The sequence below is a fragment of the Podarcis melisellensis genome (genome assembly GCF_964234715.1).
Source record: "Podarcis melisellensis genome assembly, chromosome: 8".
NCBI classification, from domain to species: domain Eukaryota; kingdom Metazoa; phylum Chordata; class Lepidosauria; order Squamata; family Lacertidae; genus Podarcis; species Podarcis melisellensis.
In genome coordinates, this window is record NC_138540.1 from 47,804,588 (window position 1) to 47,948,766 (window position 144,179).

Below are 144,179 nucleotides of genomic sequence, written 5' to 3' on the forward strand. Positions count from 1 at the left end.
TTAGAGCTCATATCCTCTTGGGTTGCCCATTGTCCAAACTACACTAAGATAGCATTCCTACATCTAGAATAGTGTTCTTCAAGCTTGGGTCCTCTGATGTTGTTGGAGTACAACTCCCATCACCCCTGACGATTGGCTAAATTTTCCTACACATAGCACTCTGGAGGCAGGAGGTCAATTGTAGCAAGCAGTAGTTCAAAAATAAGCTTGTCCAACGTTGCTCATCTCATCCAGGCCCTCCTGCTAAAAACGTGAAAAAATCCAAAATGTTTACATCAGTTATTGAAACAATTCCCCCCCCCCACACATTTAAAAATTATTTAGTAAATTATGACATAATTAAGACAGTGTTAAATATTTTATTCTTTTTTATTATTGAGATGGAAGTAGCAAATTTGGGGTGTGGGGGGCAGAAATACTTCCTGAAACTGTTTTGATGTTGGGAACACCCACAATCTTTCAGTCCTGTCTCCCTCATCCACTTCCTATATCTTGCTTCTTCTTTGTCACATAGGAAATCCCAACCAATCAGGAACCTCACCAGACTCTTCAGACAGCATAATCTCTATAATCTCTGGACATGTGTAAGGGCAGGAGAATGTTATCTGCTGGCAACCTTTCTCATCTCTCCCCTGCCCACCACAGTTGCATTTAACACAATTCCTGGACAGAATACATGTGCACATGCACACTTTATATGTGGTGGGCATTTGCTATGGCTGTGCATGCCCCTCTGCGCTAATCCAGGGCCCAGTCTGGCACTTGATTCTTTGAAGTGCTGCTGTTCCATTGTCAGTCTGAGTTGTGTTGCTTTGTATTGTTTGATTGTAAGCCATGTTGTGTATTGCTGGTAGGGATGCAAGACACAACTTCTTTGAATGTACAAATAAATAAGCATTAATAGGAGGGGCCAGCCATTTGGGGGAGTATTCTTGAAATCCAAATATCTCTACATAACTGTGGTTAACTTAAAACCATAACCCCATGATTACATGTGGAGGTATTACTGCAGACCTCATTAACTATAGCAGATATATCACAAAAGCCACTCCATATTTCATACAAGTGAGCTTTTATGTTAAGGTTGCAAAAAGTAAAATAAAATGGAGCTAGAAGTATAGATGCCTCAAAGGTGTACCAATTTGAGAAGAAAGACTCCAGGGTTGTAAAAGGCAATATGGAATTGGATTTATAAGTCTGCATATGACTATGTTTCATAAATGACACCGAAGAGATTTTGGGACTTCTTTTCATAATAAAATGTGAAATTACATGACATTAATAATATCTTTAAAAGCAGGCACAGAAGATGCTTGAAAAAAAGAAGATTCTTTATCTGCATAAAGGGTACTCTACTAAGGCCCCTCAACAACAATGAAAAGATAACTTACAGTGGTAGAAAAGGATGGCATTCATGAAGAAATTAAGAGACTTTACCATTCTTTTATTTCTCATTGTATTTCGGTCAGAATAAAAGATGGTTATTTTTGGATTGAACTGAAACCAGAAGTATTTCTCATGAAAGTTGTGAAAAGTATCCTTTCCCTTTTGTGTAATGCTCTGGGGATAGGCTGTGATCACTGCTAGTATTTGCACATTCCCTTCCTTAAATCCAAGCTTTAACCCAGAAAGCAATCTGGCCCTCAGGTTCAAGAAGGTTCTCTACACCTGGTATTAACAATACTAGTCTAGATGGACCACTGGTCTGACTCTGTATATGGCAGCTTCCTATATTCTTAATGTTGTCCAGCTCTTGTGTAGTTTGACCCCTGAAAGCATGAAAAAATAAAGGATTGTCCACTTAACAGGTATAATATAAGTTGATTATAAAATAGTTGTTTGACATTCAAAACAATTGGTGAGTGCACTGTGTAGCGCAGGCACAGCATTTTACTAGGTGTAGGTAAGTGGGTCTATTCTTTCTTCTTGTTTAGGTTTCTTAATCATTCTTTCATTTAGAATTCTCTGAAGAGAATTGGGTTTTAAATTATAATGCCTCTGAAAATGAATTGTAATGGATTGCCCAATTCAGTGGAGATTCCTTGGCTAAAGAGATGCACTGGATGAAGAGGGAATGACTTTTTTGTGATTAACGAAAGAAGAGAATCAGGGTTTTGTGATCTTTAAATTGCACAAGAGTTGCTTAATGATTAAACACCCACACACTCACCAGATACTCAGATTCTTTAGATCCATTTTGTGCAGTGCATCTGAGCTTGTTCCAACTTGTTTTCAATATTAGTATGACTTTGGAATAAAGAGAGAGGTGAACACTAAAAATAAACCTAATTCCTTTACACAAGAAGCTTCATCTGCCAAGTTTGTGTCTCCTTTTACAAATTGGTGCCATATGCATGTGTGTCTTTATCAACTCAATGAAAGACAAGTGCATTTTAAATTATAAAGTCTCTGAAAACAAATTAAAATAGAGCATTCAAGTCAATTAATGTCTGCAGCCTGTCTCATCAATAAAGACATATGTGGAATGTTTTGGGGGTTTTTTTTACCCGCACAGTGTCTTGAAGTTAAACAAAGTCTCTCTTACATATTAAAGAAAGAAGCAACCATAGAAAATAAGACTTATACTCACAAATGATGGTTTATTGATGTATTATGTTCAGGAACTTTTTTTATAGAACTGGAGGATAGAAGATGCAAGATAAAGTGGAATGATCATCAGATTTTGTTGGGTAGAGCAGAGGTGAGCAACCTATGGCCCTAGGCCTGATTTGATGGGGTGATTGGCCTAATTTCAAAAGCCCTCTGTAAATAATCAGTTCAGACCTCTAGCAAGAGCAATCAGTTCCTCCCCTGGCAGCCTAATGGAGAGAGAGAGCGCAAAAGAGAGGTAGAAGACAGTGTTAGAGAGAGACAGTGTGTTGTCCCCCCCACTATCAGCTTGTAGCTTTCAAAAGATAACACCTGAGAGATGTGGCCCTGCGGAATCAGGCCAACAACCCTTTAAGTCTAGTACTTCCTTCTCATAGTGGCCAAACAGATCCACCTGGGAAGCCCACAAACAGGAATGTAATGCAGCAGCACTCTCTATTCTTGTGATTTCTAGTAGATGATATTTAGGAGCATACTGCCTCTGATAGTGGTGGAGGTAAAACATCATGGCTGGCAGGGGTGACACATCTCATTTTGCTGCTTGAAGTGAAATGGGAAGTACCACCTTGCCTTGCCACTGTGGCATTTTTGCTGTGCTATTCACCCTGCCACTGCTGCTGGAGAAGTGGTCCTCATGTCAGTGCCAATTATCAGCAAAATCTCACGAGGCCTTGCACACTCCACAATATCTTGCCAGACATCAGCACTGATGATGGCACTGCTTCATCAGCACAGGTGGTGGGATGGGCAGGGAGTCCATGGGGGCACCTCCCCAGAGGTTTCTGCCACCTGAGGCAGCATCTTGAACCTGCTTCATGGGTGGGTCAGGTTGGATGGCTGGTAGCTGCTGATAGCCTTCTTCTTAGGTAGAAATACTGGCTGCATGCCAGGTGAAGGAGAATCATAGGAAAACATAGAAAAAGAGTGGTGAAACAGTTTTTAAAAGCAAGTAAGGAGGGAAAGGACTTGGAAAGGAGATGCCTCTGACTGCTAAACATACAGAAGACTGAAATTGATCTGAATAATTTATCAAGACCACCCATGATTGTGAAGACAATGACTTCCAACCTTGGCAACCAGAGAACGTAAAAGGCCCTTAGAATTAGTCATTGAAGTCAGTGAATTTCAAAAGCTTTGGGATCAGATTTCTTGAAGCTTCATCCTCTGTGAAATTGAGAATAATGCCCCCCCCCCCCGTGATCACCACCAGACTCCTTTCATGCCAGTATCCTGAGCCCAAAAGATTGTTCTTGCTTCCCTTTGCCTGGAGCTCAACCTTCTTGATTCTGTTCAAGGATGCACATGGTAAGAATATCTGTGTCATGTCTCTTTTTAAAATCTATATTTCTGACAACTTCACATCATATATATGTGTGGGTGTGTGTGTGTAAAAAGCTAAAGGACCCCTGGATTGTTAAGTCCAGTCAAAGGCAACTATGGGGTGTGGCACTCATCTTGCTTCAGGTCAAGGGAGCCACCGTTTGTCCTTAGACAGCTTTCAGGGTCATGTGACCAACATGACGTAACTGCTTCTGGCACAATAGAACACCATGACCAGAGCCAGAGCACACAGAAATGCCATTTACCTTCTTGCCAGAGCGATATCTATTTATCTACTTGCACTGATGTGCTTTCAAACTGCTAGGTTGGCAGAAGCTGGGACAGAGCAACGGGAGCTTGCCCTGCCGTGTGGATTCAAGCCACCAACCTTCCAATTGGCAAATCCAAGAAGGCTCAGTGGTTTAGACCACAGAGCCACCTGCGTCTCCATATAATTTATTTACTGTATTTACTGAATTTATATATGGCCCTATACCCAGAGGTCTCAGGGTGGTTCACAAAAAAGATCACAATATATAAAATAAAAACAAAAACAATAATCCAATAATACCTAGAATGTGGCCAATAACCATAGTGTTCTTTAACCTAGTGACCCTATTTGTGACTTTTTGTCAACAGTCATTCTCCCTTCCCAATTCTCCAAATATATGCATTGTTCATTTACCTAAACACCCCATCTGCCTCCTTCTATGCATTTTAAGAGATAACAAAGGCTATCAATCAACTGAAACCATGCTGATGTTTCCATGGCAGTTTCGTAATTAAGTTTGCTCACCAGAGGTTGAGATGGGCCCAATAAACGCTTTTTGCACAATGCTTTCAGACAGAACACTACTCCATGTTGCCAGGCTACAACTAAAGCACAACTTGTCAAATCCAAGAAGCTCATTCTCTTTTGAATAAGCAATAGTTAGTGTCTTTCATAACTCTAATCTGCTAAGGTTTATGCATAGGAATCTTCTCTCCAATACTGTACTCCCAACAGGGGAAGGAAACTGCATATCCCTATTATTCACAGCATAATAAATCAGTCTGCCTGAGAGCTGAGATCTGCTTCCTCAAGTGCCTCCACTTAAGTTGAGCTGATCCCTCTGTAGGTCACCTGGATCAGTGCTCACAGCCTTAATTCTGTTTCCTTGGCCCCATGGCTTTGATAAACAAGAAGAGCACTGCTGGATCAAACCAAAAGACCATCTAGTGCAACATTATGTTTTCACATTGTCCAACCAGACACAAGCAAGACATAAGAGAAATAATATTCTCCCACTCATGATGTTAGGATCGTCCTACTCTCTTGTAGGACCCTGGCAGAGACACATGCCCAACTGGATTGTTCTCTCCCTCCTGGTCTGTCGTTCAGGAGCTTCAAAAGCTTTCTTCAGCCCGAACATCACAGCGACTGATACCAGGAAGCATCAGCACACTTAGGGATTCGCAGAGTATTCACAGTTTGCGTAACAGAACTCAGTAGCCCAGCATGTTGGCTAATCTACTTTATTTACATATAATACACTCAGAGCATTCTGCTTTAGCTCCTTCCTCTTTCTCATCAGACAGCAAAGAGAAAGAACAAAGGACAATACTCCCACTTCACGGAACACAGTAACACAAACATCCTGTCTCCGTCACTTCCCACACTGTGGAATGAAAACATGCACCATCATGTGAAAGACAACAATCTCACGACTGCAAACACGGAGCAGGAATCCTAACAACCAGCAACTGGTATTCACAGACATTGCCTGTGTTCCTTGATTAGTAACTATTGATAGACTTGCCTTTTTTAAAAACAGTATAATTTACTTTTAAACCCATCCAAATTGGTGGTTATCACTCAAATTGACTACCCCTAGAGTAGCTGGGTAGACCCAGCCAGATGGGCAGGGTAGAAATTATTATTATTATTATTATTATTATTATTATTATTATTATTATTATTTTATCATCATCATCAAGAACAATTGCAGTTTTTATATAAGATCAATGAGATGCCCCTTCCCATTCCCACAGTCATACCTTCAGGCTTTTTACCCTATATGCTTTTGGGAATATGGAAAGAAGACATTTCCTTCAACTGCTTCATATAATCATACATATGAGGAGTAGGCCAGAGCAATCTGACTTTCAGATTACCCCCCCCCCCACCGGCAAAATTAGCCCTCCTGAAAACAGATGTGGAACCCATATAGTAAAGGGAACACAGCTCAAAAGCAGACCCATCCCATTCACTAATGTTGTTCCATTTGCAGATATAATGTACAAAGTGCTACCTGAAAGCAATATCTCTAGCAGGATATATGATAAAAATCAATAACCTTCAATTAGCTTTAAAGTTAGTTTATACCAGCTTTACCCAATATGATGCTCTCCACTTGTTTCCATGAACTTCACTCAGCATGGGCAATGGTCAAGGATGAGGGAAACTGCAACCAAAAACATCTAGGGGAAACCATGTTGGGGGTTACTGGTTTAATTATATGTGTAAGGAGTGGAGACCTCTATTTTTTATTGGGATGGCTAATGAATTGGGATTAGAAGAGGTTAAAGGTTTTGCTGCTGCTATTATTGTTGTTGTTGTTTATTATATGGCTTACATTGTTTTATATGATACAAAACCACTGTGGGGGAAAGTGTTAATTTTCAATAGCGGCATGTAGATTCATAAAATGAAATAATCAGCAAGAATAATATGGCATAAGCGATCTTCAGGATGATAAATTAAATGGAGAACTAATTATATAGCAACCTCAGTGTGCATCACACTTTACACACAAGGAGACAGATCCCTGCCTCAAGAAACATAAAATCTCAAATTGGAAATGGGTGAGATGGAAAAGGGATGGAGGAATGGCAACAGGGCTAAATGGAAGGGGGATGTGCAATTATTTCAGTTGTAATTCCCCCTTCCATTCACATGAGGTATTTCCATGTTACATTTGGCATGTTTGTGGTCTAGGCACATAATAGTTGAGTTGCACAAAGGAAGAGGAGTGCACTCTTTTGCATAAGAACTTATACATGTGTAGAGACACCTTGTACCTGCTGGGTGTAAAGCCTGTACTTAGGCTTGGGTGAAGTAGGGGGATAAAGATTATGGAGTAGTCCTAGCAGCTTCATTGATAATGTAGGCTTTGGGGGAGGATTTGGAGTGAACAAGAGAACTGTCATCAAACAGATACTTCATGAGACAAGAAAGGTGGAAAGCACCAAGCTGTTTGATAGAGCAAGAAACCACTTGCAAGACCACCTGCTTGAAATGCAGCAATATGACCAACAGGTGGTCTATTTAAAAAGCAGGGGCAGCTTATGGGGTACAGAGGTGAATTCCAATCCAGTCCTATGAAAAAGAAAGAGTGAGATTCATGGTACTTAGTATTGGGAAGCACAACTTGTTTAACAGCATGGAACCGCTGGCCAACCTAAGCTACGCACGTCATCGGGATGCTAAGGAGGAAATTGCAAAGATGACCTGGAAATAGCTTTTAACATAATTGCTTTGCCATCAATTGAGGCATCTCTGTAGAGATTTTCAGAGATGCCAAGAGAGGAAAAGGCACTAGTGGAAATTGGCAACCTTGCAGAGAGGGGTCAGGCCAGAAAGAAATGGAGGAAGTAGGTGAAATTACCCTTCTGACACTGCTAAAGGGATGATAGATGGGTCGTCTCCATTTGAATGCAGACACCTGACAAATTTTCAAAGCATTTCTTCCTGGAATTGTCATCGTAATCACTGCCATTATTTCCGCCCTCCCCTTTGGAATATGATGAGAATACTTTTGGGTACCTCCTCAAAAGCTTTCTTTCTTTCTTGAATATTCACACATGTGTGAATATGTGTGCAAACCTGCATGTATGCCCATGTATAGATTAATCTTAATGATATTTCTGCTTGATAAGTAGGAATGAAGAAAGGAACTGGTTCAGTTGTGAATATACCTAATGTGCACTTCCTGAAACAACACATGAACCAAAATCTCCCTTTGGAATTTTCAGTTCTATGAATTTTGTGATACAGTTCGGTAAAGCAAATGCATATATGATGAAAAATGCACAAAAATGTTTGGAGAAATGGCATGCAAAAATGTGCATATTAGGATAAATGTACATTAGTCCTTAGCCTTTTCTTCTCCCAAAGATATGCCCAGAGTGGCTGGGACAATGCAGTCAGATGAGTGGCATATAAATAATAATAATAATAATAATAATAATAATAATAATAATAATAATAATTATTGCTGCTGCTGCTGCAAGCTAGTGTTTTTCCTTTTCTTAGATAGGCTACCTTCTCAAATTGACAAGCCCTGGGAAATGTTCTTTATTTCCCTCTACAGTGGTACCTCGGGTTAAGTACTTAATTCGTTCCGGAGGTCCGTACTTAACCTGAAACTGTTCTTAACCTGAAGCACCACTTAACCTGAAGCACCTGCTGCTGCTGTGCTGCCGGAGCATGATTTCTGTTCTCATCCTGAAGCAAAGTTCTTAACCTGAAGCACTATTTCTGGGTTAGCGGAGTCTGTAACCTGAAGCGTATGTAACCTGAAGCATATGTAACCCGAGGTACCACTGTATAGCACATGCAGAAAGATCCTTCCTGACCATTGAACCCACTATTGATCTCATCTGCTCAATCCACCAGAGCCTGTCTTCACATGCAGGGGAACTCCCTAACGCACAGAGGGTTTGAGACCCATCGGCTACCCTCACCTGGTTTAGCCGGCCAGTAGAAACTGTTCCTGGGGAGTGACTGCTGTCACATGCTGATAACCTCCTGAGCCACAGGTGAGTGCAGAGTGGGGCAAAAGGAGGACAAACTACCCCAGAAGAAGCATGATGTGTCCCCCACCAGAGACACTACCCCTCCCCTAACAACCCATATACCCCAACAGTTAACTGGCCTTAAGTACATGAGAACTGCTACACATATGGCTAGCAAAATTCTCTTTCTTCCCTCTCTATGGCTCTGCTGAGGACAAAGAAACCAATATGTTGCAAGTATTTCTCCTTGCCAGAGAGGTCCCCTGGAAAAAGCAGGTTTCTTCACCTTGTGTTTTGCAGATCGGCAGAGAGAAGGACATTTCTCACACATAGTGCATGTAAAATAAAAGGGGGCACTGGTTGAAAAGCCATTCTTTCTCCCTGCACAAATGCACAGCAGCCAACATGAAGGGTGGGTGGAGAAAAAAGAGCAAAGGGCTAAGAAGAATGAGTGGAAAGTGAGGCCATGCATTCTTTCAAGGGGCATGCTTATAAAAGTGGTTTTCTCCTTCAGTCATGCTTTTTGCAGACTGTCTGTGAGAAAGTAGAGGGTAGGGGTAGAGCATATTACAGAGCATGGGGAGAAGACAGAAATGGTAAATGGTTAAGATGAGAGGGTGGGGAGTAAGGCTGCCTTTATTTTAAAAGGGGAAGATAATCTGCTTTTTTGCAGATCAGCTGTGGGCGTTCCCTCTTGTGCTTCTTAGTCCTTTGCTCTTTCTCTGCTGTTTCTCCAGTGAATGCAGAAAGGAGCAGGGAAGAAGGATGAAGCAACAGCTATATAGCTCCAAGGGCATGCTTAGAAACCAGCTCAGTGGATGGAAGCTCTGGCATGAAACTCAAAAGCACATGCAGGAAAATTCTCTTCAAAAGCCATGATTGAGCTCAACTTTTAGCCACAAGAAGTTCATCGATGACCCGATGGTGCCATGGAAAGTTGCAGTAAGGCATCAATGTAAGGGGGGTTGCCAGGTGGCATCAGGTGGCATCACCTGATTGTCAGGTAGGCATGATTTGGGGCAAACAGACTTGTGGGTCAAATTGGACCCCCTGGTGGGTCAAGACTGGCTTGGGCTGGAGGTTCCCCACCCCTGCTATGCATCTGGGTCTCAGGAAACCTAAAAGCTTCCTTCACCATTCATACTGAACCCAACTGAACACTGCACTCTGCTGATATTATCTTATCAGGTGGGTCTTTAATATGGTGCAACTACTAGTGTGGTGGTTTGGAATAGTCTATTACAAATATTAGAAAGGTGCTGTCTTTTGAATTTTAAATGCCTATTTAACACCTTTCTTTTTCAGAAACTTTTTAGGAGGATATCTTTATCCCAATCTATATCTATACTGGACCTATGTGAAGCTGTTTTTACATCTGAAATTGTTTTTAAACATTTGTATTGCTTTTGTATATTGGATTATTTTATATATGTGGCTGTTCTTAACTGTGTTGTAATTGTATGTTTTATTGTTGTAATCCTCCTTGGACATTAAGATAAGGAAATTTATTAACTAAACAGAGAGGACAAGACTCCCTCGGAAACCAAATTATTTGAGCTGTGATAAGTAGGTTTTCAGGATGCGGGTGGCGCTGTGGGTTAAATCACAGAGCCTAGGGCTTGCCAATCAGAAGTTCGGTGGTTCGAATCCCTGTGACGGGGGGAGGTCCCATTTCTTGGTCCCTGCTGCTGCCAACCTAGCAGTTTGAAAGCACGAAGTACAAGTAGATAATTAGGTACTGCTCCAGCGGGAAGGTAAACAGTGTTTCTGTGCGCTTCTCTGGTTCGCCAGAAGTGGCTTAGTCATGCTGGCCACATGACCCAAAAGCTGTACACCGGCTCCCTCAGCCAGTAAAGCAAGATGAGTGCTGCAACCACAGAATCATCCACAACTGGACGTAATGATCAGGGGTCCCCTTTACCTTTACCTTTACCTTACGTAGGTTTATATGGCTATGGATGAAAGAGAGCAGAATATTTTCTTACTGATCCCCCCCTCCCCACAGCTTCCAACAACCTGACAGAATCCGGTTTCAAGAAGCCACAGGAAAATATTGGCTTGTCAACTATTCTGCAACAAATCAACTGGTGAAAAACATCCCTGAAAACTTTGAGTCATGGAAAATGGACACTTTGCATTGCCATGGAGATTTTGAAAACCTCACTCTTTTTTCCCTGCTTAAAGACCTAAATGGAATGGCTATTTTTGCCATTCAGAAGAATATCACTCTGATTAGGATACTGAACAGTTATTAACATGGGGCATCTTTCATCCACCCATAGTCTATAATTGCTCAGGGGATGTGGCGGTTAAATCCACTGTTTCTTCCTGGTATATGCTATGTTTAGTATGGACTGATTGCCACCAAGTTACTGCAACTTAAGCTTTACATGAAGCACCATGGAATCAGAAGACCACTTCTGAATATGTATTGTTTAATGCCCCCTTTTAGAAAGTCATTTTTTAATTGTTTACATAGGCAAGTTTGAGATTTGTAGTGTCTCCTTCGTATTTTATAGTTTAGTAGAACGCTAAGATTCACCAAGAAGAGGTGAGTGCAAATGATGCTCATTTAGAATTAAGGAACACATTTCTGAGCATATATTCAGCACAGAAATTTGGATTCAGTAGCAGAACTGAAGAGTAGGTTGGAAGTGGAGATGAAAGAAATCTGTTAAGACAAGCAGAGAGAAGCATACTCTTGCATGCTTATTATGCTTTGGAAGAAGCATAGTAGGCATTATCTAGATGGGAGAGGGGGAAATGGAGAAAGACAAATGATTCTCCTTTCATAACACTGTAACTCAGAGTCATCCAATGAAAGCTAAGCTAGGCTAGATAGGAAGAGTCCTATTGGATTAAACTAAATGCCTATGTTCTTTACAGTCTTCTGAAAAATTTCCAGGCCAATTTCCAGGTGTTAACCAAGCTGCAGTGTGTGACGTAACACAGCCCTTTCCGGGACTGAACTACACTTTTATTTTCAATATGCCTCTAAGTACCAGTTTCTGGGGAACATCAGCAGGAATTGACTGTTGTGCTCATGCCCTGCTTGTTGGCTTCCAGAGGTATCTCACTGGTGGCTCACTGTAGGCACCGATATGGGAGCATCAGGTTGAACCACTGTGAGGTGACTTGGGGATCACCTCGCCCTGGATCCATTTCTGAATAAGTTCAGCCCCTTTCCTTCCTCCTTTTTTGCTGCTCTGCTCTGCAAGTGGCTTTCCTTTGAATCACCCACCTCCTCTCAACCCTGCCTGCTTCTCTTTCCTACTTGATGCCCCACTCTGTGAGAGCAACAGATCACTATGGACCATACAGCTTGACACATACTTATCTATCTGAACCCAACTCATCTGACATACGAGTCCCGCTGAACACCCAGTTTCCCTCAGGCCTCATTGAGATCCAGTCCACAGCTCTAGTGGAAAACTGGGTAGTAAACTTAAGTGGGCCTGCAGGGATCTTCTTGTGTTCTTAAGGAGAAAATAGGAGCAACCAACAGACAATCTCCTTCAGTACAATAGGAATAATAACTATACACATCTTGACCCTCTCATCTCCACCAATTCCTCTTTGTTTTAAATGTCAATTTTCTGAAAGGCAGCAGGGAATGATATCCTCGAGGAAGCAATGGGAGATTCTGCCTGCCTGACCTTTAAGGTCAATTGTTTCATTAGCTTCCCTAAGTGAATGATATTCATAGGAGAGGGTCTTGGAAGCTGTTAAGTTAAACAGCAAATTACATTGTCCATGAGACCATTGTCACCCAACAGAAATTCCCCTTGGGTGACAAACTGACACCCATCACAGAGAAGTTCCCATGGAGTTAATGCAGCCTCTTGTTTTTCCAGCAATACCCTTATAGGAAATAATCCCTGTTCTTATTATGACAGAAGCCTCTTTGCCATCGGGCTACACAGCTGCAGTCACAGAATGAGAATCCAGCAGTCACAATCTGCAAGCTTCACTTCTAATGAATGCTCACAAGCATTCTCTTTTATCTCCGCTAATTGTTTCAATTGGATTTTAAAATACCACAAATGGAGAAGTGGCCCTGTAGTGCACTTGCTTTCTCCATTAACAAGCCACTTTTATTAAATAAAAAGCAATTCAGAGCATCTCAGAAAGGTTTATTATTTTGTATACATTTCTGCTCCACACTGAATCATGAGGAATCATTCTGGCTATAATTACGGCCAAATTGTTATTCCATGGAAACCAATAAGATGATTGGCACAGGAGGCAACCTGAAAGAGCTACAATAGACAAATGACATGGAAAGTTCATCAAAGAGTAGAAGTCGGCTGAAATTTATTGGGCAAGGTATTTCTGACACTATTTTGAGAATTTTCAGTTTCTCACCTGCCCTAGAAAATGAAAGCCATTTTACAGAACATTCTTCAAATATCCCCACCTTTTCTTTTCTCACAGTTTATGAGACTAGGTCTAGGGCAAAGTAAGGGATGCTAAATGGTGGCTTAGCTGCCTTCACAGCTGCCACTGAAACCTTAAAGGCAAATGAAAGAACCTGTGCTTCTGCTGCTGCCTAATGGTGAGCCCTAACCTCAAGAACACGGGTAGGCAAACTGTGCTCCAAGGGCTAGATCTGGCCCAATCACCTTCTAAATCCAGCCTGTGGATGGTCCAGGAATCAGCATGTTTTTACATGAGTAGAATGTGTGCTTTTATTTAAAATGCATTTCTGGGTTATTTGTGGGGCATAGGAATTCATTCATTTTTTCCCCTTCAAAATATAGCCCAGCCCCCCCCCCCCCGCAAGGCCTGGAGAACGGTGGACCGGCACCCTGCTGAAAAAGTTTGCTGACCCCTGCTCAAGAACATATTGGAGAAATTATCCTCCCCCTGGGGAATATTTGAAAAAGTATCACCCTCAGTTTTCCACTCTAGAAATAGAATGGTGAATGTTTGGAAGACCATTTTTTGCCCAACTCTGGTGTAGATGTCCCATTTAAACATGTTGTTTCACCTCTTATATACCCAATCTATCACTGCATTCTGCAAGACCACACCTCCTGAAGATACCATCTTATCAATAAGTTGGCTACATGCAATATAGAAATCAGGCCTTTCACATTGTGACACCTAATCTTTCAAACAACCTCACAACACAAACATTAGAGAGGGCCATGTTGATGAACTCCCCTTTCAATAAATCTTTTAAGAAGCATTTTTTATTCCAGGATGCATGTGTATTGGATCTGTTTTCTTGTGGGGTTTTGTTTTTTACATATCAAAGTGTGTGTGTTTTTTTAATTGTTTTTATAAATGGAATTGGGCAATTATTTTAACTGTGAAATCACTATGTATTTTATGGGAAGGGATTTATAAATTTCAATTAATAAATGGTGTAAAGTTTTTAATCATCTGTAGAGGAGAGGATGAGAAAGACAGACACAATATGCTTTATGAGCACCCCACACAAAAATGAATTTGGCAAAAAGTGGTACTACCACTTTTGCTGCAACTTTTCATTTATATCTGATGTCATTTTTCCTTCTCCACACCTTGCTCACTTGAAAGTAATTTCAGCACTATCATTCCATCCAGTCTTCTTTCCCTTTAACAATTTTTGATAAGTTTTGTCATCCATTCATTTACACACATGCAAGTGTGTGCACACACCAAATTATGAACAGATACACTGTATTCATCATTCACTATTCTCAGTGCTTTTAATCAACATAAACATGACTTTATCTGACCAATCTAAGTCACACCTGCAATGTTGACATGGCAGTTTCCTCTCACTCTTCTATATCAAAGAAAGTAATTTGCTAGAACCCTAAACTGGCCCTGCCTACTCTTGAACAACAGCAGATTTTGCAATGGTAATTTGCGGTAAACACACACATCCGAAATGGCCCCATGTGGTTCTGTGAGGCTAGAATTCCCGCATACTTAACCAAGGAGCAAACAACATAGTGGTGTGCTGCCACTTAACTGATTTCTGATTGGTCATGTTGCTGCTGCTCACCCGGAAGTAAAAGGGGAATGGCAAGGAGGTGACCTCTCTTGGATCTCATTCCTCTTCCTTCTGGTAAAGAGCAGCAACACCATCAATGCTATCTGCTACTACACAGGAATAATCTCAACTGAAAACAGTAGGACTTCCCCTCCAATAAATATGCATACGGTTTCACTCTGCACTTTGATGCAACTCTATATTCAGAGAAACATAGAGCTTTCCCCAAACAAACAAAAAAACCAATACTTCACAATTCATCACAGTCCCTTTTGTGTAATCTCAGTCTCTCTAACCCTATCTCTCTCTCTCTCTCTTTCTGTCTTTCTCTCTCTCCCTAAAGTGCACTCTCTTCTATTATACCCAGTCAATACTTGGAAGATTTACTTATGAAGCACAAGAAAACCTTTATGTGCAGCGTGTTGCAACCTTTCATGTTGCAGCATACTGTCCATGTTTAGCTTAGTTTATTTTAAGCACAATCAATAACACCTGCTGCCTTCAGTGCTGTTTTCCAGATGCTTGCTGGAATTACAGCTTATGAAAGAAGTACCCAATCACAGCAGAGTCCTCCATGTCTCCATTAGCAGCAATTCAAGAGCAAAATCAGCTTATATACACTTTTTCCCCAGTAGGTGAGTGCCTAATTATTTTACGAGTCTCTCAGAGAAAGATTACTTGAATAATAAGACTTTAAGGGCTGTTTTATATTTGTGCTCCGTATTTTTAACCTCGCGTCCTCTCTTTTGAGAGTTCATTTCTGTACATATCTCCTTTGAATTTCATTGACAGGCTGGCTTCTCTCGTCTTTGAAATCCCTCCGGAGGACACTTGCTGCTTTCACTTTGAAAAGATATTCTGAAAACAACTCTGTTATGAGGTCCCGTGTTTATCAATGATTGTACATCAAATGAGTTCATCTGAAGAGCACGGACGAAAGAAGAGAAATGGGTCTCTTAACTGCTAATGTGACAGACTCACTCAGTACTTGGATAGCTGGACCAGTTCCTTACCATCCTTGGTATTACCCAGGTAATAAAAATTCTGCAGCCCAAATTGATCCGCCGTGACACTTGAAACACCTATTTGTTTTCAGCACAATAGCACAGATGTAACAGCCAGGAGCTTTAGTAAACTATGTTGCTGATTATCTGCAAGAAGTAACAAATCCACACTTTCTCTGCTGTTTCCCACCCCCTTGTGGATATGAGGTCTGTGTAAAGGCTAGGAAAAAATAGTCATTGGTTTTCTGTCATGGTTCAGCCCCGCATGGGGATGCAACTTTAATGACCTTGGAGAAGGAACAAGGGGAATATATCTCCACATTTCCAGGAATTTTTTTAAAAAGCCAATGGATTCAGGTATTCCTGGCTCAGGACTGGAAATCTCGACACCAGTTGTTCGGGTTCATTTGTGAAGCAACATATCCAAGCTCCAGTGGAAAGCATTGGGAAATGGACATTCTCAAAGGATGAAGCAGGCTTCCTTAAGATAATGCAGCTGCGGTCAGGAGAGATGCCTCGCCTCTCCACTGCACTGTTGTTGTTGTTAATTGAATTTATATACCACCCTATACCCGGAGGTCTCAGGGCAGTTCACAGAATAAAATCATAATATAAAACCACAAAAAAACATAATCAAACTAAAAACAACAACCCAATAACCCCCCTCCCCCAAAAAACCCACACACATTTTAAAAGGGCATAGGATGTAAATCAGATCAACCAAAGGCCTGGTCAAAAAGGAACATTTTTGCCTGGCACCTAAAGGTGTATAATGAAGGCGCCAGGTGAACTTCCCTGGAGAGAGCATTCCACAGATGGGGAGCCACTGCCAAGAAGTCCCACTCTCATGTTGCCACCCTCTGGACCTCCTGACCACTCACTCCAGAACCTTGCTCAGGAAAGGGAGATTAGCAACTGGCTGGTAGTTAGTTGGGTTTTCCAAATCCAGGGAGTGTGGTGTAGTGGTTAAGAGCAGTAGTCTCCTAATCTGGGGAACCGGGTTCGCTTCTCCGTTCCTCCACATGCAGCTGCTGGGTGACCTTGGGCCAGTCACACTTCTTTGAAGTCTCTCAGCCCCACTCACCTCACAGAGTGTTTGTTGTGGGAGAGGAAGGGAAAGGAAAATGTTAGCCGCTTTGAGACTCCTTAAAGGGAGTGAAAGGCGGGATATCAAATCCAAACTCTTCTTCTTTTTCTTAAGGAGTGGTTTTACCACTTCCTCCTTCAAACAGACAAGGACCACCCCTTCTTGTAAAGAGGCATTGATCACCTCCCTGGCCCAAGATGCACAAGGGTCTAGAGTGCTAGTGGTCATCCTGACTGATATGAACACCTTGTCCACATCCTCGAGCCATCCAACACAACAGGACTAGACTGTGCTCTGGACAACCCATGATATTCATTGGCTTTAACAGCAGAGTCAAAGTCTTGGTGGATGCAAGCAATTTTATCCTCAAATTGCTTTGCAAACAAGTCACAGCAAGCTACCGTTGGTTCTCCCACCTCCTTTGGGCCAGCCTTTAAAAGGCCTCATACAACCCAGAAAATCTCTGCTGGATGACATAATGAGGATGCAATGGAGGCAGCAAAGCATGCCTTCTTTTCTGCCTTCACTGTCACTAGGAAGGCTCAATAATGAGTCCTTACCAGTGTTCAGTTACATTCATTCAGATCTTTCCTCCACTTGCATTCAAGCCGTCTCGCAACTTGTTTCCTTGCCCTAAACTCTAGAGTATACCAGGGGGTACAAATGGGCTCCATGAAGTAGGAGAGGGCACTCGGGGCGATTGTGTCAATAGTCTGATCCATTCAGCTGTTCAAGAGGTCGGCCAGGTCTTCACTGGGATGCCAGTCGTATCAGCCAGAAATACCCCCCAGATTCGTTTGGAATCCCACTGGATCCATCAGCCTATCAGGGCAGACATTCCTTATAAGTTCCCGCCTCCGTGGAGGGGGAAATGTGCTGGCAGCCAAAATCTCAACAGGAGGTGATCTGACCATGACAAGGGACTGATGTCGATGACCCCCCCCCCTTCAAAGCACCCTCTTCCTGCCCAGTCGAGAAAACAATGTCCAGAGTGTGGCCTGCCATGTGCATTGGGGCCGTGACATGTTGGAACAGCCCCATGGCTGTCATGGTGGCCATCAAGTTCTGGGCTGCTCCAGTACCAGCTGCCTTGGCATGGATGTTGAAGTCTCCCAGAACCAGCACTCTGGGAGTCCTGAACACTGCCTATGTGACCAGTTCTGTCAGCTCAGGCATGGAGACTGCTGGGCAGTGAGGCAGGCAGAATCTTTAATCTGTCCCTAATCTGCCTTTGTAATGTCACAAGGTTGCCACCAGGAATGTTAGCCTGGAGAAAAGGGCAATCTGTATGGCAAGGCAACTCAAATAAATTTCATAGGGGCAGCTATTGCTAGCTACTGTGGCAAAAAATGTTCTTAATCTGAACAATGGAGAGCTATTTTTCTTCCCCAAACACAAGATGGTCCACACACAGCCTCATGGGGAGCATGGAAGGAAACTCTGCTTGGGTAGATATGGATTGGCCACAGCTTGAAAAAAGTGATACCAACCTTGTGGAAATCAATGAAACTCTGTGCAAACTGAGACTGATAGATCAACTTGCTCTCAAAGCAACTGTGAGAACTGCTGTTTTGTGTGAACTAGTCCTTACTTACTTGGGAGGAGTCTCAAATCGTGGGTTTTTTGTGAGAAACAGAGAGCTTCATTAAGTGAGTTTTAGAATTCTTGGAGGAAGGGACTATTAGAAGCTAAAGTGCTGGGATTCAGTGTCAGGTTTCAATATCACTCTTTAATATATAGAAACGCTAATGGTCACATGAAGGCACAGTACCCATGAGCAGAGGAATCCAAAATCTCAAGAAACCTCTTTCTTTTGGCTTCTTCCCTCCCCGCTCTCTCAGACAAACCACTCACTAACTAGACAAGACTAGCTAAACGTGACCTGGAGTCACACTTGAAATGCAAATTGCAGTTTAAGAAAGGTTTTTTTGGTCATGTTCTTTTTCTACATATTTTTGGGGGTAGGGAAAGAAAGACCGATTTCCTCTATACACCCAACATGGTCATGTGATTGCTCTGACTCGCTTGTATCTCTTTACATATTAATATTGTGCATGCTAATGCAATTAATGGAGAAAATGGTGTCTGTGCAGAATTTTTGAAATGTGGCTAAAATATCTAGGGAAACCAGGGCATATTGCAGCTCATATCGGAAGCTACATAGCAGGGGGGTGTGTGTGTAGCTCAACAAAAACAATTTTGTGCCCATATTTTCACTCTTTGAAATATGGCAGCCCTGTTTAAAGAAATATCAGGCTTGCTTAATTCCAGCTGCCTTTTTCAGCAGCAACTATGTTTAGGAAGATGAGCTCATTGTGTTGCTGTTATCTGGAAAGAAACCACCACCCCCTTCTTCATGCCAATGGGCCTTCTCCTTGCTACAACTATGTGGGTCAAGAGAAGTAATACACGAAGCAGTAGATTTTTTTAAAGACAGCTCCCACCTTTCTGTGGTTTCTTTATCATGGTGGACTTCCTTGTTGGAACTGCAGGTAAGAGCCACCTGATCTTCTGCAGCAGCAAACTGTTTTTGACCTTAAACTGTGTGGTGACTGGAACTGGGGACCACTATGTGGATATCTTAACTCAGATCCTCAATATGTTGGTGGCAATCACTGCCTCCTGTCAAGAACAGGCAGGACACCAAGGAAGGAGAAGAGGATCCAGCCAAGGGGTGTAGCCACAACTGATATATGCCAGGACAAGCTGAAGATGGAGAATGGGAGGACTTAGGAGGTGCTTACAGGACATCAGAAGACATTGAAGGGGCATTAAAGGGGATACAGCAGGCTCTGAGGTGTTGTGAATAGTGAGAAGCATACCTCTAGGAAACTGAGACAGACAAGGGAACACAGCCCAGCTCATTAGTTGACCAGGCGGAGATCATGGGGCTTGTAGGTTTGAGGTTCGTGATCACTCAGCTATATTAAGCTCAGGGCAAGTGAGGTTCACATACCTCATCAAGTGGAGAGACACAGCATTTCAGCTGGAGCAACCCTGGTGCATCAATCAAGATTGGAAGGCATAAAAGGGAAGCGAGACTGAAGCTCTGTCTGTTTAATTAACTTTGTTGGTGGCCCATGTCTTGGCTGCTTTGAGAACTCCACTGGACTATGACTTTGGGACTGAACCCAAGTTTTCTAACCTGGATCTTCTGCAGAGGTAGGAACCTGGGCTTGTGGCTTGACTTCAGACCTTGCTGATTGTATTGGAATTGGGTCTGTATTTGATCATTTGGACTGTATGTATACTCTCTAGCGTTGTCCTTGGGACTGTGTGCACTATTGGGACTTGCCTCTGGGTACGCCAGGTTTTGGGACACCTCTTGTGGGAGTGACTTCCATAGTTTAATTATGTGCTGTGTAAAGTTTCCCAAAAGGTCTTCTGTTGTTGCTTACTGGAAGGGAGGGGTAAGGCAGCAGGGAGATTGGAGTGGTGAAAACTGGTGCTTCTGCTGGTGCATTTGCACTGTGCTGACCTCACCACCTCTCCCTTTGAGTATGCAACAACAATCTACCTGCCACTGTAGTGTATCCACTCCTGCCCTGCAAACCAGTTCTACTATCAAAATATGCTTTGCATGCAGAAGGTCTCAAGCTCAGACCTGTTCTCAAGCTCAGTTCTGTTGCTTGACGCATCCCTGATATATTACTAAATATTTTTTAATACAGACCAAAGTGTATTACTATTGGAATGAGTTCTTTCATTTTTTCTTTAATAACTATATTAGATGAATATGTTGGACCCATTTTACATATGTAATTCCATTGTTCTTTGAAAGATAGCGGTTTGTAAATCCCTTTTCCAATTTCCTTTTATATGTATCATCATAGGATGAAGTTTCCATTACAGTATTATAAATTTTTGAAAGGAACCCTTACATAATGAAAGCATGGTTAATATTAATTGTTTAAATTCAATCAAATTCTTCATTATTTCAGAACCTCTTTGTACTGCAATCTGTAGATACTGAAAAAAGAAGGGTTTTCTTGTATTCAATCTTTCCCTTCATTATAAGTTACAAACTCCAGTGAAACAATCAGCCAATCTTATTAGGATAGCTTGTTCCTGCTCATTAAAAGTCACTCACTATTTTAGCCGTAGAACCCTCCTTATTATAAATTACTTTTTATTTTCACCTGGTAAAAATCAACCCCAAATTGATAGATCTCATGAATAAAGTCCCCTGCAGCGCTCCTGAACTCAACTGATTTTTATACTCTGAATGGAAGTTTTAATTCATTTACCCTAGTTGTTGTTCAACTAAGTCTTCTCACATTAAAATTAGCCTCCTGATTAAATGGAGACTCACAAAGTAGGAGGAACCGATATTCAAACTAGAAGAGACATGCAATTGCTTGTATATTAGATGTGACATGCAATTGGATACAGACTGCTGGATCAGATGGGTCTTGGCCTGATCCATCTAATGCAGCAGTCCGTATGCAATTGCATGGGGAAGAGAGAGACCACTTTCATTGCAAAATTGTTGGTTTGATCATGGCTCTCACAGAATCGCATCTAGTTTGGCCCTAGATATTGTCAATAAGCAACACATACTCTAAATGCAAAGAAAAGCATTACTCACATGCCTTTCATGTGCACATTGTTACCAGGATGTCTTGGAGACATGGTTGGTCCATGGTCATTCTCACATGTATTTATTTTAAGCCTGTTCCATCCTGTTTTGGAGTTAATATAATTTTCTTCTTCTTCTAAAAAGGCAGTATGTAAGAGCAACTAGCCCATGTAGTTCAAGCATCCTGTTCTCCCAGTGGCCAACCAGATGCTGATGGGAAGAACTGAGTGCATAATGCCTCAGTCAGTGATGCTACAGCTTATCCTTCAGGGCTGGTATGAAAATGTGCATTTAAATAGCACTTAAATGTATTTTTATCATAATATATTATGAATACACATATTAATATTTTAAATGAATTTTTGTTCAATGTACCCATTTCTGAACTATTTTATCTTAAAATACACATTTAAAATGCATACAGGTACAGTCTTTTGAGATAAGAACGCTATCACAAAATTCAGAAAAGTGTGAAATTTGAAGAATAATTATATTCTGATCCGTGAATTAATTTGAGAGTTCAGATTGCTTAAAAATGTAGAGCAAATAAATTTATTCTCCATCCCTGCTTGGTGAAGAGCTGCTCTCTCAATCTTGCTCTTCTTTCCTCAAGCAGTTGTGTGGTTGCCTGCAGTTGTTTGAAGAGAAACTTCAGTACATACCCTCCTCTTCACAAGTATGTTCCCAGGTTCAAGGTTCAATCCTGGGCATCTCTAGGTGCAAGAAAGAAAGAAAGAAAGAAAGAAAGAAAGAAAGAAAGAAAGAAAGAAAGAAAGAAAGAAAGAAAGAAAGAAAGAAAGAGAAAGAACCCTACTTTAGCAGCTGCCAATCCATGTAGCTGGACGTGTATTGGGCTGGAGGGACCAATGATATGCCTTAGTACAAAACAACTTTCAATGTCAATCTTCAACAGAATTTGTACGAATGCTATCAAAAACAAGGGGGAATGGAGCCCATAGTTTCTCCAGGCTTCCTAGTCTCTGAGAATGTATTTTTGTTACTGTCTTTTACCAAACCTGGCACAAACCAAGTAGTCCTTAATTAAGATGGGGAAGAGTTGGTGAGATGCGCCAGTCACTCTGCTTGCATAATAAAATGTGTGTTTCCCCTTTTCTTCCTTGCCAGAATGAAGTAGTAAATATTCCCCTCTGTCCCCATGTTAATTAGCTGATCCCAATGTATCTACAGAATTATCTGTTTGTTATTACTGCTTAGGCCCCATTACTTCACTAAAAAGAAAAGAGATTCTACCTGTAATGAAACAAAACTCTGGGAACAGCTCACAAATCAATAAGCCACAGAAGTAAAACATTAGTGGCAGGCTTTTCTCCCTTTATCACCTGGACTTTTAGACTTGAGGAACATCCATGCCAATTTATGGCATAAGAGACCATGCCCTGTTCCAAGGATATTGCAATCAAATGTTTTTACAGTGGTGCCGGGATAGAGAGAGGTGAGGAGCTGGGCAGGAGTGGATAATCTTTTTTCAACCTGAGGGCTACATTGCATTTCAAGGCGACCTTCTGAGGGCTGATAGTGGGCAAGGCCAAATACAAAAGCAGGTGAGAGAATGAATGTATTGTTTTCTCCTACACAGTGTCTCACACCCCTCTCTATCATGTGAGTCCAGGCCTATTTTACACATACCACAGCTGAGGTCTAACTCAAAACAGCCTCTGTAACCAGGAGTTGGGGACTTGTGGCCCTCCAGTTATTGTTAAATTTCAACTCACATCAGCCCCTGTCAGCATGGCCAATGGTAGGCTGTAGCCCAGCAATGTCCGGAGGACCACAGGTTCCCCATCCCTGTTCCACACTGTCCCTTCCTCCATTTTTATTTATTCAAATCAGTTAAACAAATCTTGTCAAAGCCCAAAAGCTCTGTGACATTCTCTCCAACAAGAAGCTCTAGCTTTAAATCCTTGCCCACAACAGTATTTTCACAATTGGCTAAACTCAGCAAGTGGCCTCTGGTCTTCATTTCAAATTTATGAGGGCAAAAGTCATACCACTTTCAATCACTTTTTTTTCTTACTGTGGTGCCAGATTAATTTAAAGCAGGTCCAACTGATAAAATCATAGATCAAGGGGTCATGGCAAAAAGAGAAAAGTAAATCAATAACTTGCAAATTCAAGAATAGCTTTTCAAATATGTCTTTACATCCTCAGCTTCCTTTCACTCTCCTGGCTGGTAATCAAAATTATTTCTTCCTTTAATAAAAAATAACTCAAATGCAACAGAATCTCTGTAACACAGCATGGGGATATATTTTTTACTTAGCTTGAAGAGTGTTGTTGCTGATGGTTGCAATTAAATAGTTACAGTATAAACTGCATAGCATCCAAACAAAAGGCATATAGTGACAACAACCAAAATAAAGCTGCATAAATGCCTGTGTGGAAGTGACTGGAATATATAAGAACATAAGAAGAGAAAACACTGCAAGATGAGGCCAATCTAGTCCAGGATCTTGTTTTCACAGTGTCCAAGTAGATGTCTTCAGGAAGCTCAAAAGCAGGGCCTGAATGCAACAGCACTTTCTCCACTTGCAATTCCCCATAACTGGTATTAAGAGGTGTTGGAAGACCCAAATGGTGCCTATTTCTCCCACGCTTTTCTTCTCCTGGCTTGGTTAAGCAAGAAGTTACTCAACAGGACAACAGCAACAGATGTGGAGTGTTAATAGAGACAAGCACAGCAGCCACATGAAAGGCAGGATACTGGAGTGTCAGAAAGAGGTCCCAAAGAACTTACAGGATGTGGAAGGAGACTAAAGGAAAAAAGGTTTGCAATTTATGGGAGCGCAAGTGGTTCGGTCACACTGGGCACCACAGGGGGTGCTACAAACATGATTTAGAGTGGAGCATGAAAGGTGTGGGACGCTGAATTTTGACATCGCGTAGGGTTCCAGTGAAATTTGAAAACCCATGGTACACCACTGGTGAGGAATAGAGAATGAGAGGCTGCAAGGGAAGCTAGAAAGCAAGGAGAGTGTAAGAATTCTGCATTGCTAAGCCCAATAGCAAGGCAGCAAGAAAAGAAAGAGTTTGTGCTGTGGATTGGATCCACTACAGAAAATAACAATGGGTATAGGTAGAGAAACCTATGCTACAGAAAAAAGCTAATTCTGCTGCTACTGCGCCCACACCAAATTGACTTCCCTACCAATTCTCCCTTTCTCCACCCCATCTTGGTAACCAGCATCCACCTTGACATTGCAAAGTCAGAAAAGCAGTGTAGGGCCCATTCTACACTGCCCAACTGCTACTGAAAAAGAGGAATCAAATCCTTGTTTCCCTCACTGTTATTTTTAGCTGTTAATTCCTTCAAGATGAGCAGGAATTTGAAATACCTGGATACTATAATCTATGTTTCTCTTTAGTGTTTTCATAAGTCAAGGAAAGCTCTCCACAATTTGGCCTGCACATTATCTTCTGGTTGCCCTCCCACATCTGATTTCTATCACAGTCCTAAAAACAGCATCTCTCTGTGACAACCGGGGCACATAAATGCAACATTTCAGTGTTTGCAGATCCAGAAGCTGTAGAAACAAATGGCTGCATTCAAGGGAGAAGGAGGAAGCCTCCCTGACAGTAGAGTGCAGCATTCTTCTGGGACGATCTTGTGAGGAAAGCTGCAGGCCAAAGCAATGACATATGTGATAGAATATGGGATGTGGGGGACTAAAGGGAAAAAATGAACTTTTCTTCTAAAATAATATTTGTTGGTGACAGAAGGAAATATGTGTCAGTTTCATTTGTGAGTGGAGGAGGCAAATAAAGAGACCAGACAACAGTTGCTGGAAGTAAAATAGGGCCATTTTTTAAATATCAGGAAAAACTTTATGACAGTAAGAGCTGTTCAACAGTGGAACAGACTCCCTCAGAAGCTAGTGGACTCTCCTTTATTGGGGGTTTTTAAGCAGAGATTTGATGGCCATCTGTTATGGATGCTTTAGTTGAGATTCCTGCACTGCAGGGGCTTGGACTAGATGATGCCTGTGGTCCCTTTCAACTTTACAATTCTATGATCCTGTGTGGAAATATAATTTTATAACAAGCTACTAAGCTTGACATTCTGGGCACGCCACCCAGCTTGCTGAAGATGAGGTGTATACTCTATTTGTCTAACTTTCCCAACTTCCTGACTCTTCAAGTGAGAATGTGGGTCTTCCAGACTTATGTCCCCTCAGTGCCCCAGAACTCCAAATCTGTTTTAGGTTATCCCAAACAGTGGTCTTTATCCTTCCAATATGTTCCAAAATGCACTCTTCCAAAGAGGCCAGGGAAATGAGTTTTCTTAAATATCCATCATGGAGAAAAGACAATGTTGATCATTTGGACCTTCTGTGGGACCTTTTGGCCAAGAAAACAACACAGAAATAATCCATTTGTTTCTTTGAGGGTGAAAAAAAGAAGTTTTACTATGAAAAATCTTGCTGCCTGAGAGTGTGTTAATTGACACACTGGAAGAAGCCCCTTCTCAGAGAGGATGCCCAATGGAACATGGCTGGTGATTGGCAGCCATTTCTGATATTTTGAATCACTATATTTATATTGAATTGTATTGATTTTTTGAGGAATATGTTTATTTTTTGTTTTATTTATAGGGTGGTTTTTATGATTGTAATGTTTGCTAAATTTAAATGTCATGGTTATCATTGTGAGAACTCAGCATTGTGGGAAAAGCAGAATACAAATAAATAAAACTGCAGCATGCGTGTAAAATGTGATCACCCAAGGTGCTCACCTGCTGATTTTCACTGTTCCCACAAACAGGTCTTTGAACCTTGCTCCCAGTCTCCTTTTCCCCCTAACTAAAATGCCTTGTCCCTTTTCTCTAAATACTTACAGTGCTGCTCACAGTTGTCATATCCCCTTTCTTGCCATTCCCTGTAAGAATGTTCCTTTTCTAAATTAAATTCTCTCTTGCTGTACAACTTCCATCATCAGTTTATTTTCTAGTCACCCCTCAGCCCTCTGATATATGTTGCCTTCGCCACAATCTCCATTCTCCTCGTCTGAAATCATGATTAAACTTGGCAAATTTACTCCTCCGAGTTTGTCTGTAGCTTTCCTGAGGCTGGGGGTGGGTGGGCATCACTTTGTGTTCTGGCTGTGAGCAGTTGATGGACAACCAAGAGGTCTTGTTCTTTTCCTCTTGCTAGCCCCTGAGGGAATCACTCTGTTCCTTGGTTCACAGTCAGGAGAATGAACAGAGAAAGGAAGAGGCAAAGATTTTTGCTTTGATTTTCACTGAATATCTAGAATGTTTTCATTAGCGGCTGATCAAAATAACAAAAGAAGAACAGATTATCTTGATAGATTAAACCTATTTCTTTCTTGCTTTTCTTTTTTTTTTAAAAAAAAACACCTTTGCTCATATTATAGCAACATCAGTTAATTAGAATAAAATATATTTTAAACCTAGGGATAAGCATGAAAAAACTGAGAAATTTTAGTGGTTAAACACTTTTTGCTTCTCACAAATTTTCAGAGCCGATCATACAGAGTTGTAGTCTTTTATTTAGTATTTTGGAAGCAACTAACTATTTTGAAAAATGCCACCAGTGCTGATTCATATTTTTGTTATACTTGTTTATTTGACCTCCATTATTTGGACTAATTGTAACAGCATTTCTTTCTCTCCCTGACTCTCTCTCTTTATCTTCCTGTATCCATAAAAATGTAAGGCTGTGATTGTGCAGCCCCCATTCAAATGTTTTTGTGCCTCATCGCTACCCTGGATCTGCATGAAGCCAGGGTGGGGGTAAGAAAGCAAAAGAGAAGGTAGATTACACAGCAGCAGTGGCAATGATACGGATGTGAGATGGGAGGGAAACTGACAGGGGGGGAGTGGTCTTTTAAAACAACAGCAGAGGTTTGAATAAAGCAGGGATGGAGAGACACAGATATAAATGGCACTATTAAACAACAGTAGAGGAGAGGTTTGAGTACAGTGAAGGAGTTTGGAAAGGTTCCATTGTGTTAACTTATGAGGGTTAGCTTCTGTTTTGTACACATCTCTACTCTTCTAGTTAAAACAGGTTTGAATGGTTTTTCTTTTCTTTTCTTTTCTTTTCTTTTCTTTTCTTTTCTTTTCTAAACCAACCCCCTCAGCATCCCTCTATCAAACTTCTCATAGCTGAGTAAGATAGTCTTCCATAAACACAGTTTTAACAATGAGTCCATAAGTGACTGTGGAGGCCAATTTTGGATCAACACATCCTTCCACAGTTGGGACATCGGTTTCCGGGCAGGAGTTGATCACACTGTGGATTTGTCAAGTGTGCCTTCCTCTTAGCACATTTCTCCCTTGTGTCCTGAGTTTGAGTGTCTTCAAAGCCCATGACACCTTTGGTAAAAACTGTTCTACAATTGGAGCAATCTCAGGCCAGTGTTCCCCAGTTGTCAGTGTTTATACTACATTTTTAAAGATTTGCCTTGAGACAGTCTTTAAGCCTCTTTTGTTGACCACCAGCATTATGCTTTCCATTTTAAAGTTTGGAATAGAGTAGTTGCTTTGGAAGACTATCATCAGGCATCTGCACAACATGACCAGTCTAATGAAGTTGATATTGAAGAAACATTGCTTCAACACTGGTGATCTTTGCTTCTTCCAGTACACTGGTATTAGTTCGCCTGTCTTCCCGAGTGATGTGTAAAGATTTTCAAAGACACCGTTGATGGAAACTTTCAAGGAGTTAAGGATGGCATTTGTAAGTGGTCCATGTTTCACAAGCATACAGTAAGGTTGGTAGTACAATAGCTTTGTAAACAAGCATTTTGGTTTCCCTGCAAATGTCCTGGTCCTCAAACACTCTGCACTTCAATCAGGAGAAAGCCACACTCACAGAGCTTAGGCGATGCTGGATTTCGGCATCAGTGTTGGCCCTTGTGGAGAGATAACTGCCCAGGTAGGAGAAGTGATCAACATTTTCCAATGTTACACCATTGAGTTGGATTTGTGGCGCTGCAGAGGGGTTATTTTGTACTTGTTGGTGCAGCACTTTGGTTTTTTCAATGTTGAGGGATAGGTCAAGCTTTTTGTAAGCTTCTGCGAAGATATTTAGGATGGTTTGGAGGTCATCCTCTGAGCGTGCACACACTATGTTGTCATCAGCATACTGAAGCTCTATGATGGAAGTTCAAGCCCTGTACCGTAAGGTGTGTGAAATGCAATGGGTTGTATTCCCACATAAGCATGCATTGGCTTGGGCTAGTGCTGTTCAGTGTCAGGTTTACAGAATTTTTGAGTAATCCAGGTGTTTGGGATCATGCCTAATATCAGATTTCTGTATGTTGTGGAAATACTTTTTGAGAGTCAGTGGGACCAAGCGGGACCAAGCATCTCCTCCTCTTTCTTGAGCCATCACTCCCTCCATTTCTGATGCTCAGGCTGTGAGTGTCATTGCTTATATAGGTCAAACAGCACACCTCATGCTCCAGAGTGTTAGAATGCTCAAGGATGCAGAAGTTGAAATAAAAAAATTAGGAGAAAATGTTAAAATGAGACACCTGCTCCTCAAAAAAAGAAACTGGAGTATTTGTGAGGAGCAGAAAACCAGATGGAGAAATCTAATGTACAGTGGTACCTCGGGTTAAGTACTTAATTTGTTCCAGAGATCCGTACTTAACCTGAAAATGTTCTTAACCTGAAGCACCACTTTAGCTAATGGGGCCTCCTCCTGCTGCTGCTGCACCGCCAGAGTACGATTTCTGTTCTTATCCTGAAGCAAAGTTCTTATCCTGAAGCACTATTTCTGGGTTAGCGGAGTCTGTAACCTGAAGCATATGTAACCTGAAGCATATGTAACCCAAGGTACCACTGTATAGATTTCCCTTGTTTTATTCATTTTCTACAGATCTCACTTTTTATGTAGCTACCTACCTCTCTTAATTGCAGTTCAGCAAGCTGCCCAGGATCGCACAAACAGTTTCCACTAACACAATAGAATGTTTGGTTTTCTTTGAACAAGGAGGTGGAGAACCTGAGGTCTCCCAGAAGTTGTTGAAATACAACTCCCATTATCCTTAACCATTGGCCATGCTGGTTGGGGCAATTGGGAGCTGGAGTCCAACAGCATCTGGAGGGCAATATGTCTGCCAGATGGATGCTACACATGCCATATTACAATATTATTTTTAATCTCCCTTCAGCTTCAAAAGCATGTAGCACAATAGGCAGTGAGGGGAGCCTGTTTCATGGAACTTGCTCTTTGGGCCCTTTTTTTTAACTTCAGCAAAGAAGAGACCCTGTTCTTTCGGAAATGCAAGGCATGCTTATAATCCAAGGCTGGAGGTTATGCCTAACAAACTTGTCACTTTGGTGATATGAATTATGCATCTTTGACTCTCTCTTTCTTTTAAATAACTGATGAGAGCTGTGCAAAACTCCCTATGGCAGTTCCTGAAGCTAATGAGGGAGAAAAAACCCACAACTAAAGCCTTCTAATGACAGAACCTTTCAACTCACCCTTAGTCTTTGCCAGGAGACATTTTCCTTGGTGGCATTTGAATTACTGGATTATAGTTCCTTGACCTGATTGGAAGTGCCTTAGGAGTCCATGTACATATCGGAGCCCTTGCTTGAACACCACAGATGGTGGTTGTGGTTTCTATGTATGACTATGTGTGTGATCACACAAGGAAGACAAAGAGGCCAGGCTTAATTTACTTCATTTGGGATTACTCTTTATCCAGCATTTGATTACTGAAGCCGACAAACTTGATTTTGGAAGCTAAAAGATGCATTCATTTTGTAAAGTTCATTGTTTCCCTTCCGATTTGACAGAATGCTGGTGTTGCTTGGGACTCCAACTGCTTGCCACTCCGAGTTAATTATGTCCATTGACTTCAGTGTGTCTACCACCCTGTTTCATGGAGTTGGAAATCACATGTGTATGCAGAGGGATTTGTACAGTATCTCCATCTACAACCTCAACTGAGGTGGATTCCACCACCACCACCCTGTATTTTATTTTTGTGCAATTTCAGTTTCAAAGGGGCTTATGCCTTTACTTTGATGTTGTTGTTTCCATCTATAACAATTTTATGTTTGACCTCTGATCTGATGTGAATGCTTATTCTAGTTCCCTACGGATCTTTTTCTTTTTTAAAAGGTTATTGTGCACTGGGAAAAGAATGCCCATGTGAATCTAACCAAACTCATGGAAGCTTCACAATTTCCTTCAATAATATATTTGCTGGAATAACACTGCAAAGCCTTATTGGGTCACTACAGCAAAGCAACATTTTAATGTATCACAAAATATTAAAGGTGAAAGGTGAAATCTTAAGAGCACAGACTCAAAATGCTTCCAAACTTTGTACACACGTCTATGCATATGCACACCCTTTGATGTGTCTGTATTACACAGTGCATCTGTATTTTGCATCAGTTGATTATTGGCACTAAGTAGTCCCATTTCTCAGATGGCACTGTGAGAACATATTTTGCCTAGTGAGAACAGGAAATAGGGGAGGGGAACCTGGATGATTACTCTGGCAGAACTAATTATCCCCATTGGGACATGAATGCTGCTCAGACATTGTAAGCTGGATCTCACTTTTAACTTTCTTCTTGACAAGTTGATTCTTATGGATGATTAGCTGGCAGCTTACTGACTAGCAATGTGATATATATATTTTCTTCCAATGGAAGAGAGCACCAACCGTCAAATTGCTAAATGCGAACTAGTGTTTAGAATAAGAAGGTTGATACAAAAAAGGCTTATGATTAGGAGAACTACATTTTTGTTTGCAAATATGCCACAGGTGTCTGAAATTTTAAACTGCATTCTGTTAAATTATATCATACCGAAAGCTGTCTTGCAGGTAATGGAAAACATATATCCCATTATTAAACCCATTAAATCAGTAGTAACTTAAGACAGCAAATTTCTATGTAAAGTAACTCTTGACAGATTATTTTTATTAAAAGCAACAACATGTTAATGGTTTAATACAGAAATATTACATATAGAATAGATATAAAGGGTCTAATAGTGTATACAGTATAGGTGCTGTAGGAGTCCCAACTAGATGTAGACTAGAGAACACCTTAAAACTGAATAAAATTTATTTAGTTCACATTCAAAGGCAATTTTGCATTTTAAAGGCAAAGAGCACCTAATTTGTGCTTTGTGGAACAATATATAGCTGTCCTTCAAATTGTGCATTTCTCAGAATTTTGCAAAACAGTTCCCCAATCAATTAATATGTACAAAAGTACATAAAGCTAGGGTAAAGTGTGCATTAAAATGCATATGAGTGAAAATAACATGCAAACATGCATTTTGTTGGGAAAAATAAGCTTTTCAAAAATGAGTATAGCAAGATTGCATACAAATATTAGGAGAAATTCACTCTAAAATGCTGGTGATTTTTCATGAGGATTTATAAATAAAATTATCTCAAACTGATCTGGAAATGTGGCAGGGACTGAATTTAAGATTAGTGGTGGACATGAAAAGCTGAGAGAAGAGAAAGGTGCTTATTTGTATACTTAGTGAATTCCGAATTGTCACCCGGCATGAATTAAAGCGACAGATAAATGGTAGAAAGAAACCCCACCAAATTCATTTTTAACATGTGCTTCCAAATAATTAGGCTTTGTAACAAAACAAGTGGAAAAAATGTCAGTCATGGTTTGAGCTGTGTCTGGATTACATGAAATAATAATAAGTAAGCAAAATCCATGCTATCTTCCAAACTCTTTAACCCATGCCAAGCTGGCCATTTGTATCCATGTCCCACCCAGAAGTAGCTAAAGGTATTGTGGGGTTAGATAATTTTAAGTTAGTCACAGCCTGAAGAGGCTGGTATAAGTCAAGCAAAATACATTATATATATATATAGAGAGAGAGAGAGAGAGAGAGGGGGGGGGTAAAGGGAACCCTGAACATTAGGTCCAGTCATAACCAACTCTGGGGTTGCAGCACTCATCTCGCTTTATTGGCCGAGGGAGCCAGCGTACAGCTTCCGGGTCATGTGGCTAGCATGACTAAGCCGCTTCTGGCGAACCAGAGCAGCGTACGAAACGTCGTTTACCTTCCCGCCGGAGCAGTACCTATTTATCTACTTGCACTTTGACATGCTTTCGAACTGCTAGGTTGGCAGGAGCTGGGAATGAGCAACAGGAGCTCACTCCGTCGCGGGGATTCGAACCGCTGACCTTCTCATCGGAAATCCTAGGCTCCGTGGTTTAACCCACAGCGCCACCCGCATCTCATATGTATATATATAAAACAACAACAAACAAAGCTGCATTGGGCTACAGACCAATTTATAACATGGAAGGAAGTACCGGTATATATTTCCTGCAACATAGTTGTTGTTTTCTGTGCACAGGAGGTGGAAAGACTAATCTTTGATCCTGCAGCCTTTTTGTGCTTGAGCTTGACTTCCAGTCATAAGAGTCCCAGCAGCTGTCTCAGTCGCTTGGAAAATCATTCCATCACTATTTACCACTTCTTATATAATATTGGTGACTCTAGATTCCATGCAGAAAACATGGACTGTTCTAATCTGACAATTTTGGTTTGTCTCCAGTTTCTCGTTCAGATCTTCAGCCCAGTTTTTCACATTTCCACAACAGTTGGTCATCTATTTATTTTTTGAATCCTCATGAAAATGCACCAGCATTTTGGTGTGAATTTCCCCTAAATCGTATTTCTCTGTATGTTGTTTTGCATACAACAAACATTTCTACAAAGCAATTGCTCCTAATATAGTGCCTTTTTGTGTGCTATCTGAGATTCCTGCATTGCAGGGACCTTGGGGTCCCTTTCAACTCTAGAATTGTATGGTTCTATTTTAGTGCATATTTTTCCTAATGCACACACTTTGATACATTGTTTTGACCAACAAATACTTTTTGCATATAATTTCGCCCCCCCCCAATCTATATAATTTATTAATGTATGCATTTCTTTACACATTGCTTGGCTGGAGAACTGCATTGCAAAAATTGTGCAAATTTTGAAGGATGGCTTTATTCCAGTTTGAGTATTATTTTGGAAAGTTGGAATTAGGTAAATTTGCCTTCACATGCAAACTGAATCAAATATCTCCCAACGCTACATAAAATACATAACCAAATTACTGTATTTTTCTGTCTATAAGACCCCCCCATGTATAGGATTCCCCTATTTTCGGGGACTCATATTTAAGAAAATGGGGGGAGATGGCCCCGTGTATAAGACACCTCCTACTTTTTGGCATTATTTTTTAGGAAAAAACCCTAGTCTTATACACAGAAAATATGGTATATGCAGGTTTCTAAAAAGTGCAGTATGCCTTCACAGGTTCGGGGAGCTCCCCACTTCAAAGCTTCACCCTAGAATTCATGGAGGGCTAAAAGTGATGTGGGGGGGGCAACAAGGCTCAGCAGAACATCCCTACCCCTCTTATGTTTTTTGCTTCTTCTTAAAAGGTAAAGGTACCCCTGCCCATACGGGCCAGTCTTGCCAGACTCTGGGGTTGTGCGCCCATCTCACTCAAGAGGCCAGGGGCCAGCGCTGTCCAAAGACACTTCCGGGTCACGTGGCCAGTGTGACATCGCTGCTCTGGTGAGCCAGAGCTGCACACAGAAACGCCGTTTACCTTCCCGCTAGAAAGCGGTCCCTATTTATCTACTTGCACCCGAGGGTGCTTTCAAACTGCTAGGTTGGCAGGCGCTGGGACCGAGCAACGGGAGCGCACCCCGCCACGGGGATTCGAACCGCCGACCTTTCGATCGGCAAGCCCTAGGTGCTGAGGCTTTTACCCACAGCGCCACCCGCGTCTTACACTTGCATAAATAGACTGCCTGCAGGCAGCTCCTATAAACTACTGCAGGCTTCCTCAACATTGGCGCTCCAGATGTTTTTGGCCTACAACTTCCATGATCCCTAGCTAGCAGGACCAGTGGTCGGGGATGATGGGAACTGTAGTCTCAAAACATCTGGAGGGCCAAGGTTGAGGAAACCTGAACTATTGCATTGGTTCTCCATAAAATAAGGTGCCTATTTTGCTTTAAATCCTCTCTTCCGTTTTCCATTGAAGAAAAAAAGCTCAGCATGAATAATAGGTTTAAAAATAAACAAAATGTTTCTTCTTGATTATTTCCATAAAACAATTAAAAGCAGCTAGTCATTTATCAAGCATTAAGACTGAATGCATTTACACATCGGAAAGTGACAAAAGACAAACAACCACAAACATCAATCACCATATTTAATCATTCAACTGCCACTCTATTAAGCTGACTCTAAGCGCAGAGCTGAGCAATCAGCAAACTTAATGACTCAGTCTTTAATGTTCCAAACATGTTCCTTTAAGCACTATAATGACAACTTATGTGAGAAATGTACTATTGTTTATTGACCTGTGGGCCAATAAAGGATTTGCTGTTATTGTTTTTGCTTGACATTTTATGCACACAGCACAAAAACTTAAATCAATGGTGAGCTGGTTACACCATTGTGAACCACACAAAATGTGGTTTAGTCATGGAATGCATTTTCCAAAGTAAACAGAAGCTTACTGGAGCTCATGGCAGGACCCCAGTTCAGCAGCCAGCTTGGCATGAGCTGAAGAGGCAGGAAGGGACTTCTGAATTCCAGTTGATGGAAGCCATTGGAGGGGAGTGTTGTTGCACTCAGCACCTGCTTCCCAGCTTCCTGTAGGCATCTTGCGAGCCACTTGCGTCATCCAGTAGGCTCTTATATCCAGTGGTCTTATATTCTAAAGCAGAGTTTCAAAGGCTGGGGCTGGGAAATATGCAGCCCTCCAGATGTTGTTGGACTCCAGCTCCCCTTAGTCAAGTCATCATGGCAATAATCAGGGATTATGATAGCTCTAGTTCAGCAGCATCTGGAGAGGCAAAGGTTACCCAGCCCCAGTTCGTATAATATGGCCTTCATTCCCCACAAAACAGCTTTAGAGTGATGTGGATGATAGAGCACTAGAGGCTTCTGACATCCTGTAATATTTGGCTTAGATGCACAGCTCATAACTACTAGGAGCTCTGAATTCAGCATCGTGGTCCCAAATCTGTGAAAAACTTTTGTATTTCATTAGACATTTTTATTTTTAATTAAATTTTATGGTTAATCTAAACGTTTTTTTCCAGTTAACTTTGATAACTATACTGTACACAGCTTAGGGACTGCAGTGCTATGTGGCATATGAATGGCTGAAATCATCTAAGGCTGCAATCCAAACTCTTCTTATGCCAGGCTGTGTGTGTGTGTGTGAGAGAGAGAGAGAGAGAGAGAGAGAGAGAGAGAGCGCAAGAGTGAAGTAGTGGATTAAGCAGAGGTATCCTGCTGGTTGCTTCTGCTGTCTTAACCAGCCTGCCAGCCACCAAATTTATTTATATATTTACCTACCTACCTACCTACTTACCAACCAACCACTGTATCATGTATCACAGCAATTTGCAACAATATAAAACCATAAAACCGTACACTTAAAAAAAGAAAAGTCAAGAACATGTTAAAAGCAAAACAACAACAACAAATACACAAAGAAATGGGGTGTTCCAAGTGAGGGGAGGAGCAGGCCAATATGTACCTGATTTCTCTGCCAATCTTGAGCTGGCACAAGGATCAGGCCTGATCTTCCTGCCCTCTCCCTTTCCACCACAGCTGTTGTGAGTGGCTGGGCTGTGGGTGTATTAGTGCCACTGATGCTCCTTATAGCCCCAGTGGCAAGCAGTGGTGAGGTAAGAGTGCTCTGCGAACTATCAGCCATTACCAGAAGCTGAAATGTAGGCCATTGCAGCAAAGAAGACAAAAGTCCCCTCCATTTGTCTGGAAGAAATTGAGACTTTCCTTTCAAATTCATATTTTACCCCTCAATATGAAAGCCAAATTTAGGCAACAACCACCAAAGAAAAAGGGGAAGAAAAATGAATGTTGAAATGTCATTGATGACTGCGGGTGATTGACGTTCTCCATAGAAACAAAAATAGCTGGTGTCAGGCTTTTTCATGCTGAAGACAGAGCTGTGAAAACCCCTCAGAGAGATCAGTGAAAATATATTAGTCAATCTGCTTTTCAGTCAAATATGATGACAAACGATCTGTGCTGTCCCTTCTCATGCTGTATATACTTCCCTGTAATTGCATTATGGGACCATAAATGAATACCAACCAACCTTATTCTGACTTCAGGTAGGTTTGTTGTATGTTTGCACAGTCGACAACTCAGTATATTCAAGGAAATGAAAACTTGTGCCACCTCTCCATTTATTAACATGAAAGTACATGACAGATCATTCTCTTGTGGAAACATCCAAGAAATATTGCATGGACTATGGGAACTGACCTACAGTAATTCCACTATCAAGAAAAGGTAAATATTTGGGGATTTTTAGTTTAGGGGAGAAACCTCTGAATACCGGAGCATATGATAAAGATACTAGGGGCTATACGCCAGCCCATCCCTGCCCATCAGCTACCACAAAATCTCTTGTGCAAAGTGGGGAGTAAGGTCTCCTAATAGCACTGTCAGCTACCATTATCAGGGCTCAGAATGAACCAGTTACGTTTAATGAAGTTCACCAAATTAGTTCAAAAAATCTCTAAATGCAAATTAAATTTCTTTTGGGGTAGAATTTTGAACAATTTCTAGTACGTCTTTTAAGTTCTTTCTCTTTCATGTGTTTTTATGCTTTAGACTATTTGTGACTTTGGGGAAAACTGGCTGGGCATTCAGTCAAGGGTGGGAAATGTTGCCAGGCCGTCCAGCTTTATGTACTGCTCCAGTCCAGCTGCTTGTGGCATCTTTCAGCAGACACTCCTATTTAGCTGGAAAACACGCTGGCTTCTAAAAAATCCCCACTGTCTCCTGCAACCTCAGCCACTTCCACACAACTATTGAAAACTGTAAAAGTAAATTGGGCTGCCCTCGGGTGAGATGAAGTAGCATCCCGATATAAATTCTTTGCCTGGGGAAAAAAGAGAGAATGTTTATGCATGCCAAAACAATCAGCAGATGACATATTAATAAAGTGTGATAGAATTATCTCTGTGGTTAGCCTATAACCTATCACTGAAACATGTAAGGTACATTTCCATTCATCATAGGATAGGTAGTCAAGGCTTTTTCTTTTCAGCCAGAACTTACCGAAACTCAGTTCCGGCACACCCCAGGTGTGCACCATTGCCATTATAAGAGAACAAGGGAGGCATTCATGGTGAGTTCTGGCACCTCTTTTTTCTAGAAAAATAGCACTGTATGTAGTGTTGTGAGTTTGCGGGGGGTGGGGCAGTTAGGCTTCATGGCTTCTAATTCCTGGATGCAACAAGCATTCAATTGCTGGAACAGCCACTCCAGCTTCTTGGTAATGGCCCCTTAAATAGGGATCATAAAGGTAGCAAAGGGAAAGGCTCTGTGTCAGAGAACAAATGAGTAGCTAGAACTGTCTGGTGACTAGAAAGCCAAAATCCAAAATTGAGGTGTGTCCAGTGGCGTAGCATGGGTTGTCAGCACCCGGGGCAAGGCAAGTAATTTTCGCCCCCTAACCCGTGGATTTGCGCCCCCTAACCCGTGGATTTGTGCCCCCTAACCCTAACCCCCAGATGTTGCGCCCGGTGCGCCCGCCCCCCCTGCATCCCCCACGCTACGCCACTGGGTGTGTCAGCTAGAAGCTAAAAGCAGGAAGTAGGCTGAGCAGCTGAGAGAGAGCCATGCCTGATTCCTGTTTAACTCCAAGATTATGGCTTTGGGAGAAGAAAAACCTTCTTGGGCACAGTATTCCAGGTGTAGTCTGTCCAAGGCAGAATAGAGTGGTACCTGTTCTTTTGTATGCCTTTGTAGGATAAACATGAGGCTAACATATGGTGGAGAAGATGTCTGGGATTTGTTTTTGCCTTTGTATCTGGTTATCCTAGGTAAGGTGGGGGACCTCAGGCCTAAGATATGCAGACTTCCAGTCCTATCTATATGGGACTTTCTGAACTTCCTCCAGAGCACACCCCCTTGCTGGTTCTGCTTTGCACCCAAAACTTTCCCCCCCTGGCTGGAATGTCTTCTAAACCTCTGATAGGGACTTTTGTTTTCTGGATGAAGGATAGAGAGAAGTATATGAGTATGTGGAGAAGCTGGCCTACTGTACAGAGGTAAATGCTACATTGATTGCTCCACCCAGTTTTGCTGCCAACCCTGCCAAACACAGGCATGTGGCTCTCAATGTGTTGTCCAGAAAGAGCGGCCATCCTTGGGCTGAAAATGATGCCTTTCTCCTGCTTTTCATTTATGGGCTCCATTCTTAGCTGCCATAGTCAAAGGCAACTGATAGACCTGTCTCCCCCTGATTGTTCTGATCCTTTCCCCCAAAATGTCTATGCTAGTGGTCATCTCAGAAACCTGCAGTATCTTTCCAGCTTGTTTTCACTCATACTGGTCCATTTGCTTAATCTATCAATTTAGTGCTCATTAAGATAAGAAATGACAGGGATGGCAATAAATGACTTTCTTTCCATTGCAATTACTTACACAATCGAGCAGACAGCTGTTTAGTCACAGGGTATTTCCTTGAAAATGTCAGCCTAGTGGAAAACTGACAGAAGAAATACAAGTTCCCATGAAAACACGAAATAGATAGTAAGTTGGTTTGCCAGTGACATAATAAACAGCTTCTCAACACATCGAACACTGGCTGTGTTTAGCTGGCATTCAGTGTGACAGTCTGAATAGGCTTATTTGAAAAGAGTTCAAATGCTGCATAATTTTATTTTATTTTTAAAGTGAGGATATGTGGAGCACCCTTTATCTTGTGGATTTATTAAAAGTATTGTTGCTGCTCTTGAAATGTCTCAGATGTGTCTCCTGATCAGGAACCTCCATATTCACCTAAACATGTTGCTTTAGGCAAAAAAAATATAATAATAATAGTAGAAACAGCAGACTCTCTGATCTTACCACTTTTGCACGCTAGAGATTTTCTTCATCAGTCCCAGACCCCCATAAGGACATTCAGTTGAAAGGCTTATGATACCCCCACAGAGCAACTTGACTTACTGCCTGCATTCAGGTTTTCTACCAGCAGCAGGTAGAGATTTTCTGAACCGCACAGAATTTTTACTCATCTCAAAACTCTTTATGCTGAATCCTGCCATTCTCAATCACTCTGCTAACTCCTTGAGAACATCTGAGGAGGCCTTATCCCTTGCAACGGGAGACAGGAAATGATGAAGCAAGACACAAGTAGTTGAGATGAACTAAGGGTCACATTTATTCACTTACATTACATCTATAGAGGACAATGACTGCATGGGAAGCTAAACTTGTGAAAGCATTTCCCAGACTATGGAGAGGGACAGTTGCTATTTTATGTGAATTGGATGGTGTTCCTGAGTCTGCCCACCTGGGGTCCAACAATTCTGGTTGGGGAGAAAGGGTAGCCTCATAGTTGCTTTGTATCTTGGACATGGTTCCCATAGCTCTTAGCAACAAGTCTTAGGAAGTGCCTGTCCTCCCCAGATGGGTCCAAGGGTCATCCCTACCTGTGCAGTCATCCCTACCTGTCAGTTTCATAAACCGTCCTGCCCAAAGTGTGCTTAACTTAATTTAAATAACAGCACACTCCTATCAATTGCTCCAATCTCAGTGGCCCCACTGCAGTCCGTACAGAGTTTGAAAGAACACAAGAAAAACCTGTCCATAGGGCAGGCCCACAAATAATAAAGTGACCAGTATTTGTATGCTGTAGTACCAGGGGAAGATGGGTAGTTGCCACAAATGGAAGGAGGCCAAAGTGAGAGAGGAAATGGCTTAAATGGTAAATAATTGTCCAGGAGAAAATTTCAGCACCGGACTATTGGTAGGGTGATTGTGGGATGGTGAGAATTACTTTGCAAACCCAAAAATTGCCCGTGGACTGCATTATTGATAGATCACTTAGTTTTTAAATGTGTAAAAGGGAAAAAAAATTCAAAAGGGAATAGAGTAATTGACTGTGCTATAGTAAAGGTTTTTGTGTCTGTCTGAACAAACTATCCCAGTGACTTCATTCTATTACATGCTTATAATTAATAATTTACCAATAGGATTAATTTTTCCTTGCACTGGAATTGGATGGGTAAGAATGAACGTACATCACTGCTGACCACAGAAAGCTGAACATCAGAAGCACTATTTGAAACATAAAAGGCCAGTCTCAGTGCTCCAGATGTACTTGAACATGCTCATTAGGCAACAGCTAAGTGTCAGCAAGATTCCTAAATATGGATTTTGTAAGTACATGTATTTCAAGGCATGCATTAAACCCCACACAAGGGGGGGGGAGGGAAATGTCCATTGCACAGTGTTGGATGACATGTCCATCACGTAAGAACTTATGAGTACTAATATGCAGGGAATATGATTGGTATACCCATAGAAAAGAAATATTGTAGACTCATTTAGAATAGGGCTGGGGTGGAAGACCTTTTAATGCTTTGGTCTTTGCTGTTATATTTTTTAAAAGCACTATATTTTAAAGCATGAATTGATTGGTATTTTCATTCCACTTTTGAAAGCAATAAAAATGATGCAGTCCATCTCAGTATTAAAACACATCTACCAACTTTATTTATTCCCATAAACCTAAATTAGATGTGCATAGCAGTGGTTTGTGGAGCTGGTGATCTGGCAAACGAAACAATTATTTTGGATCTCTTAGCATTACAAAACCCTCATTTTTAAAAGTGATTTTATTATGTATGTGGATTTGTTGCAGACTGCTCTGAAATTGCACCCACAGTGAGCCGCTGGTAAGAAATGTTTAAATATAATGAATTAAGTACTTGAATGTATGGGCAGCCCATGATTCTGAATTTCTAGCAATAAACCTATTTTTACTTGTCCACATTCATGTGTCCATTGATTAAAACCTCTGTCCCTGCCTATGCTCAAATTGTCAGTTCATCAGATATATATATTGGCCTCTTATAAGGAAACTTGAGGAATCTCCAAATGGATGGAAAAGATGGGGGATATACAGCCAATAAACTCCAATTTTGCATGGTTTTTTAAATGTAAGGGAGCTGGCTTATTATTATTATTATTACCCTCCGATCTGGGCACAAGGCTAAGGGTGCAAGGTGAAGAGGGTTGCAAAACACTCTATTGTGTTTTGACCTCCACATGGTTTCCCACATGGCGCGAGTTTGGCCTTCTTGATAAAAGCACCCAGTTACAGAATTCAGGTTTGTGCTAATGAATTTTCCACGAGTTTAACAATCTGAAACCACATATGATGGCTCATAGACATGAGCAGGAATGCTTGCTGATTTAATTAGCACTCCAGATGTTGAAAACTGTTCATACAAATATGTGTACAGAACACTTGCAGCAAATGTTCTGTACATATTCTCTGCAATTATCAAAATTGCTGCCAACGCTATGACACAGTGTTAGGCCCTGACTCATGGAACTGAGCAGGATGTGCTTCTGAGGTTGTGGGCTTCTCTGCCCCTAAATATAGAGATTAGCACAGCAGACTTTCCAACATGTCGCTGGTGGAAATAAGGACCAGCCTGAAACATGTCCACTTTTGTATTTCCTGCATCACTTCCTGATTGCCTTTTATCACACATTTCTGAAAGCTCTACACCATCTTCTGGGTGCTGCATTCATTAACTCTGCAACAGGTTGCACAGCACTGTTTTAAAAGCCCTAAAGACCAGAAAAGTCAAGTTGCACAGATGGATGTGCGCTCCTTTCTCTATTCCTGAAGGAGTGTGTGGGGTGTAGCAAAGGATGGAACTTTCAATATCAGTTTCTTATTTTCCTAGTAATAAGTTCAGTTTTCCACATTTCTCCATATATCAATTTGAAATTTTCTGGGGGGAACGTTCTCACAAAAACATGCCAGCACAATTATCCTAATATACTCATTTTGGGTATACTGTTTTGCACATATTTTTGCAATCCGTTTTCCCCAAGCTAGCATTTAGTATGTTATTTTACACATTTGTTGTTGTTGTTTAGTCGTTTAGTCGTGTCCTACTCTTCGTGACCCCATGGACCAGAGCACGCCAGGCACTCCTGTCTTCCACTGCCTCCCGCAGTTTGGTCAAACTCATGCTGGTAGCTTCGAGAACATTATCCAACCATCTCGTCCTCTGTCATCCCCTTCTCCTTGTGCCCTCCATCTTTCCCAACTTCAGGGTCTTTTTCAGGGAGTCTTCTCTTCTCATGAGGTGGCCAAAGTACTGGAGCCTCAGCTTCACAATCTGTCCTTCCAGTGAGCACTCAGGGCTGATTTCCTTAAGAATGGATAGGTTTGATCTTCTTGCAGTCCATGGGACTCTCAAGAGTCTCCTCCAGCACCATAATTCAAAAGCATCAATTCTTCAGCGATCAGCCTTCTTTATGGTCCAGCTCTCACTTCCATACATCACTACTGGAAAAACCATAGCTTTTACTATACGGATCTTTGTTGGCAAGGTGATGTCTCTACTTTTTAAGATGCTGTCTAGGTTTGTCATTGCTATTCTCCCAAGAAGCAGGCATATTTTCACTCATAGACAGCACTTTTTTTTCTAGAAGAAAAGCTGCCAGAAGTGCCCCCTCACCATTGTCGCTCCCCCCTCAAGAACTCAGGAAAATAAACAGAGAGAGAGAGAGTACATAGAGGACCATGGAAAACAGCAGGCTTTGAGCATGGGGTATGGTCTGTGAAGGGGTCTAGCCTATTAAGTGTCTGGTAGGGGCACATTTGGCTCCTGGGGCCTGAGATTCCCCACCCCTACAGTAATTCCATGTGGATGCTTTACATATTTATATAGTAGCCCAACACACCCCTGGCGGTGTCTATATGTGCCTGCCAGTTGGTATTCTCTTGTTTATTTTAAATCATTCCTAGATATCTTCCCCACCCCCACCCCACTCCCAAAAAAATATTAACGTGGTTTACAACAACAAAATAACATTGCAGTAGTAGCTTTTCAATAAAATGTCAGGGTAAAAGAAAACAAAAAACCTCATTAAAACAACCAGCAGCATAATGCAAAAGCAATAAAATCTTGCAGCAATAGTCAGAAAACATTTAAAAATAGATAAATGTTGAGAGCACAGCACTGTTGGTGAGTGTGCTATCCCTTACTTTTATTCTTCATTTCTTTGTTCCTTCTTATTTATGTGCCTGCCTTCCACACTGCTGTAAGCACTCCAGATCTACCACATTGTGGAAAATGTTCAGCAAGAAGCGAGCTCTTTTCTCCCTCTGGAGGTTCAAAAATATTGAATTTCCCCACATGTTATCACCAATTATGTTAATAGTGAGGTGGAAACAACATAATGGCTTCATGTAGTATTAATGCATTAATGGGTACTATATGCCATATTCTAACTGTCATTCAAGACGATAGCAGCACATTGTTTTATTTTTAATGGGTTAGAGTGTACATTATAGGGAAGACTATGGTTTTTAGATCTGGAGACGTGGGGTGTGCTGTGTTTTGTCAGTTGGGCAGTTTGGTCATATTAATCCAAAGGTTGTTGGTGTGTGTGTTTTGTCACATTAATCCAAAGATTGTGTGTGTGTGTGTGTGTGTGTTTTGCATCATTCAATTTTCATTTCAAAGAGCTAGTCAACGTGATGCTATCCAATGTTGCTTGAGTACAACTTTCATCAGCCCCAACCGGTATGGCCAATGGTCAGAGATGATACAACTTGCAGTTCAGAGGCAGTATGCTTCCAAGTACCAATTTTGGGAAACCACAAGAGGAAGAGAACCATTGTGCTCTAGTTCTGCTTGCAGGCATCTCATATGCATCCTGTGAGAACAGGATGCTGAACCAGATGGGCCATTGGCTGGCCTGCTCTGCTGATTGTAATGCAAAGGGAAGGATTTTGGACTCCTGTTTTCTAGGGATCTGCAGAAAGCTGATGAATGGTTTGTCTTGCTATTGGTATGGAAGTAACACTGTGTTGTTGTTGTTTTTTTAAAAAAATGGCAATTGTGTGTGTGCGGATACCACTTTTTATATCAGCAGTGGTAAACCTCTGGCTCAATGATCCAATTAGCCATGCGTACCTTTCGTCATATCTGATATCAGGCACAGGGCAAGTAGAGACACAGCTGGGTCAGTAGGTGATTTGTAGGCACCAACGGTCAGTTTGAAAGCAGTGTGTGATGGGCTATGCAAGCTCTAATTATCATTCTAGCTAGAACTAGCTATCAAGATGGCAATTGGTGTCTACCTGGGGGATTTGACCAGGAGTAAGTAAAGCTAGGATGAAGAAAAGCTGAAGCCACCTTCTTGTGATGTGGGACATAGAGAGGGCCAACCTCCAACATTAGATACAGCTAAGGGGAGATAGCTAAGGGGTAGTGAGGGCTTCAGATAGATCAGGCTTCAAAACATCAGATTCCAGAACCCAGGGAGCTGATTCTTGATCCAAAAGGCCCAGAAGCATAAGTGCTCTCCAGAATAGGCATGAATCAATTTCCAAAGGAACAAATAAGGATCAGAAAATCCAGCATTAGGTGAGTAGTCAAAACAGACACAAAATAATTTCCAAGACAATGGTTGGGAAAGGGGAGCATGAACAAATTGCTTGAACAGGGAAGCTAGATCTGATGTCACACTGAGATGTGCCCTTGGGGACAGATGACTGAATGCTCAAGGAGACTGATACGGCAATCTATATGTGGTCCATGATGCTCAACAGAGTTTTCAGCACAGTGAACTTTTCAGAGCAGGAGTGAAGAGATCAGCTGCCAAAATGCCAGAGACATCAGTGGATGGCATAGTGAGACTGCACTGCTTACCTGAGCTCCATCCACAGGGAACTTTGAATAAGATTACAGTCGTGTCAATTAATTGGATCAATGGTCCATCTAGTGTAGCATGCTGTGCTCAAAGTGGCCAATCAGATGCCTAAGAGGGGCCTGCAAGCAGAACCTGAACACAAGAACACGCTCCCCTCCTGTGGTTCACAGCAACTGGTATTCAGCTGTCTCTGACAGTGAAGGTAGGATATAGTCATCATGGTGAGTAGCCATCTCCTGTTAGTCTGCCTGTATTTAGAAATATTCCACTCTACACTTGGAGATGTGACTTAGCTCCATTTGCCTTGCATACAGAACGTCCCAGTTTGAAACAGCACAGAGCTGCTTTTGGATAGTGTAAGATGATATTGCACTAGCTGGACTAATGGCTTGACCCAGTATAAGGCAGCTTCCTATGTTACAGGGAAGCTCATCATTAATTGTTCTATAGAGACCTACCCTCATTAATTTCTACAATCCGGATATATTAGAAAAGGGCAGATGTGGCTCTTCATGCCTCTCTATCTGGCCCTCAGGAGTCTCCTCCGGCCACATACCCTCTCTGGCCTTGTTTCATACCTTCAAGTGCTTTTTTCCTGGCTAGAATGTGTCCCTGAATTTCTTGGAGGGACAAAGATGTGTGTAGAAACTCTCCTGCTATACAAATGTAAAAATCAGATTCATTGCTCCCCACACCTTTACCTCTGGTCCTGCCAACCACTGGCATATGGCCCTGGGAGAGAAATGTGGATCCCAAGGTGAGGAAAGTTCCCCATTGCACCATATTAGAACATTTCCTCATTCAAGTTGCATAGAAACCAGGTGGTCTCTGAGCAAGGCATGATAGGATCTGCTTACTCCAAGTTTTGTGAATCAGTGTCCATTCACTTGTTAGTTTCCAGCAGTGGACAATCGTGTAAGAGAGGAGGGGGAAAGAGATACCCCTACAGGTTTTTACAAAACCACCTAGTAAATAATTTACTTTCAACTTCCCAATCTTATCTGAAATTTGCCAGGCCTCATTTCCCTGGTTCACCATCAGCGAGGTATTTTACTGATTGCCTATGTTGTAAATCCAGCATCTGTTACCCAGTTGTATATTTTTTTAAAAGGTTGTTTTTATTTGAAGTGCAAAAAACACATTTCTTTTTCCAGGCAGTAAAACATCATCAGTGACAGTTCATTCCTGATGATCTCCTATTTTGTATATAATATCTGAATTGGTTAACAGACATTTTGTGTTCACGTAACTGTAAGGAAATGAATTTACTCATTGATTGACATTATCAAGCAGTCAGGCAGACACTAGAGCAGGTAGAATTGGCTTTTTGTGTGTTGATGTCTGCCAAACTAACAGAGAATATAATGTGTGTCCCCACCCCCACTGCCAATGGGAACTACTACACAGGAAGGTATTCTTTTTTTAAAGAAAGTATTGCAAACCTTAATGGTGTTAGATCAATAATATTACTCCAACAGGTAAAATGCTCTTACATATATTATTAAGACCATCTTAGTGGCTTGAAGGACTTCTTGAATGGAAGACTGAAGGGTTCACTATCTAAGCAATAAAATACTAATGGATGCACACTTGAAATGGCACAGGGGTCAAGGGGTCATCTTCCCCCCTCCTTCCTAAACTTGGTGTGCTTGCCCAGCTTTGCAAAGGATATGGAATGGCTCTAGGATCCTGCCAAGGTCTACCCCTACTCCAGGAGATCTTCTGAATACGATTCCTCCAGTAGGGAAATAACACTAAGGTCCCCCCACCCCCAAAATAAAATTAAAACAATTTATTTTATTTTTATTTTTTTACAGAACTTGGCTGCTGTGACTCAACATACCCACATTGTAAAAATGCTCATGTTTCTCATGATAATCAGTCCCCCAAGACGCAGTCTCAGGGAGTGTGTGTGTTTCTGACTGACATTTAAGTCCATGCAAAAAAGAAGAAAATGTTTTTCCCCATCCCACAAAAGCTAAAACTCATTTTTATATAAAGCAGCTAGCCATTTGTAAAATGCTTTATGTGCTCAATGAAGGAATCAATAAGATGGAACAGGACACAATTATTTTACATCCTGAATCATGAGATTTGTGTTAAACCTACAGCTTGCAGAGGCACAAATATTGTTAATGAGCTGGAAATTATCCAGCTGTTTCTAAAATCTGTCTATGCTCCTTGATTCAGTAGCTTTGCTGTAGAAGTGAATTCCAGGACATGATTCTGAGCAGTCTGGAAATTATTCTTCTTATTTATTCTGTTTGCTGGCAACTTACTCTACCGGTGTGTGCCTTTGGTATAAGGTGATTCAGAAAAAAAGAGCCAGGGCAACATTGTAAACAATCTCTTTTATCTGGTTCATCTCTGGTATAGCTCAACATATTGAGGGTGGTACAAGTATCACCACTGCAGGGGGCCAACCAGAGGCCAGGTGAGCATTTCTACCCCACCCCACCAGACCATCTGCTACAAGATCAGACTGTTTGGCTATTCACCTCATGGGCTCAATTTTGCTTGCCAAGCCTCCCTATTTGCACTATGCCCACCTGCCCCACAATTGACACCATGGGCTGGACAGGCAAAGATGTGGGTGGATCAGATTCTTGCGCAGCTGATCCCCACAGAAAGCAGGATTGAAACTGCTGCCCATCAGCTGATGTGCAGAGAGTTCAAACATGCTTAGTCACTGTCTCACCCCCCCCCCTTTGGTCTACGTTTGAAAGGTAGGTGGGACCACCCACCTGTAAATCACCTGCCATCATTATGGCATCAGAGGATACATAGGTGGGTGGTGCTACCTCCTATAAAAGTTGGCCCATGGGATGGAGAGAGATAAATTTCTGGCCTACTGGACCAAAAATGTTCTACACCCTGCTTTATGGTTTTGTCAGTCTCTCTGCTGTCTTGGCTGAAAAAGACTAACAGGGCTACCCCTCTAGAAATTCATTAACTTTGCAGGGACGATAATGAACTTATAAATACCTGTTGGTGGTTGAGAGATGCATGCCTCTTATGTGCTACATAAAAAACCCCATATAATTCTGAATCGGCAGATGACAAGATGAAACACACTTGCGCAAAATAAAACAATTGCAGAATGGAAAACACCAGATATCAGAATGGATTGCAGCATGCTCATATGATTCCCCCATTCAAAGTGAGAGAGAGAGAGACAGAGAGAGGGGGAACGAACTGGGATCTTGTGGTGTAGGGCAGGCAAGAAATCTTATAACTAAGACCAGGAAATTCAGAAGTTCAAAATACGGGAAGGAATCTGATAGCATCCAAAATTCTCCTCACTCTTAATTTCAGCACTTCATCTATCAGCTTTTTAAAACACTGGAACAGTTCTTAAAAAAAAAAAATCAGTTTTACTACAGCTGTCCGGTGGGCTTTTAACGATGATTCAAAAAACCCTTCACCCACACACGAGAAAGGCCTATAAGAACAATGATCTCTGAAGTTTTCAAAAGGGCAACCGTAAAAGGTAAACACTCCAGTTGGCCTTTTAAAAAATTGGAAGGAACGCAAAGAAACCCAAAAAGGCAATAACCTTTGGGCTGCAACTCTGCTTTCCACAGAGAACATTGACTAATAGCATCCTTGTAAAAGGCTATCATACAAAACAGCAGAATGTCCCAAAGAAACCAACATTTTCTTTTTTTTTTTAAATGCACATGATTTTCAGCTTCATTTCTGTAGTAAATATAAATATTCTCTTTGTTAGGAAAACTGCAGAGATTCTGCTGATGATTAAATGACCAATAAAACAGCAGCATAAATATTAAAAAATATGTATCTATGGGTTGTAGCCAATGTTCTGCTCTGAATAGACCTATTGCAATTAATGGACATTCTGTGATACAACTAACTTTGGTTCATTATTTTTAGTAGGTCTACTGTAAGTAGGACAAATATTGGTTGCAATTCTCTATCTTTACCCCACATTTAAAATGAAGGTAAAAAGAAGAAATTGTGGCAATCAAACCAGCCAAATGCAAGCATGTTTCCTCCCTGCCTTTGAGAACCAAACCACCCCAGATAAACTTCAGCCATGATTGTAATCAGATACTATCTCTCTCTAAAGAGAAGTCATAGGTGTGTGACCTGAGCCAGTCCCTGCCGCCACATTGTTCAGCATTCAGGAGATGGCTCATGCTAGGTCCCAGCAGCACAAAACCAAGATGCCACCACCCCAGCCTGTCCACAATAGGAGGAGACTGGTGATGTACCCTTCACTCTAACAGGAACTAGTAAGAGGATATATTAATTATATTTAATCCTCTACAGACCCATGTATGTAGGTGAACACAAAGAGGGGGGGATGGCTGGTACCTGTTTTTTAAATGTGAGGCTAGCACATGGAGAGCACCAGAAGCAAAGTACTAAATCCCATTGTTAGCCTATTCACATGCTTCATTAATGTGACTAATAAACCTTATTTCATTCCTCTAAGCTATGAGAAGCAGTGGAACACCATTTCACCCTTTTTACAATCAAACAGACCACAGACTGCGAAGTAAGTTAAAACGCTTTACTCACAGTTTATATGTCTTAGTCATGCATCTTTCCTTACGCAATAGGAATAAAATTATGCAGGTAACAATATTCTTAGTTGAAATACAGCAAACTTAGCTTCAGACATATGTTTGAATCTGAGAGGTATTGAGAGACGTGTGAGAGAGTAAGAGCATAGGGAACATGAATGCACTTTACTTCCTCCCTCACAGGAGAAAAGAAGATGTGATCTCACTGAGCCTCATCTAGCAATTAGAACTCTGTAGTCCTTAACCCCTTCATGTACTAACTAGCATATATGCATTGTTAGGTTTGACTGCTAAAATCTCTTCTCCTTCCTGCCTGCACCATACCTCAGGGTGTTTTCTATGTTAAAATTCACTTACTTGCCCACCGCACATGCCAAAAGCCAGATTAAACTCAAACCACTGCAGGCCAGTTGAATCAAAGCAGTGTTAACTCAGTGCAAAAAAGGATGTCCCCAAAGGCCAATCAGATAGCACCCCTAAAAATTCCTACTCAAGGGGTAGTGATAAATTCATCCCCAACTAAAGGCTGGAAATGACTATCTATTTATCTGTCTAGCCTTAGGAAGATGGGCAAAAAGCTTTACTCCATATAGACTTAGCTTAATGACTAGATCATTATCCATATCAAATATCTATACTCTGTTGCAACAATTAAATGCAATGCAAAGTCATCAGTCTGGCTATATCCCTTTCAAACATACACTTGAGAGCAAGAGTCTGTGTGCAAACACCCATAAGGAGGGATTTTATATAACCAAATTAAAAGGGATGGGTGAATAAAAAAAAATGTGTATAAATATTGCCATAAGAGATGAACAAATGATGGTAGTGGTGATTCCATTCTCTACAGAGTACAAATTGCCATAGCAGTGTTCCCATCAACTCTTCTGTGCCAATGGAAAAGCAGTGGTTGGATGCTTTTTAATTATTATTTAAGAGCATTCATTCGTTCATTTGTATTCTCCTTTGAATGACAGCATTAAATGAAGAAGGAAGTCACACTGCACAAGCAGGAATCCTTGTCCTGACAGGAAGCTCACTAGCACTGCATTGGATACAAGGCTATATGTTCTATAAAGTAGGGCTGCCCTTTGGTTTGTCCCAGAAGCTTGTGCTGGTGCAGAACACAGCAGCTAGACTGCTAATGGCAGCAAATGGCTAGCAGCAACCTCTGCTAAAGTATTAGGCAAAATTGTGTACAACAATGTGTATGGTAGATGAAATTACAACCCTCCTGTTTTTTAAAGCAAACTGACGCAGAAATGGGAAGAAGTGAACTGGGCTTAACAAGGTAAAAAGTGAGGAACTGAGAGAAACCAGAATTTAAAGAGTCATCATGCTGGAAGTGAAACAGCAGGGACTATTCTGTTTGTTACCTACAGGTTAATTCTGTTATCAATAAGTCAGCCAGCCACTGACTGGTGGTGGAGGAAGAGGGGTTGCTTAGCAACCAGGCAGAGTGGCATGAGCCCTTGTGAGGTAGCACATCTTCTGATTGGCTGTGTGGTTCTGAGGGATTTTTCATCAGTGATCTAGAATAAGGCTAGTTTGAGTCTGATGGACATGTCAGATTATGCAGAAGATTCCCTGAAATCAGGTTTAGAGCATGTTTGATTTGCTTATTTGCTGTATCATTAAAATCACTTTGCTTCTCTAAAACATAGGAAGAATGACTTTCCTAACTTAAAATAATTTGAAAGAATTGGGTAGGATGTAAGAAAGGAGCTTTCAGTGCATCTATTCATGCAAGATGGAAGACAAATGATTTTACTTTCACAAAATGAATTATAAATTTTCTAGCAGTTGACACAGCGCAATTCCACTGTAACATATTACTGTTCAAACATGACTGGATTGGATTTCTTTTAGAAAAAGAAAGAAAAATCATGCATATTGCCAAAATAACATGTAAGTTCCTCCTCCTTTTGCATACAGCCTGAAATCCCCAAGATAATTTAACATTGTCTTAGAAAATATATTCAGTGGTTTTTCCCGAAAACAACCTAGGAATGCCATGGGTGTCAATACCTAGCAATGCATGTTTGCTACTCCATGGTGCAAAATGGCTGATCGTTTCGTTATTGAGTCATGGGGTGGAGGAGCTTCCACAGAAAGAGTGAGTTGGGAAGTACTGCCAATCAAACACAGTAGAAATGTTTAAAGCATCTAGTAAAAATTGTATTAATAGAGAATTATATAGTGAACTGATTCGTAAAACAGCCTAATTAAAGCAGAAGTGTGTCTTTTGGGGTGGATATCCGTACTGTCTCACTCAAAATTCCTGGCTGCATATTTACTGTTAACAACCACTTCATTGTATGGAGGATTTAAAAGAAAGTTTGGAGAGGTTTGGAATTGTCAGAATATATTCTTACATCTTCAAAGTCCAGTACATAGAAATGGCAATCCAATGGTAAAGATTGTGATGGGGTGAGTCCTCAACCATCCCATTTCATTCCAGCAGGCCACATCTGTGGTCAGGAATGGAAATCAGGCAGCTGAATATGGTAGATATTTGTACATACTGTTGTTAAGTCAAAAAACAATATGTAATGAATGACCTTTTTTACATTGTTTTGCTGTTTCTTTACATTGAAATTAAATATTTGTATCAGGTAGATAACTTATATGTCTTTCATTAAATAGCAGATAGTAAGATTAATAACATAGTGGAAATCAAAACTGGAAACAGCACTGATTGTGATGAATACACACTGGAACATAAATCTTCTAACATAGGGTTGCCATATTTCAAAAAGTAAAAACCAGGACACCCCAAAAGTTGTTGAGCATTTTTTTTTTTACAAAATGCCAAAAAAAAACCACCACCCCGATTTTTCGATTGACTTGCCCAAGCGCCACATTTCTCCTGGACGTCATTTCTGCCCTATCTAATATCCCTAAAGATAGCTTCCTTTGTTCCTGTTTTCCTTGCAATTGAGCTACTATTAAAGTTACCTCAAATTAGTAAATGGGAAAAGGGAAATTAGTAAATGTTTTAGACATTCCAAAAACTTTAAAAGTGGAATAAGAGAACCTTACATCAAAAAAGGAAACAAAACAACTTAAGAAAAAACAAATTAGCTTGCAGATTCTTATCCAGATCTCCCAAAAGGAGACAACCCAGGGAATTCAGGATAATCTGACTCCAGTTTTTTTCTCTTCATACTTGACAGAGGCCGATGACCGCCACTTAATTACATTTTCAGTCATTCTCAAATGCGGCCTGACCAAATAACAATCCCAAAGAAACCATTTGTTATCCAAAATTAATAAGCACACTATGAATTAAATGTCAGTTGGAATAAGAGACCATTTTTAAAGTAATCTTTCCCATTGCTTAAAGCATCAGTCTTTAATATTAAACATGCTACAAGGTAAGTCTGAGTGTTCCTGGAAAGCAAATATGTCGCCAGCGTTCCAGCAGCAGCAGACTGAACCATTAGAGTTAACTCTTTAAATAAGAATGAGATGGCGAGGGTGGGGGGAGGTTATGGTGCTTTGGTGAAAGTAGTTATCTGTGCCTGGAAATTAGGTGGGTGACTTGTCTGGGAAGGGATGGCTCTCCCCATAATGGAACAGGATCATAGGCTGGGAGTACTCCTGTCACTGGAACAGGATAGCCTCACTTCTGTTGCCCATACTCACATGACCTCCCATTGTCCCATCTGGACTATGTGGGACTGTATTTGAAGACAGTACAGAGGCTCCAGCTAGTGCAGAATAAGGCTGCTGGTGGCAAGTGGGGACTGTTTTCTCCAATCCTGATGACTACCAGTGAGCTACTAGCCCTAATTCAATATATTAGTATTGGCATAAAAAGCCCGAAAGGTTTGGCACCCAGCTGCTTGACTGAGTGCTACTCCCATGTAACATCATAGAACTGGAGAGTTGGAAAGGGACCATGAGGATCATCTAGTCCACCTCCTGCAATACAGGAATCTTTTCCCCAACAAGGGACTTGAAACCACAACCCTGAGATCAAGAGTCTCATACTCTACCAACTGAGCCATCTCACAATATTTGGCACATCTAAACCATCAAAGTCCCTACAATCAGAACAGTAGCCCCTGATGGTGGTGGTGCCCCTGCTTGTTGTGTGTGAAGACCCCCCCAAAAAAACCAGCCCCAAATGAATACACAATAGGCACAGATTTTAGTTTAAGGTTTTTTGGCATTAAATTTTGGGCATAACTTTATTGATTACAGCATGTGAGTGGTTGCTTAGGCATTGGTTCCAGACTACCTGAACCTGCACAGTGGCAGGAACAGGACTGACACTGGGCACCACCATATATCAGTAAGGGAAAGCAAGTTTCTGGTGATCTCACCGCAACACGTGCCTTCCATGATGGAGGACCCAACTTGCCCAATTGGCATGGACCCATGTCCTCCCTGGTGAAGTGCATGGTTCTACCTCATTATTAACTTTCAGGAGGAACCTAAAAACATTTTTGTTTATGCAAACATGTATGTTTTTATTCATTTTTTATATTACTGTTTTAACATTTTGGTGGTTGTTGCCTTGTGCCCCTTTGGAAAGAAGGTCAGGATTGAACTTTAAATAGTAGTTGTACAAACAACTCCCACTCCCTGTTGGTGTCATTTTGCAATTATGTGTAGAGATTTATTGGGCAAGGATCAGGAAATGGTAAAAGAATTAAGAGCTCGGTCCAGTGAGTCAGCTGTAGTGGCTACACAAGTCATGACCTCTTTGTGAAGCTTAATCATCCTCAGGCAATCAGGAGAGATGCTCTTCAATTCCATTGCACCATTTTGTAGTTGGGCATTCCTGTATTTCAGAAATGCCCATAGGATGTTGCAAAATTTGAATCGACCCCCTTTCCTGACCTATATGGGATCAAGGACATGGTTAGTTGTTTATGTAGGGTGTGGTTTTCATAACTTTTCTTCATTCAAGAGACCTGGTCTTGAGCAATGCAACTTTGAGTAAATTCACAGCAATTTTAGCTTCCTGAAATCTCAAACTCTATTAGGGAGTTTCAGAGATCCTAGAATATGCTGCAGTGGAGATCAATCAACTCCTTATTTGCTCATGACATTCTGTACTGTTGGTCATGAATAAGAATACTTGAAGAAAGCACATCTCTGTAGATAATTTCCCATCACTTCAGACCTTCAGCAGAAAGCCTTCTGTAAGTGCTTCTGCCATCATATATATGGGACTGAACTATGGAGGTTGAGATTTATTATATTAGAGAAATATCTTGTTTCTGCTATATAGCATGCCTAATACCATAATAAGAGCAGTGGTTGCAGTTCTGTCTGTAAGAGTGCTTAGAGTGCATAATATAATATTCCTGCCTCGGTCTGAGCTGTGAAAGCAACCAGAATACCAACATTTTAATACAGGAATAGCCTATGAGTTGCTCTCCAGGTGCTGCTGGACTACAATTTCCATTATCCCTGATCACCCAACTGCTTGGAGTTAGATTGCATCCACAATTCATCTTCTGTTGACATAAATCACATTCCTGTATACCTTGCTGTGGTGAAGTTACTCCACGAATCCCCATACATTATTTGTACGTTAATGATGCTCTATAGATAATAAATAATAACTTAGAGCTAAATATACTGATATGCAACTGGAAGATATTTCCTCCTGCAAAAGGCAGACACCCTATCTGCACCCCTGAAAATTGGCTTTAAGACTCTCTTTTCAGCTTTTTGGGGGGCTCTCAGTTGACTATTTTATTGCTGGACCAGACACCTAAATCATGATGAACATCTCATTACATAATTATGGCAAAACTTTCCATATTTTGTTCTTATATTAGTTGCTATCCTCATATCTAGAATATCAAAATAATGGATTTCATTTGGTGGTAATGGTTGTAGCTTAGAGGCAATTTATATGCAAATTGTCCCAAGTTCAATCCCCAGCATCTCTGAGTAGAGCTGCAAAATACCCCTGCCTGAAACCCTGGATCGTTTCTGCCAATCATTGAAGACAATACTGAGCTACATGGACCAATGGCAATTTCCTATGGTAGAATGTCCACAAATTCAACCAGTTGGAAAACTCTGTCAGTTGTTAGCTTTTATGCCCCCTGAGATATGACACTTAAAAATAAATAAATCATAGAATGCTAAGATTTTATCAGCAGGCAATAAATGGTGCATGTTTCTGAGCTGTACTTCATTTAAAATGGTATACACCAGTAGGGTGCAGAAAGCAACTTCATATACAGTGGTACCTCAGGTTAAGTACTTAATTCGTTCTGGAGGTCCGTACTTAACCTGAAACTGTTCTTAACCTGAAGCACCACTTTAGCTAATGTGGCCTCCTGCTGCCGCCGCACCGCCGGAGCACGATTTTTGTTCTGGGTTAGTGGAGTCTGTAACCTGAAGCGTATGTAACCTGAGGTACCACTGTATATGCTCTAGCCAGAGCCTATGTTTGTGTTGTTAGACTCTAATTTAAGGCATGGAGGGAATTTGTGATACAATCTCTGGGTATCTGTTTCTGTAGCTGTGATTTGTTTTTAAAAATGCTGTAGTTACATGGTCTGTAAATTTTTCCTGGACTCATCACTGGCTTCATCACACACACACACACACACACACACACACACACACACACACACACACACACACACATCTTGCAGAGGGAATCTTAGACCTGTTAAATCCTGGTTCTAATCATATGCTTCTGGCTTCATGCTGCTTTCAACTACAGCTGGGAACAACTGAATTTCCCAGCATGCAGTGATTAGCATTTGAATCTTGACAAGAGCTTTGCTGTCTGCATATCAATGGCTGAGTGATTGTTACCAGGAGAGGCTCAAGCAACCTGTGTACTTATAGCCTAGCCGTCCACTCGGGCTTCTATAAAAACACTTGATGCACTCAAATTGCAACTGTATTAGAAGTGATTTTAAAAATATTTTTTTCTCCCATATGCACACCTATAAGGAATAACATTACGTGCCTAAGTAGCCTAGACAGCAAATGCCACTGTGAAATATTACAAGTCTGGAAGATCATTTAAGTGTCAGGAGTCACCAACTAATGCTATCGGTGCACTTTGCTGCTTCTAGCTACATGCAAATTGACGACTATTTAATGTGTAACCAGATAGCATTTCTAATGGGCAGATTAACATAGCTGGGGGGATAAATCCAATTATCCTTTACTTGGTGGTTTGCCCTCGTTATATTTTTTCCAGCAATAACATTGTGTAATAATAATAATAATAAAATTCTTTTAAATGGAAAATTAATTGTTAATAGGACCTGTATTTGCAGGATAAAAATTCTCAGGTATACATAAGAATTAGAAATCTGCAATGCAATATTAAAATGTAGTTAAGTTAAACAAAAATAAAACAAAAGTTGAGAGAAATGAAAATCTTTAACCACCAAAAAGGCAAGATTTTAAAATTGGAGCATGTATTGGATTTGGACAAATCCCAAACCTTGAGCTGAAGAGAAGTGCCTTGGAGTGCTTGTCAGAAGTGGGGTGAGATCTATGTGATTCAGTGGTATCTCAGGTTACAAACACCTCAGGTTACAAACACTTCGGGTTACAGACTGACCCGGAAGTAGTACCTCGGGTTAAGAACTTTGCCCCAGGATGAGAACAGAAATCACGTGGTAGCAGTGGGAGGCCCCATTAGCTAAAGTAGTACCTCAGATTAAGAATGGTTTCAGGTTAAGAACAGACCTCCAGAACGAATTAAGTTCGTAACCAGAGGTACGACTGTATTGCAAAGGCTGAAGCAGGGACACCTGGAGTATTTCATGTTGCATCGGCAATAAGAATGTCAAATAAATTAAAAATACAACAGATTATGTCTATATCTTATTATGTCTTATAAAGAAAGTGATGTCTATGAGCTTAACATGTAAGGAATAACACCAGGATGGGATGACAGGGGAAGGTGGAAGTACAGCTTCATTACAACAAACAGGTCAGATTCAGAATCAGAGGGAATTATTTTACCCAGAAAGCAAATCCCTGTTACTGCCCCCCTCTCATATAAGGTCTCATTTATTTTATTTTTTAAAATATTTACAAACCACACATGGATATAAAAATTTCAGCACAGAAACACAGCATAAAACAATAAAAATGTTGAACACATCAATAAGAGTGGGGTTGGCAAAGCATCTCAGGTTTTCAAAGGAGCCCAGCCCTGGATCTATTTGTCTGAAATTTAGCAGATTCTGAACCCATTCTAATGTGAATTTACCTTACTTAATTTGGACTTCCTGAAATAATACATGGACCAAAAGGCAGATAGCCACTGAAATTTGCACTCCTCCAGAATTTGTAATGCAGCGTTTCAATTTTTTTAAAAAAGTGTACAGAAAATATGATGATAATGATGGTGATGATTACATTTATTACCTGCCCTTAATCAGGAGGTCCCAGTGCAGGGAATGCGCATTAATTAAAATGCATACCTTAGTGCAAATAGCATACCAAATACAATATGTTGGAGAAACTGCTTGCAGAAATGTGTCTGTATCTGTAACATTTGCATAGAAAAATGCATATGGAGAGTCATGCACACTGAACTTTTCAGAAAGCTTCATGAGGTTTTGAAAACTAGTGAGCAAATGTGGCAACATGTCTTGAGGTTAGAGGAATGAGTAACTGCTAGAAACTGAAAACATCAAATTCAGCGATCACTACCTACAACTGGGGTCCAGTTCAAGTATTTTTGAACAAGAGTAAGAAAAGCCAGAGACATGGCACAGACCATAGATGTCAATCTTTCCCTTTTTTAAAGGGAAATTCCCTTATTCCAAATAGGATTCCTCGCAAGAAAAGGGAAAAGTTGACAGCTATGGCACAGACACATTGGAGGTCAGGTACAAATCAGAGAGGCAAGTAGCAAAGACATAGAGGTAATTGTGGAGTCAGAGCCAGGGAAATATCAAGTTTCATTGCAGTGGTAGAGATTTGAGAAGCTAAAAACAGATGCAAGCTCAAAAGCAGGCAAGTTTCCCTAAGGCAGCAGTAGAATAGAGTCTCTGCACTCAAGATGCAGTTCTTAGACTGATGTGGTTACTTGAGCTGTAAGGGCTTGATGGAACTTAGTGTAGCCCATGGGTAGGCAAACTAAGGCCCGGGGGCCGGATCCGGCCCAATCACCTCTAAATCTGGCCCACGGACGGTCCTGGAATCAGCATGTTTTTACATGAGTAGAATGTGTCCTTTTATTTAAAATGCATCTCTGGATTATTTGTGGGGCATAAGAATTCATTCATTCCCCTGCAAAAAAAAAATAGTCACCCCCCCACAAGGTCTGAGGGACAGTGGACCAGCCCTCTGCTGAAAAAGTTTGCTGACCTCTGGACAGTAGCCCAATTGGCTCAGAGAGTCAGATGCAGCAGTGTCTGGAAGGATGCCTCTGGCAGGGCTGGGCTACTCACCAGCTTTCTGAACACTGAGTGCTGCTGCCAGTTCCTGAGGGGGAGGCATGGGGAGCACAGTGTCATGCAGATATGGTGGCAGGAGTGTTGGTGTTGCTCTGTCACTCTGTGCTCATGCTGCAGTGAGCTCTTAGCATTTTGTCCCTCCTCTCTCAGAAACCCATGGTGATGGTCAGTGTTTAGAAGGCAGGTTTTCAGAAATCAATTATGACTCTGACATCTTACAGTTCCTACATTCCCAGGGAAGGGGACCTCCAGATGTTGTTGAACTCCACAGCCACTTGACCAACAATATCCAGAGAGTCTCAGGTTCCCATCCTTATGCAGCTACCTGAGTAGCCAGACTACCAACAGAGTACCAATAATAAGGCACTTGGGACTAACTGCTAAAGACCCACACATGGCACTGTTAGTACTGGGCCTCTGTTTGAAAGTACCATTCTCTGCTAGCATCACTCATACCCTCACATAGGTTTGAAGCTGTAACCTATTACATTGGTTCTAACCCTCAATCTATCCATCCGTAAAATGAATGCAATGATACATCAGACATAAGAGTTCTTCTGAACACATCCTAAAATATTTATTATTCTAAAAAGCATTTGCTATCTTCAAATGCAAGTTGGTAGTTAAATGCAAAATGCAATTGTAAAGCAGGGCAAGCTTTTCATGTACACTGCTAAATCCTGCAGAAAATTTTGTCCAAGTGGTACTTCTGAAGTACAGTTAATTCAATAATTTATATAAATTATCATAAAAGCCCAGTAAATCATGAACTGAGTCGAGATCTTGGCCTTTTCTGTATTTCTCATATTTTAGGAATCAGCAGGTTTGTGCAACCACAATCATCTGAATTTCAAATGATAAATTTATATTTAATAATGACCCAGGATACATAAGAAATTATAGAACGTTGCCCGGTGGTAAAATTTAGGGTGAACTATAAATCTGTAATTTGATATGTATATATATTGCAGAGTTTCAAAATATGAACTGTTATAGAAACCGAGGCTGCTTCCAGCCTGTCAAAATTTTGCAGGTACCTCAGATTTAGGTTGGACGATTAAAGTGGATTTGGTGCTCTTGCACAACAAACACACTTTGGATGAATTATTTCTATTATTATCAGCCAATAGATCATTTTTGCTGTGAGTTCTGGAAGACCTGCTCCCTGCCCTGCAAGCCTTTTTCCACTTGTCCTGGAAGGATTGGACCCTGAATGACTTGAGGGGTATTGTTTAGGAGGTTTGGTTGCAGGGGGGATTGTTGCTGTGATTTATATTAATTCTTGTATCATTATTTTAGATCTTATGATTTAAGTGGGAATTTTTCAATTTGATTGTCTATCTTTGGCAGTTTGATTTGTTTGTTATGACCACTTTTGTTATGTTGTAATCACATTTTTTTTCCCATTTTGTGAGCCACCTTGAGCCACCTTGACATGGTTTGAATTGTGGAAAGGTGGCATACAAATGAAATGCTGTATGTATGCATGTACTATAATTACTATTATTATTAAAGATACATAATGGAAAAATGCACTCCAAAGAGGAAGACATCGGCTGACAAATCAGAATGAATCCTCAGTTAGGATGTAATCTGCACCTTGCAATTAAAACAGAATCATACTACTTTAAGCAGTCACGGCTTTCCCCAAGGATCTTAGGAACAATAGTTTATTAAGGCTGCGGAGAGCTGTTAGGAGATTCACCCGTCCATCCCTCCCCACAGAGCTTCAGCCCAGAGTTGATTATTACATCACTCTGGCATTGCAGCTCTCTGAGGGAAATAGGGGTCTCCTACAACTCACCCAGAATTCTTTGGGGGGAGCTATGACTGTTGAAAGTACACAGTATGGTGCAGATGCATCCCAAAAGTGTTATCATATAACCTCTATGCAAATTTTGTGGAAACAAATAAGAATGAATGCAACATACAGGTCATCTGGAAGAGCCCTTTGATTGCATTGATGTTCTGAATTTCATGATCACATTTATTTATTTAATGAATTTTGCTCCTCTCTCTAGACCCATGGTTCCCAACCACGGCACGTGCCCAACAGGGGGGTAATTTGATATTTAAGGGGGGCAATTCGAGAATGAGTTATTAACAGTGAATGGCCTTTTAGGCTTCTTCCACATGAACAGGAGTTCACTTTTTGAATAATAAGAATTATATGTCACGGGAGTGGATCAGGATTTTAGAGATACTTAGATGGGGCATGGCCAAAAAGAGGCTGGGAACCACTGCTCTTGACAAACTGGTTGCCAGCATGGCCTTCTATGAGAATGATAAAAAAACAAGGCAGTACATACATTGGCAGGTTTACAGTCTAAAAGACACAAAATGCAGTCATTCAAGCTGGTGAGAGCTACCTGTGATGAAATACAAGAAAATAAAGAGCCTCAAGACTTTTTTCACAAGCAGAGAACCATGGCAGTGAGCCATCCAGAGTTTTCAGACAGAGTGAGTCCTATGATATTCTTGATGACTGACACAAAAGAGTTAACAGGAAGAAGAAGAAGAAACTCCATGAGGTACATTACTTTTCTAGCCATGGGGAAACAAAGGGAAAATAAAGAATGCTGAAGTTCAGCAGCTCTTCTTCACCTTTCTTCTCAGAGCTCAAGTCCTTTTAAACAGCTTTGGAGTGCCTATACAGAGGCAAGCTGTTCACTGCATGAGCTTCAGAAGCTGGATTCCACCACACTGGGATGCCTGAGCACTGTGGAGAATTCAGCACTGATGACTTTCCTCCAGCTGGTTCTGCAGCTCCATCTTTCCCCCCTTTCTGCTCCTGCCTAGAGCTCTGAGCAGTCTATTTTCATTCCTTGATCCTCAGCTCTGACCTGCACGCAGGATCGCTTTATTGACAGCCGTTACCAGATCTGCTAGTATGCTTGTACATATGTGTGCATATGAATGTGAAACTTCTGTGTGTACTCACAAAAGAACTAATTCTGGAGAACACATTACCTTGGTATCTTTATTGCAGATGATTTCATGCACAAAGTCAGAATTCCTTTGGCTTTGATAACCTTGCTGACTTTAGGGGATTCAGCATGGACCGATATTAATGTGCTTACTCCAAAGAGCCAGCAATAATCACACCATTGCTGCAACTGTAAATGCATTTATACATGAATACAGGTTTAAAGGTCAAAGCATGATAATAAACTCATTTAGAAGCAGCAAAAACAGCTTGGTAGCTTGAAAAGCCACTACAGAGCATACAGAACAGAAAGGATTAACTACGTTCTACACACATAGGTGAGCCCACCCACATATCTGAACCATATTCTTAGTTGCTATATCAGAGATCTTGAGGAGAAAATAGAAGTGGAGTGTTGCATAATACAGAATGTGAAGTAAAGTCTTAAAGACCCTGCTTTTTACACAGTAGTAATTTTCAAAACTTTTTACTGGAGAAATGTAGGAGGGAAGTGTGAGGGCTGAGATGTTGCTATCTTTTCTAGGAGTATGAATTGGATCTCTGTGTGAACCTTGTCTCATTCTGTTATTTCTATAACCTTTAGCTCTTTCTGTTCCTATAGTTCTCTGTTGCACTAGGTCCATGGGTTTTGCAAAAACTAAGGATGTCCCAAATGCTGCCTGTGGAATAATAAAATAATAATAATAATAATAATAATAATAATAATAATAATAATAATAATAATAATACATTATATGCCACTCAGAAGCAACTCCTCTCTCTCTCTCTCTCTCTCTCTCTCTCTCTCTCTCTCTCTCTCTCTCTCTCTCTCTCGTGTGTGTTGCCCAAATACAAGGAAAATCTGGGTGCCAGTGCAGGTCTCTAGAATCTGCCTGCCTTTTAGAAGCTCTTGCATATTCCACTACACAATTGGTGGCAAGATATGTAGAACACATTCTTGGTGGGAACACGTTGTATGTGGAACACCCTGCCTCTAGAGTTAGATTATTTCCCCTTGTTGTCTGTGTTCCACAGGCATTTGAAAACATCTCTTTTACAATTGGCTTTTTAAATTCTATTATGCTGCTTAGATTGTGATGTCTTTCAGCACCGATTCTTCCTTGGTTTTGCTACTATTTTTAGCTTTAGTTTGTCACTATTTTCATGAATGTATTGCGTTTTAATGATTTGACATTTTGTTAGTTTGTTGTGTATAACTTGGTTAGCCACTTTTATTTCTCCAAGCAGAAGAAAGCAAATATGTTGTATAGTATATATATATCTGTAAATAAATAAACAATGCTGCCATAATTTTCACTGCCAGCGTGATGCAAACCTAATATCTGCTGAGACAATAGGGTTTGGATTTGATGGATTTTTGGCTTCCTTGGCTGAGCCGGGACTGAGCCAGGACTGTGATGGTGAGAGTTGCTTACTCTGGCAGGGTTCAGTTGGCAGAACTCAAATTGGCATAACTTAGGCCAGCATCAATCCCCCAAAAGGGGCACTTCCAGGGCAGGATGGGTTAAGAAGATACCATTTCAATTCCTGTCAGCTCCATTACATGCTCTAGCAACCCATGAGGAAAAGGACAGAAAAAAGTGGAGCAATTCAAATACCACCTAATCACAATTTACACCAGCATAGCTTGCACTAGTTTTAAGTTACACCTGCTTTCTGTAGTTCAGATTGCTCTGTAGCTGAATTGCTCAGATTGCTCTGTAGCTTGCACCAACCTCAAGGTAAAGGTAAAGGTAAAGGTACCCCTGCCCGTACGGGCCAGTCTTGACAGACTCTGGGGTTGTGCGCCCATTTCACTTAAGAGGCCAGGGGCCAGCGCTGTCCGGAGACACTTCCGGGTCACGTGGCCAGCGTGACATCGCTGCTCTGGCGAGCCAGAGCCGCACACGGAAACGCCGTTTACCTTCCCGCTGGTAAGTGGTCCCTATTTATCTACTTGCACCCGGAGGTGCTTTCGAACTGCTAGGTTGGCAGGCGCTGGGACCAAGCAGCGGGAGCGCACCCCGCCGCAGGGATTCGAACTGCCGACCTTTCGATCGGCAAGTCCTAGGCGCTGAGGCTTTAACCCACAGCGCCACCTGCGTCCCTTGCACCAACCTCACAGTCTTTTTATTCCCAACCTCAATGTGTGTGTGTATGTGCATTATTCCTTAGATATATATCCCACCTTTCTCCCATCCTGGAACCCAAAGCAGCATACAGGTGGCTTCAAAGTGGTCTCCATCCAGGCATTGACCAGACACAAACCTGCTTAGCTTCACCAAGGTGGTATCCTCATGTGCTCCCACCACTCCATGTATATGTGCCAGATGCAAACCCTTCAAGTGTCCCTGTTTTCAAAGGACAGTCCCAGATTTATAGAAGACATCCCAGTCTCTGATTTGATCCCAGAATGCCCCACTTTTCCTTAGGATGTCCCTATTTTCTTTGGAGAAATGTTGCAGGGTATGGAGTTATACACCCCTCAAGCCATCTGAAGGCAGCCCAGTATAGGGAAGTTTTTTTAATGTTTAATGTTTTTATAAATATTGGAAGCTGCCCAGAGTGGCTTGGGGAACCCAGTCAGATGGGTAGGGTATGAATAGTAAAAATGTTGTTGTTTGTTATGGAATAGGACGTCCCTATTTTCATTGGAGAAATGTTGAAGGATATGCAATTGATTGTAAAAAATTACAAACCTCAACATGGTTTACCCAATGAATAAAAAAATTAAAACAGTAAAGGCAGTTATTAAAACATGCAGACAATCATTAAGACAGTGACAAGCAAAAACTATTTATAAACACATATAAACATTTGACATACCTGGGTAGGTCTGTCTAAAGAAAACATGTTTATCACGTGCCAAAAAGAGTACAGTGAAGGACTCTTCTTGTTGTCAATAGGCAGGGAGTTCCAAAGGGTGTGTGCAGCCACACTTCAGTCTATACCCTGGGACATTAAGGTGCCACAAGTCTCTTGGTTGTTTCTGCCAAAGCACTGTTTGCATAGCTGACCCTCTGGATAGAATTCAGAGAGGAGCCTTGCCAAATAACCACTGAAAGTAAGGTCTATACATATATACTTATTTCATTTCCAAACCGCATAATTAATATTCGGGACTTTTGACATGTATTCTTGCCTATTATTTCTGTAGAGAAAAGCATCTATGACTACAATAGCAAATGCAGGATTTCATCTCTCTTTCTGAGATAAAGCAGATTTCATTTCAATCTGCAAAGCAGAGCAAGAGTGTTTTTGTTATTGTTATTATTAAGCAACTCAGAGGCATGTCTTCCTGCCCCGTATAACAATGGCTACCTCAAACATTAATCATTGTAAAAGCAAGGCGAAGACTAATCTCTTTCTTTCTGCAGATAATAAATGTCAGCTGTTGGCAGGGAAGTGTGAAAAGGTGAGAAGGGTTAGTGCTACATGTCTCTATGAAAAACAGCTGTCAGATTCTTGAAATTATCTTTGCTTCTGAAAGTCATAATTTTACCTTTTCAAAACAAGGGGGAGAAGCACAGTAAGCAAAACATTCTAGCCTTTTGCTTGGAATGGCTTCTGACTGGAGCAGGCCAAGCCACCCATTTTCCAGTCATGCTTTTCTATTATAAACCACTTAAGGCCTCAAATAGCAAAATGGCTCATTGCTGTGCATTTATATGTAGGCTAAACTTAGGAATGCCTTTGGTCCTGCTGTTTTTAACAAGATTCAAGGGTCCTCCTGACATCCTTTTATCTGTGTATTCATGGCGATTAATGCTTGGGGTGGTTATGCACAATCCCACTGTCAGTACTGTTTGCCTTCCAAAGGTTTGAAGATGGACACACAGCTTCAATTCCAACGGATGCATGTCCCAAAATGACCTGCTGAAATCCAGTAAATGTTTATACCAGAAATGTTTCCGGGTTATTTTATGGCTACTTGTGGTTACAGTGCAACAGCTCGAGGCAATTTTGGTAACATTGTGGAAGCAACTCACAACAACTAATAAAAGCAGAATGATCTGAGGACAGCCCAGTATCAGCGCACGACTGGCACATCGTTATTATGCCAATAATATGTTGCAGAATGCACCTGCAAAAAGGCACCAGTCCAGAGCAGCCCTTTGACTATTTATGTATTCAGAAGCATGCATGAGGGCTTAACCTAGAAGTGGTGGAATGGGCAGGTGTGTACAGACCAACCTCACCTCCATCATCCATGCTCAGCCTGGGTGTGTCCATGCTATACCCAGCCTTCCTGCAATGCGCAGAAAGATCTGAAGGGGATTTGTAAGTACATCTGAGGGAACAAACTTGCAAGTTTCCTCATGATTGGAGACCCTGAAGCAACCCTTATACCCTCATGGAGATACAATTCTCAGAGTGGCAATCCATCCCTCTTCCTAGGTAACTTTGAGACAGGCATCCACAAACTCGGCCCTCCAGAGGTTTTGAGACTACAGTTCCCATCATCCCTGACCACTGGTCCTGTTAGCTAGGGATGATGGGTGATGTAGTCCCAAAACATCTGGCGGGCCGAGTTTGGGGATGCCTGCTCTGGGAATTGTAGGGGAATTGAGGTCTTGTAACAATGCTCAGCACCACTAACAAACTACAGTTCCTATGATGCGTTGTGGGAAGCCATGGCGGCTAAAAGTGTTGGTAATGTATAGTGCAGATAGGACCCTAAAAATTTCTCATTTCCATGTGCTTCCTTCTGACTGAGCCCCTAGGAAACACCATGGGGAGAATCCCATCATGCTGGTCACAAGGCACATTTAGAACTATAAAATAGGAAGGAGGGCAGAGGAGGAAGGATTCCCACCTCCAACCATCCCACAAGTAGAAGCAGCTTATCAGCTAGGGCAGAATTCGTGTGATAGCCTTTGAACAAGTGGTTCACTGTTGCTTACTAGGACTGACAGGTGTGAGGTAGAGGTCAGAGCAGTGCAAACACACCAGCATGGGTGCTGGATTAGTTTTGCTGGTGTGTGTGAGAGTTAAGCTGATCTCCCTATCATCTTGCCCCCCCCTTTTTGGTAAGCAACAGTGACCCACTTGTGTGGAAGCTAATGTAGTGACATTGCCACACACATTGAACTGCTTCTATCCCCATAATATTTATGAAGTTCACTCTCTTGCAAAAGAAGCAGAATATCCACTCTTCCTTTCATGGGAAACAAGGGTTTCCATGAAATTGGGGGAATAATTTCAGCATATATTCATCTAAGTCCAGGTCCTAAATTAATTACAGCCTACATAACTTGATATATAATTCTACCAAATATTCAAATATGAATAGGATCCTTGAACTGTTCAGAGGGAAGAAGGAAGATTTTTATTTTTATTTTTAAGGGAGAAACTTGCTAATATTTAGTGTCATTTGCCTTCAGGGCAAAGTATCTCCCCATACAGCAAACTGGAGAATTTTAAAAGTTTGATTATACTAATTGCAAGGAATCACCAGAACGAAGCATACTATACAAAATAGTACCTTATCAAAATACAAAACGAACACTCAGGGTGTTTATTGCGCAAGCACATAATTGTATCTTTAATCTGAAATGTTAAGATGGGTAGATGGAACAACACCCCCCTCCCAGCCTGCCACCATGACAAGGCCAGGCCCTCTCCTACCAAAATCAAACAAGAATGTAGTAATTAGTTGCAAACGAAAGGCAATCTTAACAGTAGTGATATGCATCTGTTACTGAAGGCTTTATTAAACTGGATGCGTTGTCAGCAGTGCAATCAAGCACATTGCATTAATTTGATATCCCAGCTTGTTCAGTCTCGTTGCATCCTTATTAACGAGTATAAACATTGCTTACAGGCTATAAGAAAAGAACTTTATTTTTATTTAGATAATTACGGATTAATTATGGGGGAGCACTAACCATCTTTTGTACTTGAAAGCAACATCTTGGATACATTTGATAAAATCAGTTCATAAATATTAACATAGTGGACATGCCTCATTAATGTATAAATGCTATGATTTATTAGCTTGTGTGTGTGTGTGTGTGTGTGTGTAAGTGTAAGGGACATATGTATTCTAATGTAAATATTCCCAGATTTTCAGCCAAGCCCCCCTTATGAAAGGAACACAGTACCTATTGTAATGTCCCCTTTGGTTGGCCTTGGCTCTCCACAAGAGACAGATAAATCTGCCAAATTTTGTTTCACTTTGTTTCTCAGTTGTCTACTCATAAGTTTAGTTCTCCACATTTCTAAATCACTTTGCAGCATTATTATTACTATTTGTTGTTGTTTAGTCATTTAGTCGTGCCCAACTCTTCATGACCCCATGGATCAGAGCACGCCAGGCACTCCTGTCTTCCAGTGCCTCCCGCAGTTTGGTCAAACTCATGCTGGTAGCTTTGCGAACACTATCCAACCATCTCGTCCTCTGCTGCCCCCTTCTCCTTGTGCCCTCCATCTTTCCCAACATCAGGGTCTTTTCCAGGGAGTCTTCTCTTCTCATGAGGTGGCCAAAGTATTGGAGTCTCAGCTTCAGGATCTGTCCTTCCAGTGAGCACTCAGGGCTGATTTCCTTCAGAATGGAGAGGTTTGATATTCTTGCAGTCCATGGGACTCTCAAGAGTCTCCTCCAGCACCATAATTCAAAAGCATCAATTCTTTGGTGATCAGCCTTCTTTATGGTCCAGCTCTCACTTCCATACATCACTACTGGTAAAACCATAGCTTTAACTATATGGACCTTTGTCACCAATTGATATCTCTGCTTTTTAAGATGCTGTCTAGGTTTGTCATTGCTTTTCTCCCAAGAAACTGTTAATAATAATAATAATAATAATAATAAGAAGAAGAAGAAGAAGAAGAAGAAGAAGAAGAAGAAGAAGAAGAAGTTTGTATGAAAATTCATCAGCATTTGACTGCAAAGGTATCCTAATATAAACATTAAATTAAGCCGGCATAAATAATGCCTGATCCAGAGCTAGGAGACTCAGGGAGGCAGAAATGCTGGTTGAGCCAACTTGCCAAAAGGGGGGAAAGCCACCAAAACAAAGAGAAACAACTCAGCTAGCATCAGCATAGGAGCTGTTAAGATACAGGGGAGAGCTCCCAGACACCCTTAACATGTGTGCATGAATTGTGAGGTTTCCTTTAATATATTCATTTTTATATCATTTTAATTCTAGTGTAGTTTAATTACTTTTTCTGTATTTATCAATGTTGTTTTAATTTTTGTAAGCCACCTTGATTCTCCCAGTCTTGGAGAAAGGTGGGATATAAACAAACAAACAACAGCAACAATAATAATAATAGTATAGGTCATGGTTAGGAAAGGATGGTTTCACTTACTGAAATTTTCATACAGAAACCTGGCCTGAATGTCCTTCATACTTTTCCCAATCCCATTTCATCCAATTGTTCAGATTCCCTACCCACCAAATAAAAATAAAAATCTAACTGTAATTAGGGAAACTGCTAATATGAACTGCTACAGTACCAAGCATATTTAACTGAGAATTAATAAAGCAGTTGAAGGGAAATTAAATCCCAATTGATTGTTGGAAGAGCACCTATTGAGGTATAAGTATATAATAGATAAATCTGCTTGCAGTGTAATTAATTCAAATCTGCAGAACCAAATGAGTGTGCAACTCTGTTCCTATTATTTCACTGCACTTGTGAGGAATGTTTAGCAATTTAATTACCATTTAGCCACACAACTAAAGGAAATTAGATATTAAGCATACTATCTAATTAACTTGGTATAGATTGCTTGCTAAACAAATATTACACATATCTAAACAATTTGTGCCAATTACAGGTCTCGACGTTCTTAAGGTTTGCATTAATACTAAAATTAATTATGCATGTCAGTAATAATACAGAGTATATGCAAGTAACTATTTCCCACCCCTCAGACCAGCAGGAAAAAGTGTTTCCTTCTTCCCTTCCAGTTGTGGCCCTTGTAAAAGCAACAGAACGTCCAGTTATGGTTGTTAAATTAGATCCATTCACCAAAATCATTATTATATTGGAAGGCATTGGTCCATAATGATTTCCCTTAAAGTGCCAGGAGCACTTTGGAAGGCAATACTGGGTTCCATTAGTGTTGCCAATAGCCTGGTGTAGTGTGTGTTGTTGACCTTGCACACTTTTCAAAGGCATCCCATGCAATTCAGTTGCCATCTAGAAGCAAAAGCTCTGTGAGATCACACTTCCTTTTCTATGATTTCAAAACTTCTTCACATTGATAGGAAAGAAGGCAAAGCTATGCGGTTGAGGTTCTCTTTTTGCTTGAATTATAGTAAGAAGGAAAGTGTGGGATTGAGCTGATAGATGCTTTGGAATAGTGTTGGTAAGGGATGACAGTGCTAAGAACACACCAAGGGTATATTTGCTGTTTGAGTTTCAAAGCAATTAAACAGGTGCAATATCAAGGGTCACTCAGAGTGAATAACTAATTAACAGCTTTGAACTAATTAACAGAGAACCCTAGTTGGAAACTAGGAATAGCAGCATTTTCATTCTGTTAGAAGCATAGCCTTACCTGCTCTGCTGTCTACCTATGCAGGTAAGACGATGTTTTCTATCAACTGAGATTTGTAGCAGTCTCACTGCTACAGCTTGCTTCATCCTTATTTGTTTGTGACTCAGTGCAGTTTGTAATAGGGGAAGGGCCATAGTTCACTGGTAGGGCATATGCTTTACGTGCAAAATGTTTTTTTAATGTGGGGTTTTTGGGGGGTGTTTATTTTGATTATATATTTTGTGGTTTTATATTTTTATTTTGTTCTGTGAACTGCCCTGACACGTCCAAGTATAGGGTGGTATATAAATTCAATAAAATAAGTAAGATCCCAGGTTAATCCGCAGCATCTCCTGGTAGGACTTGGAATGCCCCATGTCTGAAGTCCTGGGCAGCCACTGCCTGACTCTATGGACAATACTGAGTTAGACAGACCAATGTTCCTATGTTCCTAGGCCAAGCCCTTTACTTTCTGGGCTTATTCTGTTTTATTCAGCCACTTCTGCTTACAAGTAGTGCCCATGGTGCCAAGACACACACTGGTTACACCACATTCCTCCATGCAAGCAGAGACCTGATAGACTACTGCACGACTCCAATGGTAGCTGGTACCCATTGAGACCAGTAGGGTGGAAGACAGGGAGATAAACAGTTGTTGAACCATAACAATAACAGGTAGAGCCGCCCCCTGATGATTAGCTGTAGGTAAGAAAGCAGGCAGGTGGGGGCTAGTTGAAGGAAGACTAAGCTTGGTCCTTCACCCCAATAGATCACAAATTCATGAATTCTACACCAACTATCAGAGTCACATCTCAATCTAATTTATTATAATGAAATTACATGAGAGGCCTGATCTGACTCACTTCTGGAAAGTGTGCACAAAATTGCAGCCACGCAGTGCAATCCCCAGGATTCCAGCATGAGCTTCCACTTAGAGCAAAGTTTTCTCACTGGATGCTCTGATAATCTGTATTTCTCTCCAGAGCAGAGGCTTATTTAGCATCAACCTGCTGTCTTCCCAATGCATATATAAAACCTTTAAATACAGCAAGGCCACAACTTACGTGCAGGTTCATGCCTAAAGGCAAGATCATGTATAATCAAAACACATTGGGTTCAGTAGTAGGTGGGATTGCCAAAGTCATTTTCCCCCTTTCATTTTTTTAAAAAAAACATTTGTCACATACATAAAACTGAATGCACACAAATTCTGGACTTACTGTATATATTTCCAGACACCTGTTACAATTAATTGAGAACTATTGAGGCTATTTGCTGTCTCCCGTGCTTTATGCTGTTTGCTGCATTTATTTTTTGTTAAGGTAATGCTGCTGTTTCATTGCATGATATTAGTGTGGCAGTTCTGTATTGTTTTATTGTCAGTTTCATGTATATTGTAAAGTTTCCAAACTGTTGTGAATTTTTAAATGAACAGTGGTATAGAAATTCTGTTTTAAAGGAATGGTCCTAAGCATATTAACTAAAATAAGTATATCCCACAAAGTTCATAAACACTCCTGAGTTAAACTGTTACTAGGATTGCAATCTTAATACAGTGGTACCTTGGGTTACAGACGCTTCAGGTTACAGACTCCGCTAACACAGAAATAGTACCTCAGGTTAAGAACTTTGCTGCAGGGTGAGAACAGAAATCGCATGGCGGCGGCACAGCGGCAGCGGGAGGCCCTATTAGCTAAAGTGGTGCTTCAGGTTAAGAACAGTTTCAGGTTAAGAACGGACCTCCGGAATGAATTAAATACGTAACCAGAGGTACCACTGTAGTCAGCCCTTCACATTTTTACTCAAATGTTAAGTCCAACTGACCTCCATATCACTTTCACCTGGGTTAGTATAAACAGGATTATATCCATTGGCTCTAGCATTGGTCCTGCCATTAGCAAGAGTGATGGTATTACTGTAGGCAGCAGTTTGTGAGGGTAAAAATTGACCAATCTTTCAAATTTGGTTTCCCTTGGTTTCTCATTTTCCCAATCTTAAATTCAGTTCCTACATCCATTTGCTCCTGAAAATTCAGTAGCCCGTTAGTGCAAAGCGCTACCTTTGCATGCATTCTTTTTCTAATTAAAAAACTTTTGCAATCAGATTTTCCTTAATATGATACATTTTTGTATTTTTTCATCCATCTCTACATGTTTATGCACACATTACCCTAATATATGCAATTTTGTACACATTAGATTGCTACAGAACTGCAATGAAAAATTTGGAGAAGCAAATTTCAATGGTTGCCCGTGTTTCAGCTTGCATATTGTTTTGTAAAATGTGAATTAGGTAGATTCACATTTAAATGCAAATTGAATCAAATTTCTTCTCTATCCCTAGTTCAGAGTCTGTGGTGGCAATCTCTTGGCACTGAGAGAAGCCCCCTACCACTGTGAGTATACTGGTGGAAAGGACTAAGTATTCCACATAGCCTGTGTTGCATCCTCTAAGCTAGCCTGCTTCACTGAGGTGCAATGGGTGATGCTATTCTGTGAGCAAGTTGAAATAAGATTCAACTACCAGTCCAGTAGTTTTCTGTACTTGGAAGCATCACCATAACATTTACCTCAAGCCAGCCCTCTTTATCTGCATTCCTAAACATACATACTAGGCAGTATGGGTAAAAAGATCTGTCAAGTTTGGCAAAAATGAGAAACTGAGAGAAGGAGCCTTAAATCCAGTTAGCCAAATTTCTTCATTAATTTGCAATTTATTTATTTTTAAAAGCCACATGAGAATTTATCAGCATATTAGCATGAATTCCTCTCAAAAGCATATTTTTGTATGCAGCTACAGTGCATTTTTGTATGTTCTTTTCACTGACACGTTCATTTTTATGCTCACTTTCCCACAATACATTTTTGTAAACATGGTTTGGAGAAAAATACAAAATTTGGATAACTGGAAATTCCAAAGGTTACTTGTGTTTTGGTGTTTTGGTTTTGGAAATTTGGTATGTTCACCTTTAAATGGGAACTGACTCAGATTTCTCCCACATCTGTACTCATGCAAATAGCAAATCCCTGAAGAATATTATCTGTGCAGCCTTAATCTTAAATGGACTACAAATGTTATTGCTCTAGCTCTTGCTTTGACATTTCCTCTGACAACTCTTCCTTCTTCCCCTCACTTCATTAAAATCCCTAAATCCACCTGTTTTGTTTAGCAATCTCCAAGAAACCTCTGTCACCCTTCTCTCTTTCCCACTAGACTTATACCCCTGTATTTTATTTTAAGCTTTCATGCCTTAAAAAAAAAAGGAGGGGGGGAGAGTCCTCTTGAGATTGGTATTCCATCTTCCCCATCTGGTGTGTTTTGCTCTTAAAGCTAGCACATTATCCCTCTGTTCAGAGGAATTGGGACTCCCTTGTAGAAATCCAAAGCAGTCTTTGGAGACAAAGAATCACAGAGAACAGATGAGCCCTTGCCCAACTGAACAGGGAAAAGAGGATGGAAATCCTCTCAGGAACATAATATTACCACTGAATTATATAATTTAAATGCTCTTATTAAGTGGTGACATGTCAAGCTGTCTGTGATGTGACATTTGCTGGTCATTTTTGCATGACTAATATTCCTCCTGAATACATCCAGACATATGGCAGAAATGCATCAAAACCTAACATTCAGTAGCCACACTGTGATAAGTCTCAAACCTCAGCAGGTCATGTGAGAAAAGAGATGTTCACCAAGTGAAACCCAAATAATGTTTCCAGAGGGAAATGGTTAGTTGAAGTAATCTAGATGAGTATTACCTCAGAGATTCCAGTCCGCCTCCATTTTTCCATGCAATGTAAGTTTACTAGAGGTGCAATCTTATGCCCACACTTACCTGGAAGACAAACCTATGGAACCTGGTGGAACCTCAGTCTGAGTAGGTGTACATAGGATTCTGCCAGACAATTTTCCTTGGTACAATCTCCTTAGCTCATAGGAAGACTGCAGTTAAAAATGGAATAAAGAAAATGTTTGTTTGTTTGTTTGTTTGTTTGATTATATACCACCTTTCATCTAAGAAGCTCAGTGTGGCATACATAGGTCTCCTCCTTTCATCTTCACAACAACCCTGTCACCAGCTCTTAGCCTAACCTACCTCATACGGTTGTTTTGAGGATAAAATGGGGAATGGAGAGAACTGTGCATGCCATCTTGACTTCTTTGGAGGAAAGAAGGGATTTAAATAAAATAAACAATAATATCTAAGTATTCATTTTATCAAACTCATTCTGCGAAGAACAGTTTGAATTCTACATTTTCTTTTCAAGAAACACACACACACCAGAGTAATTTCTGGATAAGAGTCCTTGTTTGCTGTCTTTCGCAAAGACTAATAAGAACACAAAATTGCCAGTGGTCTCTCTCTTTACACTTTGCTACTTGAAAAACACTTGGAAAGCTTCAATATATATATTTTTTGAAAAATATACTACGGTGCATCTGTAGCAAGACAATACCCTTGAGCCTAGTGGGCTGTAGTAATTAGACCATGTCACAAGGAACAGTTTAACTTTCAACGACTGTCTGTATATCGATCTCTTCTTCTTCTTCTTCTTCTTCTTCTTCTTCTTCTTCTTCTTCTTCTTCTTCTTCTTCTCCTCCTCCATGTTCTGCATGGAAAGTCAAGAAGGAAGAAATGCTAACCTCTGGCGAACTGTTACTGCAACGTCTCTGGCTACTTTAATAACAGCCACTTCTCACTGTTCTAAAGTAGCTTCCTTTTGAAGCTATGAAAGTAATAAAGGACTGAGTCACAGAACTGTTCTAAACGTTTCTGCATGTCACAGTTTAGCCCATTTTGCCGCCGCAGAAATCACACCCAACTTCCACTTGTCTCATGGGCTCTTTGTGCATATTAGTGGTGTGGATAGACTCTTCAATCAGCCCTGTGGTTCAATTTTGTGGCCCTGGGATTAGCTCTATGTTACCCTGAGGGCCACCTGAATCCATCTCAGGTCGTACTCCCCCAAATCCACCTCTAAGTATAGGAGGGTGTTTTACCCTGAAAGGGACAGATGAGATCAGTCCATATGTGTATCTATAAGGATCAGATTTTTCAAGCAACCTTACTTTTACATTTATTTATTTTTAATTTTCTGTATTCGAATTAGGTGCCAGTTCAAAATTATTTGAAGACTAGGAAATCAGGTGAGATGAAATGGATTAGGGATTGTTCAACTCATAAAATGAGACAGAAGGGCTTTTACAAATATATGTGTCCAACTGAGACATTTGCTGAACATCAAACCTTTTCACTAAGTTTTTTCTGCAATCTAAAAAATTGTCCCCCTTCTCATTGGCTTCATTGTATTCCTCTTTCATCTGCTCCTTCTCTATTAACCCTTTTCTATTTTGTTCCCTTTGCCCTCTTGATGCTTTCCCATCATTAGTGTTGTTTTCTCCTTGCCAGCTCCAACAGCTCAGAGCACAGTGGAATGAAGCAGCAAAGAAAAACTACCAGGGAACAAAAGCAGAGGGAAGAACTCCACAGGGACTGTTTTGTGTGATCCGAGCAAGAGTCAGCAGTAGAATTACAAACACTGAGATCTGGGCAGTGAAGAGGAGCCCTAATTTGTGTAATGGTTAGCTAGAGAAACATACCTTGAAAGTGTAAAGAAAATAAGGTGCAAGCCAGGTCTGCAAATAGAGTGTAATCCAATTCTGTTTTTGTTTTGTTTTTTTAAGGCTTCAAAGGAATGAGCATTGCATTCACTTTGACTAAATGAGCTTGACAGGCTAATTGTTCAACTCCACCACCACTACCACCCTAATGTTCAAAAACTGTCTGTGAAATGTCAGTAATCTTTTTAGACAATTTCAGACTGTGTTTCCAGACATGAAGCTTGGCAAGGAGGCCAGGGCACCTCACTCTGCCGAAAGAAATCCCACACTATTTAAAAAGTAGCATATGCAGGTAGAAAGCCAGCAGGAATTTTGGGAGCTTTCTAGTGTTTTGCACTGTCTGTAAAATGTACAACTGTCTCCCTCTTGGACAGAAGTCATGGGTGTTCTTGAGGTACAAAGAGTTCCTGGATCTCCGGGAACAAGTTCGCTTCCTTGAGACAAAGGTGCAGAACCTGGAAAAGCCAAGAGGTTGGTGGATGAGGCCTTCAGGGATGTTGTAGGTGTGTCCCACTCCCACAATGATAGTCCCTGTTGCTGGATTCAGAACTCACAGGGTTAAGGAGTTCTGAGTGACGTCTCTCCATTCCTGAGGCGTGACTAGAAGGAAGGAGTGGCTTTGCTCACTCCTGTTTGTCTCTGAGTTTGAAGGAGACAGAAGCACAAAATGTGTGCTCTAAGCCCAGGGAAGCTCTGTAATTGTTTTACTGCCTGAATAAAGACTGAGTTATAAACACACTGACACCTAGGTGTGTTTGATCTGTTTGCACCGCAAGCAACAGCACGCTGCTGTTGTGGCTGAGGAGGACGGAGGACCTGGAGCAGAGGCGCCAGGGAAGTGTGCCGGGCTTCCATTCGGACAGATGCGCCTAATTGGGGTCCAATCCAATTAGCCACGCTACGCTAATTTTCCAATAGTCCCTTGCTGTCAGGTAGAATGAGGGTCTTGGGAATGGAGAGCTAAACAATGGAACTTGCTTCCACAGGAACCAATGTTCGCCACCAACTTAAATAGCTTTGAAAGAGGATTGGACAAATTCATGAAGAAGGCCACTAGCCAAGATGGCACTACTCTGCCTCCACAGCTGGAGGCAGTAGTGTTTCCAAATACCAGTTCCTGGAAACTACAGGAGTGGAGAGTGCTCTTGTGCACAGATCCTGCTTGGAGGTTTCCCTCAGGCATCTGATTTGCCACTGTGAGTACAGGATGCTGGACTAGATGGGCCATTGCCCTGATCTTAGCATGCTCTTATGTTCCTCCTGCACATAGGTCCCACTGCATATAGAAAGGCTCGCTTTTGAGTAAGCTAAGCATATGATTAGCCTGCCTGTATTTCTTCTGAGAAGAACCTCAACAGTAGGTTTTACATCCCACTTAAGAGGGAAATTTGGCTTATATCAAGGGTGGCTAACATGTCGTTCTCCAGACATTGCTGGAATCAAGCTCCTAACAGCCACAGCCAACAGGAGTTATGGTCAACATCTGGACCTGTATCAACAAATCCTGTATCAATGAGTTTATATGGCAGAGTGGTATTCACAAAGAACTAATGCAGGAATAGCCAGCATAGTGCCTTCCAGGTGTTAGTAGACTACCACTGCTAACTTCCCTGACTGCTGGCTGGGGGTGATGGGGATTGGGGAGTCTAGCAATATTTGGAGGGCACCACATTGACGATCCCTGTGCTAATAGCTAAGCTTGGTTAGTTGAAACAATAATGTATGCTGTTTTGTGGAAGCAGGTCACATAATGCAGCAGTCTTTTAATGAGTGTTGTCTTCTCTAAGGGCAACAGTGTACAGTGGTACCTCAGGTTACAGACGCTTCAGGTTACATACGTTTCAGGTTACAGACTCCACTAACCCAGAAATAGTACCTCGGGTTAAGAACTTTGCTTCAGGATGAGAACAGAAATCGTGCTCCCGCGGCACGGCGGCAGCAGGAGGCCCCATTAGCTAAAGTGGTGCTTCAGGTTAAGAACAGTTTCAGGGTAAGTACGGACCTCTGGTATGAATTAAATACTTAACCCGAGGTACCACTGTATTCATTTATTTATTCTGCTATTATTTGTATTTTTTATTATATTTATATCCTGTCTTTTTCTCTGATAGGGAGGGGACTCAGTATAAAATAGAAACACCTAAACCTTGGGGGTGGAGGAACCCATCACTAGTAAGGGATGTCAGTACAAAATGGTTGTAAATGACAGCAAAAATAAAACACACACCCCACAAACACACACACACACACATCTATATTATTTGCTGTGAAGGTATGAGATAATTTAAGATTCCTTCCCAACCAATGTAATGCCTGAGAACCAAAAGCATCCCATTCCTGTTTGATCTCAACACTGTGAAGCTTTTGTCGCTATGTTCTTCTGGGAACCCACACAGGTGCTGTGTTTGGAAAGAACTAAATGTGCACTGATCATCATTGTGAAATGTCAGCACATAGCCTCTAATAGATTCAGTCTTCAAAACAAATAAGTAATAATTAATAGGCCCAAAGCCATAGAACTAAAAACGAGCTTATTTTATTCTTTGAAGAGGAGCCAGAGAGTTGACCTCACAATTGTACCTGAAGAGGGAACATACTACGTCTCAATTCACATCGCAGCTTTTTGACAAAGGAAAAGAGTAAATCTTCTTCAAATGAATTTAAGCCTAAGCATTTCCTTTTATGTGGGCCTGTAGAGTGACTGCATTTTGTCAGTAGTGTATAGATCTTAGTGAGATATATGGCAGACTACGAATCAAAAAATAAAGGGGGGGCATATAAAAGAGATCACCCCCAGGAGTTGCTGCTGAACATGATCAACTGTGTCGGTGTTGAATTCTAAGGGAGATATACTCTACAGAGTACAGGATGAATTATGAAGCATACAAAGGTAGCTTGAAGACGTCTCAAAAACAAATTAAAAATTAATGATGAACAAAATCAAATTTTCTTTTGTGACTGATATTCCTTCACCTGCAGATAACTATAAAAAGCCATCAAAGGAAGAAATGCATTAGTTTCTAATTTAATGTGAGTTACTGGAAGAAAATAATCGCTAAAGCTCTAATGATAGCTTTTTGACAACTTCCTAATCCTTACAAGTTGTTGGTAAGAGCTGCATCTAGCCAAGCTGATTATCAGTCCCAGCATTTTCCCTTGAGTAATTCAAAGAATGTACAGTCTGTGATCATGTAGATGAAATTGTAACTTTTAAAAGCACATCTACAGAACAAGCCTTGCAGCACAGAAAACAGAATAATAGCTTCTGGCTTACTTCTGTCACCGACATCATATGCAGTCATTTGCCCTCCAGACCATAAATACAAAATCTATCAGGGGTAAATGGGAACAGATTTCAAGGAGAAAAATAGCATACCTCAGTTTCACTGAACATCTTTTCTATTGATTTTCTTCAAACAGTGATAAGCTAAATAAATGTGGTAAATATTTGTATTCTTAAAAAAATTATAATTATAGATAACAAAAAAGAAAACATTTCACAAATCATTCAATAATAATTCTAACATTTTAAACCTTGACTTTCTTCCCCTCTTTCTGCGGTCCCTTAAAGTTTTCATCTTTCCCTGCATATCCTAAATCGCCCCGTCTTATTCTTTTTATTCCTCCGTTATTATATATGTCACATATGTGTTGTTTACTTCAGGCAGGACTACTGCAATGCACTCTATGTGGGGCTTCTGTCCTGCTTGGTCTGGAAGCTGCAGTTGGTTCAGAATGCTGCACCGCGATTGCTGACAGGAGTGAGGCCTTGGTAGCAAAAACCCCTGTGCTCAGACATCTATGCTGGTTGCTGATTTGTTACTGGGACAAGGTGTTACTATTAGTACATAAAGCCCTTAACAGCTTGGGACCAGTTTAATTACAAGTTTGCCTTATTCCACATGTGCCCCCTCAACTGCTTAGATTCGCAGAATTAGCATTACTACAGGTGCCACATCATATGTGTTGTGCATGTGTAAAAACTCAATCATTTAGGTTGCCAGCACCTGCAATCTGGAACTTCCAGGCTATTGAGATCAAACTGGCACCTTCATTGCGTGTTGAGTTCCACAGTGCCACCCCCCAAATAATTTCACACTTCACACATCAATTTTGTTTAAGGTTTTTGGCATAGTTTTGGCCACAACTTTTTTATTCAAAATACAAAAATTGTGAGTGGTTGCTTAGGCATTGGTTATGACTATCTGTCCTGGCCCTCAAGGACAGAGCTGGTCCTTCCGGACTCCACCGGAAGCCAGCGTGGGAAACAAGTATTGGATGAGAAGTGAGGCTGGGAAACAGACCCTCGCTTCACACCCTCATGTTCCGGTGGGGCTTGCACGGCCCAAGTCCGGCTCCACGGTCAAGGACGAAAGAATGGCAAGCCCCTGGATTCCTTTAACGGAATTCCCTTTCTGCATCATTTGGAGGGATAGGCACTTACCCCTCCAAGCACCAATTAACCAATGCCTAACCGCCAACCTTACAAGTTGTGACGATTTGCTACGCAGTAGGCAAAAACCAAATGGCACCAGCCAATCAGCCAGATGGCCAAATTCCTACCAGGCCCCCGCTCCAAGGCGAACGACCCCATGACAGGCATAGCAAGGTCAAGCAATCAACTTAAATAACAAGCCCCCCTATTAAAGGGAGGGAGGGCGGGTGATCCGATGCAAAACGTCCAAGAAGGACGTCCCTACGTCCGGCACATCTATTTATATCTTCTGACTCCTCCTCCAAATTGGTAACAATCAAAATCCCCCAGCAACCCAATTAACCCTTAAGGCCAGGGTTGCTGACAATTTGCCTAGTCATGGGAGGGCGGCCTGTTCCCCAACCGCAACACGTGCTCTCTGCTAGGGAGAACACGCTTTGTATTCTGTTTGGTGCCTGCTAAAAACATTCTTGCTTAGACAAGAAGCCTACTCAGATATTTAGAAATTTGAGGCAATTTTAGTATTTTAACTTTCGTTGTGTTTTAACATATGTTTTTGAATTGTTCTTGATTTTACTGTTGTATTGTTTGTAAAAAAAATGCTTCAATTTTTTTACAATCAAGTGATGTACAGTGGTACCTCAGGTTAAGTATACTTAATTCGTTCCGGAGGTCCGTTCTTAATCTGAAACTGTTATTAACCTGAAGCACCACTTTAGCTAATGGGGCCTCCTGCTGGGGCCGCGCCGCCGGAGCACAATTTCTGTTCTCATCCTGAAGCAAAGTTCTTAACCTGAAGCACTATTTCTGGGTCAGCGGAGTCTGTAACCTGAAGCGTATGTAACCTGAAGCATATGTAACCTGAAGTACCACTGTATATATATTTTAAATAAATATTCACTGGTGTGGCTTCCATTCCTGACCTCCGATGAACACATGAATAGTGGGAATTTTCATCCCCATTTCCATTTCCTTTTATTATTATTTTTATACAAAACTGACAAACATCCCCAGCTTAGATAAGGTCTACATTAGCAGTAGTAAGGAGGGAGGGGTGGAATCAGATGTGATGACGCATTCCACACAGAGCAAAAGCTAAGGAGCGTCTTGAGTTCCCCGCTAAATGAAAGGATCTGTCGAAACTTTTGAGAAAAGCTAGGAAAAAAGTAAGCTCAGTAAAATTCTTTAGGCTTTGCACACGTCTCGGCAAGCAGAGCACGGCCATAATAATGGCCAGCACTACCAGTAATTATTCATTTGTGTCTCTGACAGATATTTCTCATTTATTATGTGCACAAGCTTAGGTACCTCTTCAGGAATGGAGACGGGTCCAGATTGCTGACATGTTGTGCATTCTGAGCAGCCACCATTCACTACTTGCCAAAGCTGATAAGAGAATAGGATGCTGCTGGTCAAGGCCATTATCACTACCATATTGCTCCATTTCCTCCTGCCACAAACCTCCACGTGATAAGGCGTGAACATCCTCCAAGGCAAGGAAGCTACCTAAAGCACAGAATCCTGCTGCTCCTGTTTAACCAGCAGTTAGTGGCCCACTGACTCTGCTACTGTAGCAAATAGCTGTTGATCTGCCTATCCTCTGTGATTTTACCAAATCTCATTTTAAAGCCATCCAAACCAGAGGCTACTTTTGTGTAAGATCCCACAGAAGAAAAGCAGTGTGTTGTATCAGGTCATGTTTTTGATTGAAACCAGGGGGGACCTGGTTCAAATGTCAGTTCATCCACAAAGCTCACTAAATTATTGCCAGTGTTGGGCTATAAATTTCTGCAGGCTTCATTGTTGCATTTTACAAGGCTTGAAAATCTCACAAGAATTATTTAAATTTTGCATTTGCATCCCACTGGTTTTTGAAAACACACCTTGATATCTCAAGTCTCCCGTATTTTTTTCTCTCCTGTTTTTTTTTTCATTGTTAAAATAAACAATAATTAAAATATGTGGTGATGTGAGATTGATTTTTATGTTTTGTAAGCCACTTACAAGCTAACTGGGCATTAAGCATATTTTTATTTGTGGTGTGTGTGAGAGAGAGAGGGGGGGGAGGGAGAGAGAGAATAATAATTTAGGGCTTGGCATACCTGATGGACCAGATTAATTATATAAACTCCTAACAAGTGAGCCCCCTTTTAAGGTTGTAGGTGATAGAGTTACCTTCTTAGTAATTCAGTCAAGGCATCCATCAGTTAATAAAGAAAAATATTACAATAGGTTCCCTATTACCAAAAGCAAACTACTCTGTAGCAAAGATGTTAACTCATGTGAATTCAATTAACTTCTCAGATGCGTACATCAAATATGATAGAAGACCCTGAATTGTATATGATGTGTTTTATTCTGGTTGATTTCCTCAAAGTAGTTATCAAGGCTTAATATGGAAAATCAATTCTACTCCAGTAGGCTAGTTTTGTCTCAGTGAGACACGGTCTCTATAAACATATGCCTGTGTCACTTGGGACTCCGTTAAACTGGTAAAGAAAAGGTGATTTATTTTGTTGTATGTGCGATATAACATTGTGCCACCAGATGGCGACGTAGAATCCCTGTTTTTCTCTACCTGTTTTCCCTGTTTAAATTTACAATGCTTTGAACTGAAACGCTTCTTTGATGTGTCTAGATCCAGCCTTGGTTTCAACTTCCATGCAAGATCACCAGGATCTGATACTTTGCAGCAGCAAGTAGTTCCTACCTTCTGCATTCTGAACACTGACCGCAAACACAGACACCTAATATGCCTCATCTTTGCTTCTTGCTTTCACAGAAACTGTTGCCCTAGATTTGCTAAGCTGGCAGAACAGATATTGAAAGCACTTTTCTAAAAAATATAATGCAAAAGCTCTTCATTATAGAAGTATATAAATCTAACAAGTATGTCTCTGCCATCCCTTTGTTTTTCTGATTCAGATGTGTACATTTAAGAGATATATCACATCATACATGTTTTTTGGAAATGTGTCAAAGACCCTTTTACAACTGACAGTCTACTGGGACTTATGTGATTAAATTATAGATCACATGCTATTTTATTTGTCATTCAAAATATCAGAGTTGTCAGTTTAGAGTGGCAGGGAGAACATTAACAGTCTGCATTAGCCATATTTGTCACATAAGCAGTGATTCATTGTGTGTGTGTGTGTGTGTGTGTGTATTCTTCAACCATATCACTCCACTTGAGAATGTCATAAATGATGTCAAGCTACCAGGAAAGGCCATAGCTCAGAGTTAAGTGAAAAGTCAGAGTTTTTCGTCCTCCTCCCTCCCCAGTTCTTCATCAGTTTGTGACTATATATATAACAAAATCTGTTTGAATATTTGTATTTATTTTTGTGCACATGTCTCCTGATTAACATATTTTTGAATGCATTTTTATTTATATAGACATTTATCAATGTTCCCATATAAAATGCATTTTTTGTCTGTTTTTTAATCTGGTCCATAGATAGGTCAGGGTAGCTCTGTAGTGGTAGCAAAACTTGTTACTGACAAAATTGGCTGAAATATTCAGATAAGTTTGCACATTCTGAGATTATGAATCCTGTCAAATTTCAGAATAATAGCTGTAATGTTTATCTTGAATTTCCTCTGACACTTTGACATGTCAGCCACAACAAACCTTCCTTCTGTCCTCTCCATCTTAGCGTATCTATTAGACTTAGAGGCACTGGTTTTGCTCTTGCACAACTATTCCCTCTCTAAAGCTCTGGGATTGGAGTCCCACCCCCCCTTCCAATAGCAAATAAATGCTTTCTCCTCTATACATTTTACCCTAGTGTATGCATTTTGTACACAGCATTACAATGGAAAACTACTTTGCAAAATTCAGAGAAGTATGAATTTCAAAAGATGACTGCGGTTTGGTTGACTTTTTTATTTTTTGGAAAGCGAATTAGATTTGCCTTTAAAGGCAAACTGAACTGAATCTCTCCCCCTTTGCTATGTCCAGCTCAGGACTCTTTTTTATGATTTGTCCATACTGAAGAGGCGAAAAAGAGGACATGGTGACATGAGAGAAAATGTGAGGGCCTGTAATAATTTTCACGAGCGCCACACCCACACTTTTGTTTTTCTCTCCAGATGAATATGGATCTCCGTGCTTAAAAAGTACAAAAAAATCCCATGGAGGATGTCTTTGTAGGCAGCTGGAGCAGTGCCACTGAGAACACCTGCTGAGGCAATCATTCTCAGTATTTACTTAGACTAGTAATGATCAGTGACACATAAGGAATATGGAAATTAAAACCAACACCTTGAGTAAAGATGAATCCCAGGCTGTGTTGGCATGGCAGGAAACCTTACTTATCTTTGTGAAGTTTTTGCTTGGCTCAGAGATTCTCATTTGTGTACTGCTTGAGCTACTTGCCTTATAACAAAACAAGGCAATAGCTTTCAAGTTCCCCAGAGCTCTTTGGTTGGGCTACATATTACTTAAAGTGGCAGTAGTGGTTAAAAGGTCTATGTTGCTGACCTGCCTCCCCAATGCTGTGCGTTGCTACCTCTTGCCAAGAGATGGTAGGGGGCAAGGCAGTGAGAGCTCAGCATGTTACGGGTGCAGCAGTGGAATCAAACCAACACTCCTTACTCGTCCCATGTGCCACGTTAAACACTGGTGGCCTTCCCTCTCCTCTCCTCCCTTGGTATGCAGCAGTGACAGGGGGTTGGGAAGGCAGGTGAAATCTGAACATCATCAGGGAATAAACAGAAGAGAAAATATGAAAAACTTCAGAGAAAATGCAACTTCATAAAAACTGCATCTATTCAAAACTATTTATGATACAAAAGAAGAGCAAATGGGGGGAAAGCAGCTTCAAAAATTGGAGGGACATGCTCAAAACAAGAGATCCTTTCTCCTCTCAAAGAGGAGGCAAAAAGACAAACTGGGCTCCAAACGCCTCAGAACAATGAAAATCCGATGAGAAAAACTAAGCTAGGCAAAACTAAAAAGAAAAAGAAATGTGCCCCTAAGGTGCAATCTCTTTTTGATCCCTCTACACCTCCACATTTTCTTTTCTTCTGATTCACTCACTCCACCTTTTCTCACTAAAATTCAGCTCACTATTGGTAAATGATGACAAGGGGAAACTCCTGTAAACAAGTGTTCAGGTTTTTTTTAACACATTCTCAAGCTGTATTAGGGTACAATGAGCCTCACAAAGGACACTCAGAGCTTTTAATGAGTCTTCCTCATCTTGGAGCATGGTCTCAGCTTGACTAAAACCGTATCAGCCTTTCTGTTTCAACACAGTATTACCAATCGCTGCTGTCTGTAGGGAGTATCACACTTTGTACCTTCTTTGCACAGGTTTATGATCTCAGCTTGACTAAAGCATGACAAGTCCCCCCCCCCCCCCGATCAAGCAGAACCCAGACAGACATTTCTGCCCTTAAAATAGACATTTTGATCTGATTCACTTGTGAGTCAGAGTTATCTTGACCAAAGTTTTCTTTGTTATTTTTACTATCAGTATTTACATTCCACAGCTCATTTAATGCTTGCAATGCCAGAGCAGAAAACAAAATATAAAAATGAACAGAGAGCAAGATACAAAATCTACAGAGTCATATAAACAGGTTAAGAACATTTTAACCATTCTGTCATAAAGTAAACAAGCAGAACTACAGTGACAAAAGTTAATCATTCCAGTTCAGCCAAATGCCTAGGTAAAAGCATGACATGACATTCAAACACATTAAACAACTGAAGGTCCTGGCAAGAGTTTCTACCATGTTTTCACATATGGCAGCCCACTCACTCCCCCTCTGCCTCTCACACAAAGAAGGCTCACTCTGTGCCAACAGACTCTCACTCTGTGGCTTTTGGCTAACTTAACACCTTTCAAATATATGCTGCCCACTTTCCAAGCCATCCAGGTTATCACCCTGAATTATGTGAATTATTGTCCATAAGCTTTGACAGCAAGAAACTCTCACCCTTTATCCACAACAGCAATAGAGTAAAAACACAAACACAAAAAAGGCTGTAGCAATAAACCACAGCTGGTGTTTCTCCCTCTCTCCTCCCCAGTCCTGAGGAAACTTGCAAGCAGAAATGTGCAGATGGATTTGTTGGCCTCCCACATCTCTCTTCCTCTTACTAGCCAGCACAAACAACATTCAGGGTCATCCAGGCTGAGAACTGACTGTGGCAACACTCTTTACATATGGAGGTCCAGGGTGAAAGTCATTTCATAAACCACATCTTGTCCACACCAGCCAGTAGAAACAGCATTCAAGTTTCTCCAGTGTCTTTTCTTTACAGTTGATGATTACCTTCTTCATGAATGCAGGTTTGCCCCCAGAATTAAGCCAAGTAACCATAATACTTAAAAAGGAGAGACATCACCTTGCCAACAAAGGTCCGTATAGTTAAAGCTATGGTTTTCCCAGTAGTGATGAACATCTTTATCAACGACTTGGATGATGGACTCAAGGGCATCCTGATCAAATTTGCAGATGACACCAAACTGGGAGGGGTGGCTAACACCCCAGAGGACAGGATCACACTTCAAAACTACCTTGACAGATTAGAGAACTGGGCCAAAACAAACAAGATGAATTTTAACAGGGAGAAATGTAAAGTATTGCACTTGGGCAAAAAAAATGAGAGGCACAAATACAAGATGGGTGACACCTGGCTTGAGAGCAGTACATGTGAAAAGGATCTAGGAGTCTTGGTTGACCACAAACTTGACATGTGCCAACAGTGTGACGCGGCAGCTAAAAAAGCCAATGCAATTCTGGGCTGCATCAATAGGAGTATAGCATCTAGATCAAGGGAAGTAATAGTGCCACTGTATTCTGCTCTGGTCAGACCTCACCTGGAGTACTGTGTCCAGTTCTGGGCACCACAGTTCAAGAAGGACACTGACAAACTGGAACGTGTCCAGAGGAGGGCAACCAAAATGGTCAAAGGCCTGGAAACGATGCCTTATGAGGAACGGCTAAGGGAGCTGGGCATGTTTAGCCTGGAGAAGAGGAGGTTAAGGGGTGATATGATAGCCATGTTCAAATATATAAAAGGATGTCACATAGAGGAGGGAGAAAGGTTGTTTTCTGCTGCTCCGGAGAAGCGGACACGGAGAAATGGATCCAAACTACAAGAAAGAAGATTCCACCCAAACATTAGGAAGAACTTCCTGACAGTAAGAGCTATTCGACAGTGGAATTTGCTGCCAAGGAGTGTGGTGGAGTCTCCTTCTTTGGAGGTCTTTAAGCAGAGGCTTGACAACCATATGTCAGGAGTGCTCAGATGGTGTTTCCTGCTTGGCAGGGGGTTGGACTCGATGGCCCTTGTGGTCTCTTCCAACTCTATGATTCTATGATTCTATGGAGTGAAAGCTGGACCATAAAGAAGGCTGATCGCCGAAGAATTGATGCTTTTTAATTATGGTGCTGGAAGAGACTCTTGAGAGTCCCATGGACTGCAAGAAGATCAAACCTCTCCATTCTTAAGGAAATCAGCCCTGAGTGCTCACTGGAGGGACAAATCCTGAAGCTGAGACTCCAATACTTTCGCCACCTCATGAGAAGACTCCCTGGAAAAGACCTGATGTTGGGAAAGACATTCTCACAAGGAGAAGGGGACGACAAAAGACAGGATGGTTGGATAGTGTTCTCGAAGCTACTAGCATGAGTTTGACCAAACTGCGAGAGGCAGTGGAAGACAGAAGTGCCTGGCGTGCTCTGGTCCATGGGGTCACGAAGAGTCGGACACAACTAAATGACTAAACAACAACAACAACAACCATAATATGCCACACCGTGTTGTGATTGCTGAAGATATGGCTAAGTTAAAATTAAATAAGGTACTATTATCCAATGACATGTGTCTTGTCTTGTTACTCTGGGTATGGTCAGAAGGTATGGAGAAATTTCCATTCAATAGTTAACCTTTGATTCCTTTCTTTTCCTCTCTCCTGTTACCTAAAACAGCCTTTGATATGGGTAAACACCTGCATGTACAGATCTGTTTGGAAAACGTTTACTAGACAGAATTCTTCCGCAACAGAGCAGACTGGATAGATGATCTTCAAAGTCTATTTCAACCCTTTCTGTTGTTTGAATCTATGCTTTAAGCAAGCTTTTCCATTCCTCATTATGTTGTAAGGTTCAAAAGTTATTAAGCAATCTTTTCCCACTTTATCTGGAGATGCTGACATCAAATGTAATATAGGTTCACTATCATGAGCTTATAATGCTGGTCTATGAAACAGTTTCCTTTTTTGCTTCGTACAGCTTGCGATGGATACACTAAACTCACCCCCGCAAATGGTCACACTGGAAAATCCAATTTCCTGCACCAAAGGATAGATATTGATAGATGCAATTCCACTTGATAGATCCATAAAAACCTGGCTCACTTATAAATAAGATACTATATTCTTACAACTAGACCAATATATGCTTCAGATTGAGTACAAAACCACAGTTACAGAATTGAGAAAAAGAGGCTGAGTTACATAAGGCACATTGTAATCCAATTGCCTGCACACAAGTGGGGTTTATTACTGAAATACTTTCTCGGGGCTCATATTGAATGGCAATATAGTTCATAAGTGTTTTGTGTGCAGAATAAGGGTCATTCCTAACATTGCTTTCCAAAGGCAGGTACAGAGAGCTGGTAGGAAATGCAAGTTCCTCATACCAGCTTTGAATAGCTCACTCATACTGATCAAAACTTTCCTACGGCACCTCTTGTGTACATTAATACAAAAGACAATTAAAAATATCAGTTGAAAAGTATGTTGATCAGTTACGACTAATAGGAGACCTGTGTATTTTGGCACTTGTATTGGATCTGAGTATAAAACGTAACATAAAGTGGTTCTAAGTATTGCCTAAGCTAAACATTGTCACAAGGAGGGATGGACGGATCTGTCAATCCCAGTTTCTCCCAAGTTCTCAGTTTTCCAATCTTTTGTGTATATTTTGAGGGCGCTGCTAGATGTGGGCCTGGCTTTTGAGTTGCTCTAGCTTTTCGGTAAGATTTACAGTTGTGTTTAGTTTTCCATGCCTTGTCTTTATCATTACGTTTGTGGTTGGTCTTGTAGGCACACTGTACATAGTCTAGTCCTTTATAGCAGTTGGCTACACCTTTATAAGTTTGCTATTGTTAATATTTCCAGTTGCTAATCACAGTGAATACAGTGGTACCTCAGGTTAAATACTTAATTCCTTCCGGAGGTCCATTCTTAACCTGAAACTGTTCTTAACCTGAAGCACCACTTTAGCTAATGGGGCCTCCTGCTGCCGCTGTGCCGCCGGAGCATGATTTCTGTTCTCATCCTGAAGCAAAGTTCTTAACCCGAGGTAATATTTCTGGGTTAGTGGAATCTGTAACCTGAAGCATATGTAACCTGAAGCGTATGTAACCCGAGGTACCACTGTATTGTTATTACTTTTAATTCCCCCCTCATTGCTGCTGCTGACAATCTACCGCCTACATGACAGGGTCTGCTCTGTCACTCCAACAAATATCACACACATACCCGTGCATATTTTCATGCTATGGTCCAATCCAACATTACAAATCAGATTTTTGGGGGTGGGGTCCAATGCACAGTCCTAGCAGTAACATGTCTGTGGTGAGTGCCAAGTAGCTAGGTCAACTTCAAATATAGGAAGCTACCTAATATTGAATCCATTGGTTCATCTAGCTCAGGCATAGGCAAATTCAGCTCTCCAGATATTTTGAGACTACAATTCCCATCATCCCTGACCACTGGTCCTGTTAGCTAGGGATGATGGGAGTTGTAGTCCCAAAACATCTGGAGGGCCGAGTCTGCCTGTGTCTGATCTAGCTCATTGTTGTCTACACTGACTGGCAGCAGCTCTCAAGGATTCAGAAAGAAGTGTCTCCCCATTGTTCCTGGAGATGGCAGGGATTGAAGTTGGGACTTTCTGCATGCAGAGAAGCATTTTCATTCTCTACCACTGAGCTACAGCCTTCCCTAATTTGAATCATGCAGGACATTGGCCTTGAAAATAATAGAGAAAATGTATCTTTTTTATTTAAAGTGTCTGTTAGTTTACACTTCTATGCCTTTTAAAAGTGGCAGATTTGGTCATCAACAAATGTATTTAGTTTTAATCAATTAAATTGCCATTGATTAATTCCCTAAAATCAAACTTTAAATGGCAGAGAGCTCCACTTTATTCTAAGTAGAAATACTTGCTGCTGTGAATAACTGGACTATAAATAAATGGGGCTATTTCACAGATTTCTGTGCTGCAGACATGAAAATGTATGTTCCCTATTTAAAAAGGGAAATGGAGCAAATATCTAACATTTCAGACATAGTTTTTATGCACCATAAAGTTATTCTTCCAATTAATTTCCTTTGCAAGGGTGGGGGAGAGTTAATTGATGCTTGTTCAATCCTCCAGTGAATTCTCATTATCATACAATTGGTGACAGTAGCCCACAAAGATTATTTCTTTGACATCAAAAGCAAAACATGCGGTTGCTATAATTTTGTATTCAAATGCAGGTTTATTTGCTTCTGAGACCACAATATCACATCACATTACAATACATTGCATTATATTGCTGTTGGCATCCATCTGTCTCAGAAGACAGTGGAAGAGTGAGCCTTTGGGGTCAAAGGCAAATGGTTGGTTTGTTACAGTGTCTGCTGTGGCTGTAGAGACCAGTGCAGCAGAGGAGTAAAGGGAAATGGAAGGGGAACACCTTGAATATTTCAGCTTGTATCCTGAACTTGTGTGTTCCCTAACCCCTGAAGTATTTAGCTAAAAGTCTCCACCCAGAGCCAAGAGCTGAAGGGGTCTTAACTTTGGCTGTCATCCAGCTTGGCTCTCATCCAGCCATCAACCAAGCAATTCCAGTTGGCCCTAAACTGTGAAGAGAAGATTCCTCCAAGACAACGAATGCCAGTACTTCTAGGATGTACTTTCATCAGCAGGTCCAGCTCCTGAGGTGTCTTTGTGGTCTCAGAGACAGCACATTTTTGCAGCAGGGGCAGAGGTGTTGACACATAGAATATTAAGAAAACAAAAGAGAGCAATTTGACTTATAAGGCAATGTCAGTTGGCTGGTGCTGCACATAATTAGGCAAACACAGCTGCCCGGTGATGGCACAGTGTCACTGAAAGTCACCTCGGGGGGGGGGACCTCTGGTGCGTCCCCATCTGGGATGTCTTATGACAGATGTTGGAAGGTTGTGAGTGGCAGGGAGGTGAAGATACCCCAGCTGAGAGACTAGGAGAGGAAAGGAATCTCCCAGGTGGGAGCTGGGAAGATCTACCATTTTCTGCAGAGTGGTCAGGATTAAGAACTATCTTCAGGAGAAGATTTTGTAACACTGTTTTTGTATTTTGGATACCCTTCTGGTAATTTTCTCCCCACTTTCTCCTCCCCCCATTGCAGTTATGCACATCTGATTGTATTTATAAGATTGTTTTGATTTCTAGCTTATGTTATGACGTTAGTGACATTTGTGTTGCATGCTGTAAGCTGTTGTCTTCTGATGGGCAGTATATAGATTTAATATACATATAAATGAATCTTGCATTGTGTCACTAGAGCAAGATGAATGCATGTGAGTTGAGAGATGGGAACAGTAACCATGAATGGGCACAACACTCTCCTCCTGTGTGATCATTAGTTGCCTGAGTAGGGCTCAGGATTCCATCTATAACAATGCACAGAAGCACAGGGATTCCCCTTTTGACATATTGAATATAGCTCTCTTATAAAAGAGAACTAGAACCCACTCCATGGGTAGAACTCTGTGCTCACAGCTGGAGCCATTGGATTGCAGCCAATTCATATAACAGGTTTTCATGAGGCATCAGCTCCTTTAATTCCACTCATTAGTTCTTGATATTATTTGGTACTTATGGCAAATGAATAAATCAATCATGGTGCTGCTTCCTAACAGTGTAGCTGCACTCCTCACAAAAAGACGCATCAATAGATCAAAAATGTTTAGTGAAGTATATACATGAAACTGGTATTTAGAGTTTCAGTGCAGACAGTAATTAGTGTACCACTTGTCATTTCCAGTGCTGCTGTGAAATATTATGGCATGTTGTGACTTTATTTTATGGAATCTGTTACATACCTGTCACTTTAATTCAACTCGAAAGCCTTCTTTATGACAATTCATACACTATCATAAAGTCAGTCAGTCATATTTATTATGGAATCATTTTATATCTCGATGCTGAAACTAAATTGGAAAAGAGAAGAAGTGGAGAGAAACTTGTCCAGTTCAGGAATACTAAGCTAAACATTGAAAAAAGAAAAATGAGGAAGGAAATGGTTTCCTTCCTACATCTCTTTCCTATGGCAAATGTGGTCTCTTCTGCCTCTTTGGGGCTTTACTAAACAGGAACAGTGGAATAGGGTGCAGGAAGTTGACTTAGACCAAGTCAGATCATTGACCCCTTATTGTTTGCCCTGACTAGCAGTAAGTAACTACCTGGAGATGTTAGGGATTGAACCTGGGACCTTCTGAATGCAAGATCAGATGCTGTACTGCAGCCCTTCCCCAAGAAGAAGTGGATGTGACAAAATATAGTAGATAAATGTTTTAGAAACGAGACACAATTAATGGGTGGGAAAGATTTACAATGCTATTCTAAGCAGAAGGAAGTGTCTGTGGATCTTCATTCATGGCAACCAGCTATGCGAAGAGAAAGGAACATGAAATATGTGGGCAGGTGATGTAGAAAATGACATAATAAACCAAAAGTGGGGAATGTTGGCCCTGCAGATGTAGCTGGACAATAACTCCCATCATCCCCAGCCAGTCTGCCGATGGTCAGGGTTTATGGGAGCTGTATTCCAGCAATGTCAGGGGGAGGAACAGATTATAAAAATAGAAAAGTTCAGTCCTGAAGAGAAAAGATGCAAAGAATAAACAGGTAGAAGGGCAAACAGCGACAGAGCATAGATGACAACTGGGGAGAAAGCAAGCAAATAGGAATATGAGAGGAGCAGCAAGCAAAACTGAGAAGCAAAATTATCTAGAATAAGACTGGGGAGCTTTTTCCAACTCAAGGGCCATGTTCCCTTCAGGAAGTTGCATGTCAGTGGTAGGTGGGACCAGAGAGAAAAGTAGACATAGCAATACATTTGAATTTGTTACTTACTTCACATTCATATATCCCTCTTCAGTTTCCAACCAGGCAAGGGAAAAGGCTTTATCACAATTCAAGGACACATTCCAGCCAGGCAAAAACTCTTTAAGAGGGTGCACCCTTTAGGAGGGTGCAGAACAAGGCTGGCAATGGGCATGGCTTGGGAGTGGGCCTGGGAAGAGCCTGATAGAAAGGCCTGGTGGGTTGCATTTGGATCCCAGGCCTGAAATCCCCCACCTCTGAGCTAGGAGAAGTTAAAATTTGGCTGTTGCCTAAGCAGTGTCACAGCTGACCTGAAAGCAGCAGCAGTGGTTGTCCATTGGGACAGGAGGCAGGGAGACCAAGAGAAAGTGCAGCCAGAGCCAATGATAGGCAGAACTAACAAATTCTAGTTTTATACTAATCCTCCTTTCTGCTAAAATCCATGACTGCAATACCTGAGAATAAAAAAAAAGGAAGCAGACAAAGCAGTGCCACCTCCTGGGCTGGTGGAGGGCACTCTTAGGTTCCTGGGGCATTGCCACATTTGCCCAAATGGTACAGCCTCCAGTGCCTGGAAACATTTATAATCAAAGTTAGGAGGAACCAATGAGATTGGTGGGGATGAGCCATGCTGGTTCTGTGGAAAGATGGCTCAGTCCCTTATTTCCTGCACTCTGACAAGGGACATCAACATACAGCTAGAAGGCTCATTCATGTTTCGGTTGATTAGGGTAGAGCACCCCTTTGCATTACTCAGAGCTGAAAGAAAAAGAATGCAGAAATGAGAGTACAGGCTGTTCTCCTAAGTTCATTATTGAGTCCTCATGTACGAATTTCAACCCAGCTACAACTGTACAAGAAATCTGGTTCCTTGTGGCTTCACTGATTTGCTACTTTTATTCTCAACTTTGCAAGAAATTGGCAAAAAGGTATCGTGTGTTGGTGTTAATGCTTCACAGGCCTGCCAAGTCATGAACCCTTCAACCTACCAAAGGCATGCTGAGGGAATGCTACTATCTTTGTTCCTGCCTCCCCACCATGCCCTGTAAAAGAATCCCAATGAGATCCCGAAGGAAGCATGTTCTCTTCCTGCAACACACTTATCACAATAATTTCTGAGGCTCCTTGTGGTTTCTCTGATTTGCTACCTCCATTCACAGCTTCCTTGCTTCCTTGACCAACTCCCTGACCAGCTGTCTATCCTTATTTCCCCCACTTCAGAGCAGCTGTTTCCCACACTTCAGCAAAATTTGCACAGTGTGTAGGTTTTTGGAAACTATGAAGAGATATAGATGCTCAGGAGCTGCTTTCAAGCCAAATCATTCATTGTGTGAGGTGCTGGGGGAGGATATCAGTGTGCTAATATCTGTCTCAGTGGCCCTGTAGCCAGAGTGGGGCAAATGGGTGCTGTCAGGAGCTAGAGTCAGGAATAAAAGAATAAACCACCTCAAGCCGGTAAAATTAACAATTTATTCAAAGAAACAAAACAGCTCAGACCTAGTGGTCCAAGCAATCCTTCCCAGCAGGTCTTGCCCCAGTGAAACAGTTGCAAGGACTGTAGGTCCTCACCTTCCTATTACTCTCTTAGACTCCTCCCCTGGTTCCTTCCCCAGCAGCCTAAGGCTCAGTCATCTTGTCTCTCATTGATCTGCCCTTTTCATCTGTATGTTTCTCATTGATCTGCCCTTTTGATCTCTGTGTTCTGGGAGACAGTGAGCTGGCTGCAGCAGGAGGCAGGGATTCTTCAGCAGCCTGCCTTATCTCTGTCTCCTGGCCTGACACCTCTCCTGCCTCTCAATCTGGACTGTCATCAGCCACAGCCTCTTCCTACTCAATAAACCCTGTTGCCTCTTCAGCTTCTGACACCTCCTCTTCCCAGTCTGTGCAATACCTCAAGGACTGCCTCTCTCTGGATCCTGTGATCATCCTATGAAGCCCTTCTTTGTGTACCCTTTCCACCAGAGGTCCAGAGGGTGGCAACTTGAGAACAGGCCTTTTCTGCAGTGGCTCCCTGCATGTGGAATGTTCTCAGGGAGGCTTAGCTGGCACCTTAGTTTTACACCTTTTGTCCTTATTTTTTATTATGTGTTTTGTGTTTTTATATTATAATTTTATGTTGTGAACCTTCCCAAGGTCTACGGGCATAGGGTGGTATACAAATTTAATTAACGAAGATAATTAAATAAAGATAGATGATAGATAGATAGATAGATGATAGATAGATATAGATTAGATAGATAGATGATAGATGATAGATAGATAGATGATAGATGATAGATAGATAGATAGATAGATAGATAGATGTTAGATAGATGATAGATAGATAGATAGATGATAGATAGATAGATAGATAGATAGATAGATAGATAGATAGATGATAGACAGACAGACGGACAGATAGATGGACAGATAGATACAAGCTTCAGAGGTGACAGAGGAAAAATGGATTTCTCCTAGGGTTGTGGATGCAACTGACATAGCCTCTAATTCTAACCCTAGAGCTGACCATTACTGACTATTAATTATTCTACTGTTCTCCAGTGCAGTAAAACATCTACGTCATGCAGCAGTTCCTGAAGGATTCTAGACCCCCGATGAAATAAGATGGAAGTAAAACAGATTTCCCCCCAGAAGAGGCTCTGTTGTATTTTATGCCACTTGAAAGAAATGTGTGCTGTAGATTAATTTCACGAGTCTTAACAACATACGCTGGATTTGAATTACCTGATATCATGCTGCAATTGGAGCCTCTGGACCACCTTAGAGCTGCTACAAGATGGTTATTTCCTCCATAAATGTATAGTAGACATAATCAACATATCTTCCATGAGTGTGTTTGTGTTGCAATTCATTTTTATTAACATGGGAGGGGATAGTAGTAGAGTCTATGAACATGAAATATTGTTTAATCCTTGTAAATGAGATGCTGCTGGGGTTATGACTTGAATAAAAACCCTGTTTTATGAAACTGTAATTGAGGGGGGGAATTCTACTTATAATTGCCACAAGTTATACCAAGCTAGTTATTTTATAGAAGCGAATTCATGACAATATGTGAAATTCAGCACTCTTAGTTTTCTGACCTTCAGTCCATCAAAGTCACCTGATAAAGATTTGGCTAATTAGTTGAATTATTTCAAAAACTTCTGCTGTCTCCGGCACATTGGTGGAGGAAGAGGAGTGCAGGGGGAGCGCACCACCCCCAGCAGCACGATCCCGGTGGGGTGCCATCGCAGCTGCCCCCACCCACACTGGACGCCATGCTCCCATAGGCGGCTTTGTTCTTAGATCCGAGAAGAGGGCGGGTGTCAGCATAGGCATAACATTACAGGGATGGTCTGGAAAGCTGAAAATGCCTTCCTTTTAACCCATGCAACCCCTTCTCAGCAAACTGAGTTCCACCTAAACCTCCAACATTCTACTCAGACATTTGGTACTTGGCAGGGAGGGGGAGATAGAAAGGGGGAAAGTTGCCTTTGAAGCACAGAAGCCCTCACACAATGCCATTTCTGAGGGAAGTGATGCAAGGCAGACACCTCCCAAACCATGCCTATCAGTCAAAACAAACAAACAAAAATTCCTTCCAGTAGCACCTTAAAGACCAACTAAGTTAGTTCTTGGTATGAGCTTTCGTGTGCATGCACACTTCTTCAGATACACTTCTTCTGAAGAAGTGTGCATGCACACGAAAGCTCATACCAAGAACTAACTTAGTTGGTCTTTAAGGTGCTACTGGAAGGAATTTTTTGTTTGTTTGTTTTGACTATGGCAGACCAACACGGCTACCTATCTGTAACATGCCTATCAGTGTACATCCTCTCCACACAGAAAGCAGGATAATGCCCCACAATTGAAAATAACGAGCTTTCAAGACTTTATGTTCCCAAGGAGGAAAGATGTCAAATGTTGGCAGTGACTCCAAACTGCCAAGCTGATTTTAAAAGCCACTATGGCTGGGGAAGAAATTTGTTACAATTCATTTTAAAACGTGGACATACTGATCTGCACTCTCTCAAATGATAGTAGAACCAAAAGACAGCCATCCCTAGAATTTGCCCTTCTCTGAATTTTCCTATGCAGTTTTCCAGTCAAGCAAACAGTGTAATGTATACAAAAATACACGTATTTGTGAAAATACCATATAGAAATGCATTATATTAGGGAAAACTGATCTGCCAAAATATGCATAGTAGACAAAATTGCATACGAAGTTTCATATATTAGGAGAAAAGGGCATTATCATGCTGACTTTTTCCATGGCAACTTTTTTTGAAAAATGCAAACTGATGTAGAAATGTGAGGAAATGAATTTAAGAATGAGAAAATGTGAAACTACATGGACCTGAAATCCAGAGATTTGCCCATCCCTAAATGGCACCCCATTTGTATGAATAAAAGAGATGATGTTGGGTTTTTAGTAGTAAAGGTGCAATGTGAGTTATGTGTAATAATAATACTATTTCTGTACTAAGGCATCTTGTTCTCAAAGCTAACCTCACTGAAATGAAAAAAAGATGAAAGAAGCGATAAACATTCAGCAAAAGCAGAGATAAACTTCTTAAAATTAAGATCCATCAATCGAGAGGCCGCTAGGCAGACTTCTCAGCACAAAGGATTCCTTAAGATCTATGAAAATTGAGCTCTGGAGTTAGGAGGAAAACCATAAGTCTAATGACACACCTTCCAATGCAAAAACTTTTAATTCGGTTTTGCTAGTTTCAACTTTAGATTTGACAGGTGCATTGAATTAAGAAAGAAATAAGCAGCCATGTATTGTAAGGGGAATGTGAAATTAGAGCCATTTTGCATAGATCTTACCTCTAGCTTTCAATAATCTCCAGTTTTATTGTGGAACTGTTGATGCATTGTTGGGAGATGATGATGGATTAATATGCAACAGCTGCTGCAACTTCATAATAGGTTCCTAAGTACATAGGTTGGATTGGATTATTTCTTTTTAATTGTACCATTCACACTGTAACTGCTAATACCTCCTCCGTTCAAGATCAGTAAGATATTGAATTGCCTTTCTTAATAGGCATGATGTGGGCCATGATAATTTGGATACACCTGCTGTCGAAAAACAGATTCTGAGGGAGCAATTGGTACAAGAATTCCTCATTACTGAAGTGGAGATGTTAGTCCAGAGTTTTTGTAATTTAAAGTACTGCATATTGCCAATCAAAATGTTCTTCAATGATATTGCTGTATTATTATCCACTGCCTCATCTCACCTTTTATTGTATAATATCCTCCCATCCTCCTTTTGTCTTTGTTGTTTTGTGTAACTAGCACTGATCATTAACAGCATACCTGATCAGGCTGCCTGAAGTAGGCTCTGGAATATTGTTGGAGGACCCTAAAATGATAGTCCTGGGTGACTTCAATATCCATGCAGAGGCTGCTGTTGGACCAGCTCAAGATTTCATTACCTCCATCACAACTGTGGGTCTCTCTCAGATAGTCATTGGTCCAACAAAGCGTATTCTTCTTCATGGAGAGCATGTGTTGTGGTTGGGTCTAACAGGACACCCCCTCTTGGTTACTGGGTGGGACTGTTTGGATGTCCATGACTGTGATTGGGCCAATTTGGGTTGTTGGGGAGATTTTGATGTTACCATTTAGAGGGATGGCCCGAAGGTTATATATTCTTGGCACGCAGTTTTTTCAGTCTCTTTTGCTGCATGCATCGATCACCCGCCCACCCTCACTTATTTAGGGCTGTTGCATTGACCTTGCTATGCCTGTCATGGGGTCGTCTGCCGTTGGGGCAGGGGCCTGGTAGGAATTTTGTCCATTTGGCAGATTGGCTGGTGCCATTTGGTTGTTGCCTACTGTGTAGCAGATCGTCACAACTTGTAAGGTTGCGGTTAGGCATTGGTTAAAATTTGGTTGGTGGAGGGGTAAGGGTTGGTTGTGCCTGCCCCTCCAATGCTGCTGCTGCAAGGGAATTCCATTAAAGGAATCCAGGGTTTGCCATACTTTTGTCCCTGGCAAAGGGCTAGGGCCGTGAAAGCCCCTGGGCGGATGAGGGGAGAAGTGATGGTCTGCTGCCCAGCCCCATTCTCTCCCCAATATTGTTTTCCCTTTCTGGTTTTTGATTGAATCCAAAAGTCAGTTCTGTCCTGGGGTGGGGACTGATAGCTGTAACCAGTGCCTAAGCAATCACTCACATTATGTATTTTAATAAAGTTGTGGCCAAAAGTATGCCTAAAACCTTAAACAAAAAATTCTGTGTGAATTGTGATTTATTTAGGGGGTGGCTTGGGGACCTCGACATGCAAATGATATGAGGGATGCACTGGAAATAGGGGGATTGCAAAAGTTGCTACCAGTCAGTGTTCACCATACATGTATGGTCTTGCTTAGGTTAAGACAGTTTCCTGTGCCCCTTTGTACTTCAGAGAGTAAGGGCAAGATAAAATGTAATCAATCAATCAATCAATCAATCAATCAATCAATAAGTCGTGTATGGAGCATTTGTGAAAAGGGTTTTTGGAATGCTGATATTTATTTACATTTGACTTATGCTTCCGATATTCTTCTCTCATCTTGGAGAGGTTTCCCACCTCTTCTTTTCAGTCACAGCCTGCTGTAATAATTAGACATTGTGGTTGTATGAACAATGTCTACACATCACTGCATGTGTAGCCACTACATTTTCAGTAACCCCCAGTATTCAAAGAGTTCACATCTATTTTTCACCAGCAGATTCTCCTGCATTGCCTATTTGATGATTCATTCACCTGTGAATTATGGGGGAGGTGATGACTATTAAATAACCAACTGATTCAGTAACAGCCCAAAGCTGATGTAGGCACAGAAAGATACATTGCATCACTCTAAATGAATAGTTCCAAAAGAATGATATTGCATTTTCAATAGGTGGCTGTGAGAGGATGAGCTAATCTCTCAAGAAGTAAAGTAGAAGGAGAAAAATATTCTGTTCAGCTAAATATTCAGTCATCTCCACCCCCACCCCACAGACACACCAGAATGAAGGTATGATACAAGTTAAGTGATAGGTCCTTCTCCCCACCCCACCTAAAAACCACGTGTAATAGACAGGCTATATTGACTTGTCCATAGTCACACAGTGAACTTAATAGCTAAGTGGGGATTTGAACTCTGGTCTCCCAAGTCCTAGTCCAACATGTTAATCACTACATTACACCACACTGGATGCAGGGTGTTCATTAACTGTTCACCATTAAGGTGAGATACAGTGGCAGGGGGCTTACAGCTCTACTCCACCTCTGTTAGCCAATGTTCAGTGGGATAGTGCATTCTCAAGAGACAGTTTCCCCTACCCAAAGCAACAGCAGCCACACTCTTATGCAAAGAACTTGGATGGCCAATGTTAACTGCAAGAGCTGATTGCGCCAGATTTAATTGCCTGAAAAGACTGTCCTCCATGCCTTGTGAGTGCTTGCCAGCCCTGTGCTATGAGGAATTGGAGAACAGCCAATGATGGAAATCTAACACCCAACATTATTTTAACTCCTGTTATTTCCATAATCTAGAGGAGATTATATCTACAGACAAATGCCAATTAAGGGATTGGTGCCCCTGGGCAGAATCTCTATCCAATTTGCAAACGATCAAATCCTCTAAATGCTCTCCTTGGTTCCCCCTTCTAAAAACGGTCCATTTCAGAGCCAGTTACCTGTTGAATCTCCAGCCTGCCTCACTTAGATTCACTTTTACTGAGCTGCATTTTCAAGCTATGCCCTCTGCCATCCTAGACGGACTTCATAACAGGGTACCGTATGAAGACAGACTCTGCTTATGTGGGTAACTACAGGTGGAAGACATCTTGCACTAATTACTATATTGCTCACTATACACTGGATGCAGGAGGTGATTTCTCACCTTACTGTCCATACGGGAAAGATGTCTCTCTCTGTCAGAGAAGGTCCTATGGCTTCTTAGCAATGTAAATACTTCAGTGACTTATAAAGTCACCCTTTTTGCTTTGGTGGCCAAAAAGATCAGAAAGAAGACCCTGGATAATATAGCAGTGAACTGCAAGGGAGATGCAGAGACCATTATTTGTTGCATGGCACCCCTCGTATTTATTTTTGATTCAGATTTGTCATGGCCAAGGTACTACAGACTAAATGGGATGTGGAGGGGCAAATTTGTCCCCCCATCTGAGACCTGGAAGAGCAATGTTTCCAAACCAAAATTTGGGGAGATACCGTTTGATGCATGTGCATGCTCTATCCTCTCTTGCTGTTACGGATATTTAGGTGAAGAATGTGACTTAGGGTGGCTAAGTGAGGCTGAACTAACAACTCAGAGCAACTGACTTTAAAGGTGAATGACAGTAGGATGCTGTATCATTCTAAAGTCATGAACCTATCTGAAGAAGGAATTGATGAAAAGGCAACTTGGAAATTTGCTGGTAAGAGGACTGAAGTTAACGCCATGAATAGAGGACAGAATTGTGCAAGTTTCATGAACAAAAACACAATGTTTGTTAAGTGTGGGGCCTTGCAATGACAAGTCCTGAGCTTTCTCCTGGAGGAACAATGGACTCACCAGAACATATCAGTGAATGATAGAGGGCATTGGGGCACATTGAGCCTAAACAAAAACCTTATACTGAAGGAAAGCAGTGAGTCGTTTCATACAAAATTATAAAATTTTCAGCTATGGATAAAAGTGTCCCAGATAAAGCAAGAGCTTTCTGAACAGTCAGCATGGAACAATGGATAAAAGGAACAGGCAACATTGTCTCCCCATTTCAATGCAGAGTGTCTCCCCATTGCTTATCATTGTTCCAGTCAAAGGACTGGTGAGCTTACTACTGGGAGTGGTGCCAGTTTGTGCTACAAAGACGCATGTGATTCCTTCTCCACTGAATGCATTTGGCTTATTAGCTTAACATCTTGTACAGGAAGTTGTCTCTTCTTTTTCTTCACAATAACTGTTTACAAATCTGTACCATAAGCCTTAGGCTGCAGTTTGCTTACCCGGGAATCAGCCGTGATGAAATCAATAAGAGTTTGCTACTGATTAGATCAGTATTTCCCAAATTTTTGGACTACAATTCTCGTCATCCCTGACCACTGGTCTTGCTGGCTAGTGATAATGGGAGTTGTAGTCCAAAAACAGCTGGAGACCCAAGTTTGGGAAACACTGGATTAGACACACAAAGGAGACTGTAGTTTTAGAGTTTTAGTTCTTCTTTTTCTTTTCTTCTTCTTTCTTACTTTGTTAATAAATTTGCTCTGTTCACTTTAATAGTTATTTTATGTTGTTATTACGTTTTAAGCTAACTGCTTTTTGTGAATGTGTCCAGATTGCTTTGATTCACCTCTAATAGGAGCCATAGTTAATTGTTTTTCCCTTGCTTTATTACTATATAGGAATATGTGTGAATCTAATTATATTTTTTTGCACTTAATAAATAATGCTTTCCTTGAGCCTTGAGGTAGCACTGCCATTTGAGTCCATTTTTTTCAATTATCACAGCAACCTCCATTCATCAGTATTGAAAATGCAACAAAACAATTTGTCCTCCAGTCATATTACAAGCATGGTTTTCCCCCTAGTCTTTTAGCCTCTTCTAATTAATATGAATACATAAACAGCTGTTACAACAATCTCAAGAATATAACCTATAGCTGACTTTTCCCCTTTTTATAATTCTCTAAATCTATAATGAAAATGATTTGCATTAAACTTTATGATGAGTTTGTTCTCTTTTAACTAATTAAATTGTTGGATTGAAATGTTAAATGCACATCTTCCTGATCTCCTCCATTTCCCATTTTTCCTCCCAGATAAGATACTTATTAAAGTCTTGTTTCCCAACCTTTATATATAATGCTGCATGCCATTCCAATCTCTGAGTGATGCAAGATTCTAGAGGTTTCAGGCCAGGGGCCAGCAAACTTTTTCAGCAGGGGGCTGGTCCACTGTCCCTCAGACCTTGTGGGGGGCTGGACTATATTTTGGAAGAAAAAAATAATGAATGAATTCCTCTGCCCCACAAATAACCCAGAGATGCATTTTAAATAAAAGGACACATTCTACACATGTAAAAACACGCTGATTCCTGGACCATCCATGGGCTGTATTTAGAAGGTGATCAGGCCGGATTCGGGCCCTGGGCCTTAGTTTGCCTACCCATGTTTTAGGCAGATGCCCAGGGTTAGTGTTTTCTTTTGGAATGAGGCACAGAATGGCATTGTGGTGTCTTTATGATATATGGTTTATTTACACATATGTACAACCTGATCCTATGATGGAGGGATTCACAGCATTAACAGCCTAAGAGGGCTATGTTTTTTTATATTTTGCAGCCTTGAATTCAAGCAGAAATCAAACATATCTCCCACCCCACCCTCAGCCTTCCTACCCTGCTCCTTTTCCTTCTAGCTCACATCACTTCACTCTCCAATCTCAACTTTGGCTTTGGCTTTCTAACTATCTGCAAGTTGAGGGAGGACCCACTCACCATCTCACATGGAGCCGCTTTCCTTTGTTCCCCCTAATGGCCCATCTACCAGGTGACCACCTTATCAGGAAGTGGCTTATATTTGAAAGCTTACTGGATCCAAGGGTTAAAAGGGTCTCAGCACACAGCCTACCCCCAAAACACACACACACACACACACACATAGAAACACAATGTTCATTCTCAAAGATCTTCCTACAAGCTAAATAATAGGGAAATCTATCACCCACTGTAATTAGGTAATATTCCATATAAGTAATTCATTGTTATATAGGGGATTCTAAAGATGGGTATTAAAATATGTTGGAAAAGTTATTTGGGGTTAAAGCCTTGACAGTGTGCTTCAGAAGGAAAAGGTAGCCTCTGACCATGACTCAAATTAGGGAGACAAAGAGAATAAATTTGGCCCATACAGCTGTTTTGGGATGTCCGCACACCTGTGTAATGCATTTGCTATTGCAATGGAAAGAGCTTTTTTGTGGGACATGGAAAATTCAAACATGAATTCTCAAGTCTATACTTCATTAGGTGGTCAGCTTGTGTGTGGCTTGACCATTTCAGACTATGGTGGGTCCTCACATGTTGGGTCCATTTACTCCTCTTCCTCCTCTTCCTACTTTATTATTTATATGCCACCCATCTGATTGGGTTGCCCCAGCCACTCTGGGCAGTTTCCAACATCAAACACAGGAAAAAAAATCAAACATTAAAAACTTCCATATACAAGGCTGCCTATTCATCTGTATATATTTTGCTTATTATTTTGCACATGGGAGGATTGCTCAAGAGTATTATTTATTTACTTGCAAACCAAGCAGTTCCTCCAAACCTCACAATGGTATAATAAATGACCTCATGTTGCTTCATTAAATTATCATGCTATTTTCACCATTATCCTCTGTGGACTGGATGGTTAGGAATATGTTTTTTGTGAAAAATATTTATTTAGATATGATTCTACTTCAATACATGTCCCAGCACACATTTGGAAATGTTCATTTTTAGAATAATTATTATGAGTATTCTTTAAATTTATTGGTGTCTTTTTTTCAAGGTAATTCAAAGAATCTTTCATTTGTTAGATGACGTTTGATACTATGATCTAGTCTGATTATCTTCTCGGGTACCATATGTTATAAATAATGTGGTACCAGCCAACTTCTCCAGTAGCATCTCAGTGTTAAAATGAAATTGCAGAGCATACATTGAGTGTCCATTGTCATTAGAAGCAATATATATGTTTTAATTTAACAATATTATTTATATTAATTTAAACAGATACTTTACGTCAGGCATAGGCAAACTCAGCCCTCCAGATGTTTTGGAACTACAACTCCCATCATCTCTAGCTAACAGGACCAGTGGTCAGGGATGATGGCAGTTGTAGTCCCAAAACATCTGGAGGGCCGAGTTTGCCTATGCCTGCTTTACGTGTTATAGCTCTGAAGTCCACATCTGCAACCAACATTTAAAGCACTGTTATACTACATTTACAGACAGGTTTTTTGGGGAAAGGGATTGACTACCAGGAGCGGCCCAAGGCGTTTTTGCACCTGAGGCAAAACACACTGCCCCCGCCCCCATGAAGTGGGAGGAGGGCAAACTAAATAAAAGATTCTCATTGGGAAAGCAATGTGGAGTCCCCCCTGCTTTGTACCAGCTTGTTCCTTCATTTCCAGACCCCCCTTCCTTCCCCTTTGGTGGGACTGGGCTTTCCATCTGAAGTGCCCCCTGCTCCTGAAGTGAGAAGCTGGTGTAAAGTCCTGCAACACCACTGGGCAGCAAGGCTAAGTCTCCACCTCCCACCCATTGGGAAAACTGAGTGATGGAACACCTCCCCTCTTGCTGACTCAGCAGGTGGGCTTCACAGCTTTGCCACCAGTCCCTCTCTGCCCCTAAAGGCCAGGGAGACCTGTAGCAGATGGCCAAATGTGTCATCCCCCTGGCTGCCCCTTGCCTCACCTCTGGCAAGAAATGCACTAGGAGGAAATCATTGCCACATGGCTGCAGTGAGTGGATTGTTATGGACCCTGGGGTTCCAGTACCCTTGCAGAGCTGCTCTATGGCAGATGATCAGTGCCGGATTGATGTATAAGCTAAACAAGCTATAGCTTAGCGCCCCACTCTCTTGGAGGTCCCCCCAAAAAATTAAAGAAAAAACTGGATGTACATTTCCAAAATATAAGATAAAAAACTAATAAAATAAAACCTACATACAGCAACAGTGTTTTGTGTTGTGTAGGCTCCTATGATGTAAGTAATGGGGCCTGCCTGCTAGCCTACTCCTTAAAATATCACTGGTTTGCTCATTTCTGTATATAGGGTGCCTACATTATGCATGGACTGGTTGCATGGCAACATGTAGCATGCATCTGTAGACTGCAGTGCAGCACAGTTGAATGTAGGTCAAGCTGTTGTACCTGTAGGTCAAGCTGTTGTACCTAGGAGTATGAGTCTTATGCCTGCGGATTGATTTCATGTAATACATAATTTATTTATTTTGATCCCATATGGCTTTAGATACCTATTAGGTCCATAAATTACCATATATAGCATATATTCAACACAAAAAATAGCAACAAAGGACAGCTGGACATATAAAGGGCCCCATTACCTTCAGTAGCTTAGGGCCTCATCAAACCTAAATTCGGCTCTGCAGATGATGGTAGCCTCACACACCCACTGATGCCAATTATATTAAACTAGGTTTAATCTTGCTATCTTTAACAATAGCAAACACAGTAAATAAAGGAGGTTGAACAAACTGAAAGATATTGTCCTCTTTCGATGCTCCCCCTGATGGAAACATGCAGATGGGAACAGATATACCCCCTGCTTTAAGTCATTTACGTACTATCTTCTCTTGCACATTATTTACTACAAAGCTCGATGACTAAGCTCTTCAGTGACAAAACATTGTACTACCGGAATAACATCTAAGTACTGAACCAGTAGTATATCACAAGTGGACCCTTTACTACCTGTGTTTACAAAATCTGTTTTGGAAAGAGAAGAAATGAGCTCTGAACCACTGACGGTATTACAAGTAAACTCTTTATTTACTGTGTTTGCTATAAAATAAAACCTATTTGGGAAAGAAACTGATTTTGCCATTTTTATGGATGTTTATTGTTTGTTTACATATGGTTGCCTTGGTGATATTATCTTGTGTCGATTTCAGTAGTCATTGTATCATCGCCCTGTTCATTGTTTTATAATTATATTAAACTAGCAGCCTCATACCTTGCTTGACATTTCCAAGAACCAAAAAAAATCAGTACTGTTTTGAAAGGTTCAGTCTGTCAGCTTGATTGGCATCCAGATGTATCCAAACATGATGAAAACCTGCTCTTTGATCTCAAGGAACCATCAATCAAAATTAGGTTATAGTTTCTTAAAATATTTCCAAATATTTACACAGCAAACAACTTTCCAAGATAAATAGTAGATGTATCATGTGACCATTGTTACGAATTTTTGCTTCATTGCCTCACTGGTCATCACTGCTTCTTTGTGCATTGGCCTTTATTGGCATAAGTTTAAACAATAAAATCATAAAATCATACAAAGTCATCCAAATACATTAATAATCCAAACACATACAATATATAAAAGACTAGATAGCCACCACTGAATAAATCAGGCAACTTTAGATTTAACTTTAAAGATCTCGGCTAAATACCCCAAAACAAACTTGGTAGTTTTGGGAGGATCATACCTCAACAAATACTGGATTACAGACTCTTCGTAAATCAATATTTTAAGGTGTAAGGGAGTCACTAAGAGATCTCTGCGAAGGGAAGGATGTTGAGAAGAGGGCAATACAAAATTATGGTTTCTCTTCAGATCCTATAAATCTTTTTTGTGCATTATTTTGAAAGCCAAACATAAAGAGACTAGTTTTCTATGTCTTTCAAGTATATACATTATTTTATTACCTATTTTAAATGATCATGGCAATAAAGACTTAATGAAAAGCCACTTTTAGGCGGGTTTTATTAGGGTTTGTGTAGTCTTAGACGTCCTTAATACATCAAAAACAATTCTTTCAAAACACAAATTGAGTTGTTAACACAATATAGCATGCCACAGAGCACCTCAAAGTGGGATTGCATGACTCATTACACAGGTCCTGATTAACCACTATGCTACATAAACTGTAGTGTACAGCCCCAGGTGAAATTGCACTCTCAGCTTTTAGGCAAATTACTGGAATTCCAATTAAAATATTTGCAACTGTGTTGTAAAAATAAATAAATCATAATTCCTCAGTGAGGAACACAGCAGACGAGTAAGACTGCACTCCTACCCTCTCCAGTGATGTTGGCTGGGGAGGAGATTTAAACCTTTGAATTCTATGTGGCTGGAATGTCGCCTACTGTACAAAGGTAAGAGTCATGACCATTGTCCACCCACTTTAACCTCTGGCCCCGACCACTACTGGTATGTGGCCCCCAAAAGGATGTTTATAAGGGAATGTGGCTTGCAGGCTGTAAAACCTCCCTCATTCCTGCTGTAAAGACATTGGCAGATTTATTCAAGAACATTAACAGAAGGCACAAAAGAAAAATTAAAACTAAGTAGACTCCTGAAGTTAATGGACTTAAGTTAATTGTGTCTGCTAATTTTAATAGATCTACCCTAATTTGAAGAAGTCTACTGCTCTGAATTGATAAATTCCTTGTGATTATGCTCCATCTCATTTGAAAAAGTGTTCCTCCCCCACAGGTAGGTGTGTGTGTGTGTGTGTGTGTAAGAGAGAGAGAGAGAGAGAGAGAGAGAGAGAGAGAGAGAGAGAGAGAGAGAGAAGAGCGCTAATTTTGCTGGAGCTGTTAAATAATAAAAAAACGTGAAAGGGATATGCTAAGATCACTATCAGAATAAACCTTCAATTTAAACTACTTGGGTTTGTAAATGCCTTAGTACCTCTATATTAAAAAGATGAGATGATATAGAGTTGTGAAAGCATATAAATGAGATGATGAATGAATTAAATTCATTATCTCAAAGGGGAAAAAGTCTTATATTGCAAATCCTTGATGTAAAAGCAGAGTAGATAAGTACATTCTCTCTTGCTACCCCACACCTCTGGAACGAACTCCCAAAATACATATGTGAGGCTACATTTCTTTTCCTTACAATCTTTCACCAAAATCTAAAATCTGCATGAAGCCTAGCCTCTTGGTTCTCATTCACAGCTGTAATGAAACCCAAGTATTTATGGCTACATTTACACATGTTCATAATATATAAGGGAGGGGGGAACCCCCATCCTGGGGGCCAAATGTGGCCCTCCACACCTCTCTGTGTAGCCCTTGGAACCACAACCCAAGTGATACCCTTCACTGGCCCTGCTTGAACCTTCCTTGAGTATTTTTCCTGAGTGGAAAGTGTCATTGAACTCTTGCTTGCCTGGATGGAGGATAGAGGGTGGGATAGGGGGTGTATGTAGAAACTATCTTTGTATATTAAGTTAAAATTCACACTCATTGTTTTACCCACTTTTCTGGCTTGGCTCACCACTGCCATTTGGGCCACAGAAGGTGACCTGGAAGGGGGCACAGCCCCACCCCTGTTAAGTTTTTCTGTACTTCTCTTCACTGTCTTGCAATGGGCCCATTTTCCTCAAAGAATACTAAATATAGAACCAATAAATCATGCCCTTGATTTGGTAACAGGCCACCCCCAAGTGCTGGCAAGTGCTGACAAGGTTCCAGAGAGTTCCAAGCAGTTACCCAGAGTTGTGTTTCCTTTTGGACAATTAGGCACAGTGGAGACGGTAGGGTCTTCAATATACATTGTTTTATTTACACATATATACAACTGAGTCTACTGTGGAGAGTGTTCAGGGCATTCACATCTCAAGAGGGGCTTGCTTCCTGCAGGAGCACAGCATTAGATTTGAAGGCAGCCAAACAGCCATCTCTCCAACAGCCTGCTCCAGCCTGCCCACATGCCTTCAGCCCCCCTGCTTCTTCTTCCTAGAGATGCTTGCCAAACATGACTCCCCCTTTTGTTTACATCATCACCCACTGTAACCCAGGCATCTGCCTCCACTGTGCCTGGCAAAGTCTCCTGCCTTGTGGATGGCTTCTACTGATGAGTTAATGAGTGGCCATTCCAACCTTTGTTTCTTAATGGCTTATACCCAGACAGCTATGTCAATTTGGGCTGGCTTGTTTTCCTAAACTTAATCTAATTCTTTGTTGTTGTTTAGTCATTTAGTCATGTCCGACTCTTCATGGCCCCATGGACCAGAGCATGCCAGGCACTCCTGTCTTCCACTGCCTCCCGCAGTTTGGTCAAACTCATATTGGTAGCTTCGAGAACACTGTCCAACCATCTCGTCCTCTGTTGTCCCCTTCTCCTTGTGCCCGCCATCTTTTCCAACATCAGGGTCTTTCCCAGGGAGTCTTCTCTTCTCATGAGGTGGCCAAAATATTGGAGCCTCAGCTTTAGGATCTGTCCTTCCAGTGAGCACTCAGGGCTGATTTCCTTCTGAATGGATAGAAATCTAATTCTAGTTTTTACTAATTCCAGAAATTGTGGGTACCCCTGCACCCATAACTCTGGGACCCAGACACATAACAATATTGTTAAGGAAGAAACACCATTGCTTTCCTCTCTCTCTCTCTCTCTCTCTCTCTCTCTCTCTCTCTCACACACACACACACACACACACACAAACCCCTTCTAGTGGGCATTGTTTGCAAGAACACTTCTCTATCAAGATGAACATTTTCTTTCATGTCCACTAAAGTCTCTTACTGCTCCTTTTTTCATATTAACATCAGGAAAGGCTGGAACAATGGGGTAGTGCTGTGTTGTGACCATCCCAACAGCTGTGTTGTTGCCACTTGCCTGGATGTTGCAGGGACATTGAAAGATAACAGTGGGGTCAGGATTTCATGGCTGCATGGAGGACAAATTGATGGGGAAGAGATGAGGGAGCCAACTACAGTTTATCTATCATGGTAAGAAAAACCTGGAACGCTGGTGGTGCTGTGGTCTAAACCACAGAGCCTAGGGCTTGCCGATTAGAAGGTCGGCGGTTCGAATCCCGTGACGGGATGAGCTCCCGTTGCTCAGTCCCAGCTCCTGCCAACCTACCAGTTCAAAAGCATGCCAGTGCAAGTAGATATATAGGTACCGCTCCGTTGGGAAGGTAAATGACGTTTCCGTGTGCTGGTCTGGTTTCATCAGAAGCGGCTTAGTCATGCTGGCCACATGAACTGGAAAAACTGTCTGTGGACAAAACGTTGGCTCTTTCGGCCAGTAAAGCAAGATGAGTGCCGCAACCCCAGAGTCATTCACGACAGGACTGTCATGGGTCCTTTACCTTTACCTTTTTAAGAAAAACCTTTTCACACTGAACTGCATTTAAACCAGGCTGCTGAGGCTTCTCAGAGTACAATAAGACCTGTAATAGCCATTAGAACATCATTGTCTCTTAACTTTCATTTTGCTGTGTACTTATTTAAATCTAGGTGGTTGTTGTTAATTGGAATTTTGATTTATTCTATAAAATTCATATTTTAATTTATTGATGTTTTGCCAATTGGAGGTTGAATAGGAATATAAACCAGTGCATGCATCCTGATGGTCCCCACTGACAATGTGGGATGTTTTTGATGTAGATGCATATCCCAATCTGGGACCACCAGACACATGCAGCAAATCACAGAGAACATGACCAAGGATCTCCTTACTAAGACTTTGACATTATATTCTAAAGCAAAAGTTAAGCACATCTGACACAAGTGGGTTGTTTGCTTTTGTCTCTAAAATTCTAAAAAGCATTTCCTCTTCTTGCTGTATTTTAGAGGTCTTTCCCCACATTGCTTTACCTACATTACTTTGGTCTTTATGGTATAGATGGGTTAGAAGTTTAAATAGACTTTATTTTTCACACTTTAAAACAACGTTTTTGCTTTCTTCAGTCTGCATCTAGAGTGCATTCTGCTTCATTTCAAAGAGAATTTGGCTTAGCTATTAATTAATAGTCGTTTGATTGAAATCAATGTCTCGCTTGCAGTTAATTTATTGAGACAAGGCTCAGGCCGTATAAACCTTCTGGCTATTGTTTTCCTAAAACAACTCTGTTTTAATTTGCATGTATTTAATTTTATAAGACAGCAGCAGAAAACTTGGCTTTCTCCTCATTCCTCCTTTGTCATTTTCTCCTTGCCGAAGACAGATTAGTGATGCCAAGGCATGTGATATATTTGTGTGTATGAATGTGTGTGTGTGTGTGTGTGTGTGTGTGTGTTAAGAAAAATTTAAAAATCTGTAGCAGACGTATGTCACTCCCCTTTTTCTATCTCTCCTTGGCAGACCTCTCAAGCAGCTGTGTTGGCAATTGTGAGAGCATGTATCATATGAAGGCTGATGATGAGCTTTTAGACTTGCCTCATTATAACCACAGTGTATTTTCTTTGTTATTCACAAGGTCTAAGGACTTTATGAATGAATTCCCACCCAAATTCCTCTTGAGATCTCCTGAAAAGGAGACAGACGAGGTTTTTTTGTCATGCAAATACACATAGCAACCAGCTGCCAGCAGCTGAATATCCATTTTAAACATCAAGGCTTTTTAGAAAGCAAATGAGAAAACTCCCCCTCCCCACCTCTTACTATCTATCCAATGGTAAAGAGTTCATTGTTTCCTGTTATCTTAGGCAGGGATGGATGAATCTACGAATTTCTGTTATCTTAGTCAATTTGAGTTTCTCTCTGTTTATTTTTTTCCCCAGTCTGAAAACTTCAGGTTGCCACATTTCCACATTAGTTTGCAATTTATTTTTCACAAAAAGCAGCATTTTAGTAAGTATATTTCCAAATATATTACCGGTATTTAAAAATTTGTCCTGCTTTTTCTCCCAAAGGAGCAGAAGACTGCAAAGAACAAAACAGCAAAGCAATAATGAAAATAAGTCAACTACAACCTTTTTAAAAATCAGGTTTTTTTAAGCAGTTAATTCTTTTGCTGCTGCTTCTCAATTTTTGTATGGTGTGTGGTCCCTGACAGGATTAAGGAATGATCAACGTGCAGATGAAGGTGATGATTAGTTGATGAAGGAGCCTGTGTGAGAGGCAAGGAAGGGAATAACTCCCAGGGTGGGAGGGTGCGAGAAGAACGGAAAGCTCCCAGGTGAGAGCTGGTAGGGCTCACCTTTCTCTGTGTGGGGCAAGCTAAGATCTACCTGTGAATTCTTCCCTCTTTCTCTCTTGATTTTTGTTTTTGTATAGATTCATCTGGCCTTTTATTGTACTGTAATGTGACACACACACACACATATTAAAGGAAGAACTGTCTTTCAGTAAGAGCTGTTTGACAGTGGAATGGAATCCCTTGGGAGGTGATGGAGTCTCCTTCACTGCAGGTTTTTAAGCAGAAGTTGGATGGTCATTTGTCATGGGTGCTTTAGTTGAGATTCCTGCACTGCAGGAGGTTAGACTAAATGATCCTCTTGGTCCCTTCCAGCTCTACAATTCTGATTCTATAAAGATTTCTAGAGCAAGATGTGCAATATGATCACCAACATCATCTACCTGAAGTATTCAATTAAAAAAAAGGGAAGAAAGGCAGGAGAAATGGAATAATCTATAATAAGAATGGGTAGTTATCTTAGTCAATTTGAGTTTCTCTCTGTTTTTTTTCCCCAGTCTGAAAACTTCAGGTTGCCACATTTCCACATTAGTTTGCAATTTATTTTTCAAAAAAGCAGCATTTTAGTAAGTATATTTCCAAATATATTACCGGTATTTAAAAAATTGTCCTGCTTTTTCTCTCCAAGGAGCAGAAGACTGCAAAGAACAAAACAGCAAAGCAATAATGAGAATAAGGCAATTACAACCTTTTTAAAAATCAGGTTTTTTTAAGCAGTTAACTATCAGCACAGCTAATAATGTTAAGGTTGGCAGGAATGCTGGTCCCACTCTAAAGTGGGGATAAATTTGCCTTACCCCACACAAATAAGAACTCTCAATAGCCTTCCTCCTGAATGGAGGGCATGGAGTGGGACCTCATGGTCCCTTTGAGCCAATCACAGAGACACAGGCAGCTGACCAGAATGCCATGCCTCAGTCATGTTGATACCAGTGCAGTATGTTGGCTTCTTCACTCAGCCATCAATCAATCAATATCCCACATTACAACAAACACACTATTACCTGCAGCTAGATATCAAACTGGTAAACAAACTGATGCAGTGGAAAACACAATTATTACTATTATTATTTATTAAATTTGTATACCACCCTTCATCTGTAGATCCCAGAGCAGTTCACAGCATAAAAATACAAGAGAAAAACACAAAATACATTCTGGCTGGAAGATCAGACCAGGGCCAATAATCAAAATGAGCATGCCACTAAAGGTGTGCGTGTGTGTGTGTTACTTGTCCTTCTAGGGGTATGTTGGGGGAATAGGAGGGCTTTGGATCCTGTGGAGTCACAGCATCACATGACCCCCCTGGCACAGATGCACTCCTTTCTGCCCTCTCCATTGTCAGAACACTTGACAGAAACTGCAAAAAAGAATGCTTGAAGAACAAAGAAGGGCAGCCTTCATTTGATGTCACTCTCATCTTGCATGCTACTGATGAACATCAATAGTGAAATAGTATGTTGACATTATGAAGACCCAGTGTGGTGCAATGATTAGAGTGTGGGGACTAGGATTGGAGGAAGCCAAGTCATGAAGCTCATTAGGTGACCTTGGTTCAGTTAGGCACAGTGTCATAGCATGGGTTGCCAGTCTCCAAGGCTGCTAGGAGGGGTGGGAGGGAGTTCAACTGACAGAGTGTGCATGCACATTCAACTGCCTAATGACATCCATATCACCCAGAATACCATAGCCACAGATATAAGAAAAGAAGAGTAATCCATTCTGTTGCCTGGTTTGCATGGAGATGCCTTTTCAATGGAGCCCAGCAATGGAAATGCACAGCTGTATTGCGGCAGCACCGGGTGTTGATATTTCCCACACCCTAACAATTAGGTGTCTGTGGCAACCACCCCTGTGCCCCCACAATGCTATGCTTAGGTAATAACTTACTCAGCCTAATTTACATCATAGTCCCAAAATGGCCTCATGGGCCATATCCAGAAACCTGGAAAGCCTAATTAGGCCCATGGGCTGGTGCTTCCCCAGGACGGATTGTGAGATGGAGGGCAGGCACCATCTTAGTACTGCTTTCTGTAAGCCACTTTTTTTGCACAAGGTTGGGTTATATAGATGCCATAAATGAATGAATGATAGGCCAATATTCTGACTATGGCAGCTTCATGTGCTCTATAATGTCACAAATTCCACCCCCTCAACCGCATGCTTATCTCACCTGTACAGGGGTGAGAAATGTTGCTTTCCGCTTTCTAAGGGTTGCTTTCACCAGGGGTAACTCAAAAGTGACAACTTGGAAGCAAGGAGTGACTCAGAACATGAAAGAAATCATTAAGAGGATTTGTGAAATTGTCAGATGGACTTAATGAAACTCCCTCTCATTGTTGCTGGAAGATTGCTTTATCATTCAGCCCACTGACTTCAATCCACTCTGGCATGTATGTGAGAATTTTCACTGCAAGACCCACTCTCTCCATGGAACCTTGTGGACTTCAGCATTCCCATTCTGTCAGAGAGCCTGAATACATTCAGTATTATATATTGTTATCATTTTTATTTGATAGTTTGGAGGAACACACACATACACATTATGTTTGTAGTGGGGGGCATTTTTGCTGTTCAATATCACATTCCCCTGGGGAATAATTTGTTGTGAGCTGCATGCTAAAAGTGAGCAGGACAGAAGCCATTTATTTCTGTTTCCCCATTTTTTAAGTAACACTGCCCCCCCTCTCTCTTTCTCCCTTCTCACTTGGCTGTTCGGCAAGTTAATAAGTTAACACTTATTAATAATAACAATAACTAGGGGAATCTTGGACTTTGCATGAGAGAAGGAAATGAATGACTGCAAGACACTTTAACTTGAAGATGAAATATTATCTAACATAAAGTGGAGTAGATAGATGCTTGTATCAAGCAATGGTTTTAAATAATAATATCTGCCTCTAGTATGTGATTGGCAAATGGACAATCAAAAGTATCTCTTTTGGAATCTTTGTTAATGCTTATCTGACTCTTTTTCCTCTCTTCTCTCTCCATACCTCTATTGTTTTTTCCATTATTCTTTTGCTGCTGCTTCTCAATTTTTGTATGGTGTGTGGTCCCTGACAGGGTTAAGGAATGATCAACGTGCAGATGAAGGTGATGATTAGTTGATGAAGGAGCCTGTATGAGAGGCAAGGAAGGGAATAACTCCCAGGGTGGGAGGGTGAGAGAAGAACGGAAAGCTCCCAGATGAGAGCTGGTAGGACTCACCTTTCTCTGTGTGGGGCAAGCTAAGATCTACCTGTGAATTCTTCCCTCTTTCTCTCTTGATTTTTGTTTTTGTATAGATTCATCTGGCCTTTTATTGTACTGTAATGTGACACACACATATTAAAGGAAGAACTGTCTTTCAGTAAGAGCTGTTTGACAGTGGAATGGAATCCCTTAGGAGGTGATGGAGTTTCCTTCACTGCAGGTTTTTAAGCAGAAGTTGGATGGTCATTTGTCATGGATGCTTTAGTTGAGATTCCTGCACTGCAGGAGGTTAGACTAAATGATCCTCTTGGTCCCTTCCAGCTCTACAATTCTGATTCTATAAAGATTTCTAGAGCAAGATGTGCAATATGATCACCAACATCATCTACCTGAAGTATTCAATTTAAAAAAAAGGGAAGAAAGGCAGGAGAAATGGAATAATCTATAATAAGAATGGGTAGTAAGTTTATATTGTAAGAGCAGGAAAACCAGATTTCAAACCAAGCATCTGCTACACAACTCTGATTATGTATGGGGATTTTTTTAACACACACAAAGTTGTTGCACTCTCCACAAGTATCCCCCCCCCATGGAATAAATCATAATCTTTCATCTAACCCACAAACTGCAGCATTCATTTTAAAGATACGAAATCAATCTGTAAAGGGCTGATCCATACAGCACCTTATGAAAAGGGAGAGAAAGCAGTTCCTTCAATGTGACTGCAAGAAACATTTACAAAAAAAGGACAGTGTGATTATCTGTCTTGGCATTTAGCTACACCAACTGAATTAATATTATTTAGCTGCACTGACAGAGCTCGTTCCTTGCAGATTCTATATCCTGGGATTTCTTAAATGTCTGCAGTCTAGGGGAGGGGCGAGGAGAGAAGAAACCCTTCTGGGACACAGCATAAAATCATTGAGCGCTTTGACAGTAGCCTATGCAACAAATCCAAAACCATATTGAGTTCAAAGGATAACGATAAAGATCATCTGAAGTCAGAGGAAGCTAAAGGACATCCTTCCCATAGCTCTGCATGAGATTTGGAGTTTCCTCACATGTGACAGATACTTGCATAAAACTAGACCAGTCTGAAGTTCAATATTTTTATGTCTGTCAAACTGAACACTGATTGACCCCTTAATCTCCCTGCAGGTCACTAAATATCATCTTTTGAAGTTGTATATGGAGAGACACCTTGATAAGCTCTGTCGAAGAAGCATTTCCTGACAATCATGACTTCCTAAGCATTCTGATGTTCTCAGAAACAAATTTGTGTTTGCTGTTATTATATATTTCCCCCATGCCTTCATTCCATGTTACATTTTAAGAAGCTAACCATTGCACAAATAACATTCAAGCATTCTGTGACGCACATATTTGGACACCACACTGAGATATTAAGATTTTCTATAAAAATAAATAAAATTGAGATGCATATTCACACTCCTGTCTCAGTGACATCTCCATTGGCATGGTCATACCCACAGAATGGCAGATGGCAGGTTTCCCAAGGACATGCTCTATGGGGAGCTGGCTTCAGGCACCAGGCCCATTGGTAGACCAACTCTATGTTACAAAGTTGTCTGCATATGTGATATGAAGGCTGGCAGTGTTAACCCTGCTGTGTGGGAATCCCTTGCAGACGACTGCAGCACATGGAGACAATCTGTCAGGTCATGTATCTACAGCAGTGACCAGAGGAAGAATGATTGCTGGAAGGAGTGCAGAAAGAAGAAACCCAATGGTATGCCTGCATCAGCACAACCAGATGCCTTTATCTGCCCCAGGTGCAACAAAACATGTCTCTCCTGTATCAGTCACTACAGCTACAGCAGGCACGGTAGCTCTCCAATTTTTGGACTTCACTCCTGAAAACACATTCTTCCATTGTCTCTTAAGACAGATGAATGCCAGCCAACTTAGTATACACATCTTGGTACACATTGCTCAGTTGAAGAACAACACTGCAGAATTTGAAGTGCAAATTTCAGAGGATGGCTGTGGTTTTGTTCCAAAAAGTGTGAATTTGGTAAGCTCGCCTTTAAATTCAAACCGGATCTAATTTCTCCCCCATCCCTATTGAATACTCATGTAAGAAAGTCCTCAATGGGTCTTACTCCCTCTTAAGTGTTCTTTTGTGTCCTTTTAGGAGGCAGCTAAATTATGGCAAGGGTCTCTTGCCATGACTCTCCAAATAAAACTTTCTGTCTCATGATAAGGGAGGGGGGAGTCCATTTTGATCCTCTCCTTCTACAGCTGCAGCTTTAGAAAGTCCTTCTGCTTCTCTGCTAAGTCAACACAAATCAAGCATAATCATACAAGTTTGTCCTTTATGTTTCATTGCACATGTTTCACCCTATTAGCCAAGGTCATTTGCTGGTGCTGGGAGCATTTTATCTTGGCAATGAAAGGAACCTTGCAGTCTTACACCTGATATTGAATTACAAACCGATCATACATGTATGGGCTTTGAACATTCCTGTATTTCTATGCTAAGTGTTTTAGATTCTACACATTTGTTTTGTTTTTAACTAAAAGTGGCAATATTTCTCCCCTGGTTAAACTAACAGTCTCCTCTCCCTGGTACTTCCAACACTACCATAGCTGTGCCAGGCAGGAGGGGAGAATAGAAGGAAAAAACAGAAGACCCTGGGCTGTATCCAGCACTCTCTGTCCTTGAGTGCAAAGGATTTTGCACTAGCAAACAATTGAGGGCTCATTCACATTTAGCTTTGCTCCATGCTTTGTAGGCACAGGTCTGGGATTTCCAGGTCTGTGTCCAAGCAGGACTCTTTTTGTCCCAGCACTTTTCCTGGGGAAAGCCACATTTTACTCCTAATTGGAGCAATCCATCAAAAACATGATCATCATTTGCTCCAATGCAGTGGTAAAACACGTATACACCTTGTAAATATAGAGTGTGGTTTGGATTCATGACATTTTTCTTCTCCTGAATCACCGCAAAACTAATGTAGCAAAACATGAATTGCTATGGAAATTCAAGTTTTCAATGAAATCTGTACTGTCTGGATGCTTCTGCTAATTAGCAATCCCTGACACTTTCGCAATAAATTAAATCGTATATGGAAAAGTTAGCAGATTACCATTGTCGAGCCACTGCCAATTTAACAAGAAAATGTTAACAAAAGCGTTTGCTTTACACATGACACACTCAATTACTTTTCACAGTTTAGGGAACATGATCATCACTGAAAATACGATTTCTGATCATAGCCATGTTCTATATGTGTACCTTTGTATCAGAATCTGTCTAGATTCTGCATTGCTTAAGTGGCTTTGACTTTCGTTACCCCATTTGTTACTTCTCTGGTTGTGATAGAGGTCCCCATGGCAACTGACAACCTAGTGGCTGTCCCCACCCCCCTAGAATGCACCAGCATGATACTATGGAAAAATAAAATGGTGGCTGCCAGGAAGCAGCTACCAACAAACAATCCAATTAGGAGAAGAAGCAACAAAAGAGAAAACAACAAATGTGAGTACCATAATAAGACAAATTTGAATACAATGGATGAATTATGAGACAAATAAGATTTTCAGCAAACAAGCGAGGTTTTTACTAAAGAAAATGAATGGAATTATGAAACAAAAGCAAAGCAAAATCCCTCACAACTCTTCCTGAATTGGTTGAACAGTGATTTCCTGCAATTCACTCTAAAAGTACTGAGGTCCCTGACCTCACCTGTCTCATCCTATACAGCAAAGCCCCTTTAAGGTTGAAGGCACTGGCAAAGCTGAATCTCTCTCGCTATAGAATGAGATGCATTTCACTGTGACGTTAACTCATGGCTTAGAAGAAGTTAATGAAACCATTCAAGTTCAATACTTTAATCTCTCAAATTGGTTTATCTTAGCCTTGTGGCCGCTTCTTATTTCATAATATGCCTAACACAAAATATCTGCAAAGGCTTACAAAATTAAATGAAGGCAAGTGTGTACAATTTTGAGCTCATTAGGAGCCATTCATATGTTCATCTGTCTCATTAGAGATGTTTTCTTGAACTGGGAAAGTGCTTTGGAATCTGCAATTTTTAATTTCCCTGCCAACTGGTGTGAGATTTTGGATTCTCTCTCTCTCTCTCTCTCTCTCTCTCTCTCTCTCTCTCTCTCTCTCTCTCTCTCTGTGTGTGTGTGTGTGTTTGCATGTGAGAGAGTTTTAACATATTAGAGGCTACTAAGAGAGGAGCACAAAGTACTGAAAAGATGTTCGGTTTCAGATGTTCAGTTCCCATTTTCACAGGCTTCTCACACTTGAGTTAAACCTCAAGGGAAGTAGCTCCTCCCATGGGACTTTATTCAAATCAGAAAGTCATGTGCAAATGAGACAAACACAACCAGTGGGCAAAGACAGTATGCAAGAAGACGCTCAAAGGTTGCATGCCCACACCACCCAACACCTTCTTGGAATATGTATTAGTAGTAATGACAGTTTTATGTGTTTGGCTATAATCCTTAGCAAAGATAAAAAATACATTCAAAATTGAGCCACAAATCTGGCTCTTAATTTCCTGACTGCCAACTCAAATAAGAAAGCACATAAGGTAATATAAGTTTTCTGGCCTGATAGCAAAACACACATGAAGTCACTTAGTGTAACAACATTCATCCTCCAGCTAAACTCAGATATTTTTTGTGAGAATACTTATACAGAGGACACCAAGTAATAAAGTGAACAATGTTTTCTATAGCCATCATTGAATATGTGAGGGGGGTTAATATGAATATCCCTCATCTCATTACATTTAGAGATTTAGTTTGGAAGACCATTTCGACTATAAATTAATTCTATAGTGTTGAAAAATTATATATGTGTGTGTGTGTGTGTGTGCTGTGAATGTTTCTTAGTCATATTTCCATATATTTGCCCATTTTTCCCATGCATCATCATTCATTTATAATAATAATGTAATAAACTGCAGAGATTGTGTTTATATATATGCTTTATATATACTTTATATATGCATTAGGATTAAAAATTCTAACCCTAAACCTACACATATTAAAGTGTATTTTATAAAGCACATTTCTTATGTTACTGCAGTCCATGTTCATATGGTTATTTTCTTTTCACAAAAATGCACACTCTTCTTCTGTTTTCCTTCAAGTTAAATAGCTAAAAATAAAAGCTATCATTATTAATCTTTGTTCGGTGTTGTCTGGCTGCCCTGCAATTAATAACCGGTGTTAAATCCCTTTCTGAGAAACAGGGTGAAGACAGCCATATCTACCAATAGCATGTTGCTATGAATTCAGTACTCCCTTGCTGAATCTCAGTGATTTAGTTTTAAAAAAATACTTTCCAGTCCAGTCCTATAGAACAGTTATGCATTATATAAATGGAGGCTTAATCACATCTGGGCAAATTGCTCGGTCCTTACTTTTCTGAAATAAAATCCTAGCTTTTTTTAAAAAAAAAAGCGGGAAAGGAAAATATGTTTCAATTTTCCATTCTGGAATTCTATTTCAGCTTTCAATTGAACTTGTGGCGTGTGCAACCAACTATGAATGCTGTGAGCTCAATGGCTTGAAATAGCATCAGGAGAACAAATCTTTGTTTCACTCAGAAAGAAAGAGAAAGTATTTAAGGTATATCAGAAACTGCGGGTGGACATTTATGCTGAAAAGTATTACACACACTCTCTTTCTCTATCTTAGGGAATTCCTGTTATAATACATACATATTACTTACATATGCGCATATATGCATACTATGCTTTTGGTTCATGCATAGAAACATTTCCTGTTATAAGGTAATTTCAGACCAATAAGAACCAAGAAAGGCATAAGATATATCTCATACAAGGACCACCTCCTCCACTGCAGGGAAACAGAATGTTGGGCTTACTATTGTAAATTCATTTTATACAGGAGTGGAGGGGATCTGACCAGCCCCAGGACTGACAATGTGGTGGGGAGAAGTGCAGTGATCAGTCCTATTCAAGCAGCCAAGCTATCCCCCCTCCTTCCATCTCTCTCTCTCCCTTCTCTGTCTCTCTCTCAATCTTAATCTCTCCTTTTTTTTATCTTTCTCTTTCTATACTGTTTTGTTTTGATTGTTCATCATCAAACCTTTATTGGCATCACATACAAACATTCAGAATAAATAGGCCAGTGTGATATTGTCGCCATTTCAACAGTACAGTCATTTGCCAAAGGGAAGAAGAGGTGAGCAATCTATTTAATCTCTGTGGGTCTCCAGCAAGGGCAGGACCCTGTAGCATACTTCGGCAACAAAAAATTAAATAGAGGAACTTAGCTACTGCCTTGGTGAGCTCCTGGTCTGTCCCATGTAATAAGAAGCATATAACCTCTGTCTCTGGTTTCCATGTTGGAATACATAGATGGTCTGGAAATTGTTGGCGGAGATCATCATACATTTTACATTTAAGCGCCATGTGAGCTAGAGTTTCCACCAAGTGGGCACTGCATGGGCAGATCATATCTCCTCCTGCCTTACTATTCTTGGCTACTGTTAGCTGTGAGACACTTGTGAGCTGAGAGTGAGCTGTGCTCCCACTCAGAGTAAATGTCATCAAGTTGCATAATCCTGCCCAGTGGAAGTGAGTGGAAGGAACAACTAGATCATATTGTGAAGTTCAGGAATGGAAGACACTTCAGCGAAGCAAAAGAGTCACAAATGCCTTCATTAGAGGAACATACTATATAGGGCCATACACTACAGTCACACCTTGGTTTTTGAACAGCCTAGTACTCAAACGTTTTGATCAAAATTTGGAAGTGAATGTTCCAGTTTTTAAATGTTCTTTTGGAAGCTGTACATCTGATGGGGCTTCCATGGCTGCCGATTGGCTGCAGGAATTTCCTGCAGCCAATCAGAAGCTGTGCTTTTGAATGCTTTGGAAGTTGAACGGACTTCCGGAACAGATTCTGTTTGACTTCCAAGGTGCGACTGTATAGGGTGGGTACATAGTGAACTATATATTGTAAGCTATAAATCTCTGATGTCCATATCAGCATTAGGAGCAACAGAAGCGATAATATGGTGGCAGAGTGTAAGAGCTCATTCATACCGCCATTTGCCCTGTTGCTTTCTCCTGGGAAAACCTGCAGTTTACCGCTAAATCTGACCAAGTTTTCCATGGATTGCTATTCCAATTCAGCGGCAAAAAGTGTGTTTCTCAGGGGAAAGCCATGAGGCAAATGCAAAATCACTGAGTTCTTGAGCTACCACTTTATTTTCCTAATAATGCCCCGGTGGTGCTGCATTAGGAACATTGTGGGAAATTAATGCATCAGCTCATAGATCAAGCTGATTCAACCACCAGGGAAACAAAGGAAGTTGGGATGGGGAGCCCAGGGCAGGTGTTAGTGGTAGGCCTTGCCAGGATGCTGTGCCCTGACAACTGGCAAAGGATGCCATGTGCCAACACCAGATATTTAAAGTGTAGCAAATTGATCCAATAAATATCATTTTAGCTTGCTGCACCTCTCATTATGTGGGAGCTCAATAATATCAATATGCTGAACTGTACTACGCTCAACTGCCAATCTCATATGATTCTTCACAAGGTACAATTTGATTTTATATTGTCATTTATTCTCATATTTAATGTTTGTTGTGTGTGGAGGGGAGATCTGTCATGTGCTATAGGAGATACAGTGAAATGCCTAATGTGTTATTTCAAAGTGTACTTATTGGTAGCAAGAGGAAGACTTATAAGGAAAAGTCAAAATTTTCTCCATAACTTACTCAATGTTCTTAGAATTGTTTGCTTTATGAGGGTGTGCTACAGAGGATAGATTAAAATGCCTGCTACTCTGTGATTTTTGCAAACTACACCTTGGCAAATATAAATCTGTCAAATATTGCAACTTAGTTTTGGTATTATTATATACTAGGAAAATAGCAATATAGCATTACTTTCCAATATAACTGAACTTCAGGAAACATTTGAAAAAGCACGGAGGACTAGAGTTCAAATAAAATCTAAGTATCTAAGATATGAAGAAGTTTATGGCGGCACAATGTTTAAGATTGGTATTTCTGTTTTTATTAATTCTTGTAGAGCCCCCCTCAATATTATTTTTTGTGCTCCAGTTTATCATTTCAGCTTTCACTGCATTTCCAATAGCCTTACAGGGATTCCCCTCTGCCATTCCTTTCATCTGAAGATTCATCAGAACCTACTTTTGCAAAAGAAAAAATCCCTTGCTTTGTGTCAGATTCTTGCCTTTCTGGATCCAGTTTCAGTCAGAAAACTATTAACAAGAATATTAACCCCTGCTCAAACATTTGGAGAAGGGTCATAGCTCAGTGGCAGAGTAGGAGGTCCTGGAATCAACCCCAGACATCTCCAGGTGGGGTTAGGAGAGCCCCCCTGTCTGATATCCTGGAGAGCCATTGCCAGTCATGTAGACAATACTGAGTCAGATGGATCACCAGTACAAAAATGTAAAGCAGCTTCTTATTTCCCAACAGTGTAGCATAGCTTTTAGAGTGTTGGGACACCAGGGTTCAAACCCCACTTGGCCATGAAGCTCACTGGGTGACCTTTGGCCAGTCACTCATTTTCAGTCTAACCTACCTCACAGATTGTTGTGAAGATAGAATGAGAAGGTGAACACTTTGAGCTCCTTGGAGGAAAGGTGAGATATAGCATAAGAAGAAGAAGAAAACATATTTATAAAATAATTTAAAATGCTGTCACTTGTATGGAGTTCAATAACCGGTTGGAAGGTGAATTCTTATCTTCCAAGGAAGACCATCATGGCATTGGGGAGATCAGCCTGGCCTCACTCACTTGTCAGTCAGGAAGGGTCTTGCTTCCCTTCTTCCTGCCAGAAAGAAAATGGTTCCAACTGCCAGCTGGCCAGATTACAGGGCTAAACACACTGGCCTCTACTACTGACCAGGAGACCTAGAGTTTTATCCACCTACCATACACAGAGGAGATCAATTGAACTTAGTGAACTTAAGTCATTCATGTCCATTGATTTCAATGGGTGAGCTTGACTTAGTTGGATCCACCCACTAGATCTACCAGGAGATTGCATCCCCATACCTCTTAGGAAGAACATGATGGCAGGAGGAGACCAATCTGGTCCTTCTGTTGATCAGTTAGGGCAGAGCTCTCATCTTCCCTCCTAGTGTCTTGCTCTACTCTTCCTTCCACCTTGGTTTTCCTTTTTATAGCATGTCTATTTGGTTGCAAGCTTACAAGCAGGGACAGGATTGTAAACTTGCAAACATGAACTGTATTTTCTCTCTATACTACACTCACCCAAATCTTTCACCACACTGGTGAATGAATGTACTGCACAATGACAAACTAAGAATTAGAACAAACTAATTCTACTTTTGTTTCCATCCTTCTTCCTGCTTACTGCAAGTGACACAACCTGGAATGGTCATAAGGCAGGTGAGACTAGCTAATGGCAGGCTGTGGTTGGTGGGCCAGTGTCCCCTTTGCCCTAATGGACCAAGCTCTGCTGTCAGGGAACCTCACTGTCTCACTTCACTCTTCAGTGCAGCCAGGTGGGAAATATTAGCAATATTAGCACCAACCTCATCGTACTTTGAAACTGAACCTTGGGTTTTTTGCTAGGCACATGACAGACATTGCATCGTTTAAAAGGGCATTGCATTGCAATTGCCATGAACTCGTACTCTTTAAAGTGAAGCTCAGCCAAGGCATTTTCACCCTGTGCTAAAAAAGTTTGTGGGTGTTGCACTTCTATCAATAGATGTTTGATAAAAACGCTTTGCAATGAAAATATCCATGCTACAAATAAATGCTGTCAGTGAAGCAAACTGCATTTGAAGAAAATCAGGAGTGTGGATCTAACAGGGATTATATCTGCAAAGACAATGTAAAATGCTGGCAAGGTACAAGCGATCAATTCCACCCGGGCATTCAGCTGTATTCTTGTGGTGACACTTTACATAGGTCACAACTGACGCAATGCAAAATTTCAAATAGAATAGAGCAAGGTTATTGACAGTCAATGGTGTCAAAAGCTAACAAAAGATGCAGCAGCAGCATCTGCTGCCTTAGCAAATACAGGAGAACTGCTGTATGTGCTGGCAATAGAGTGGGCCTAAAACATCTTAAAAACGTTATTTCCTAAACCCTATTACTGTGCCAGTATAGAATAGAAAAAGTAGTTAATACGTAATTCAAGGGATGAACAGATCTCCACTCTTCTGTATTTATTTATAAAGCATTTTACACTGCTTAATATAATGAAAATCTCTAAGTGGTTCACATAGACACAATAAAAATACCCAACAACACAGGCTCAACTGTTCTTCAGTGGTCCCTTTCCAGCTGACCACCATCTTTGTAAACCTGGTCCTATAGACTTGGGATGTGGTTACCTGCGGCCTTTCAGATGTTATTGATGGTCATTGTTGCTGACTACTGGCCATGCTGGCTGCCTAATGGAAACTGGGATCCAACAACATCTGGAATGCTGTGGTCTTCCCATTCCCATGGAGACCAGTTAGTGCAAGTATTTATAGAGAAAACACACAATAAGAAAAATCCTTGTACTAATCTGAGCTATAGGAAAAGTTCAGCCCTTAAAGAATTGTCTAATGATCTGGATCTAATTATAAAAGAAGCTGATAAGGGAGGAGTTATAGCAATTATGAATAAATGGAAATACAAGGGGAAAGTAATGAGACAGCTGGGGGATGCATCTTCTTGTATCTCATATGTAAAGTCTGTACAAAGAATCATTGACTTATTAAATGAAGGCTTGTCAAAGGGGCACATTGCAAAATCAAGTACAGATATTTTAATATAATGCAAATCCTTGTATAGGAATTTCATATATTTGTTACCCAAGCTTCATAAAAATGAATCAAACATAGAACATAGAAAGCCACTGAGAGGCCCCATTAGTTCATCTAACTCAGTACATTGACTGGCAATGGCTCATCTAGATTTCAGGCAATGGTCTCTACTGGCTCTACCTGGAGATACTGGGGGTTGAACATAGGACCTTCTGCATGCAAAGCCATTCTGTGACCCTCTATGGCCATTCCCCTACAACACTTATTCTTTTGCAGTGAACTTCAGTTTTTGAGCTATTATCTGTTTTAAGCCATTAACCCTTGGTCATCTTGGTCGCCCTCCTCTGCACACATTCCAGCTTGTCAATATCTATCTTAAATTTTTATGTCAAAAGACTTGGTGGCAATTTCTCTTTTGCAAAAAACAACTCAATACATAGCCTTATTATCACACTGAGCATATGTGGAACATATTTTGTTATGATTGATTAATGGATTCCATTCCCCATTCCCCCCCATTGTTTTCTTTTATTCAGCCTGCTACTGTTATTAACATTAAAAATACAAGAGTCCAACTGAACCAGACCAGAGGTTCCTTGAGTCAAGCATCCAGCTTCCTACAGGGTTCACCCACTTTGGGAAGCCCACAAGTGAGACATGAAGTCCTTTCCCACTATTGTTCCCCACATACTGCTCAGCCTGGAGTTTCTCTAGTGCCATCAAGAATATATTCTGCACGCTACTCTGTTGTCCACTGCCATGAATTGATCTAGCTTCCATGAATTTGTCAAACAACATTTGTGTTGAGACACAACAGGCACCCACTATCTGCACTTTCAAGAAACAGTTGAGGACATTTTCATTTTGACAGGTTTTCCCAGCTGGATAAATTGGTCCACTTGTTGGGCTTTTACACTCTCTCTCTCTCTCTCTCTCTCTCTCTCTCTCTCTCTCTCTCTCTGTGTGTGTGTGTGTTTTCTTAATTGTTTTTAATTATTTTATGCATAAATTGCCTTAAGACGATGGTTCAGAATGTGATTTATAAATCAATTGTAATAATCATTATCATCCTATTTTAAAACCATTTAAGCCAGTAGCCAACATCACACATGACGGTGAATTCCATATGTTAATCATGCACTCTTTGAGTAAGTATTTTTCCCTTTTTCTTTCCTAAATTCACTGTACAAACATCAATCTCATTGGATCAATTTCATTGGATGACCCTGTGCTGTAGTGATATGAAAGAGGGGGGTGGACATTGTACACAAATTAAAATAAAATTATTTCTACCAGATAAATAGATAAGCAGGGAGACAGGCAGGCAGGCAGGCAGTTTCCCTCTCTTATCTAATTAGCTTTTTTGGAGGGGGGCTATTGTGCATTCTGCAAATATGTTTATTTATTTACTTGTATTCATCCACTCACTCACTTATTCATTTAATTTCTATCTTGCAATGTGCTTCAAAAAGACTCAGGGCTTCTTTTTGATACCTCAGATACTGAGGTTCCACTTCAGTACACACAATTATAGTCTTAAAATCTCTAGCAATGTTAAAAAGTGATTGCTTCACCTAACACAGGATTCTTCTTATCTGCTCCTCTTGGGAATCTATGATTACTGAGCCATTGGGGTGGGGGGGGAGAAGTAAAATGAATGATGTGCTTTTTACCACAGCTCTTTAGTTTTATTAACAGCAGACTTCCATTTGTATAGAATAATGGCTCCCTGTAAAATCTCTGCAAAATAGAGTTTCACATGGAATCACATGTATTTTGAGCAATATGTAGTATCAGCAGTTTTGAAGATCTGGACTCTTCCCTCCCCTTAAACAGAAACTGCCTGGGCACCCCGCATCAGCTCTCAACATACATAAGGGATGTTAATGTTAATGTAGGGAAATTAGAAAGCCCAGTTGGATCAAGGCAAAGATCCATGTAGTCTAGCATTCTGTTCTCACAGTGGTCAACTACTGGAAGCAAGATTGGAGCACTACAGCACAGTCTGCATTGGTGATTCCCGGCAGCTGGTATTCAGAGGTATATTGCCTCCAACACCAGAGGTAGAAAACAGCTGCTATCCTCCATGCACTTCTTGAATACTCTTTCAGGAAGGCATCCCCAACGTTTGACCCTCCAGATGTTTTGGACTACAATTCCCATCATCCCGGACCACTGGTCCTGTTAGCTAGGGATCATGGGAGTTGTAGGCAGGGGATGCCTGCTTTAAGGCTATTCAGGTTAATGGCCATCACTACATCTTTGGGAAGTGAGTTCCATAGTTTAACTATGTGTTGTGTGAAGAAGTCAGGCCTGAATCTTCCAGTCATAGGTTTCTGTTAGTTTCAGTGGGCCTAATGTTGAATACAGGCATCAAATGAAAAATAAAAGAGCGTTTTTTAAAAAATAGGATGGGCAATTCAAAGGCATCATACTGTTTCTCACTCTCACGGGTCCATAGTTCCATGCACCTAATGTTCTTCCAAGAGATCTTTAGAAAAGAGAGAAATTATTCCTTATCAAAGTGATAATGCCACCAAAGATTCAATGCAAGCTTTGTTTGTTGCATAAATAACACCAGGAAAATATACACCTTGATATTCAGTTTAGGGGGTCTGAATAACAAATATTATAACCATTTGGTACACATTAGACGGGAGAAACAATCTACTTTTCACCTCCATAAGAATTTGAGCTTGCACTCTGTGTGTCCTGAAACCAATCCAACCATACACAGATTTCTGTGAAGAACAGAATGTGTGAAACATATGTTGACTTTTAATCCAATGGTTGCTGATCTTGGAAAGTTCATTTTTTGTAAAAAGGATTTACTTCTATTTCAAGTTCAACATGTCCAAAGAAAAAATAAAGAACACATATAATAGAATGAACTGGAAGATATAAAATAGAAACCATTCAAAATCCTACCCCAAAATGAACATAATTCACATTAGGTTCACTCAGGACACATGGAAACTACATTCTGATGTAGTTCAGAGATTATTTAAACTAATTCCAGTGCTTCCCCCCCTAGAAATGTTTAGGGGTACTCTCATTGTGCTACTCATATTGAAATACCACCCCTCAATGAGGCCAAACTTAGATTTACAAAATGTTCAGGGTATGTGTACCCCTGCGTACCCCCAGAAAAAAGCGCCAACTAATTCCATGAACTTTGGTTCATTCCAAGTACTGAATTGTTGGCAGTGACAGAGGATGGGGACAGAAAATAAAACATGGTTCTTGTTTAGTCGTTTAGTCGTGTCCGACTCTTCGTGACCCCATGGACCAGAGCACGCCAGGCACTCCTGTCTTTTACTGCCTCCCGCAGTTTGGTCAAACTCATGCTGGTATCTTCGAGGACACTGTCCAACCATCTCGTCCTCTGTCATCCCCTTCTCCTTGTGCCCTCCATCTTTCCCAACATCAGGGTCTTTTCCAGGGACTCTTCTCTTCTCATGAGGTGGCCAAAGTATTGGAGCCTCAGCTTCAGAATCTGTCCTTCCAGTGAGCACTCAGGGCTGATAAAACATAGGTTTTGTATAACATCAGGTGTATAACATGTTGAACCATTGGTTCATTTTGTATAGTCATCATGTCTACACTGATTATGAGCAGATCACCAGGTTTTCAGGCAAGTTCATTCTCAGCACTGCTTGAAGATTCAAGGGGTTGAACCTCAAACATTTTGCATAGAATTTTTTTTTTTTTTTTGCTGTACCACTGAGATATGGCTGTTCCCCAAGTTTTCAAGCTTGAGAATTGGAGTATAGCGCTTGTACCATGTAGGGATGAATGAATCTTTATAGTATGTATGTCTTTGACATGTGTTCACTTATAAATCTGTTGTTCCATTTCTGCAGTAGTGAAAAACTGTATTATTAATACAATTATTTTAAAATAAATTATTTAAATAATTGTATACCATTATTTAAATATTATTTTGAGTGTATATTTTCCACAAAATACTCATTCTAAATGTATTTTTTCTCAACATCCACATTATAAACACATTTTGTCTTCTGCACTTAATATACATATAATCCATCTAACATAATGCATATAAAAATGTATCAATTTCCTTTTAAAAATGCATTTCAGTTTGATTTTGAGCTGAAAGTGCATGGCAAAATTTTGAGATGTGTGGCATCTGAAGGATAACATAGCTATTACATTATGTACTTTCTTATGCTATGTACTCTAGTCTCTTAGGCACAGATCAGGTGAGTTTGCATCTGAATTGACAAGGAATGAATTCCTCAAGCATTCCCAGTGAGATCTCCATGAGTTCTATAATTACTGCATCTAGTCTCTTACCAGTGCATATTGCTTTAATAAGGACATTACATTCAGAACAAGCAATCCACTGTTAAACTTTAATACCTCTGTTTACAACCCCTTGGGCATGTATCCAGTTTAAATACAATAACAAAACATTTAAAATCATGATTAAAAAAATTTAAAATAAACATATCTCAGATATTCTGAATAGTTTTTGAAGGGGTCTGGAAAACACATCATGCATACCTTTGGATCACAACTACACCATAAAATTAAAGCACTCTCATAACATTTCAACAGTCTTGGAAAATCCGAGTTTTCCCAGTCGTAGCTATAATTATTAAGTTCACCACTGATTCAAATTTATCCATTGATTGAAGAATTTCATGTTACTTGGCCACCTGTCTCCTTGATCCTTGCCCATCCTGGCTGATAAAAGCGAGCCGGGAAGGGCTGGGCGATGGGCTTTGCGGGGTGGTGAATGCTTCCCTCTGTGAGGGAGCCTTCCCAGACCAGCTGAAAGAGGCGGTCATTAAACCGCTTCTTAAAAAAACATCTTTAGACCCGGCCAATTTGGCCAACTATCGCCCAGTCTCAAATCTGCCATTCTTGGGCAAGGTGATTGAGCGGGTGGTTGCTGAACAACTCCAAGCACGCCTGGAGGAAATGGACCATTTGAATCCCTTCCAATCGGGATTCAGGCCTCACCATGGGACTGAAACTGCCTTGGTCGCGCTGGTTGATGATCTCCGGCGGGCTAGGGACAAAGGTGAGAGCTGTTTCCTAGTTCTGCTGGATCTCTCAGCGGCCTTTGACACCATCAACCATAACATCCTTCTGGATCGTCTAGAGGGGCTGGGAGCTGGGGGCACTGTCATACAGTGGTTCCACTCCTTCCTCCTGGGCCGTGTCCAGAAAGTGGTGGTGGGGGGTGAGTGTTCAGACCCCTGGGCTCTCACTTGTGCGATGCCTCAGGGTTCTTACCTCTCCCCCATGCTTTTTAATATCTATATGAAGCCGCTGGGAGAGATCATCAGGGGGTTTGGACTGGGTGTTCATCAGTATGCAGATGACACCCAGCTCTACCTCTCCTTTAAATCAGAACCAGTGAAGGCGGTGAAGGTCCTGTGTGAGTGCCTGGAGGCAGTTGGAGGTTGGATGGCGGCTAACAGATTGAGGTTGAATCCTGACAAGACAGAAGTACTGTTTTTGGGGGACAGGAGGCGGGCAGGTGTGGAGGATTCCCTGGTCCTGAATGGGGTAACTGTGCCCCTGAAGGACCAGGTGCGCAGCCTGGGAGTCATTTTGGACTCACAGCTGTCCATGGAGGTGCAGGTTAACTCTGTGTCCAGGGCAGCTGTCTACCAGCTCCACCTGGTACGCAGGCTAAGACCCTACCTCCCCGCGGACTGTCTCGCCAGAGTGGTGCATGCTCTAGTTATCTCCCGCTTGGACTACTGCAACGCGCTCTACGTGGGGCTACCTTTGAAGGTGACCCGGAAACTGCAATTAATCCAGAATGCGGCAGCTAGACTGGTGACTGGGAGTGGCCGCCGGGACCACATAACACCGGTTCTGAGAGATCTGCACTGGCTCCCAGTACGTTTCCGAGCACGATTCAAAGTGTTGGTGCTGACCTTTAAAGCCCTAAACGGCCTCGGTCCTGTATACCTGAAGGAGCGTCTCCACCCCCATCGTTCAGCCCGGACACTGAGATCCAGCACCAAGGGCCTTCTGGCGGTTCCCTCATTGCGAGAAGTGAGGCTACAGGGAACCAGACAGAGGGCCTTCTCGGTAGTGGCGCCTGCCCTGTGGAACGCCCTCCCATCAGATGTCAAAGAGATAAAGAATTACCTGACATTCAGAAGACATCTTAAGGCAGCCCTGTTCAGGGAAGTTTTTAATATGTAATGCTGTACTGTTTTTAACACTGATTGGGAGCCGCCCAGAGCGGCTGGGGAAGCTCGGCCAGATGGGCGGGGTATAAATAATAAATTATTATTATTATTATTTTATTACTAGTGAAAACCAAGTAGGCCATAAGTTACAGCAAATTTTATAACACGTTGAATTTGTCTGTATATTCTAACCATTTGTTTAAGCACATTCAGTTCCTCTTTGTTCTTGCATGTGTTTACCATTGCACTGCATGTGCAAAATACTGAACATATGCGAGGATTGTAAAGGACCCGTAGGACTAATATCAGAAACGAGCCTTTTGCTTAACGTATGGGAAACCAATACATTGAGATAATAACAAATGATAAGTAGGGATAGTTCATTCAATTCCTCTTAGGGTTGCCATGTGTCCTCTTTTTCCAGGACATGTCCTCTTTTTGAGGGTTAAAATTTCTGTCCAGGTGTATTTTTAAAATTCACCAAAATGTCTCTGGCTATACTTTATGGATGAGACATAGACATAATTGGTGGTTGAAATCTTGTTTTCCTCTTCTCTTCTCCTGCCCCCTCAGCAATATGTGAACTTACCCACTTCTCACTTTCTGACTCCATACACTTTGTCAGTGCAGTTACTATTCAAAATTTGCCCTGCTTGGAATTTTGCAGTGAAGTTCTCACTGATGAAGAGATATTGCAAACTGAAGTAAGGAAACAGAGAGATATTTTTTAAAAAGTCAGATTTGTCTTTCTCTAACACATATGCACTTGATTTATTTTTAGCCCATTTGTTTACATCCCTTCCCCATATTCCACCTTTTCCCCTGAGCATGATTGGTCTAGTAATTTGGAACAAACAACAGGAATTCTAAGGAGAAACCCTTGTCTAAAAACAGAACAAAAGGGGAGGGGACACTTACATTTTATAATGGAACTATGCGAAGCTAAAATAATTTTTGACCAAGGTGGCTGCAGTTAATGATACTGATGTTGGTTTCTGCTTCCCTCACTGAGCAGCAGAAGTGCTTGTCACAAGACAGGTGTTTACATTCCACACAGTCTGTACTGTTGGAGGTTTTTCCCACGGGAACGGGAGACTGGATGTGACGTATACTGGTTTCCTGTTTTTCCCTGCTCTTTGCAGTTTCAGTTTGTGTGATTCTCTCCGTGCTTTAGAGGAGAGATGACGCTTTCTCTGCTCTGGCAGAGGGAAGATGTTTTTCTGTAACTTACCAGCTTTGAACTGTAAATAAAGTAGTATAGAGCATGTTGGCACGTATTTTTCATCATTCCGCTGTGCACTGGACACTGCTTATCCCCAACATTTGGTTACGGGCCCAGAAAAATGCAGTGTTTTGAGAATGAACTCCAAAAGTCGGGCTCCTGGCAGAAGAACAAAGGAGCAAAGAAACGGAGGATCGGAACAGCAGCAGAGGGACGGATAGCAACGGTATCTGCTCTGCGCGTCAAGATGATTGATGAAGGTATGTGCTACTGCTCCGGGCAGCCTGCCAGCTTCTAATTAATGGCTTTATGGCTGGACTTTGAACTTTTAAAGCCGTTTTCCACGGCACATGCGTAGTGGCTTGGATGGCTGGGAAAGTGAAAGTAACTTTTACAAATGCTGTTGAAGTACAGCAGCTGCACATGTGACGCAGCAAGAATTAAAGGGCAGTAGAGAAAGCACTTGGGGACTTTCGCTTTAGAACTTGCCTTTGGAATGCAGTTTGAAGCAGCTGCAGATAAACAAAACAAATAAACAGAAAGGCGCAGGCTCAAAGGCAGAGGCTGTTTTGAAATTGCCTTTGGATTAAAGCAGCTTGATTTAAAGCAGTCATGATAGCTAGCTGCAGAAGGCTGGATGAAGCAAGTGGGGAATTTGATACCACTCATCAGCCAAATGCTCAACTCACAGTAGCTTGTGATACTGCCATGATTCAGAATGGAGCAGATCGGCGGGGTGCTGGCTGCATGGGAAATGGGGAGACTTCACAGTCATCATCCCATAGTGCAGTGGAACCACCAGATGGCGCCAAAGCTTTGAAGGCAGTGAAATGCTACTCATGTGGACGTCTAGGCCATATGAAGAGGGAATGCAAATATCCCAGAGCCAAGACAGAGCAGCGCAGCGGAAGCTCATCGCGTGGAAAAGGCCAGAGCAAAGGCAAAGGTCCGGTGTCCAGGACAACGCAGCACAAGGCAATGGTCTCACGCTACGCTCCAAAGGTTACAGAGGTTGCAGAGGTTGCAGAGGTCCAGAAGACGTCTAGATCTTTCTTCGTTGTTGATTCGGCTGCAACGCATCACATGTGCAACGATAAGCGACTGTTCGTGTCTTTTACACCGCAGGAAGGTGCGATTCACCAGGCGGATGACCACACAATCCCCAGTAAAGGCTACGGAACTGTTGTTCTTCACAGTTTGGACTTATCGATACAGGACGTGCTTTATGTGCCGGACGCGAAACATAATCTGCTTAGCGTTGGACAGCTGATGGAGCGGAAAATAGACGTTTCCTTTAAGAACAATAGATGCATCATCACCAAGAAAAATGATTATCAATTGTATGCTGAATTTGTTGATCGTTTGTTTGTTTTGTATTATGATGATGTTGTGCAGGATGACACTTGTTGCATTGCAGGTTCTAACAAAAGTTTGCATGCAGAATGTATTCATGATTTTCACAGGAAATTTGGACATTTGCATTTTGAGGCAGTATCTAAAATGCCTGCCTTGGTTGAAGGTATGACTATTAAACCCTGCAGGTACCACATGAAGTGCAAGGCATGCGCAGCAAACAAGGTGAAAATGGCTGCGAAAGGTAAGGTGTCTAGTAGGCAAGCTACAGAACCATACCAAATTATTCATGCTGATTTGGTTGGACCACTAGCGCCCTCTTTGGGTGGGAATAGGTACTTCATGGTTCTTATTGATGCATTTTCCAGGTATATTTTTGTGTATAATCTCAAGCAGAAATCAGAGGCTTTTCCTAGGTTCAAGGAATTCTGTGCTTGGTTGGGAAATGTGCATGGTAAGAAGATTAAGATTCTTTTCACCGACCGGGGGGGAGAATTCACTTCTCAGCAGTTTGAAGCTTTTCTGGCTGAGAAAGGAATTCAACACGATTTGTCTAGTCCTCGCTCGCCATGGCAGAATGGACTTGCGGAACGGGCAAATCAGACTTTGCTTCAAGGGTTAAAAACCTTGCTGCATGATGCAAATCTTCCAGAGAGTTATTGGGCCGAAGCTCTCTCATGTTTCACTTACAGTTATAATCGCAGGTTATCTTCAGCGATTGGTTGTACCCCCTATGAGAAGATGTTTGGCAAGAAGCCATACATCAAACACATGAAAATTTTTGGTTCTGACATGTGGGTTCACTCACCACAAAACTCCAAGTTAGACAAGCGTGGATTGCATGGTATCTTTCTAGGTTATCAGAAAGGGTCTTACAGAATAATGATGACTGAGTCTAAGGAGATTAAGCTCACAAGAAGTGTTGAGTACAATGCCAAGTGGGGGGAGAATGTGGGAATTTTCCAATGTTATCCTGATGACAGTGATGAGACTGAGGATAGTCAAAAGCAACCGCAACAACCCACACCCACTGATGAAGGTTCTGATTCTGAGTCTGAAACTGAATCAGATGATTCAGAGGATTTCAAGAGTGCGAAAGCCTCTATGCGACCCTCTGAAAGTTCTGATCAAGAATTGGAGGAACCATTGTTCACAATAGGTCACTTTTCTCCTAAGAAGGAAGAGGAGAGTGTTGAAGACTTAAGGCTAATTCGCAGGTCACAGAGAGCCACAAAAGGCAGACCTCCAAAGAGATTTGCTGATGAGTTTGCTAAGATAGCAGTAACAGCTGTTAAAAGCTCCAAGAAGGTATTTGAACCTTCAAGTTTCCAAGAAATCCAGGATTTGGATTCAAAGGAAGCTGAGCCATGGTTAAATGCCATGAAGGCTGAGCTTGATTCCTTGGAAAGGAACAAAACATGGGAACTAGTTCCAGTAGTTCCAGGAATGAAATTGCTTGGAAGCAAATGGGTCTTCAAAGCGAAGACTGATCAAAATGGCAAGATAGTCAGACACAAAGCCAGATTGGTAGCCAGAGGATTTGCACAAGTACCAGGTGAAGACTATCATGAGACCTACTCACCCACAGTGAGGTATGAGAGCATTAGGCTTATGCTCAAGCTAGCTGCAGAAGAAAATCTACACATTAGTCACCATGATGTGAATACAGCTTTTCTGTACGGATCTCTAGGTGAATCACTTTATATGCTTCCACCTGATGGCGTACAGGTAAAACAGGGATTTGTTTGTGCTCTGAAAAAGTCAATTTATGGTCTCAAACAAAGTGCACGGTGTTGGCACACAAAACTCACTGAAGTATTGTTTTCTCTAGGTTTTAAGCAAGGGAAATCTGATCCATGTGTATTTGTCAAAGAGGAGGGGCAAAAGAAACTGTATTGTTTGTTTTATGTTGATGATCTTTTATTCTTTTGGAAAGATGTCACAATGTACAATAACGCCCTAGCTCAACTGAAAGAGCACTTTGACATGAAAGATCTTGGTGAGGTAAACAACTACCTATCTCTGGAAATAGAGAGAGATCAAGATGGTAACATTCTAGTACACCAGTCACGGAAAATTGCTGATGTGTTAAGCAAGCTAAACCTGATGGATGCTAACCCTGTAGACACACCGATGATAACAAGTTATCAGGTAGATTACACTGAAGAAGCATTTTCTGACACTACACTGTACAGAAGTGTGCTAGGCAAGCTAAACTTCATTGCCAGATGTTCAAGACCAGACATTGCTGTTAGCTGTAATTTGCTAAACAGACAAGTCAACAATCCTACTGTTAAGGATTGGAAAGCTCTGAAACGCATAGCGCGGTATTTGAAAGGCACTATGCATTACAGACTGAGATTTAACAATCAGAAGTCTGGTGGTCTTGAGATATTTGCAGATGCAAGTTTTGGAAGTGACACTACAGACAGGAAAAGTACGTCTGGAGTTTGCTATAAGTACAATCAGGGTCTATTTGATTGGTCATGCAAGAAGCAAACAACAGTTAGCTTAAGTACTTGTGAAGCTGAACTGAATGCACTGTCTTATTCACTTAAAGATTGTGAATGGTTGTTACAATTGTGCAAAGACATGAAAATTCCTGTCAAATGTCCAATCCAGGTTTACCAGGACAACAAAGCATGTTTGGCTTTGCTGAATTCTGAAGGTTGTAAACAAAGCACGAAGCACTTGCAATTGAAGGTGCAACATGCTAGGGAACGTATTCAGAAGGGACTCGTAACGGTGTCCTATATGCCAGGTAATGAAATTCCTGCTGATGTATTGTCCAAGATTGTATCAAAGGATCAACACTGTACCTATGTGCAGAAGTTGGGTTTGTACTGATATTGTACGAACACGCTGCCCAGTGATGTTCACAGAAAGGGGGAGGATGTTGGTTTCTGCTTCCCTCACTGAGCAGCAGAAGTGCTTGTCACAAGACAGGTGTTTACATTCCACACAGTCTGTACTGTTGGAGGTTTTTCCCACGGGAACGGGAGACTGGATGTGACGTATACTGGTTTCCTGTTTTTCCCTGCTCTTTGCAGTTTCAGTTTGTGTGATTCTCTCCGTGCTTTAGAGGAGAGATGACGCTTTCTCTGCTCTGGCAGAGGGAAGATGTTTTTCTGTAACTTACCAGCTTTGAACTGTAAATAAAGTAGTATAGAGCATGTTGGCACGTATTTTTCATCATTCCGCTGTGCACTGGACACTGCTTATCCCCAACAACTATTTGATATGAAACCTTTCTGTTACTGATTCTTTTTCTTTTGAGCTATGTTCAACCTGGTCTTTGTCAGCTCCTGGAGATTCTTTTAATTGCAGCCAGAATCTGCATGACAAGACACTGGTAAAGGAATCAATTCCCATCTGTTAAGGAACAGTTTACAAAAAGCTGCCTTTGTTATGGAGATGAAGAAGCTCATGAGATATAAATGGTTCTACTAAGCTATACAATTCAAAACTGTTCTGATGTCTGGACTTGTTTTATACATTAAAAAAGGCACCACACTCTTTTCATACTCCAGTAATCTACACTACATTTATTTTTACTTTATTTTTAAAAAAATAAATACATAATAATGGGTGATCAATATAAGGAAACATTAGATTCTGGGCATCTTGGCACAATTATTGGAACATATGCTGCCAAAGAAAGCTACTTCTTAAAGGGCATCACAAGCTTTTTCTCAGATTTAAGATGTCCATACCCAGCAAGTGGAAGCCCAGGAACTGGTGCGGTAAAGCTAAAAGTTAGAGCCAAGTGTTTAGAACCAGAAACAAGCTAAGGACCAGTAAAAGCTCATATTATAGGCAAAGGCCCAGTCTGAACAGAAAGTCTTTCTTCACTTGCTCACTCTGATGTTGACGTGAGTGGGTTCTGGGTTCTACCCCTACTGAACATTAAGCTAGATCCCTTGGAACAATGACAGCTCCCTTGAATACCCCCGAGTCGCCTAAGCAATAAGAGCCATGATTCAGGTATCCCATGGTGCTTAAATATATAACCTATCATTGTTGTTGTTGTTGTTTAGTTGTTTAGTTGTGTCCGACACTTCGTGACCCCATGGACCAGAGCACTCCAGGTACTCCTGTCTTCCACTGCCTCCCACTGTTTAGTCAAACTCATGTTCATAGCTTCATCCAGCTATCTCGTCCTCTGTCGTCCCCTTCTCCTTGTGCCCTCAATCTTTCCCAATATCAGGGTCTTTTCCAGGGAGTCTTCTCTTCTCATGAGTTGGCCAAAGTATTGGAGCCTCAGCTTCAGGACCTGTCCTTCCAGTGAGCACTCAGGGCTGATTTCCTTAAGGATGGAGAGGTTTGATCTTCTTGCAGTCCATGGGACTTTCAAGAGTCTCCTTCAGCACCATAATTATATTTGCCCACCCATAACCTGCCATTAATTTTGATTTCTCTCAGCTTTAAGTTCAGTTCCCCACATTTTCACATCAATTTAAGATTATTATTCTTTAAAAAATACTCCTCATAAAAATTCACTTGCATTTTAGTGCAAATTTATCATAGTACACAAATGTTTGTATGCAATTTTCCATAATATAATATATTTTCTATATTATTTTTACTAATATTTCCATTATTGTGTATGCTATGCTCCCACAATATGCATTTTTGTATGTGTTGTTTGTCCCAAGAACTTTATTGCAAATTGGAAAAGTTCACATTTCAAAGGGGAGCACTGTTTTAGTTCGTATATTCTTTCAGAAAGTGTACGTGTATGTTAAGTTTGTCTTAAGCAAGAACTGAATCTTATTTCTCCCCACTTCATCAAGTTGGCAAAACATTTTCTCATATTAAAGACTTGGGCAATATGAAAGGACTATGCTTATGATGTCCTGTTGAACTTACCCCATGTTAGTCCCCTTACTCACCTATTTCCATGTTTCTATTTTTTATATTTAAACTCCTGTAGCACTGTAAACTTCTGTGGGTTAGAGACTACACTGCATCACAAGAGCTTGATATGTTCTCCTCTGCCTCAGGGGTGTGAGAGTGTGGCAGTAACTCTGTGGCAAAACACCTGCTTTGCATACAGATTCCAAGCGCAGTCCATAGCATCTTGTTGGTCTTAAAGAGACCCCTACCTGAAACCCAGGATAGCCATTGTCTATCAGTACTGGGTTAGATGGACCAATGGCCTGAATTAGTGTAAGACAGATCTCTATGTTCAGAGCCCTTGTGGATAGCGACTAAGCAAACCTCTTTTTTTTGCTAACTGCAATGATCTCAAATGATGCTATGGAAATACATGCATATATAAAGATTGCATGTGAAGATTGTATAAGAACAGAAGGAGAGAGCAAAAGAGCAGCAGTTTCCTTGAATAGCAAGCTACACCAAAGCTAAAGCTCTTCTCGGTGAGCTGCATTAACAGAAATGTCCGTCATATTTATCAAAGTTTCTCATTTATTTTCTATATAACAATGCATTCCATGTGTTACTAATCTAATTGTTAGCTACACTAATTCCAGGAAAGTAATTTCCACAGCAATAATTCACATGCCTACACATGTACCTATGTTACTCCCCCTACATAAAAAAAATAAAATAACTGAACATGGTTCTCAAACATTCATTACCTTTTTCACAGTCGCAGCTTCCCCTTTGCTTGCTTTTCTGAGTTATTGATGTGTCACAATGTGACCTCCTTTTTGGCACTCTAGACTCTAGGTCAGAAGACCAACCAGTGGCTAACAAAGGATAACATGGCTAAGCGGTGCTGTGAGGTCATGGAGAAAGCCAGGTAAATGGTGCAAGAAATAGATACAAACAGTTACTTTAGATTTGATCTCAAGCACTTTATAGTATCCCCCTTTGCAAACACAGGTGTGATTTTCATTGCAGAAAACAGAGACCAAAAAAAAACCCAACCCCAACACCAATGGGGAAAGATTGGAAAATAAAAGAGTGCCCTATATAACTCAGCAATGGTAGTATTCTGGATTTTTTGTGATTTCTGATAACCTATCTGGACATTCATGATAGCAGAAACACATGATGGCTCATGGTGTACAATGGACCACCATGGAAACCCTTGTCGTGCATTACTGGCAGTGGCGCTATCAAGGCACGACCTGGGGGCGAAATGAATCAGAGTCCCCAAACAAAGCATGGCTGGCTTGTCACATTTTGAAGTAACTGAAGTAGTTTGTACTACCTTCTATATAGCACCCAGGACCACTGCTTTATCAATGTTTGTTTCATTGCATGTTTATTATTTTATTGTTTCTTTGTGACCTTTCCGCTCTTCCTCCAGCCCACTGTGTGAATTGAATCTTACATTCAAATTCTGAACTGTCATTAATATTAACTGTAGTTAGTGAAGGCAAGTGAGCTTCATAAACAATGGTTTGAAGTTGATTTGTTTCAAACCAACCATAGTTAAGGTTAACCATAGTCTGTCTTGCTCAGACAACATAACATAACAAGCTGCTGCTGATCTAAACTGGAAGTGAAATCTTCTTAATTCCTCTTTGCAGCCATGAAAGAAGAGGAAGGGTGGGCATGTGAGTGTGAGGCTGAAGGAGGACTCAATCTCGAAATGGCCAATGTATTTCACATATTTGCCTTTCTGCTAACACATCCCCATTTTTGTTACAAGACACTTGACAATTATGACTTTCTGCTATATTAATAGCAGATGTACCATCCATTATAAAATATACCCAGAGTAATCTTGCATCAATCTTACATTTAGCAACCTATTTTATTTCTTTATTATTTTTCTCAGGCACATGTAACAAATGGATGGATGTTGTGAATGCAATTCTGAAGGCCATCACAAAAATAAGGAATTTTATGTTTGTTTGCCAAAACCATTCACCAATATGTTTTTAAGAAATTCTAAGTTATAAAAAAGGCTGTGTGGAACTTAAAATGCTTTAAATGTAAGCCCTCCAATTAATTCCTTTCCCTCACCACCTCTCACCTTGTTTAGCTCCAAAAGACTCCAAAATATGCACAGTGACTGTGCTTAAAGACAAATATTCATTCAGAGGTAATGTACTTAAGCACTCTTGGTCTTAAATATTAAATTCAATAAACTCATTTCTATTAAATTACTAGATATGCAGAAGGGTCGGCAGCTTGCACTGCCATTGGATAGTATGCTGAAGCCGCTTGGAAACCTAAAGGAGATTCAGCCCATTAAGTTTAAAAGCATTGAGTTTCTTATGATTAATGTTGTGGACAAAGGTGACTTTATTGTTAAACCAAAAATTTTGATAACATGGCACAGTTCAGCACATTCATAAATGCCTTGGCATTCCCTGTCTTTTTCTAAGCCCTATCCAGGTCTTAGGATATTAACAGTGCAATCCTATTTAGGGCTGTGGATATTTTTTTCAAATGCTTGATCTTGAAGTTAACAATAAAACATTGTATATTTAGTGGTACATTACCCCATTTTATCTCCATGACCACACTAAATAACAAGTTAGACTGAGAGGAAGAGAGACTGTCCCACACTTATTTAGATATCTTTCTTGAAAAAAGCACCTGGGGGCAGGGGGGAGGTTCAGTGGTATGGCATGTACTGTACTTTGTGGGGAGAAGGTACCAGATTTGATTCCAAGCATCCACAGGTAATGCAATTAGTATTCAACCCTTGACCCAAATATGCATTAAAACTACTTCATGTTCTTTTTCTTACTTTATGTGTCTTACCTCAGTGACCAGTAGTGTCCTCCAAAGCCCCCAGTTGCAGACCAATTGGAAAGAGATAGGCTAGGTGTAGCTGGCATGGCACCCTCCAGGTGTTAACAACCATGGCCTTCAGCTTCAGTCATTGTCATAGGAGTGTGCCGGTCAGTAATCTCACTGTTCAGAGTTGGAGGTAACACTTCATTAGCAAAATCACAGCCTCCACAGACTTGGCTGAGTGACACACCTAATGAGCACAGCAGCTTATTCATGGCGGCCATAGTCCTTGAAGATCAGCTGCTGAGACTGAAGTCCCCACCTCCTCACAGCCATCTAAGTCTTATCCTCTCCAGGGCTTTTTCCAAGCAATCTGAGACTACGCCTGCATGCAGCCAGCCTCTCCCCCGCCCTTTCTGTGCCTCTTCTGGTTCTGGGAGACAAGAGGAGGAAAGCTTGTCTCAGGAGTAGGGGTGATTCTTCACCACA